At 42.3% G+C, this 137,906-nt stretch overlaps 12 protein-coding genes, 2 long non-coding RNA genes and 1 pseudogene across 23 annotated transcripts in view; 7 read left to right on the plus strand and 8 right to left on the minus strand.

The window, feature by feature from the left end:
* The first annotated feature begins 6,051 nt into the window (after positions 1 to 6,051).
* On the plus strand, positions 6,052 to 22,382 carry mmp25b (matrix metallopeptidase 25b). The gene is made up of 16 exons (XM_072373611.1): positions 6,052 to 6,157; positions 6,339 to 6,533; positions 8,208 to 8,290; positions 8,413 to 8,572; positions 8,929 to 9,002; positions 10,371 to 10,503; positions 15,751 to 15,842; positions 17,229 to 17,361; positions 17,468 to 17,612; positions 17,989 to 18,293; positions 18,497 to 18,676; positions 19,009 to 19,093; positions 19,273 to 19,355; positions 19,585 to 19,737; positions 20,047 to 20,340; positions 21,712 to 22,382. Exons 1-16 carry the CDS (start codon positions 6,052 to 6,054, stop codon positions 21,969 to 21,971), a joined length of 2,481 nt encoding a protein of 826 aa, XP_072229712.1. The 3' UTR covers positions 21,972 to 22,382.
* Positions 22,383 to 23,445: 1,063 nt separating this feature from the next.
* On the minus strand, positions 23,446 to 26,402 carry ca15b (carbonic anhydrase XVb). Its single transcript, XM_072373327.1, has 9 exons — positions 26,379 to 26,402; positions 25,993 to 26,068; positions 25,871 to 25,897; positions 25,565 to 25,735; positions 25,242 to 25,390; positions 25,063 to 25,158; positions 24,880 to 24,958; positions 24,538 to 24,701; positions 23,446 to 24,444 (listed from the first exon to the last, which is right to left on the minus strand). The coding sequence occupies exons 2-9, from the start codon at positions 26,066 to 26,068 to the stop codon at positions 24,250 to 24,252; spliced, it is 957 nt and encodes a 318-aa protein (XP_072229428.1). The 5' UTR covers positions 26,379 to 26,402; the 3' UTR covers positions 23,446 to 24,249.
* Positions 26,403 to 30,305: 3,903 nt separating this feature from the next.
* Positions 30,306 to 39,977, minus strand: LOC140278034 (uncharacterized). The gene is made up of 17 exons (XM_072372922.1): positions 39,934 to 39,977; positions 39,764 to 39,818; positions 39,605 to 39,637; positions 39,320 to 39,496; positions 39,039 to 39,190; positions 38,859 to 38,948; positions 37,871 to 37,937; positions 37,211 to 37,380; positions 35,943 to 36,048; positions 34,595 to 34,624; positions 34,306 to 34,482; positions 33,929 to 34,083; positions 33,753 to 33,842; positions 33,192 to 33,242; positions 33,005 to 33,086; positions 32,748 to 32,911; positions 30,306 to 30,932 (listed from the first exon to the last, which is right to left on the minus strand). Exons 2-17 carry the CDS (start codon positions 39,816 to 39,818, stop codon positions 30,780 to 30,782), a joined length of 1,752 nt encoding a protein of 583 aa, XP_072229023.1. The 5' UTR covers positions 39,934 to 39,977; the 3' UTR covers positions 30,306 to 30,779.
* A 4,311-nt stretch (positions 39,978 to 44,288) lies between these two features.
* On the minus strand, positions 44,289 to 47,270 carry LOC140278759 (uncharacterized). The gene is made up of 6 exons (XM_072373837.1): positions 46,046 to 47,270; positions 44,975 to 45,093; positions 44,751 to 44,822; positions 44,603 to 44,657; positions 44,470 to 44,506; positions 44,289 to 44,383 (listed from the first exon to the last, which is right to left on the minus strand). The coding sequence occupies exons 1-6, from the start codon at positions 47,016 to 47,018 to the stop codon at positions 44,362 to 44,364; spliced, it is 1,278 nt and encodes a 425-aa protein (XP_072229938.1). The 5' UTR covers positions 47,019 to 47,270; the 3' UTR covers positions 44,289 to 44,361.
* A 2,363-nt stretch (positions 47,271 to 49,633) lies between these two features.
* LOC140278914 (transient receptor potential cation channel subfamily M member 4-like) lies at positions 49,634 to 65,350 on the minus strand. Its single transcript, XM_072373998.1, has 28 exons — positions 65,219 to 65,350; positions 63,628 to 63,689; positions 63,354 to 63,531; positions 62,845 to 63,025; positions 61,049 to 61,218; positions 60,562 to 60,739; positions 60,081 to 60,145; positions 59,743 to 59,976; positions 58,978 to 59,080; positions 58,756 to 58,877; positions 58,304 to 58,603; positions 58,090 to 58,191; positions 57,835 to 57,963; positions 56,888 to 57,017; positions 56,323 to 56,468; positions 55,599 to 55,711; positions 55,395 to 55,511; positions 55,228 to 55,277; positions 54,905 to 55,143; positions 54,487 to 54,602; positions 53,745 to 53,877; positions 53,486 to 53,660; positions 53,179 to 53,344; positions 52,901 to 53,082; positions 51,705 to 51,837; positions 51,512 to 51,584; positions 50,234 to 50,327; positions 49,634 to 50,109 (listed from the first exon to the last, which is right to left on the minus strand). The coding sequence occupies exons 1-28, from the start codon at positions 65,285 to 65,287 to the stop codon at positions 50,078 to 50,080; spliced, it is 3,792 nt and encodes a 1,263-aa protein (XP_072230099.1). The 5' UTR covers positions 65,288 to 65,350; the 3' UTR covers positions 49,634 to 50,077.
* On the plus strand, positions 64,752 to 76,421 carry LOC140278915 (chaperone Ric-8A). 2 transcript variants are annotated; one of them, XM_072374000.1, is made up of 14 exons: positions 64,752 to 65,002; positions 70,785 to 70,879; positions 70,957 to 71,004; positions 72,037 to 72,054; positions 72,188 to 72,277; positions 72,375 to 72,982; positions 73,236 to 73,371; positions 73,454 to 73,642; positions 73,813 to 73,907; positions 74,312 to 74,462; positions 74,630 to 74,725; positions 75,102 to 75,246; positions 75,354 to 75,633; positions 76,194 to 76,421. In XM_072374000.1, exons 2-14 carry the CDS (start codon positions 70,790 to 70,792, stop codon positions 76,327 to 76,329), a joined length of 2,082 nt encoding a protein of 693 aa, XP_072230101.1. In that variant the 5' UTR covers positions 64,752 to 65,002; positions 70,785 to 70,789; the 3' UTR covers positions 76,330 to 76,421. The 2 variants fall into 2 exon arrangements, with proteins under 2 accessions (XP_072230101.1, XP_072230100.1); XM_072373999.1 differs by lacking the exon at positions 64,752 to 65,002 and adding an exon at positions 66,813 to 66,901.
* Positions 76,422 to 76,665: 244 nt separating this feature from the next.
* Positions 76,666 to 81,943, minus strand: irf3 (interferon regulatory factor 3). The gene is made up of 11 exons (XM_072374001.1): positions 81,737 to 81,943; positions 80,852 to 81,018; positions 80,557 to 80,728; positions 80,301 to 80,368; positions 80,114 to 80,174; positions 79,946 to 80,011; positions 79,584 to 79,832; positions 79,283 to 79,373; positions 77,848 to 78,137; positions 77,644 to 77,762; positions 76,666 to 77,417 (listed from the first exon to the last, which is right to left on the minus strand). Exons 2-11 carry the CDS (start codon positions 81,014 to 81,016, stop codon positions 77,304 to 77,306), a joined length of 1,395 nt encoding a protein of 464 aa, XP_072230102.1. The 5' UTR covers positions 81,017 to 81,018; positions 81,737 to 81,943; the 3' UTR covers positions 76,666 to 77,303.
* Positions 81,944 to 82,461: 518 nt separating this feature from the next.
* On the minus strand, positions 82,462 to 98,435 carry prr12a (proline rich 12a). The gene is made up of 15 exons (XM_072373461.1): positions 97,297 to 98,435; positions 95,284 to 95,441; positions 94,701 to 94,862; positions 89,700 to 94,423; positions 89,099 to 89,326; positions 88,264 to 88,957; positions 87,617 to 88,098; positions 87,406 to 87,522; positions 87,049 to 87,182; positions 86,191 to 86,861; positions 85,968 to 86,087; positions 85,394 to 85,491; positions 84,898 to 85,029; positions 83,995 to 84,090; positions 82,462 to 83,854 (listed from the first exon to the last, which is right to left on the minus strand). Exons 1-15 carry the CDS (start codon positions 97,377 to 97,379, stop codon positions 83,720 to 83,722), a joined length of 8,034 nt encoding a protein of 2,677 aa, XP_072229562.1. The 5' UTR covers positions 97,380 to 98,435; the 3' UTR covers positions 82,462 to 83,719.
* A 2,877-nt stretch (positions 98,436 to 101,312) lies between these two features.
* LOC140278904 (uncharacterized) lies at positions 101,313 to 102,608 on the plus strand. The gene is made up of 3 exons (XR_011909223.1): positions 101,313 to 101,413; positions 102,077 to 102,188; positions 102,418 to 102,608. It is a non-coding gene; the product is annotated as an uncharacterized lncRNA (long non-coding RNA).
* Positions 102,609 to 105,759: 3,151 nt separating this feature from the next.
* Positions 105,760 to 118,195, plus strand: brsk1a (BR serine/threonine kinase 1a). 8 transcript variants are annotated; one of them, XM_072373740.1, is made up of 19 exons: positions 105,760 to 107,059; positions 107,155 to 107,249; positions 107,473 to 107,558; positions 108,335 to 108,475; positions 108,772 to 108,888; positions 109,122 to 109,155; positions 109,670 to 109,738; positions 109,866 to 110,012; positions 110,490 to 110,521; positions 110,633 to 110,797; positions 111,183 to 111,280; positions 111,932 to 112,085; positions 112,173 to 112,233; positions 113,337 to 113,967; positions 114,133 to 114,181; positions 114,282 to 114,405; positions 114,730 to 114,940; positions 115,091 to 115,180; positions 115,566 to 118,195. In XM_072373740.1, the coding sequence occupies exons 1-19, from the start codon at positions 106,975 to 106,977 to the stop codon at positions 115,763 to 115,765; spliced, it is 2,589 nt and encodes an 862-aa protein (XP_072229841.1). In that variant the 5' UTR covers positions 105,760 to 106,974; the 3' UTR covers positions 115,766 to 118,195. The 8 variants fall into 8 exon arrangements, with proteins under 8 accessions (XP_072229841.1, XP_072229839.1, XP_072229844.1 ...); XM_072373738.1 differs by having other exon boundaries at positions 115,091 to 115,177; positions 115,551 to 118,195; XM_072373743.1 differs by having other exon boundaries at positions 113,691 to 113,967; positions 115,091 to 115,177; positions 115,551 to 118,195.
* Positions 118,196 to 118,865: 670 nt separating this feature from the next.
* LOC140277979 (carnitine O-palmitoyltransferase 1, liver isoform-like) lies at positions 118,866 to 130,371 on the plus strand. Of its 2 annotated transcripts, none has more exons than XM_072372844.1 (19): positions 118,866 to 119,012; positions 120,980 to 121,144; positions 122,478 to 122,617; positions 123,018 to 123,189; positions 123,427 to 123,528; positions 123,745 to 123,882; positions 124,061 to 124,138; positions 124,376 to 124,483; positions 124,990 to 125,077; positions 126,166 to 126,361; positions 126,446 to 126,634; positions 126,743 to 126,848; positions 126,940 to 127,056; positions 127,577 to 127,741; positions 127,821 to 127,949; positions 128,055 to 128,210; positions 128,338 to 128,451; positions 128,669 to 128,761; positions 129,030 to 130,371. In XM_072372844.1, exons 2-19 carry the CDS (start codon positions 121,004 to 121,006, stop codon positions 129,153 to 129,155), a joined length of 2,358 nt encoding a protein of 785 aa, XP_072228945.1. In that variant the 5' UTR covers positions 118,866 to 119,012; positions 120,980 to 121,003; the 3' UTR covers positions 129,156 to 130,371. The 2 variants fall into 2 exon arrangements, with proteins under 2 accessions (XP_072228945.1, XP_072228946.1); XM_072372845.1 differs by lacking the exon at positions 124,990 to 125,077 and adding an exon at positions 125,550 to 125,634.
* Positions 130,372 to 131,015: 644 nt separating this feature from the next.
* On the minus strand, positions 131,016 to 131,986 carry LOC140278035 (uncharacterized; annotated as a pseudogene).
* Positions 131,987 to 135,057: 3,071 nt separating this feature from the next.
* Positions 135,058 to 136,202, plus strand: LOC140278758 (uncharacterized). Its single transcript, XR_011909217.1, has 3 exons — positions 135,058 to 135,657; positions 136,037 to 136,058; positions 136,142 to 136,202. It is a non-coding gene; the product is annotated as an uncharacterized lncRNA (long non-coding RNA).
* A 107-nt stretch (positions 136,203 to 136,309) lies between these two features.
* Positions 136,310 to 137,906, plus strand: part of LOC140278756 (troponin T, slow skeletal muscle-like) — a 2,013-nt gene continuing 416 nt past the window's right edge. Inside the window, exons 1-7 of the mRNA XM_072373835.1 lie at positions 136,310 to 136,408; positions 136,543 to 136,620; positions 136,759 to 136,872; positions 136,974 to 137,083; positions 137,225 to 137,315; positions 137,410 to 137,450; positions 137,709 to 137,906. The exon at positions 137,709 to 137,906 is cut by the window's right edge and continues 416 nt beyond it. Of these exons, the coding sequence (XP_072229936.1) occupies positions 136,310 to 136,408; positions 136,543 to 136,620; positions 136,759 to 136,872; positions 136,974 to 137,083; positions 137,225 to 137,315; positions 137,410 to 137,450; positions 137,709 to 137,754 (579 nt within the window). The 3' untranslated portion in view covers positions 137,755 to 137,906. The remainder of the gene's footprint in view (positions 136,409 to 136,542; positions 136,621 to 136,758; positions 136,873 to 136,973; positions 137,084 to 137,224; positions 137,316 to 137,409; positions 137,451 to 137,708) is intronic.
* LOC140278757 (dynein axonemal assembly factor 3-like) overlaps positions 136,327 to 137,906 on the minus strand; it is a 5,832-nt gene continuing 4,252 nt past the window's right edge. Inside the window, exon 12 of the mRNA XM_072373836.1 lies at positions 136,327 to 136,393. The gene's annotated coding sequence lies outside the window, so the exon portion shown is untranslated. The remainder of the gene's footprint in view (positions 136,394 to 137,906) is intronic.

Below are 137,906 nucleotides of genomic sequence, written 5' to 3' on the forward strand. Positions count from 1 at the left end.
TTTTTATCACCAGCAGCATTTCTGTGACTGTGGGCCCAACCACTTGGCTCCTCTCACTCATAATATATGAACACATTATTGGATCCAGTCAGTAAGAGCAATTATAATGCACTCCAGTTTGTTTTTATTTTAACGACTTGATGAATATTTGTCGTGGCATTGTAACCATGGTGACTGCCTCCACCGCCGCCGCCTCCCCCATCGCCTCCCCTCCCAGTCCTCGTCCACCTCCCCTTCCCCATCCCCCCTTCAGCGCTGAAAAAGCAAGGGATGGCGGGAGGAGAGGGAGAGAGAGGTGACAGGAATGAACTAACAAGATGCACTAAAAAAAATGCATGTCCTGGAGCTACATGAATCTTTGCAGTGAAGCGCACGCCGTCCCACACACACACACACACATGCTCACACACACGTTATTGCACGCGGCACATTGGGATCACATGGGTTAAACCACATTCCAACAACTGGAACACAATAAGATGCAACCGTGATTTCTAAAAAAACAAAAGGTTAGCGGCTTGAAAACAATAGGTTGGGGGGTTGTGTGCTGGGTTTAAACAATATTTTTTAGTTGTGCATTATTCGAACAATTTTGGCACCCAACCTTCTCACATATAACCCACAACTTCTAAATTAAAAGTACATTTTCTCAGGTACTCAACATTTGGGCTGTTGGACATGAGTGTTTGCTGTTTTTGCCACTTTATTCTTCTACTACAAACATTTCAGACATGAATGTAAGTATGTCTGTATGTATGAGCAAGCAAGGAGCATTCATCAAGGAGGTGTCTCACTCTGGCTAAGATGGATGCAGTCTCGTATTTTTGACTTGCAATTTAGAATTTTTAGAAAATGCTCCCTAACATCAGCTAACAGCATCATGAGGCTGTAATTTCCACTTTCGGTAGGAGCAAAAACGTGTTTATTTCTGGAGTTTTTAAAAAAAAAGAATCGCACTCTTGTACTTTTTAGCAGAATTCTCTCAGGTGTCTTTTACCACAGAGCCCAAAGCTTTTCCATTTGGACTCAAAGTTGTGGAACAGTTGCCAGCTTTTTTTCCATTTCAGTTTTAGAGAATAGCCGCAGGGTGAAGAGGATGACTTACCCAACAGCACGGAAAGTAGCTTGACTGTGTTTGCGTTCAACCAGTTGTAACGTTAAAGCACTACTTATATGTTTACATGTCAGTATTGATAATGATAATGTAACATATTAAAATTAGAGCATGGTGTTAGTTCACTCATCAAAAAAATTACACTTTTACAAGCTGCTGAATGCAGGACCTCTACTTTTAATCATGTCTTGCTATCCCTTTTCTTAAGTGAAGTGTCTACATGCATCTTCCACCACTGTTCTTATCAGTTTTTACCTTTGAACTTGTCAAGTCCTTTCCTTTCTCCAAGGCACGTCTTGGAGGAAAGTAACATAGAAAGGGAGGGGGTGGTGGTTTGGGGGGTGCAATGGGGGAAGCAGAGAAAGAATAGCAGAGTATGAAAGAGAGAGGGAGCGACAGAGAGAAAGGGAGCGCAAAGTCTTGTCAACCGGAAATAAAACAAGCTGGCACCCTCCCCATCCCCAAGCCCCTACACCCACCCCAAAGTCACATACTTCCTCCTCACTCTCTCGTTCTCTCCCTTCTGCCTCCCCACTTCCATCTCCCATCTCTCCCTTCCACTGCAAAGAGATATATTTAAACCCTAATTCTACGCTGCTGTCGCTCTTTGACTCTACCATACATACCGTCATACCTGCGTCAGTACTTACACCTCACATCAGACCTTATGTGCTCATCGCCAAGGGTTTCTGTGTGGGTTTCCTGTAACCTGCTCCGGCCCCAACAATGCCTTTGTTTATTGTCTCATAGCTTTAGACATGAGTGTGTTACAGTGGGAGAACAATGCCTCTGCAGTCATAGCATAATACCTGGTCAGTGTCAGAAAGGTTGCATCTGCATCTCTACAGGTCTAAAAAACTGGTGCAAGAATCTCACAGTTCAGTTCACAAAAGCACAATATCGCATAGTTACTGAAACTAAGCAGCTCATCTCAATGCAAAGCTGAGCCACATAATTAGATGACCAACTGAGAACCAAACCAGCAACGGATCAATTATTTCTCAAATATTAAGTAACAAACACTGTTCCTCAAATCTGAAATCTCAATTTTTTGCTGTCCTAAATGTTTCTGAATCGAGTGTGTTTAGATTTTGGACCAGTCGGATCGGCATTTATCACAATTTTCTGGCACTTTTATGAACCACATGATCAGTTAATCAAACAAAAATGTCCAACACCTTCTAACTGTTACTGACATTTTTCAGAATGATCTGTAGCTTGGAAACATGTGCATGCAGATTATGGGTTTGATGAAAAAGCACATTCAATCAACATTGCACTTATTTATTATTATTCCAATTTTTTTTCGAACCAATACAAAATGTATTATTATTATCTGTATGATGATGGCACCCATTGACAGATCCTATTCCATTTTAGAGAGTAGAATTATTGTCTAAAATACTGATGTGCTGAAATTTCAGGATTTTCAACCAATAAATTATTAATAAATAATTGAAAATCATTTTAAAATGTCATGTTTAAATGTCCTTTCAATCCACCATGATTAGTGATAAAATTATTCGTATTCTTTCTTCAATCTAGTGTCTAAAATAGATTGCAATCCATATGTTCTCTAATGTGTTTTGTCCCAATATCATATTTTTGATGAAATTGCCTCTTGGCAAATCATTTACAGTGATTTACAAGTTGAAGGATGTGGAGAGAAAGTTTGTAACCATCACTTTAAAACAATGTAAGTTACAAGGCAACCAGACGATCTGATAAACAAAAGATCCACGAGGCCAAACATCTGCCATCACTGTAAAATCAAACAGCATAGGATTGTCACAAACATATTTTCAAAGCATAATAGTTATTTTGCGTCTAATCACTCAAGAAGTCTCACTGAATTTGAGCATATTACAGAGTGGGTCAAAAGAAACTAAAAAGATGTGGGCTAAGGGAATAGAGCAGCTCATCCACCAACTGGAAGGTTGATGGTTCGATCACACATGGTATGTGTGTGACTTTTGATTTAAAAAAAAGAAAAATGCTATGTTAGTATTGTCTAAAATCACTAATGTTATCATCAGTATTGGAATATCATGACACCCCTTATCAATGCTTATTATCATCGAGAAATGCCAAAAAGAAACCTGCTTCGTTTAGCTATTGTTTACGGTGACTTTTTCTCACGTAATGTTTTAAATCAATTTTCCACCAGTTTATCTCAACCCTTGTTTTCCAAATCTAGGTAGCACATATTACTCTAAAAGGTCTTGATAATCTTCTGATTGTATCATTCATTGATGTGTTCAATATATCAAGAGCCAGAGGCAGCAGTGCAGCCCTGAGGAGCTTCATTCTTTAATTGTAGGTTCTCCTTTCACAATCCATAGAACATTTTACCAGAAATAAAGTGGCTTAGATGCTGCAAACATGAATAACAACATCTTTTTTTCTTTTTTTGGTCAGCCCTGGTTGTTGAGTATTTATCATGCTTTGACATTATGAAAACAAACAAACAAAAATGTAAACTGGCAACATTCGGATGTTTCATGCACTAAGATGCAAAACATATATATAAGCTAGATATACATATAATACCTCTTCCCAAAGAGGATCTAGTTTGAGACATGAAATACAGCCTTTGAAATAAACATACAGAGAGACACACACTGGTTAGATTAAAAAAAAATCCAGATGCAAACAATATTCAGATACAAAATTGGTACATATGGTTGCACATTATACTACATAGATGAACATCAGTGTATAAGACAGGGTAAATTATTAAAGGTTGTGCATGGAAAGAACAGGACAAACAGTTCAGCTTTAACTCATGCCAGCGTTAAAAAGTCTGACAGCAGTTTGGATGAAGAACATACAACCGTGTTCCTTCTGGCATTGTGGGTGCAGCATTCTGCTGCCGAGAGCGCTGAGGAATGAGAGGTGTTGACCATGATGGAGTTTAGCTTTGTTAACATCTTACTCTCCCAAACTTCCTGTATGAAGTCCATAGGACAAACCAGGGCCAAGCTGGCACTCCTGACCAGTTTGATTCAGTCTTTTCCAGCCCCTACAGTAAAAACAGCACTTTATTTTATTTTGGTTGAAGAGCTGTGTCAATTGTGTCTGCGGCACTTTACTCCTGTTTAATTTGTATTGCTGTTGCTCCATAAATGTAGGCATTTATTTTTAAAATATTCTGAATAAACAAAATTGGCTGATTTGCAATTATTTCTGATCTATTTCTAAAGATATTGAAAAATTCTGTCCTTATACGCACCAGTAATTCTGCTCAAGACTGTAAAATCCAAATGCCAATCTTTAACTCTCATATATCCATTTATACAATTATTAATCGATTTTTTTTCACTGAGACATGTATATCTAACTATTTACTCATGTTTTAAACAGATAAGATAAATCAATACAGCCCACTTTAATGCTTCTAATATTTTTCAAAGCTTGCGACTTCATACAGTAGACCCAGTAGAAGTACAAGCAGAAGAGCAGGTGTGTGTGGACATGTTAAAGCTTTGTCAAACTTTTAAAGATGTGATCTTTTAAAAGTATAATTCAAAACTAGCCCTTACCAGTGTGATCCAATCTATTCATGTGTGGTTGTAAGACGCTCGTCCACCAATTTGACTCCGATATTTATGTGTAATTTATGGCTAAAACTGAACTCCATCATCTATTTATCATCCACTATCTTTCCATTATCTGTGCTTTATGCTCCACTCTCTTGGCCTCCCCTCCTCCTCTCGCTGGCATTAAGTTCAAACTTGACACTGATGTTGACTCGCTTTGTCACCCCTCCGTGGCTCCCTCTCCCTTCCTCTCTTTCTCTTTCTCTCTCTCCCTCTCTCCCCATCGCTCGGAGGACACGAGTGCCCACAGACGCATTTCTCTCCAGAGCCCCCCACCACCACCGCACACCTCCCCACCGCCTTCCTCTTTCACTCTATCTCACCCTGTCTAACTCTCTTCATTTCTTTCCTTCTCTCTACTTTACACTCACACAGTATTGTCAACAAAGCTAGAGAACGAGGGACGTTGGGGGAATAAAGGTCCACAGAGGAGGAGAGTAACACACAGGACCCCCGCATCATTTCACCTGTACGTGTGGTAAGTTTGCAAAAATGTGATCTTTGGAGTGCATTTATGTGTCTTATTCAGCGCAGTTATTTAAGACGGACTTTGGTGCAGGCTTTGGGATCAATCTTGCCACCTACAGTGTTAACCCTGTTTTTTGGAATTTTAGTTGAAAAACTGATTAATCGGTCAGTCTGCCTTGTCCAAATCAGTACAGTTTGACCTTTGACATTGAGTCGCTATCATTATTTATATACATTTGCCTACTTTTGTGTCTCACGGATAAAGGAATTTATACCCAAAATTACGTATTATTAGACGAGACTTATGAAAATTCTTATTTTGGCAAATAATGATGATCAAGTATTTGTTTTGCACTTTATGCTGAAGCTTATACAGCATATTTCTATGCAAAATTTTTGCATACAGCCGCATTCAGTGAGTGTGTGAGCGTGACTAACACCAGTTTGAGGCTACGTATAAATTTTTTGGTTTTTGTGCATATATGTGTATGCATGCATGCTTGGGTTTACCAGCAAGAACTGAGCTAAAAGCAAATCAAATGTCAGGACTTTCAGAGTGGGTTCTAATGTATCTTTTCTCCCCATGGTATACTAGCATAGCAATGTATAACACACACACATTACGACAGCGAGCATGTAACTAACTCCATTTATGTCTGTCATCATGAGGCTAATTCACCCCAATGCCAACCATGTGTGAACTCATGCGACATGAACCCCCTCCTTCTTCTTTTTCCTTTTGCTCCTGCCTCTAAACGGATTGGAGGTTTCAAGGAGGCAGAGAGGAGTCGAAGTGACAGTAAACAGGGGCAAACACACACAGGACTGGACTTATTTATTTCTCTTCATGGTGGTTTGGACACTCATAGTATGTATGAGAAGTTAACCATGCTGAACCTGCAGAGTGGCTCAAACTGGAGCGGGCCTAACAACTGGTACCATGACCCCACCGGCGTTCAGACACAACACAGCACAGGTGAGATGGCATTTTTAACACAATGCAAACAGATGAGCAGGTAAATGTCACCAAATTTAAACCGCAAACAAATTAAAACCAACGTGACACAGCGTGAATCTTGCATTCTGTTCTTGAAATTTGCTGCTCGATTGTGGGAATTTTCTTGACACTCTTTTTTCGTCACCTTCCTTGCTGCCAGTGTCTGAGGGCTGTCTGCTGGACACAGAGGGCAGCATGGGGGGTGAGGCAGGGGGAGGAGGTTCAGGCAGGGGGGGAGGAGTTCCCGTGGAGCGGGACGAGGGCGAGGAGTCTCAGCTGAGGCTGCAGCTCAAGAGGAAGCTGCAGAGGAACAGGACCAGCTTCACACAGGAGCAGATCGAGGCTCTGGAGAAAGGTCAGGCCATGCAAGCACGCACAGCTCTCTCCTTTGCTTTTCAGCCAATCACTGCCCTCCATGGGCACAATCCAACCAGCAGTGTGTCATGACGCAGCTTGTCCTGCTGCTTTTCCCCCCTGCCAACACCTTTATTAACATATTTTAGTCTTTACACCTTGTTTACAGCCATTTTTAAAACAGAAACAAAAGATGAGGCTATGAACAAAATCAGACTTAGCATATTTTGGCCGCACGGGATCTTTATCAGTCCCTTCAGGGGAAACTAACGACTGCTACGATCACTTCCAGATGCAGATTATCCACCATCTTAACTCCACAAATATTCCTGATGTGCTCCAAAAAGCCTCTGGCAACATGCACAGCAGTGTTTTGATAATGCATCATTACTGTGGCTGTATTATGCAGAGGGATCTAGCTCTCGTAACCTCGTATCCACCGAGAGGGATCAGAGAGCCACCCTTGACTGGATGTGGCTGCAGAGGGCCCTTGAGCTAAATAAGAACGCAATGTCCACTGTGCAGCCAAGTGGAAACGTATCAGTGTGGTCACTCTGTGCAAATGACATTAATGAGGTACACTGACCTCAGTGCACGGCCAAGGCACAATAACAATCATGTGTTGACACAGACGCCAATTATAACCAAGCCAATTATAAAAATTTGTGAGACAGGCTTTATTTACAGAGCCATCTTTATCTTTTTTTTAACCACGTGTTACCAATGTGAACCTTAGACTTAGTTACTTACAGAAATGTCAAACTTTTACAACCATATAAGTTAATCATAAATCATGTCACCTTCTTATATGTAACCAATTTCAATTTGACCAATTAACTAACACGAGAGATTTGGTTGGGATTAAAGTTAATAATCACAACAGCAGAATCTTCGGTGTGTAAAGGAGCTTCTAATACAAGACCTGAAACCTCAGAGTTCATGAGGATGAGTCAGACTGTCACTTACAGGATGAGGCATGTTCACATTTCAACTTGTCAACAACAAAAATGTCAACGGTTTGTCAACTTTAAATTAACTGCCATCATGAGAAATGATTATCTGAAAAAAGAAGTCTCAATGATGTGAACGCTCTGCAGCTCAGCCAATGTCAGGCTGAGAAGTGTGTTTATATTGAGCCACTGATTCTGTAATTCAGTAGGCAACTGGGCAAAACTTTTTTGCTTGTAAGTGGGACAAAAAAAACATCTTTAATTTAAAAAGAAATTAAAAGAATAACCTTTAACCTGTGAGGAGTCCTCTTCTGTTCAGTTTTTGCCAACCCTCTTTGAAGCAAAGTGCTTAGGCAGCTTCTCAACTTGAATCCTTTCATTTTAACTTTCTGCGTGTTCCATAATGATAAATAATTTATACAAAGTGCAACAGATAAATATTTCAAAAAGGGTTGTAAGGATATAGCTCAGCTTCCTGGATTTATATGTTCCAAGGAAAGATAATCAGTTATTCTGACATTAACCAGTAATCAACCAATATACGGGTTACTGCCTGCCATGATTTGTCTGTAGAAATCCATTTTTTATTAATTCTATGCAGAGATTAATCCAAAATATGTAAGCACATGCTGCGAGTTCTGTCGGGCAATATGCTGTCTAGTAGTCCTGTCATCTTCAATTAGAAATGACATTGTGTGTTTGACATGAGGTAATGTGTTTCACAGAGTTTGAAAGGACACATTACCCAGATGTTTTTGCAAGGGAGAGATTGGCAAACAAGATTGATTTACCTGAGGCCAGGATACAGGTAAGGAGGCTCACATATATTTTAGTTTCAGCCTGATGTGTAACCTTTGATAATATGAAAAGGGTTGAATCTCTGAATTACAATATCATGAAATGAGGGCCTGACAGGACTCTGATTGACAGGTGTGGTTTTCGAACCGAAGAGCTAAGTGGAGGAGGGAGGAGAAGCTGCGCAATCAAAGAAGGTCAGGCGGCGTGACTTCCTGTTCACAGAGCCAAGCCCCTCTGAGCACTTCCTTTAACACGTCTGTCTATCATCATCAGCAGCATGGCAGCAGTTCAGGTAAACACAGACCCTACAAGCTGTTCACTCCGAGTCATAATCACCCTCTGTAATTACAGTATATACGCTCATTAGCCTGCTCAACCAGCACATCGGAGATACTAAAAGCAAGAGTTTACATTTGCTCTCCATGATTTATACATTTGGTGACAGGAATATTTTAGTAGTTTATAATTACAAACCTAAGAGCATGCCTGCTTGACATTTGGAGGAAGGCAAACCATTAGAGTTTCTCCATTAGAGCGCATCTATATTAAACATTTCCACCTTGACATGCTCTCAACACAGGTTGGCATGTGTGTGTGTGTGTGTGTGTGTGTTCATCATCTCACTGCACTCTGTGCATCTCTCTCCAGGGTCCATGTTGAGTCAGGCAGAGTCATCCCTGCCCAGCTACAGCTCGCTGTCTGTTTTCTCATCCGGAGTCCAGGTTGGACATTCATCATTCATCCTCACCTTTCAAACTATACCAAAGCCAGTCATTACTACACAGCAGAATATGTGTGTGATCACACAGGTTACCATTGCTGTCTAATTCAAATTGCTAATACAACCTATTATGTATCATATTTGTTATCGTTATCGCCAGAATGATCATTTTGATCAAAACTAAAGTAGTGCCTGCTGTCCAGAGCATCAGCAAAGGTAGATGCGTACGTTTTCCCTCGTGAGTAATATTGTGACGTCTTTATGAGATCATGGCATCTTTCAAACTCGAGCATCAGTACCCACCACATTACCTGAACTGTGCCATCACCTGCGACACCAGCAGGTTGACTTAGGCTTAGCCAAAGGCCAGCTGAGGATAATTATGTGAAAGCACAACGCTGACTCTACACTTGTTGAGAAGCACAGAAAAGAGACAGAAAAACAGAGGTTTAACGTATTTGCAAATATATAAAACCTCCATTCCTTTATTTTCTATTTTAAATAATACTTTGATTTTGATATATTGACTCCTTTGAGTCTTTTTTACTAGACAGTCCTACCTTCCTAAATTTGAGAATTTGCTGCTTTTTATTTACATATTTAACATGTGAGTGCTATACCTTATCTTTAAACTGAGGCAATGGGCAGCTATTTCAAGACCAATTTATGAAAAATTATCTTTAGTTTCCCAACAGGATTTCTGAGATCTTGTCTGTAAAAGGACGTTAAACTGGACATTTGAACTGTGACATAGACTCACCTTTTGCTATGTCACATCACCGGTTTAAGGGTTTCGTATTGATAGTAAAACACCTCATCACACTGAAGCTGTGCGTTTTGAGGTTATTTATATGAATTAATCAAAGTAAAGCACCCATAACAAGACACTGGAGATGCATACTGGTTCTCACAGCCATCTCTTTATCAGTTGTCTTTTTTTTTACAATAAATTCTGAGTATCAAAACTGCTCTAAAGCTTCTCTTTAATGTTCTGGAAAACCTGTTTTTTTATTACAAAAGCAACATTTTTGACCAAGTGTTTCATCCTCAAAACCAGAACAATGGAAAAGCTAAACGCTGAGACAGGAAATATGATTGAATGGAATATTTCAGTCTGGGGAAACACTCAATAATACAGTTTGATGGATAGGTTCCATATGTTAAAGATTCTGGGCTGCTACTGTACACGCTCATGTTACAATACTTGAGCACCTCCATGTGGTTACACAGAAATATGCTGATGCTTAATTAACTGCCTCCACAGTACATGGTGGAGTACACACCCACAGCTATACATTAAATCTTGAATGATGGTCCTTTTTTTGTATAAATCTAATCACTGTCTTTCCACTCCTGTGTCTGCACTCAGTCAATTCCGCCCCAGTCGGCCTCTTCTTACTCCTGCATGTTACCTCCATCTCCCTCTGCACCTCGCAGTTTTGACTCATCGGCGTACTCCTCCCCACATCTGCAGACTCCACCCTCAGCCAACTCCAACACAGGTGGGTGTGCTTTTAACAGAGATAGACACACCTTCTTGCTTTGTGCCTTTCTGTTATGTCTAACTGCTTTCTGAGGGGCGGCAGAAATTACACTGAGCCCCAAAATAACTGCTTTGTTTCCCCCCCTTCTCTTCCATTCAGGGCTCATATCTCCAGGGGTTTCAGTGCCGGTCCAGGTCCCAGGGACTGAGCCGCAGAGCATGAGTCAGAACCTGGGTCAGTACTGGGCCAGATTACAGTGAGCTCTTGACAATCGCTGACTAGTAAAAGACGAAGGGGATGGAGTGGTGGGTAGATGAAGAGTATTGTTGGGAAAACAATATTTGGACATAAGATTAAAGGAAGCATGGGGCAGAGCTGTAGAGGAGCCTCAATGGGTTGCAGACCCGAAAAAGCATTAAATGTTTACAATTTCAGCCAAGAGCAGCTTTGGTTGCACTTAACAGTACTCTGGTCATACTGGTATTGTCTTAGTATTATCAGGTTGCACATGTTTTTGGATCCTGTGTTCACGTTAGAGCTGAATTTAGGATGAAAATCAGATTAGAATCGGGCAAAAGTCTGGTTGGACGCAGAGAGTGATGCTTTTTATGACTTCATAGTTAAGAATTAGCATGGAACTTTCAAAAGTTTCACCATTATTAATTCTGTTGCACCGTTTTGCTTTTATTTCTGTGTTACACCCCAACCCCCACTCCTTTTCCACAAAGGGGGGAAGAAAAAAAAAAAAGCAGGGAAGTCACACATAGATGCACCATGACTTGTTGTTGAGCGCTCCAAAAGTCAGTAAGTCAGAAAGAGTACCTTTTTGTTTTGATTATTTTGTCACGCAGATTTTAAGAGATGACAGAAGACAAACTCCCCAATGGACTTTAGCTTTGAGGCTTTCAGAAATCCATGTAAAACAAATGTTTTTTGCTCATACTCAGAGCACAAGGCATCACAAAAATGTGATTCAGTAGTACTAAGTATATGCCAGCAGATGTCGGGTGTATTGTGAAGTGTAACCACAGTTTCTTGTTACTTGAGCAGCTCAATGATATTGTGATAGCCAGCTGGTTCCCTGAGCATAAGCTGTGTGAGGCCACTGTGAAGATTTTAGACTCTCTTACTAAAACTTTAAAGTTACTATAAAAAGTGTTAATCCTGCCTATCCTGCCAGCACTGGGTCCACATATTTTTGTACAGACATTTGTGTATGATGAAGATATCTGTGGATTATTGTCAGATGTTATTAGAGGGAAGAATGTAGCATGCTGTGGACCCCAATCAAAGCACAAGTTAAAATAGTCAGAATAAAGGTCAGCTTTGATAGCTTATAATGTCCAACACTTGGCTAATCATGAAAAACAAATGTTGATCTAATGTTGCAGATTTACACAGGTTACAGATTTTTAAAATAGAATTGTTTATTTCCTCTATATTATGTATACAAAAAGAACAAAATGAGCAATGACACATACTTGAATGGCACTTTTCCATAAGCCAGTGACAATCAATCATCCTTGCACACCAAACAAAAACCATCAAATCCAAGCACTGTCGAGACTGACAATCAAAGCTGGATCAAAACTGTGAAATTACTGCAACACTGTCCATACAACAGCAATGACTTTGACTGCTGTGCATAACCAAAAGAAGGCGCTACGGACAATCAGTTACTTATAGAAGTGAGACAAATGTTGTACAGATGCCATTAATATTCTTTCACTTTCCTCAGACTATCGGTTCTGTTGATGCATCTCAAATGAAATGTCTTTCAGCTCTTATTTATTTGTCTTTTCACCTGTTCACATCAGTCATTTGTGTTGTTTTCGTTGTTGTCGCGTGCTGTGTTAGTACTGTATAGCTACCAAGAGTCAACCCTTTTGTGAAGGCCTTGGATCCCTTTAATGAAAATAAAATCGTGTGCATTGAATTCAGCTCTATGGTCTTCCTTTGTGACATATTACATTTGTTTACCCTTCTGTGCGATCAACAAAAAGACTACCACCTCAGGCTGAAAATGCTGGCAAATACTTATTTGGAGTTGATCTAATGAACATTCCTGTATCATAAATGGGTCGTTAAAAGGTGTCTTTAGAAGAAGCTCCAAAAAAATCTGGTGAACACCAACATAGTGCTGGAAAACAAAGTGATGCATTTAAGATTAAAAATTTGATGACTCCTTTAGGAGCTTATCTCGCGCAATAAAAAATATTGGACTTGTTTTTTTAAGGTGGCAGACACACAAATCCAAGTGAATGTTACTACCAAATGTATGTATGTAACAAATGTGTAAATGTCCTTTTAAAAGAATTTCATCATATAAAAGGTGAAAACCCTGTACTGGGCAGAAACTGTAACTGTAACTGATTTGAAAGGTTTGATGACATCATGTAGTGTTACAGTTCTTCTTCTATGAATTTAAAGCCAATCACACATTCACACGCTGAGCAGGGAAAAGACCATTTATTTTCCTCAGGGCAGCGACACGAAGTGGACATGACGGAAACTTGCCAGCCATTAGCCGGACTTCATTTTGTACTAATGGCATGACTCACTTGGACCCAGGAGGATGGACAGAAATTAAAGATGAGAGGAGAGGAAGAGGGGGAGGGAGAGGGAGGGAGACAGAAAGATAATACCAGTGATGCTTTGCAGTGAGAATGAAAATGCAGGCCGGCAAACATAATGGGACTATGAGATGCCAGAGCACTCAAGCTTAATGTAGCACCATCACTTACCCTTAAATGTCCTATTTAATTTGAAAAGCATGGGCCAAGCTGGCTCTCATTGAAAATTAGAATCACAATTCAAAACTAACTTTCCTTTTTTGCGAGTGGATTTTACAGTGAATTTCTTTTCATTTTGATGGTTAAGTAAGTAAATCCAGGGATCTGATCAGTTTGAGATTTTATGTTCACTTAGCTTAAAATGCACTTTAAACATGACATTTTCATCTCTGTTTTCATATTTGAAAATACAAGATTATTGTCGAATAAGATGCAAAAAAAGGATTCTCATTGTACTTTGAAGCATAAATGGAGTAAGGATTATGTAACAAATCAGAATCAGATATATGCCAAACCTGCTTTAACCCTGCTTTTAACCCATACTTGGACCCAGAGAAGTGTCTTAGGATGTGTGTGATGATTCCAACTCTGATATATTGGCAGCCCTGAGCTTTTATGCCACAAAAATGGCATACAATCATACAAAGTGCATCTACTGCTTTTTTCAGAGAAGCACATAAAACTGCATGCCAACATTTTTCTGACATTGGAAAAACAGCGAAAAACAGCACTTTGTGGTTAAATGCTCTACCAACCAGTTAAACAAGAAGTTCAATCTATGTTTGTCAAAACTCATATAATATCTACAATAAAGCCTTTGTAACCACTGAAAAAAGTTATAAAATGTAGTTACATTTGGCCAGTAAAGCTTGTAAAGTTTTCTTCCTGCACCTGCAACCCAGTATCCCAGCTCTAAGGAGGGGCACATCCCCACAGATGATCACCCAGTAGCAGACTTCCTCTGTTCCTGAGTTGAAAAATGTCCAAAAAAGTTATTCTAGTAGAAATTTATGAAGTCACAGTGAAACTGACCCATGTCCTTTGAGATACAAAATGGTATCACTTTGTCTATTGGACACTTGTTTGATCATTGTCATAATTAGGATGTGACTCCTTGAGTTATGGCCAAAAAACTGGTTTTGTGAGGTCACTGTGACCGAAACCTTTCACCTTTGACCGCTTAGATCTAATCAGGTCTTCCTTCAGTACAAGTGAATTTCTGTGCCAAATTCAAGCCTCCTCAAAGCATTCCTGAGGAATCACTCATGAGAACTGGAAAGATGGAGAGGCTCCGCTATACTGGAGAGGCAGTGTGGGCAGTGCTGGTCTGTAAAGACACAACTCAAGAGGACACGAAAGGACTCTGTGGGAACAAATACTCAGAGATGAATCTTTTCTTAAGAAGTTTTCCTTGACCTCGATGGAACACGTCATGATGGCAAGGAAAAGTGGTAGGAGACTTTTGTTAGGAGTTCGTAGAAGACTGCTGCATTGCAATAGAAGTCAAACCACACTTAAACCAAACTGATACTGATCTATTAAAGTGAAACTACTATCGTTCAAAAATGGTTAAGAAAAATGTGATCTTGTATGTTAATATCATATTTGTCAAACAATATGCTATAGCCAATAATACTTCATAATCAGTGATGATGATAAGAAAAAGGAAATGAAAAAGCCTCAAAAGTTTCATAGGCTGCTCATATGTCTTAAAACTAAATTAATTGACCGCCACTTTGGATACTGTGTCCGCAAAGACTTCTGGGGTGGAATTGTCTCCTTTCTGCTCATAAATGGTAGTTCCGTGTTTCCTGTGCTAAAGGATACCATAAAATAAGTATTTAAGCTCCTTTCCCTTGCACTTCACTCATTAAGGAACCTTTCCAAGTCTATCCTGAGTTTGAATCTCTGACAGGAGAGACAAGGTGGCAGCCTTACTGGATATAGAATGGCAACGTTTAAAACATAAAAAAGAATATAATGACCAAAAAATAGAGGCATATATCATAACGCAAGAAAAACAACTGCATGCCTCATTCACCACTTTCTTCATGATGTATTTGAATTCTTCAGTGGATATCATGATTCTTGTTTGAGATGCCTCTGCTCATGATTTAGCTCAAAGTGCTCAAATAAAAAAAAAGAAGTTGATCGACTGTGTAAAGTTTGTGGTCCTTTCTAAATCCGTTTTCATTCTGCTGTAGAGCAATGCGTTCCCACGTACATCTTCAGGGTTCTCATGATTGACAACTTTATAGAAAAAACGCTTAAGATAGAATACAGTTTCTCGGAGCATATATCTAATAGGAGTACTCAAATAAATTAACACACACAAGAAAATTGACTATTAATAGTCTCTTCCGCGTCTTCACTTTTGAGAAGATTTCCTCGAATAAGTAGGCTGCGTTTTGACGCGTGCAAGATGCATGCAGGGTTGCTATATATGGACTCAAACGATGATTATTTAAAAAAAAAAAACGCAGACCCTAAGAGCATTGACTGGGAGTTGACTATCGATCAGCCCAGCCTAGTCCCAAGAGACAGCGGAGCTTCGGAGGAGAAACAACGGTGAGCTTTGTGTCGGTTCTTTTGACTTTGGGATGGTTCGCAGAAAGCTGCAGCAATTCGAAATGTCTGTTTTTTTCCTCCAGATGATGCACATTATATAACTAACAGAGCACTTTATCTACAGCGACTGGGATGGAGTTAGGTCTTCTGCTGTGGATCGTTTGGAACGTAATGGGGAGCATATCAGCGGTGCCCGACCAATACAGCAGAGCAGTGGTGAGTGGAATATATTTCACACATAATGCTCTACTGTAGCGATATGAAGTTTTAATTGTTGCTGTTTTTCTTTTCCTTTTTCTTTTTCTGGCTGTGTGGACTTATACGGTGTGAAGTTTAATCAGCATCCCGTTCATTTTTCCGATTCACTTGTTGGAAAAAAAAATACAGGTTTTGTTTTGCCTCCGGGTAATCCAAGGAGCTAATGGAAGGATGTGGGTAATTAGTTGATGAGGATTTTCTTGTGTGTGTCAGTAAAGCATTTTTTTTACATTCGGTGTATATTTCCAGCGCAGATTGAATTGAAAACACACAGTTTAGTTGCAATTGTCTTGATATAACAAAAGTGAGCATTTGTTGGCCTGTACATCAGGCACACGGTGGCTTTGCTCTGACTGACCTGATGGGTTTGAGTTTGTAGCGGAAACATGGTGGGTGCTGGTGGATATGCGGCAGCGTCTGCAAGACTGATGAGGGTCATTAAGTTCTTTTGGTTTGGCATATGGACGTTTTTAAAAATTCTTTAAAAAATAAAAAAAACCTGCCTTTGGGCATGATGTTAACTTATAATCATATAGGCTAACATTAGAAAAATATTTACTACAGTTGACTGGAGGCTGCAAACAAGCACCACAATGTAGAAATCCGGGAGCTTCTTACTTCACTCCCGCAGTCGTTTTTGAGGAACTGCACATTTATTGGCATCTTTCATTCAGGAAAAAGGAGTTGTTTCACTTCTGTAAAGGAATTAGTCATCTCAGAGCCTAAATAGCCTAATATATATTATACATATATGTATGTATCGACTAAAAAATCAAATAAAAATAAAGTAAATACAACAGCAGTGACCTGTTTTTGTTTCTTCTCAACTTATGTGAACATCTGCTGCTTGTAAAACCCACAAAAAGACTGTTGATGGAGAGGGCGGACACTTTTTCCTTTCAGTTGTAGCATGAAGGTGTCAAAGCAGGGTGGAGGCAGGAAAGGAGCGGGTTTCAAAATCACTTTGAAGAAAGAAATCACTTTCTTTCATTTGGTAACCCAGCAAATGCATGTCAACAGCTGTCGGTTCTCTCTTCAGTTATCTTAAACGGATAACTTACTCAACAAGGACAGGATGTTGCAATATATAACGAAACAAGTTGCTGACAGGCTGCCTTGTGAGGAATGAGTTGACAGAGAGCCGATGGTCTATAGTCAGGAGCGGAGCTGTGTTAGCTTCTATGGCATCAAGCTGGACTCATTCTAGTGATGAATTTCAGCAATAACGTAGGCTGCCTAAGCTGGGGTTTTTTTTCTCTTTCTTTGCTTCTTTTTTTGGGCCTATGTTGCAATTCTTTAAATGTAACTGCCAAATTTCTTCTGACTTCCTTGTTTTCTGTCCAGGACTGGCTGAGCAGGTATGGCTACCTTCCTCCTTCTGACCTACGCACCAGCAGACTGCAGACCAAAGAGGGGATTGAGAACGCCATCCGTGTCATGCAGAGATTCGGAGGGGTCCAGGAAACTGGGTTGCTCGGTAACAACCTCTTAACTTAAGCCCTCACGCCAACATATCACGTGTCCACTACATCCCTGTGAACTACCCTGTGTAACATACAGAATCTATTCCACGTCTCCCCTAGACAGTGAAACAATCAAACTCATGTCGACACCACGTTGCTCTCTTCCCGATATTGTTGGAGGTGAAGACATGAGGAAGAGGAGGAGGCGCAGGAAAAGATACGCTCTGTCAGGCCTTAAGTGGCATAAGACAGACCTCACGTGGAGGTGTGTTTCCTGTCATGTTACATTGTATCTTTATGACTCCCATGTATGAATCATCACCTTAGGGTTTTTCCACAATCATTGCATGTCAAACAAAGAAACGGATCTCGAGGTATCACAAGTGTTGTTGATTTTAAAGTTTTACATGTTTGCATAGTTATTTTCCTTAAGTATAGGTTAAGGAGTAAAACCATCAAAAGTCTGAAAAGAAAAGCCTTTAAGATAAAGAAATCTAATCCAGCTGGATAGCCAATTTTTGATTAACTGTGATCCTGCTGAGTACATATAAATTATAGAGTCTGACAAGTTAGAAAATAAACGCAAGCAAAGGATGAAACCTTCATATTTGCTGTCATAAAATAATTATTCCCTCTTGCAGCATCCACAGCTACCCAACACCCTCCAACTCACCGGGCCTCCCAAACAATTTGGTGGACAACATCTTGACTCATGCTTTCAAAGCCTGGGGTGACGTGGCCCCCTTAAGTTTCCATAAGTTGCTGCGTGACAGCAGAGGGGCCTCAGCTGAAGGGGACATCAGAGTGTCTTTTGCTCGCTTGCTCCATGATGACGGCTACCCTTTTGACGGGCTGGGTGGCACCTTGGCCCACGCCTTCTTTCCCGGCAGGGATGAAGTGGCCGGTGACACACACTTTGATGATCATGAGATCTGGAGCTATGGAGGTATTTTTCGATTGAGATGGTGACATGCAGATGGATGGTGCAAGATTACCTGTGCCACATTAGACACACAAAGCATAGTCAGATACAGTAATCTCAAAACATTTTTAGACCAGAAACATTTCCTCCTTCAGTGACACAAAATTCACAATGCAAGTTTTTTCTTTTTGTCGATCCAGTCTTGTTTTTTCCTCACACGTCCGCAGGTGACAGCAGCAGCACAGACTTGTTCACAGTAGCAGTGCACGAGTTTGGCCATGCGCTGGGCCTGTCTCATTCTTCAACCGATCCATCCATCATGAGGCCGTACTACCAAGGTTCCATTGGAGATATTTCCAAGTTCAAACTGGCCATGGACGACAGACTTGCCATTCAACAGCTATACGGTATGAGACTGCCGTGTATTCAGTGCAGAAAACCTCCAGAAAACAAAAGCTTGTTTTTCATTACTTTCTGGAATAAAATTTATAGGTTGTCAAAAGACCTAGCGATAGGTCAGATTTGCCCACTGATTATATCAGGCATTAATCAATGACGTATGTGTGATGGTGCATGCATGCATAGAGAGTATCAGAATATTTCTTTGATGTCTTAAAAAAAACAGCTTGTATCCTGTCTGTTACAGAGAATAATGCATATTGTTCAGTTTTTCTAATGCTGTCATCAGCTTTCATTTCCTCTTCATTGTGTTCTGTGGTTGTTTTTTTTTCTGTTGCAGGCGTAAGAGACAGTGGCCAACCAGGTGGTGTTGATCCTGAGCCCCCACACCTTCCGAGTCCACCTCCCCCAAGACCAACACAGCAGTGAGTTGAAAGCTCGACCACTCCACTTATGGTCAAATGAATGATTCCTAGAGCAGTGATAAGAGCCCTTTGAAGAAGCCTTGAAGTGGCAGTGTTGGGTCTTGCTGCGCCCTCTAGTGTTTTCATTATCAAACTACATTCTATTGAATTAGAGTTTGACTAAATTTTCCTTTTCCCAGTTTTGATTCTTCATACCTCGAGCGCTGTCAGGGTGGCTTTGATGCAATAGCAAATATTCGGGGAGAAGTCTTCTTTTTTAGAGGTAAGAAGAAAACAAATTACTCAATAAAGAAAAAAAGAGAAAAAGGCTTAAAATGCTTTTTTAATTCAATATCTTAAAAAAAATCCCTCTTAATTGTAGCAAAAGACATACTATGAAATGGGTGCTATTTCAGTTTTTTTAGTATTCTTGGTGATCCTGTTTAAGAGTAGTACAGTTTCTGAATCAACGCTTCACACTGGTGTCACGTTTGCTCTCTTTTCTGGGAAAGGTGCACAGTTCTGGAGAACTAAGAGGGATGGATCTTTATTGTCTCTAAAGCCAGCGCAGATCAAAAACTTCTGGACCGGACTTCCGCCAAACACGAAAAAGATTGATGCTGTTTATGAGAGGAAGAGTGACAACAGAATCATTTTCTTTATTGGTGGGGAACTAAATCTTACCAGTGTGTTACATTGGTTGACCTTTTTTGTTATTAGTCAGAGCTGAAGATGTAAATACATTTAACGCAGTCTTTTGAAGATGATAGTTTTGGGGAAGCATGTAGAGGATGAGAGGAGAGGAATTCAATTGATCTTCAATTCAATTGATATTGAAAACCTCAGCAAAAGTTAGATTAATAAGGAAAAAAGTAAAACTCAACATCCACAATAAAGCAGCATTCAGTGAATATGTTAAACCAGAGAGCCATTTTGACATAGAAACTTTCTCATGCTGTCGTCCATCTGTCCAGGATCTCAATACTGGGTCTTCAAAGACACAGCAGCCATGAGCGGGTACCCTCGACCCCTCTCTGATTGGGGCATGAAGACAAAGAGTGGGGCACTGGTGGACAGGGTGGATGCAGCCTTCATCTGGGCCCATAACGGCAAGACATACCTGTTCAGCGGGGGTCAGTTTTGGAGGTTTGATGAGAGCCAAAAGAGTGGGCAGGTTCCCAAACAGCCAGAGCCGGGCTACCCACGAGACAACAGCCTTTGGGGTGGAATGCCTACACATATGGATGACATCATCAGTTGGGGAGAAGGTAACATTGAGTTCAGACGCATAGATATGTAGAGATTGTCTGACAGAAACTCTGAACAGATAAACCACAGAAGGGTTATTTCTTGGGTGATGTCATCAGCTGGTGCTGAAAATAATGAAAGGCATAAAATGTGGTCAGTGCAGTGGAAGATCATTAATGATAAGAAGCTCTAAATAATGAATACCACATATGAGACAAGGGGATTTTTGTCATAAACCAAGGCACTTGGGGAAACCATCTGGAAACAGAAAGGTTCATCAAAACTGTTCAAGTTTATCTTGAAGATAATACGATTGTGTGATGGAAAGACTGATTATACCACACTATTCAACATCTGTAAGATGCTGGAGTAAAGTAGCGGTAAGTGATTAAAGTAAAATTAGAAGAGCTGCACATTCCAGCTCCACATGCATACCACTCTATTCAACAACATTTCAGCGCTGATATGTTATATATGCCACACCCTTTCATATAGCCAACAACAATCTTTACAGAGAAACCATAGTCAGTTTGTCAAGACAAAGCCCATGGTGTCAAGAATACACATTTTTCCATACAATGCAATGACCAAACATCCTCCAACAAGTCAAAAATGCGCACAAAAAGTTCATAAAATATCCAGAAAAAGTTCATACATCCAGTATAAATGAACATAATGAGCAACTTTTTTCTGTAATATCTAATGATTAGGGGTACATTATGAGAAAGATTCGTCTCAGTGTTCTATGATGTGACTATGTTGTGTGTACAGGAGGGTTCTGTACTGAAAATTAAAACATTAAAATGACCTCCCAATAATGATATTAATCCCAATAAAAATATCCTTATCCTTAGAGTGGAAATAGGATGATTGAATTCAGAAAAATGGCCCGCAGCTGGGTCATTCATATTTAGGTATTATGATAGTACTTCTATGTCCAGCAATTTGAGTGTTAAGTAGTCTACTTATTTTTCCCACGTATGGTTTGTCACAAGTACAAGTGATAAGACAAATTAATTCCTTAGTGGGACATATCAGACCTTCTATTGGGATGATGTTTAAAAAGTATTTCATTCATCTATTTCCAGCCCCTACAAATCTCGGTGTCGGACACTTTTCTACAAGATTTTTGGCAGCATGAAGGTGGCGCTAATGGGACTGTCAGTCTAAAATGTCTAAAATGTTTAGTCGCATGATTGTGTACAGTAAACTCATAATTAATTGCAAATTAATCCTACTTTTTTATATATGTTCTAAATGCAATAATTATCTTATCAACATAGAAACACACAAATGTGCTTGCTTTCTGCAAAGTCATTTTATATTCATTCTTGCAACAATCCAAAACAAATTGTCCTGACAGTGTTTCTGGTGCTGTGGTTTCTCTTCAGGAGATGCCTATTTCTTCAAGGACAGCTTCTACTGGGTCATGACTGGAGAACTGACTCAAGACATTGTCACTCCCAAATCCACTGCAGTGGACTGGCTCAGATGTCCTGCTCCTCCCTCCACTCCGCCAAAACCTCAAAACCCAAAGGAATGCAGCTGTGCCTTGACCGGATCGTCTCAGTCTCTGAGGAGCAGCTGGCTCATCCTGATCTCTGTTGTTTTGGTAATCAATGAGTTGATCAGAGGCCTGAAATTTGCCTGACGTGTGCTCAAAGCTAAGCAGCTGCTTTCATGCTACTTCCCTCATTCCACTGAAGGATGGATAGAAACTCAGTTAATTGCCATATACTCAGAGGGTTAGAACTCACAAGCTCGTGTGAATTACATGCTATAAAAAGATGGCTTTTAATACATTGATAGCAGACTATGTTGCTGCAAATACTTGGCCTTATCAGAATATATTGTTAACCTACTAAAGCAGTTGCTTTTGCATCCTCTTTCGATACTGCTATAGAGTTTCACATGTTCCCATTTGTCATGTAAGTGTGACATTACATGAAGCCTCTATAGGATAAATGGAAACTAACACCATGATGCAGCACATATGATACACCCTCCTAATTATAATGTCTTATATAACCACCTTAGGTTTGTACGGTAAACAGACCACACAAACATAATTTTTTTAGAATCAGATATTTGTGCTTGTGCTTAGAGACATAGAGTAAAGGAAGAAAATGATTTGGTGATGTGAAACGTGAACATTGTGATGCGAAAAGCAAAGCTGGACCTGTGGTTTGTTTTTTTGCACTATTATGTTTTTCAGTGTGATAACTGGATTTTATGCCTACTGTATATCTGATTTTTTTTGTTGTTCCTTTTTATAATAAGTTGTCCTTACCATAATTTAATAGTATTTGACTTTGTGAGGCCAAGTTAAGTCCCAATCAGGTCAAAATGACAAGATCCACAGATTCAGTGTAAATCATTTAATGGTTTAAATAAGCAACGTTAAGGGATTTTGAATAAAAGTATGTTTTTTTCCCAAAAAATTCTATAAATGCATGTTGTAAGTTGTATTTTATCTATGCACATATCTGTGACTCACACAATAAGGTAAATACTGAACATTCTAGATCACCTGGCGATAGCTCTTTTAGAAACACCTTTCTCAGAAACACTAATGCAGGTGTTACAGCCGTAGGAGGAAGAAAGTGACAACTGTTTAACCAGAGGGCTTAATGCAAACTATTCCTCAGTTTTGTGTATTACTTTTCATTCCCAATTCTCTCAAAAAAGGTCTCAAAAAAGCTGGTAAGCAAATGTGATCAGCTCTGAGACTGAAGTGACACGTGAAGGTCTCCTTAAGATTTAGAATTTGCTTTCATTGCCATTTCCTAGATTTAAACTTTAAGCTAACATCACAAAAAATGTTCCACTTCTGTCACAAAGTATTGTTAGTATTACAACACAGTGACTCATTATCCAGGCATTTGTGGCTCACATTCAAGTTAAACCGAGTTTGTATAGGACTGTTTATTCTATAGCTTATGTTAACAGGTCACTTAAAGTTAAATTCAAAGAGGAACAAGTGTGTTTTCATTTCAGCTGGGATTAAAACAGATCTTTGAACCAAGGAGTTTATGTAACCCAATGGTTTTGTGAACACGAGCTCTTAAAAGATCAAAAGGCATGCAGCACATTTTTTCCTGGCACAGCATAACAGAGAAAACTCAGTGATTGATAAATATTTTAATGAATATGTAAAAAGCTCAGGAAGTCACAGTTAGAATGTGCAAGTTGTGCTTCACAATCTCAAAAGGCAAAAAAAAAAAAAAAAGAGGAGTGTACATCATTTCGATGAAAAAAGGTGTTCATTTGACAGAGTTAAACCTCAGTCTTTCATTACACCAACTAAAAGATGCAGCATGTGTTTCAGTTCGAGTGTTCAGCTTAACAGTGCAATGGAAAAGTCATGCTGCAATGTAGAAACATACAAAAAACAGACTTTACTAGTTGCTATTGCACAATAAGGAAGCTTAAACTCGGCAGATGCATGCCACAATCAAGGAAATACTATAGAATACTTCAATCAAACTGCTGGATTTCCACACTAAACTACAATAACTCAGTAAACTTGATGCATCTCTTCTCAGGCACCTGGGTGTCGCTTTGGCTACTCGAGATTGATTGTGCCTCATGGTCATAAAAAGTGCTCTTTTTTTCCTTCCATGCAACATTTGACACCTTAAATCTAAGGTCTGTGATCTAAAACTGACAATGGAAAAGCAATAAAGTTAATCAGAACCCTGAAAGACATCTGGGACAACCACATAAGAACAGAGGTAGCAATTCCCAAACTTCATGTTTTCAAACATTTCACAATTAAATAGATATAGAGAACTGGATTGGAAATCAAAGTCTTGTAGTACTATGGTTCAGTTTCAAAACCAAATGGATTAAGGCAATAATATTAAGTACTCAATGCATACTTTAACAGATCGAACTGTGTCACAGCAACTTGAGCTTTGATTCCATTTTTAGTTCCAACTCGTGGCCAGCATGAAGCTGAGGGCCAGACCCAGAAAGTAGCTTGTCACGGTGGCAGTAATGCTGCCGCAGCCGCTATGCTGCGTTGTGACCGGCTGTGCCGACTGAACATTTCTGTAGACATTAACCATCAAAGGTGATGACGAGTTGCTGGAGATGCGCAGTGTTGTGCTGAAGAGGTCAATCTGGAGAAGAAATGGAGCCAGTTAGAAACTGAAAGAACTTGTTCAGTAGCTACAAGCACAAGAGAGAGAGAGGGGGGAAAACAAAACTCTCACCAGATCTTTGCTGACCATGATTGGATCCTTGAACACAGTCCAAACCACAGCCTCATTACAGGACGGGGTGGTCAAAGAACCGAGGTAACGGTAGTACTTGGTGCGATCCACTCCTTCCAGGAGGTCATCCAGAGATATCGCAAGTTTAATTGTAGTAGAGTCACCTGATGGGGGAAAAAAAAAAAAAAAAAAAAAAAAAAAAAAAAAAAAAAAAAAAATGATTACCAGTGAAGAGACCAGCTTACTATCTATCTATCTATCTATCTATCTATCTATCTATCTATATATATATATATATATAAAGAATAAAAAAATAAACTATACAAGAGGATGCCATCTTACCACTTAGGGGGATGCTGCTCAAGTAGGAAGTCAAGTTTTTCCAGCTGGCAGGTTGACCAGTTGCATTGCCAGACATCACCTGGAAGAAAGAAAAGAAAAAAAAAGTACAAGTTTGAAAACCAACGTGAAAGTAAACCACAATACAATGAGAGTTGCTTATATTTATGTAAGCTTCCTTCTCACCTCAATGAAGAAGCCAAGTGCAGCAAGTCCTGTGGAGTCTGCTACAGCCAGTGTTGTGTTCCCATTAAGGGATGACTTGCTGTTTACAATGTGCAACTGGGGCGGGGAGAAAGCATGCATTTTAATAGGAGCATTTTGAGGAGAAAACATGGGTAACTCACATTAAACAAAACCCATACCTCCATGGGGTAACGCTTGCCATCCACCGTATGCTCAGAACCAGGGACAGAGGAGCCACTGCCCCAGTGCAAGTGGAACTGCAGGCTGTCATAGGACTCAGACAGGCCTCCTCCAGAAATCTTAACACCAGTCTTGATGGCTACCTTGACTAAAGAAGTGGAAAGATTTAAATAAATTATTGAAAGCTCGCTACATGGCGGAAATAATAAATAAATAGGGAAATCCAGCAAAGTTTTGATATTCCGGCTGCACTGTTGGGCAAAAGCTCCACATTTAAAGGTTGTAGGGAGATTCTTTAAACCCAAAGCTTCTCATTCCACACCTGTCTTGCCAGTGTTTTCGATCTTTTCCAGGACGGAGTTGTCGTTGTAGTTCTCGAAGGTGAACGCGGTCAGATCAGCGTTGCCTGTGGCTGATGCCGAGACGATATTAATGGGCGACTGGCGCGTGCCGTTGCAAAACGGAGCAGCAATGGTTGGCCAAGTGGAATCATCTATAAAGAGAAGGGAGGCTTAAGTCACTGGAAAGAGGAGTAGTGATCAAAATGCGAAGATGATGAAGTTGTTGCTATTTAGAGAATTTTTTTTTTTTATTAATTGAATAAAAAAAAAAAAAAGACAATACTCACTGCAACTCGAATCGTGATAACACCAGTCTGGAAGGGGAGAATAGAAATTAGTGTTTCACATGTTCAGTTAGTCAATAGTAGTCCTATTCGAGTTACTATGAATTTAATATATACCGACATACCGACTGTGTTTGAGGCACAGTGAGAGTTGGGTACAAGGAGACACACAGCAACTGCAGCTACAACGAACCACTTCATCTGAAACAGGATTAAAAGAAGAAAAAAAAAAGACGTTAATGTTGACTCATCCCCATCCAAGCAAGCAGCAGATCCAGAGAACAATAAGGAAAAAAATAGAAGGAAAATGAAAGATCCAGTGGAAACTAAATTACAGTTGATTAAATACTAATTAGTGTAGATACATTTAGAAAGCACCAAAAAAAAAAAAGATTTAAAGTAAATAATGCTACAGTCATCTGTTGATGAAAACAGTTGGAAAAAAAAGTCAATTTCTGCAAGTGACCGGACAAAAAGACTCCTCCACCTGACCTCAGTAACGGTGCTTTACCTTTGATGCACAAGTGTGGCGTCGCCTCCCGGTCAAGTAACAGCTGTGAAGCTTCATGCCGCACTTTTAAAGGAGCACAGCCCATCCCTCAGGTGCTCATATTAGTCAGGGGGGGGGCGGACCCCACCCCCCCTGACTAATATGAGGAAGTTCAGTTTAAAGTATTTTTTTCTTTTAATTTCTTCCCCGCATGAATGCTTCAAAATCCAATTAAAATACATTCAAAAATGGGCGAAATCTCTCCATAAAGATATTTTCAAAATGAAAATGAAGGTGTTTTTTGTGTGAAAGCGTGCCACTCCAGCCGACAACGCATGAAATGATGCCCATGTCACACTGATTAAACCTGTTCCTGGAAAGTTCCTGGAAACGTACCTCCGCAGTAGACTTGTCTTGTTGGCTTATGTTTTTCGGGACTTATTACCGCTGTCAGGACTCATCACAGATAGGGGTTGGAAAAAATGTGTCACACACTCCAGCTTCATCTTATTAACCTGTATTATTTATGAAAGTTTTGGCCCACATTTCTTACTCAAAATCAGAAAAAAAGTCAGACAAAGGCACTTTGTAATGTAGGCCACACCCTTGTAACGCATCTGATGGTGATTAAGTAATTACACACTAGAAAATAACACATCTTTAGCCACAGTCGCTTTATCTAAAATCAGTAAAAATGCATCCATCAAAATACAAATACAGCCACACAACATTAACGTAAAACTCCTCCTACATCAGAGAAAACAAAGGACATTTTCTAATAGATATACAGAAAAAGTTGAAACATCAAGTCTAACTGGTCAGTTATCATCAGAAGATGAATGTTCTCCTTACCTTCTCTTAAAAGGGAGAGTTTTTTTTTTTTTATATTATTCTTTCTCAATCCCAAAACATTTTATGAAGAAAAATAATGATTAAACCCAACAAAATGTGTTGCTTGTGGAGCACATAGCACTTTTTCGTCTTATGGTTCCGCTGTCTTCTCGTGTTTTCAGTGCTACACTTGTCTTCCCCAAACAAGATTTTCCACAAGGGACGAGTGATGAGGTAAATTACCGACTTGCTGTGACATGATATGATACTGTATAAAAAGGAGGAGTGCTGTCAAGACATCTCTTTACACGCTTTAAGGTGTTGGAAGCTGTTATATCATTGAGTTAAGCTACATTGTCTGCGTCAGGGCTCTCAAGTCTTATGCATTGAGCGTGACAGTCACGCATTTCGGTCTTTTGTTACGCACTCCCGCCACACATTGTATTTGTCACGCGGAAAAAAAATGATAATATATTTTTTTTAGGCGCAGCTTTCGCTATGGAAACGGCAACAAGCACGCCTCTCATGAGCAGAGCAATTATTAATAACAACAACACTAATACTATTACTATTAATTAAAGATGCCCAGTCCTGCTGCTCATTGTCTTTGAGCCTGAATTTTTCACTGTGGATGATTTTAGTTTCTGCACCCTGACAACTTACAGCAGAAATAAGCTCACACAACACAGTCAACTTTGCTGTCACTCCAACTGGATGCTATTTGTGTCTGTCCTGCGGTGGTGTTTGTGTGGTCATTCAACCATATTTTGAAATCTAGAACTACACCGGTGTATAGAACATCTTTCAGGAATCCTATTTAGTATCTGTAGGAAGGAGGGCTCTACTCAACAGAAATGATAAAGCTCCTGGAACATTTAACCAGTATTTCCTCATGCTTACGTAAATGTGCATGTAGGTCATTTTCGTGGATGAATACACTGATAAACAGGCAGCACATAACACAAGATGGATTGTGGGACACTGATGCAGATGTGTAGATTTTTCTGAAATGAAGAGACTGTGGGCTGAAACAGGTTACGGTATCTTCGGGAACTTCCTGGATCTGGGACTGATTTCGAACATATTCATGAGATGCTTCTTTTAGATTTTTTTTTTTTTAATGGCGATGTCTTTCTTTTATGATTAAGTAATAGCATTATCAACCTGAAGCTCAACACCTACAATCAGTAATTATGATGACAGCTTCATGAAAGATTCGTTGTAGTGAAACTGTTTATGATGCGTCACAGGCTTTGCACAAGTGGGTTTGCGTAACCTTCTCCAGGAAATATCATAATTACAGCATCAGTTACAACAAGTTTAAATCAAAGCAGACATCCATCTATACATTTTTTATACTGGAGGGGGGCTGGAGCCTATCCCAGCGGTCATCGGGCGAGAGGCGGGGTACACCCTGGAGAGGTCCATGCACGCTCACACTCACTCCTAATTACAATTTTAGAGTCACCAATTAACAATTAATTTGGACGGTGGAAGAAAGCCAGACTACACGGGGAGAACATTCATAGAGTTTGAACTTGGAACTCTTGCTGTGAGGCGACAGCGCGAACCACCACACCAACGTGCAGCCAAAGCAGGCATGCTCAAAGATCCTCAACCTAACGAAACTACTTGTACACCAGTTTGTTTACTGTCTTGACAAGTTTGTTATGTTTTACACTGCTTCACTTTCTGTTTTCTCCCACTATCACATGATGTTCAATCAGGTTTGGGCACCAAATCAACTTTTTATGCTCAGGAAAACATCATGGCTATTCTTCAAGTTATTCCTCTTATAAAATGTCCACTATGTTGATTTCATGGTTTACCATAAGAATGGCTGCTGATTTTGTAGTTTGATGTCACAGGAATAAAGTGAAATGAGCATGACCTCTTTAAAAACACTTTGTGTGATGGTGGCGAGGAATGTGCTGAAATTACAGTCATGGATTAGTCGTGTTCAGGTTGAACCTTGATATCCTCCTTCAACCGAGGAAGCATACACACAAAGAGAAGAGGGTGGTGTCCTGGAATCAACTTTCACCCAAGAGACTTGTTTGACTCCACTATGGAAAAGTCGCTCCATTTCTGTACTCTTTTTCTTGGGCTATTGCTACTTGTGTTTTTAAGGCACTGCTTACTGAATGCTCATTTTTCAGTAGCGATACTCGCCCAGTCCTGCAACTTCCAATTGATTAAATAGGAGACAACAAAACGGCATTTCTTAATTAGTAAAGACCCTTGACGTCCCATTCCACGTGTCTGACATTAAAACAAGCAATTTACGTTAAACTGGAAAAACCACCTCAAAACAGAGGAGGTGGCCACCTATCAAGCACAATGAAGCCCTGACTGCTCTTCCCAAGCAAAGTCCCCACCTGTTTCACCTTAAATCATTGGACCAAATCAACTCACAGATTGGTCCGGTTGAATAACTACTCACAGGTGAAAACAACCCAAATGACTCACAGGATGGTGGGTGGATCTGGGAACACTCATGTAAACTCAATGATTCCCAAGGTGTGAAATGACCTCACAAGAGTTTAGAGCCTCAGATTAGATGAAACATCTTCAAGAATAGGAAAAAAAAGTAGTTCTAATACAATTAGGATAGTGTGCTCATTTCATGTTACTCTCTGAGATCACGACATAATGCTTTGCTCTTTTTCAATCTTCCACACATGACATTGTCTCTGTTTTCAGCTCTCCTACATGTGCAAACCGCTTCTTACCAAGATCCATGGTTGAATGATGGTGTTGTGTTTTGATGTCCTCCGGCTTCCAGTTAGCGCACGATGCATGTTAGTACTGTACACACTGCAGTAATACAAGAAGGGTCGATTGTAACACATGAAATGTTTTGCTTGTCTGGTGCCCTTTTGTGTGTGTCTTCATGCTTTTGATGTACAGGGTTTCTTTTTCAGGTTTTTTTTTCATAATGAGTAACTTTATTTGGCATTACACTAATGATAAACATCACACATAGTCATTCGATGAAAGAGAAAAAAAGAGGATATGAAGCGTGCGACAACATGCAACAGGAGGGAACCATCAAAGGCAAATGGCTAAAATAAAGGAAGCATTTAAGTTTCAAACAGTTCATAATATTTCTTTTGCTTTTTCTGATCACAAATTTGTAAAGAGTTCAGCACAGCAGACTGGTCCTCCTACCTGACATCGCAGTACAGAGTGAAGGATGCTTAACTCCTTTAACTCAGTACGTTCTCTGAAATATGAACAGTATTTTGCCATGCATTTCAATTTTAGATTAAGTGTTCAAACAAAACAAACTGCAAATCCTGTGATCACTACAGTATAATGTGGTTCTGAAACAATTCTCCCTCTCCCAGTCTCCAAACAAGTCCAACATTGCATTTCACACGGTCAACAGAGTGTAACAACCTGCAGAAAAATCAACAGCATCCTTGGTTATCCTGCACAGGGTTTATATAATCAAAGTAATGATAGTTTCGTCTAACAGTGTCACTATCACTGATGAAAAACCACACTCTCAAGCATTTAGCTAGCATAGAAAGATGGAATAAATAGTACAAAATAGATCATTTAATGATAGTTCGTCACAGTTTCAAATCATCTGAAAATGGCACAGAGACATGCCAGCAGCACATAACATAAGATGGGTTGTGGGACGCTGGATGCAGATGTGTAGATTTTTCTGGAATGAAGAGACTGAGTGGGCCGAAAAACGTCATGATATCCTGCATGTTTTGGAAACTTCCTCATCTGGTAGAGTTAAAGAAAATGTTTTATTTAGAACAGATTCATGAGATGCTTCCTTCTGCCTCAATTAACATCTTTTTAAAGGCCATGATTTTTCTTCGATGGTTAAGCACCTGCATTAGTAGCCTGAACCTCATCATCCAGTATAACCAGTTATGATGGTGAAACCCTGTCATGTGTCATCATCAAGAAGGTGAATCTCGTAACATAGCAAGGCTCTAATGATACATAGCAGTAGATAGAGAAAGATTGTATTCAGATGTGTGATTGTATTGTTCTCAGTCACAGGTTTTCTGTCGCCAAGATAAGTCTCCTGCTGATTGCTTCAGATTTCAGTCAATCCGGTAATTTCAAGCAAAGCAGAAAAACAAGAAAGAAAATCACCTAAAGTTTATTTAGACACATGGACCCTATTGGGCAGCAAATGTAAAGTCTAACCCACTGAATATAAAGTTGAATTTATTTTGGGGCATTGAGTTTTAAATAGGAAGTCTATGCAGGTTCTATTCTTTTATTTTTAAATTGAATGAGCATTTATTCTTTGGTGTGGCAAGTACCACCGGGAGAAAAACTGAAACCCGGTGGAAATCAGTGCACACGGATTCCAAAACCGAGGGCACAAGTTAATCGGTTCTCCACCATTTTTTAGGGCCCAAGCTAGAAGGCAGCGAATTTTACAAAAAAAGAAAAAAGAGTTATTATTTGTGGGTTTTTTTCTCCTGGTGGCAGTTGCTCCATAGTAAACCTTGACCTTAGTATATGGGAAGATTCTGGCAACTGCCATGTCAAGGTCTGTAATGTGGGCTCTTCCTACACCACACAAGGACAGTCAATTTTATGCGACTGTTTTGCTGTTTGCTTTGGTTTTTTAGTGGTTCTGGTTTCTGAGCCTAAAACTCTGTCTCATGTCCTTATAACCTGAAGCATATCTGATTTTTACTCCATTTTTTGCAGCATTTATGCTACCATCAGTTATGACCAGTGTCCCTCTCCCTGCTGTTAAAAAGCTCCCCCACAGTAGAATGCTGCCACATGCTTCACTGTAGGAAATGTTTTTAGTGGATGAGCAGTGCCCCATAGTTGCCAGACTTTGCTTGAACGTTGACCCAAATAGTTTGGTTTTTAATCATCAGATCAGACCATTTTATTGTGTTATGTTTTCATGTTCCTTTTAAAGCTATTTCCCAGCAGGCTACCATATATCTTTTATTTTGTGTCTTCCATCTTGTTCCTCAGCTGCCTCTGCGTATGTACGGCATAGAGGACTTTCGCAGCTTTGTTTTTGTGACCTCCCTAACTATGGCCAATCATGCACAATTACTCAGACTGATCTTTTATCTCTACAAAGAGTCTAGATTACTTAAAAGTTCTTACCTTTAACAGTTATTGATATGATTTTCATCAAGTAACAGAAGTTTTAGAAGCAGATTTATACCTTTGTCTTTATCTATGCTTCCTCGCAGTTTTATTGCTGAAGTCTACAAAGAGCTCCTTGAACTTAATTTTTTGGTTTCTGTTCAGTGTCATTGATTCCAGCCTCATCTACTTTGAGTCTTGGTCCTGATGACAACAGAACGACTGCCCAAGAAACCCTCCTTACAAAAGGGAACTTATACAGTGCCTATTGATAATGCATGTTAGCTGTGTTCAACTTGTACAAAAGCAATTTATATATAATCCTAAATTTAAAGATAGATTTATTTGAACTGCTGTAATGCTTGTAGTTGTAGGTTTGTTCTAACTGTGCAAGACTCTCGATCAAGGCTATTACACTTCCTTTTTTTATTAGCAATGATCAGAGTAATAAGTGACACGTACCATGTCTATGTCCACCCTAACAGACTCTTTAAAGACTGTCCAAACCACAGCTTCATTGCATGAAGGGGTTGTTAGGGAGCCACTGTAGCGAAAGTATGAATCACGGTTCACGCTGCCAAGCAAGTCATCAATGGAGATCTCCTCTTTGACTTCAACCGATGAGCCTACAATAAAGGGAAAGTAAAGAAGATTAATTAATATGTTTGTGTTCTCATTCAATAATTTGATTTTAATTATAAGGAAACAAGGGTGCTCACCAATATTTGGAATGGCTGAGAGGTAGCCGGTTAGTTTGTTCCAGGCTTCCTTGTTAGATGTTGGATTTGAGCTGGGATTTGTCTACAGAGCCAAACATGGTGAATAGTTAGGAAGATTCCTTTGCAGTGTAAGTTGGAAAAACTAAGTCAAACTCAAACATTTGAACCACAGCTGAAAACTACTTACTGTTTCATGAGCATCTGAACTGCTGGAGCCACTTTTGCTCGAACGTGGAGCCTGGAATATATATATATAAATATATAGATATACATATAACGATATTTAGATCATTTTAATCTAAATTAAAAATCGAAAATTACTTTACATAACGAAAAAGATTTTATTGGCCATGGCTAATACAAAAATAACAAACACTTCTATATAATGCATTCTTCCATGAAAGTAAACGTAAAATTTCTCCTCATTAGCAAAGTCAGTTACTGAAAGAATGGTATGTACTGTATTCTCAGGTGAGATTGGTTGTCTAGATTTCACTCTTAACCTTGCATGTACAGTAAAATATGTGAAGAGGGCAACTAGAGGTCATGACATTTTGACATGCTTGTGATGAATGACTCATATGTTCCTGTTAATGGTGTCACCTGCTGAGGGATACGCCTTAAGCTGTAAACCTAATTTTGTTCTAGCATTTTGTTCCAAACTTTTTCATGCTGCACATTTGAGCTATTGTAGTTCCTCTTTTTTCTAGGTAATTATACCGCTAATAGTCTAATGCTTTCTTATTACCTCAATAAAGAATCCCAGCACTGCCAGGCCATCAGGAGCCTTCAGTGCCTCATCCAGTGACAAATCTTTCCTCTTGTTCACTATGTGCATCTGAACACAAGATGACATTTATGATAACAGGATATGGCAGTCAGAAAACCACTCTGTAAATGTAGAAAAGTGTCTCAAAAAGATACCTCCATTGGGTATCTTTTTGAATCCACAGTGTGCTCTGAGCCTTCTGAGTCTTGTGAGTCTGTGCCCCAGTGGAAGTGGAACTGCAGGGTGGAGTAGACGTTTTTCAAACCTCCCCCTGACACCTCCACCAAATCATCCTTCAGAACACACTTCGCTAGAAGTTAAGTTTGAAGACAGTAAGATAACAAAACAAAATTACAACAATAAAGTGTTTATTTTAGATATTCAGCTGTTAAAATTCCTTGGAAAACTAGTGATAGCCTACTTGTACTGTAGGACAACAGATTCCAATTGACATCAATGTTCACCACCTTGCATGATCTAACCTTGACCAAATCTTCAGTAAAGAATTTTGTATAAAAGAAAGCATTCAAACCTGCGTGGCCCGTATTGGTGATGTACTTGATAGCATGCTTGTTGCCAAAATTTTTAAAAGTAAAGGGAACGAGCTTTTCATCCACCTCTACGCTGTCTGAGTCAATGTTGATGGGTGACTGTCGGTTGCCATTACATTTGGAGTCAGGAAGAAGGTGCCACTTAGATGGTCTGTGCTCTGATGAGAGAAAAACCAAAGTCAAGTAATTCTGATATTCAATCCCCACTTTATTATCATTATGAAACTCCAGTTGCAAATTTTACATACGTACACATTTGTGGATACCTACCACAGTGATCATCATAGCACCATGAATGACCTAAAGATGAAAATAATAAGTATATTTAATGCCTATCTCAAAGTTAAACACTGTGTGAATGAAGGTTCTGGATGGAGGGTTATGCTATTTTATAATGGACATAGTTAAAGGGCTTTTTCTGAGCCAGAATGATTGCACAGCACTTAATGTGGGGTTATTGGAGATTTTCTGAGTGAAAACAAGGTGAAAAACAGAAACACATGAAATACATCCTGACAAGACACGTGATAGCCAAAAGCAAGCTTCTGCTAGAATTCTGCTTTGATCATTTCCATAGTAAAATTGGTAGTGCTCAGTGAAATGTGCTAGTTTCCTGGAATCTCTTTGACTTTTAACACACAGTCCACGTCAGGACTTTGAAAGTGTCATTTTAAAGTCTTTAATTCCACAGCCAGCTTTGATGTGTGTCTGGGATCATTGTCCTGTTATATTGTCAATTTGAGGCCAGGTTTCAAATGTCCAAGTTATGCCGAAGATTTCTGACTTAGTCATTCTTGTTAATCATTTCATCCACAATATACACCAAACCAGTTTCACTGGTGGCAAAATAACATTGCGCAGTACTGGTGGAGCTGAAAATTTCCTGTTTCTGCTCCAAACATGAATCTTTTCAAACACCCCAATCTTCACAGTAGATGGCTTTTCAATCTCATGTTCCCCACTTATGAAAAAGACCCTGAGATACTCAAACTCCTCTATTTGAGAGAGCAACTCATTCCCCATCCAGAGAGGACAAGTCATCCTTTCTGATTAACTGCTGGTAATGCAAACCAAGCACTCACTCCATTTGTATAGGGAATGATTACCCACTGGCAAAGGGCCCAATACTTTTAGAGCACCTCCCAGAAGACACCATAGGGGACGTTGTTGTAAAACATCTCAGTCCAGAAAACACACATAGATTAGTTGGGCAAACTGCCCAGCATCCTCCCCTATCCTAGAAAGGGTAATGAGCTAATCCAGTGTACCATAACCAGGACGGAAACCTGATTTTTCTACTTGCTTGTTTCTCAACATCAGATTGACTTCCCTCTTAGCTGAGCGTGACAGTTTTGTGTCTGTCGCCCGGATCACAGTAAAATGTCTGCACCTCTGAATAAGCTGTTCTTTAGTACAATAGTGTGATGCTATGATCGTGAACTTGCTATGCCATGATATGAACTTTTTCATTTCAAGGTTTGTCATTCGTTTAATCATTCTGCCTCAGAAGAAAAGTTTAAAGAAAGAGCTGAAAGCCCAACTTTCCTAAGATGTTTATATCAATGGCAAGTGTATGCAAACTTTTGACCAGAACTTTATGTTTCATTTTCCAACTCACTGTTAGGTAGAGGAATTGCAGGGGAGGCATGCACTTTTCGTCCATTGAGCTTTTGTGTGGGTCGATAGACATTTGTAAGGGTAGTATCGCTAGCAAACCGTTGAATCTGAAAACAGAACAAAACATGTTTCTTTCAGCACATCATTTAAAAGTAATGATAGTTACTTTGAGTTTCTAGTTATTATCTCTGATAAACAGAGATGTTTCTGTTCTCATAAGAACTTTTATTTGAATGTGTTACAGCCACTATTGAGGGCTCAGGGATACGAGCTTCAAGTAAAGATGCAGTACAGGTTACAGACACCAAGTAAGGTCACACCTTTATACTCAACTGACACAAATGTTTTCCTTTCTCAAACTGGATGGGTGACAGCCCAAGCATGATTTATGTTGCCACTCAAAGATTTAAAGTAGTAAGACTTTTAAAGTAGTATTCAAGGCCTGCCAACAGACTTGGATGTGTAAAATCGGTCAAATTCCCCGTCCTCTCTGACCCTGGGCCTTTGCTGATCTGCTTGGTGTTTATTGTCAATTATCTGTATCGCCAGAAAAGGTCATCCATGTTGCATCTTAACAACAGCAACTAAAGGAAAAAAAGCAGCCTCCATTTCTTGACTAACTTTTCTTATATTTTAAACAGGACTAAATTCTAGACACCTATCATCTCCAGGAAAATATATCCCAGGATGTGACAACAGCAAAACAATTTTGTGTGTGTTGGTCATGTGCTTCACTTGTCTTCTGCTTCTACCCATGATAATTTTCACAAATACATGCACAGTTTCTTCTCAAGACTTTGGCAAACTTAGCTGTGCTCTCGTTCAGCCACGAGACACAGCCTAGAAAAAGCAGGAAGAATGTACACCTCATTAATCAAAGCTCTGTTGGATGACAGGTAGATGAGATAAAGAAAAAGATCTGTAATCTGCAGTCAACAGAAAATAAAACAAGTCTGATTTGTGGAACACAGATGTCAGTACTTCACACCAGCAGGTACCAGTATTCTATTGGTTGTCTATAGTATCTGATGACGCTAACCTGCATGTATCGGTGGCTGCCCATGTGACAGATTCTGAAATTCCACACAGGTCAAGAATTGGTTTGGCTGCTGAGTTTTACTGAACTGATACAGATGTAAGGGACATACTGAAATTAAAAGCTTCAGTGTCCTTCATGTATCAGCCGCAGGCTAACATGTGAGCAACCCTCATGTTCTGTGTGTTAACTAAACATGGCCTTTACTCCCTCTTGTTCTGAGAAAGACTCACCAGATCTTTGCTGACATTGATTGGTTCATGAAAGACAGTCCACACAACTGCTTCATTGCACTCTGGGGTAGTCAGGGAGCCACTGTATCGGTAGAACTTCGTGAGGTCTACATGTCCGATCAGGTCATTGATGGAGATGTCTTCGTTAAATTTAAGCTCCTTATCTTTCTCTGTGAAAGATGTCAAATGTCATTTTCAAAAAGGCTGCAAAAGTTATTTGGATTTGGAAGAATAGCAATGTTTGTTGACAAAATATTGACATGTAGCATCTACCCTCTGTTCCCTGTTTATTTCATGAGTTCAAACCAGTGTCTCATACCTTTAGAAAAATCAAAAGAGATAGTCACAGGGCCATGACAGATGGTTATCAAACCTTTCCGAGCAGGATCTTTAACAATCTGTCACCTGTGATTTTCTGAAGAATGTTGACTCTCCACGTATAAGGTGGAAAAAATCTTTAAAATACTTTGAGGTGTGGTATTTGGCCCCCGGCTAATATTTTTCAGTGATAATGCATTCTTCATGATTATTGATGGAAGAGGACCATGAGATTTACATAAGAAAAAATCAATAAAAATCAATACCAGGTCAAATATAGCAGCCTGTTGTTTTCTAATGACTAATAATTTAACCTAAGAGCAACAAAAGACCAAGTCCAACCTGAGATGCTTTTTAGGTAAGATGTGAGCTTTTCCCACGGTTCTGACTTTTCTCCACCTTCGGTTGCCTTTAGGGAGAAGACAAAAACACTTATTATAATATGCTAATCATCTCTTCTATTGAGACCATTTCAAAGAAAAGATTCCAACAGTGTGTGAATATTTTTGTCATTTAGTTTTGTTTTGCTGGGTTTTTTTTCTCCTTTTTTTCTGCATATATTTGTTCTCTTAGTTCATTAGAGACCTTTGTATATATGCAATTTAGCAGAAAGGTCTATGTAAAGATGGCATAAAAAACTGCACTGGGTGTATTCACAATGTAGAATTTGAAGATAAATGTAAATGGAAGCTTTCAGTTCTATAACTGATAAAGCTGTGACAGAAAATGCCTTAAAAGTTTTATTTTTTTAAGGGGAGAAAAAATGTACTCTTGAAATGCATTCTGCATAAATGTATTCTGATAACGATCATTCACCCTAACAATAACCCTTTTTGTTGTGTTCTTGTGTGTTGAAAATATGGAAGGAAAACTTAATATTGAGACACAAATGTGAACAAATCCCCAAATTTTGTGTTTAGATATTCAAATGATGTATTATCTAATTGAATATGTGCAGAGTTGCATAAAGTAACAAAGTGAAATAAATTGATACAGAAATATTTAACCAGACATCTGCCCTTAGTGTTTCACCTGACTGTCTAAGAACTGATCATTTGAAAGATTTGTTCAAAAAGTTGTGAAGTGAAATATGTCATATTTATATGATATTCCTTATTTTTCATTCTTTAATTACAAAGGTGCAAATCCTAACTATGTTTTGGCATTCTAATTATTTTGTGTGTTAAGGGACAATGAATTCCAGTTTCATCACTAAATGCCTTTCCAGTGGGCAAGATGAGACATTTGAGGAAACTTCTTAGTGAATGATTCTTATGTAGGAATGTGAACACCTGTCAGTGGAGCAAGCTTTGGAAAGTGTCGTACATACGTTGATGAAGAACCCGAGTACGGCAAATCCATCCGGATCCTTTTTGGCTTCCTCAACAGTAGCACCTTTTTTCATACTGACGATGTGCATCTACAACAGATTACGCAAAATGATGAGGCAAAATTGTGGGACGCTTTGAGAGAAAAAGAGGCAATGTCAAGTGATGCCACGCTGCTGTACCTCCATTGGATATCTTTCCCCATTAATCATGTGCTCTGAACCGGGATGATGTTTCGTATCACCCCAGTGAAAATGAAATTGCAGCGTTGAATATGTTCCCTTGAGTCCACCTCCACTCACTTCAACTGCATCTTTTGTCAGGTTGCATTTCACTATGCAGGACAAAGATGGACAGGAATGGAGAAGAGTGTCACATTAAATATGTTTTGATTACATGAAAGCCCTTTTCTGGACTACAGTAACAGATGCAGCAACTGCACAGACAGTCTCAGTTTGTTTACCTGTATGTCCATTGTTTTTTATGTACTTGATGACATGCTTAGAGGAGAAGTTCATAAAGGTAAAATCATTCAGTCCATGGTCCGTTACAGCATGGCTGATGTTGATATCAATTGGAGACTGTGTCTTTCCTCCACAAGAAAAATCCGGATAATATACCCACTGAGACGGCCCCTGGTCTACGGACGCAAGAGATACACTCAGTAACATAAACTAATGTCGACCACAGTTTGTGTGATCCAAAGTTTCATCAGTAATCAAATCAGTAGATGTATTTCCTCATTTACCGCATTTATTGTAGCACCATTCACTTTCGGCAGCTGAAAGAGAAATATGGCAAACATGAACTGTGAACGCTGCATAACACCTTACATGAAATTCATTTTATTCTGCCATCCTACAACGTACCCACAATTATAGAAGATAGCAGATAATTGAATACTCACCACCTCTTATTAAAACCCCCAAACTGAGGCTCACAACCAGGGCATGGAGATACATCTTGGAGCGGAGAAGAAAATCTGAAATCCAACACTTTGACAAAGAAGCAGCAGCTCTTTGTTGTCCTCGGTGGAATTTTGCTTGTACACTTTATTGTACCCCCTATATTACTGACCTTACGATCCAGGCCTCAAATCCTCAAGGCTTCAAGAATGGTATGTCACCTTAACGAGTGATGTCAGTGTGTGTCCGGTTCCAAATTAGTTCATCAGCAAAAAAAAAGGTGCCCCAGTTCGTTTCAAGGTAATTATATAGACTCTGAGGGTTAAGTACTGGGAGGAGCCCCCGTATGTATATACAACACTGAAGCAGGATGGAACAAACATGTTGTAAAAGTGCTAAAGTCTAAATAGAGGTTTATAAAGAAAGAGGGTTTTCTGGTCTAATTAGGTCCATATCAAAACTAGAGGTAATTTTCTGATGGCATCATAACAACCACATGCCTGTCAACGTGCTGTTCTGACTCATTAGATCTTGATGCACATTGGTTGAAGTGCACCTAACTCTGCCCTGATTTTGGAGTCCTGATGGTTATGTCATCATGTATTAAGTTGCCTGATATTTCCTGGGTACAGTCCCCATAGAAATGCCAGCTCACAATGTGAAAATAACATGAGCAAAGCTGTCTCATACATACATTGACTAACTGCAAGCGTGACTTATGTGACCCTGGTGCGGCCTTAACTCTTGCAAATTAAAATAAAGCCAGTGAACTCATAGAAAAATCCATGAGAGAATTGATATTTCAGTAATGACATAACTGAAATAACTGCATTCTGCGGCACACATTTTTACAAAATGCAATCATCAAACTTCTGAACCCTGCAAATGAGAGACATTATGTTTGATACTTCCTTTCCTGTTGTCCTGAGGAAGAATATTCTTATCACCAAGTGCACAAAAGCACAATCTAGAAAAAGGACATAAATACCAGAGTTTTGTGTTCCAAAGCAATATATCACCAATAAACATGGGCCACAGCCAGACTAAGCTTTTAATTTGCAGGTTGTTTTGCAAAGTGATACCCAAGAAGGTTATATAAGCCATTGTAAGAGTGCTGGCTTTAAATGTCTGTAATGTGAGACACAATGCTGTTTGCCACTTGATTACAGTTTAGATACCCAACTTCAAAGTTATTTCAAAGGCAATAGAAGTCTTAGCTTACACAACTGGTTTGCTTGAGTGGTTTACAACCCACATTACAGTTCAAACAAACAACTCTGAAGATTTATTCCATTTTCTTTTTTTCGATCCATGCAAAAGGGAAGCGTAAAATGACACCTTTCCCTTTCTGTTAGACTTTCAGAGCAGGTGCTGTGACAGGCCTCCTCTTTCTTATCATCCAGTTCAGAATTGTTTGGAGGTGGGTGGTTTGATTTTTGGACAGAAAGGCATTTTTTTCTTCATTTCCAGTTTCTGTGTCAAGGTAAGCTACTGGTTTCACTTCTTTTCCCAAACTCTTCAAGTCAAAGTGAATTTCCTTAAAGCTTTCCTTTGACGGGATTTAATTCTTTTTCCACAATGACATAAATGAATAAATAGCTTCAAACAACATGATCATGGTCCGACAGGCATTAAGGAAGTTAGAAACACACCGTGGGAAAAATCTTTTTTGTCTTGGGAGAAGGAACTGCTCAAACTCAGAAAACCCCTTCCAGGAACATATTCATCTAAAAACATCATTGGCTTTGTTCTTTGCTGACAAATTAAACATGGAGACACGTGACACTGCAGGGAAAAGACAACCATGTTCTCGTGAACTGTTTTTGTTTAATGTCCTGCTCCTTTGTTTATTTACACATCACTGTGTGATTGGACCGGTTTTCTGTAATCCTTCACCTCTTGTCCACACGCATGTATGTACACACATCAACAATCCTTGTTTTTGTCTTCTACATAAAACAAAAAAAAAAGAATCTGAAAATGAAATGAAGCACATATGACTGATAAGCTGACAGTTAATATTTAAAAGAAGGGCACAGTCGAAATCAGAGCACAACAGTATATGCTACATGTCTCCATTTGTAAAGCTGAATGCAATGGTTTTTTACACGTTTTTATTGAAAAGATCAGGGATATAAAGGACAGAATTCCCCAATCTTCTTGCTGCAACTTAGTCCATGTTTGAGCCTCCCTCCCACACATGGTCTTCGTTCAAACATGTACCACTAGAGTGTATCTCAGCTTTGATGCCCAAAATGAAACCATCCTCTATCTGATGTCCTCCCTACCAGGCTTTTCCAGAATGTCTTTGAAATCGTTGAACCATGGGTTAACAAAATGTTTAACCTGTCCCTGCCGTCTGGCGTATTTCCCGGCTCTTTTAAACATGCTATTGTACAACCAAAACTAAAAAAAACTTTCACTTGACCCATCAGACTTACAGAACTTTAGGCCTGTATCAAAGCTTTCATTCCTGGCCAAGATATTAGAAAAGGTGGTGTCCAACCAACTTACATTGTTGGCCCATAACATTTGTGAAACTTTCCAGTCAGGCTTCCGGAAACACCACTCCACCGAAACTGACCTACTCAAAGTGTCCAGTGACATTTTGATGTCAGCCGACTCAGGGAGATGTACTGTGGTAGTCCTAACGGGACCTCTCCCCGGCCTTTGATACAGTTGACCACCTCATCCTGATAAATAGACTCAGGGATGTGGTTGGGATGACTGGTTTAGTATTAAAGTGGTTCTCCTCCTATTTGACCGGCAGGAGCTTTAGTGTCTCAGTGAACAATTTAACATCCGACCTTGCAGGTCTCCAATATGGGTTACCCCAAGGTTCTGTCCTAGGACCAATTCTATTTCTGCTGTACATGCTCCCTTTAGAGAGGATTACACAACAGTTTGCTGACATCTCTTATCATCTGTTTGCGGACGACATCCAGTTATCTTGTTCTTTTAAGACATCTGAGACCCATAAATTGAGCTCCCTGACCAATTGTTTATCACCAATAAAACAATGGTTGAGTGATAACTGTCTTCAGTTAAACTCAAACAAAACTGAGACCCTCATCACTGCCCCAGATAGTTCTGGGCAATATCTATTGATGGTCCCTTGCACTCGCTTTAGGACCCAAGGAGACAGATCTTTCTAAGACCAAGAATGTGAAATGAATTACCCCTTATCTTGCGATCACTTGACTCTGTCGATGCTTTTAAAAACCAACTTAAGACTCAAGACAGGACTGATATTGACTGTATGTTGCTGTAATGTATTTTTAAATGTCCATTTTGTACTCACTGATTCCCTTCCTGTGAAGTACTTTGTGACTGCTGTCTGAGAAAGGTGCCATATAAATAAATTTTACTTACTTACGTCACAAAAATGTTTAAGAATCCCAGTAGGCACTTCCAGCCTAAAACTAGGCAAGTAGCCTAGCTGGATAAAGCTGGGTGAAGATAGTTCCTGCACTAAAATTCACCAGATCTTATCAAATTTTCAATAGTAAATAAAACAGTACTTCCTTCTCAGACAACCTTGACTCTGTTTGAGTTGATTCTGTGACGCACTAAGAAAATGTTTCCTCCTTTCTTAGAAGTCCCTTCTCAAAACTTTATTTTTCCTTGAGACAATACAGCATTTATATTGTCATGCACACTCAGCTATAAATACTGTGTACTTTATGTGACAGTATGTAAAAAGTATGCAGATAACCAGCTGTGCACATATGGTTGTATTATGTAAGTACCTTCTAGAACTAAATCAGCCAATTTCTTAGTTTTATAGGTATAACTTAATGCATACCTAAAGCTCAATGGTAGTAAATGTTGAGCACAGAACTAATTCCAATTTAAACTTTATTATGTAATGTACCTGTACTATACCCTGTAACATCCCACTTCATTTTAGACCTCACAAGAGTATCTTTTCAGGACCCACCACAGTTTATGTGCCCCACTGTGGCAGATAGCATAATTTTCTTGCTTAAACCAGCCTATTAACACCTGAACAAAGCAGACAGCTTTATTAGAATTGTTTTTCTTTAAGGCACGAAATAAAAGTCATAAAACTTTCCTGAACAATTTCCCCCGTCAAATCTATCATTAGAACTCATTCAGAAAAAAAAACATCTATTCTTGTCAACTGAAAAGAGTTGCTGTGCCTCTAAAGTACAGTTCAGCGACCTTACACAGTTTTTGTTTTGATTTTTTTTACAGAAAGGGCAAAATTTATTTGTTTTACAATTACAATCTGGAATTATTATGTACAGTCGTCATACGTTAACATGTCTTTGAAACTGTACTCCAAAATGAGCAAACTCAGTGTTTACTACCTGAGATGTTAAACATTTGCATATTACTTGAGTTGCAGACAACTTCATTTGCATCTCTGTGGTTCGTTAACTCGTTAAACATTTCAACTCAAATGAAGCTGTTTTCAAAAGTAAAACTCCTACAAAACTTGATAAAATCCTACAAACTGACTTGTCAGCTGTCTTTACAAACCCAGGAGAAAATATCATGTTTAGCTGCTGAGCAAAGGGCAGCTGGGCAGCAGCAGTGGAGCAGCATCCTGAGCCACAAAAAGACCTTCACCCAATCAGAGTAGAGAGGCAATAGTCCTGCAAAACAAAAGCCATCAGTCCGTCAATTTTATAAATGTGCTCTTGTGTTCTAAGAAACATTAATGTGAAGTGAAGAATCTTACTGAAAGAGGGATCCAGTTAGCTCATCAACAAGACCACCTAAACGAAAGCAGAGAAAAAAACCCCACAAATGTTAAGTCAGTCCCAACAGACAACAGCACAAATGCAGCAGGAGTATTTACTATCACTTTTTACCTGGCGTGCAAACTGTATCGCACAGTATGGGGCAAATGTAGCAGGATGAGCAGCTCTGGAAAACAACAAAGAATTAATATGAGGAGCCCCTTGTCAAAATGAAACGTATTGCACAACCCAAAGCATTGTGCTCGGCGAAGATGCTTACTTCGCAGTGCGCACACTGATCTGAATCATCTCCCTCCTCACAGGGGCACTTGTCACAGTTTGTAGAGCAATGCTAAAAGAGACGAGTTAACACACATCGCTGAGTGATTAGTCACTCTGTTTCAGGCTGATAGGAATAAAGAATTAAGTGAAACACAGCTGTAAGGCTCCACTCCAGTTTCCTACAGGACTTTAAAGTCTTTTACACCCATTTCAAGATTTTACCTCGCAAATAGAGCAAATACTGCACAAAGAGCCAGAGTGGAACTGCTGTGTGTCAGCAGTTGTCTCCTCTTCATTTGTGCCTCCGAGGTTTTCTGTTGTGCTGTCGTCTTCAGCCTCATCTAAAAACCAACACAATGAACAACGTATTTTTACTGTATAAGATCTGTATCAAGACTGTTTACATCAACCCTTTAAGTCTCCACTTCAAGAATCTGAGTCTGAAGTTTCCTTTATCTTTTTTGAATAAAATCCGTGTACATTGTAAGAACAAATGTTATTAATAAAAAAAAACACAACATCAGATTTACATGAGTCCCAAAAAACGATTCATTGCAGAACTACAAATGCAGAGAGAGGCCCCTATAGGCTATTCTACTTTCAGCACTTTTCTCTCAGTAAATATGGGTCCGAACACACCCATTTTAAAATTCAACCTTCAACTACAAAGATGATTTGTAACTTCACCTTGTGCAGTTGCAAATTTGGCTAAAGCTGGCCACAAACTGATATATGAATCTCTTACCAGAGTACTGAAAACCCTGGCCAGATTTTGGCATGATGAAACATACACACATATGCACACACACACACACTCAGAAAGCAAAAGCAATACCTGCTGAGGTTTCAGAATTGTCTTTTGTATCAACATCTGACTTTTTGAATATTACATGTGTCTAAATGTCTTTCACTGGACACTTTAATGGTAGTACCTGTTTTGGGTTCTCAAAGGCCACATTAACTCAACAATGAAAGGTTTAGATACTGCCTGGTGCCAGTTACAGTACAGATAAGCCAGTCTATTTCAGGAGTGATATGTATGACACGGTGTTCCTAAAGTAGCTGCAGCAAGTCAAGCGGGGTCAGAGGGCTGCAACAGATTTAGTATTCACTCAACTGACTGAAAATCAATCATTTTTTTCTTAGACTTGTCCAAAATGATAAAGCATGTCTCCTTATGTGCTTGTTTTCTAATGGATTAAATCAGAATCGGGTAAATTACAGCTTACTTTAGCATCTTATTATTGTATAATTAGTCTAAATATTTTTAAAATGATCATAATGTATTTAAACCTTCATCCTCTTCAGAGTCATCTTCAGCAGTAGGATCCTCTGCTTCTTCCTCTTCAGCAGCGCCCGTCTCCTCTTCCTCAGCAACCTCCTCTCCTTCAGTTGCTTCCTCGTCTCCCTCTTCTACACCATCGTCAGCATCCTCCTGCTGATCTTCCTCTACTGCATCATCATCGGCCTCTTCGTCAGAATCCTCCTCCTCTTCTTCTTCTTCAGTGGCCTCTTCATCTTCAGTTTCACCCTCCTCTGCTTCCTCATCAGTAGCTCTCTCCTCCTCTGCTTCCTCTTCTTCCTCATCACTGTCTTCCTCCTCCTTGTCAGCATCTTCCTCCTCCTCATCAGCTTCTTCATCCTCATCATCAGAGTCTTCCTCCTCCTCGACAGAGTCTTCATCCTCATCATCAGAGTCTCCCTCCTCATCCTCTACTTCTTCTTCCACCTCGACAGTATCTTCCTCCTCATCATCAGCTTCTTTCTCTTCCTCATCACCCTCCTCTTCCTCTGCTTCTTCCTCCTCCTCCTCATCAGCCTCCTCTTCCTTAGCAGCTCCCTCCTCCTCTGCTTCTTCGTCCTCCTCCTCATCGGCCTCATTCACCTCTACAGCCTCCTCATCTCCAGCTTCTTCTTCCTCCTCTTCTCCTTCCTCTTCTTCGACAGCTTCCTTCTCATCATTAGCGGTCTCTTCATCCGTCGCTGCTTCCGCCTCAGCATTCTCGTCCTCATCCTCCTCAGCGCCCTGTTCATCAGTTTCTGCTTCCTCTTCCCTCTCTTCTGCTACCTCTTCGTCTTCCTCAAGGCCATCCCCACCCTCAGCAGTTTCACCCTCTTCAGCCACAAGCTCCTCAGCATGTCTGGCATGGAGGTCCTCCTCTGCTTCAGCCACATCCTGGGCACTTACCAGACCAGAGAGTGGGACTTGAGATGGGGACAAGAGCACCAGCAGGAGTCCAACAATCCAACCTCTCACAGGTGCCATCTTGGAAGACTTACACAGGTCTAAAACTCGCAAAAATGTTTCTAGTTTTTGTTCAATTCTCCCAGCCAAAAATTCAACTCCGTTGAAGTGTTTTCAGCACTTAAAATCCATAGAACACCCAGAGAAATGAGATGAAGCCGCAGATTATTCAGGCATATTGTTCGAGTCCAGGCTGTAGAGAGACGGCGGTTAGAGAAGGGCCGTGTTTATAAGACAGAGAGAGCAGTGTGCCAGCCTTGTGCTGGGAACACAGAGGACGCAGTGGAAATGCAATGTGTGAGGTGTGGTTGTGCAGCTACATGCACATGAGTGACAGAGGCACATGTCTGGGAAGAATGCTACTGATGCCCTTAACACAGCGTATTAGAGGAGTGGGCGTGTGAATATGTTAGACTGGGGGGGATTCTGGACTGTAAGGGGGTGGGGTAAAGGGAGCCAAAGAGCAAATAGAAATTAAAAGGGAAGGGATAGTTTAATTACAGATACTGAATTATATAAACTAATGATAAAGTTTTATTCCAAGCAAAACATTGTATGCATACTTATTTATATAAATGATCGGTTCCTAGGTCTGTGACACTGCCCAAACCGGAAATTATCCTGAAATTCTTAATCACAAAAACTGTAAAGGCAAAAATGAAAATTATTAAAATTTTGAAAACAAAAAAGTTTTTTGAGATACAAAGAAAAGCAGATTGCGTCCACATGTTTTCCCAGTGTAAACTTGTTTATTCTTTACCTAATAAACTTATTCAGAATTGTACTGAGGAGCACCAAGTGAATCCACAACGAAACCTGAAACTAAGCATTGAACACCCTCCCACTGTACAGACAAATGCAAAATCCTTAAAAATAAAAGCCTCACTGGAGGTAAATGATACAAAATATCCCGATTTGCTTTTGAAACAAAGTGAGATCAGTGTGAGCTTTTAAAAGTGACTTGTAAAGTGATCAGAAGCTTCAACTAACTCTTCACAGACAGAGGTCCAGAAGCAGAGGAGAGCATGTCAGGATGATGTATGGAGAAGATGTAAATAGAAGGAAACTGAGAGGACAGTTGTATGCAAATGTGTAGATATTCCACAGTTCACATTTTTAAGTATATATAACATTTTGCAAGCAGATCGTATATCTGAAACTATGAAGCTAGTTCAAGGGAAGGTTTTATTTGGCTGTATTCCAGGGCTGTTTGAAGTGCCCTCTTAGGCTCCATGGGACAAAACTTGCACATACAGACGCCATGCAGTGAGGCAGAAACTGATGACACTGCCCCTCAGTGTGGGCCACTGCTGCCTGCAATTGACAGGTGGCTCAGCTAACTATTTAGAGTGAAGGCTCCTTCAATAGCTTGCTCCACTATGTGACCTTCAATAGAGCAGACTGAAACTCGGCACCATCCACCTCTTGCTCTACCCATAACACGCCTCTCAACACTACAGATCTAATGTCAAAAGCTACTTTCACCTAAGCTTAGATTACTAGAACTATCATGAAGCCCTTTTTTCCATACCCTGCTTTATCTTGAGCGCTCCTTTCTCTTTTTCAGGGAGTGTCTGAGGGGTGTGACATCTTGCAGCTCATAATTTTTCTCATCTGCAACATTTGTTGAAAAAGAGCTTCCTGAGAGTAGCCTTCTATCAACAATGCATACGCTTATTTTCCTGTTAAGTTAGCTGAAAGACAGACACTACTAGGATCTAGAAACTAACGTTTTATGGTAGTAGTGAGACTTTTTTTTTTAGCTTAGCTAAGCATAAATACAGAATTCAGTGGCAAATAGCTTGCCTGGCTCTTTCTAAAAAAGTCCCAAAACCCATCTAAGAGCATCTGCAGCTGACCAATCCATCACTGTCAATAAGTAATATGTACAATTAGCCAACGATAGCAAGCAAGGGGAAAGTCAAGAGTCTTCTAGCTCATGACAAATCAATCTCTTTCTTATATCTGAACAGGGAAAAAGAAAGTCCCCAATCTGTCCAGTTTCCTCAAATTTCTTAAATATGCAAAGCACACCGTGCTAAGATATTACAAGTTTTCAGTTATTAGCTCTTTGAAAATCACCTGTCAAACTGTGTTGTGAATGTTTTCTAGCTTAGTCAAGTTTGTATGCCTGTCAAACTTTGACATAATTTGCAGATGCAGCTAATGAAATGGAAAAAACTATGTGTGTTCGTGACAGGCTGCTTGTCACAAGGCGGCTCAAGACAAACAAGTTATTTTCTAGTTTCTCTGTTATGTACAGACAACTGTAGTTCACCAACACTGCCTTTTTTATGTTTGAATGACGCATAGGTCAACACACTCCTCTGAAAATGGTCACATACAAAGTCTGAACTAAAAATGGGTGAAAAAATAAAAAATAAAAAGCAGCTAATGTCCAAAGACAAACTATGAAAGACCTTTAGAAAGCTGGGAGAACTATTCATCAAGACTACTTTAAAAGATTACAAGAAAGTCTGTCTGTTTTAAGGTAAAATATAAAGAAATGAGGGTAAAAACAAGACTTTTGCTCAGTACTGCTTTTAGCAATCTGTTAAAACCTTTAATAAAAACTAGCATATTGCTTTTTACTGTAACAGCTGTCATATACATGAAATTCATTAATAAGAACCAGTAATTGTCAGATACACTTGTTGTAACTAAGTAAAAGCAACCAATTTTCCAGTGTGAGAGAACACAGAAAGTATGACTGTGACCTTAATGTCCCCCATGTAAACAATACACAGTGTCTATATGGCGCAGCAAAAAAAACAACAAATACAAATAATTAGGGCTCTTCACCCAAACCTCCAGCACCGAACACACTGTGGCATTGGCCAGTAAATGACGTAAACCACTCAATAACATCTCAGTTGTTTATGGCATTTAAATAAAACTGCGTCTGTGACCAGTCTCTTTTTTCGGTATCTTTGAAAAGCCAAGCTTCGTGATAAATCAAGGCTGGAAACCAGTGTGACCGGTTAGAGCGTTCTGTAGAAACTACCATCAACAACCATGTCCCTTTTGGCGTTTGTCTTTTGCCTGATGCCGACTGAAGGGAAGGCTCCTCCAAAGCCGAATCAAGTTGAACAGGAAGAAGAGGTAAACGCATCTGTGTGGAGAAAGAGATAAAAGGTAGTTAATGGAGAGTGCAATAAACCTACACCACAGTAAAGGGCTCTTACGTCACTCTTGTAAATCAAACTAGACTTCTGTTTGTAGCTGCAAGGAAATACCTCTTAATGTGGGTGGCGGTCGGGGAGGTTTGAATGTGCCGCCTTGAGCTAAAGTATCCACAATCCAGCTGAGAGCATTTGAGCAGTACTCCATCTGAGAGGAAGAAAAAATAAAAATAAAATAAAAGAATAAGCAGGTTATTAGGAAACAGTAACTCTTAAAAGGAAGTAACTCTGTCCCAAAGAGGACACCGCTCCTGAACAACTTTGTTATTCACTTTATTTGAAAAAGTCATCATGAAACACAGAATAACGGCACAGGGGCTTTTAACCACAAACATTTTAACCATAATTAACGACATGAATCTGTGAGTGAAGTTTGTGGCATTTGACCACAATTCAACTGTAAATTCATTCAATTTTCTAACCTTTTAAAATCTTCCTAAAAGAACGCATACAAATCGGTTATTACTCAGAGTAGCCCCTGAAAAAGGTGGCATTCAAGGGTAGTGTGCTTTCGGTCCAACATTAGCCCATCTAGTGGCACCAGCCGCATGCAGGGGAAGCTCCTTGTCAGAGACGTACAGAAGCAGCTGTCTTCTGTGATAGTTTTCAGTGACAGTTTCTTCTTAGCTCATTTGTAATTTTGTCAGTTGTGTGCACTCACTGAAATTCAAGTCACTGATTAAAAACGTACAGAGAAATTTCTTCTTCGTGATTCATGTTGAAGACGGATAAAAATAAAAAAAAGCCGGTGGTCTGGAGGGTGTCCTCTGCTGTAGGGAAGTGAATAGTGAATTCCTTGGATTCTGTTGGTGATGCATGTAAAATAAAGCGAGTGAAGTCGAATTTTAAATGGTATAGCATCTTTCAAGATAAATATCACACAGTGTTTCACAACACAACGCCAAGTTAACCAAAAGCAAGTTTAAAAAAATGCGTTTTTAGCTGTTGCGTTTTTGTTTTTTAAGAGATCACCGAATCCACAGATCTCAGGCTCAGTGGGAGAGAGTTCCACAGTCTGGGGGCCACTGTTGCAAAAAAAAACACGGACTCCTTTAGTACTCAGCCTTGTATGATACACATCCAACAGGCCCTGATCATATGACCTGGACTGGAAATGAAGGGGAAACAGCTAGTCAACAACCACACGTTCCTTCTCTCAGCACTACTACAACTCAAACAGCAGAGATTCTAGCAAGTTAATGACCTCAGCAAGGAAATAGTCCCCACATAAGGTCCACTTCTCACCTCTAACTCCTCCCCCTCTCATCAAGCTAATTTGAGTGGCTGCTTTAAGAACGGTACAAATTCATCAAGAGAGTGATTCGTGTTTACCTCGTTCTCCAAAGCCCTTAATCTGTGGTCAAAGTCTCTGCTTTCGGTCAGATGTTTCAGAACACCATCCACCCTGAAAAATTAAAGAATAAAAAAAGCAAACAAGACGGTCGCCTCATCATGATGGAGCCCAAATGAAGAAGTTAACAAATAAAAATGCAGTTGCTGCTGGAGTGCAGGTCACGGTGCTTACTTGACAGACATCCGTTTGAGTCTTTCCGAGTCACTGCTTTTCTGGATCTTGTTCTGAGCGGTCAAGAAGTCCTCTTTTTGAATGGTTTCCCAAGTTGTTAACCGGTTTGCCACTTTCCCTCTTAACTGCAGCACTAGTAGAGAAGTCAAACATTTGGTCAATATCAAAGCCTGAACTGCTGAACAACACAGAAACGACAGCAGAACAGAAACCAGTTTGTATCATTTAAAGCGCTGAAGCTTTCCAGCCATTCCTGTGCAGAAAAGGGGTTCATTTATTGAGGGTCAACAGTGCCCCCTGCTGGTTGAAAGAGCTGAGATTTAAGAGATTGCGATCAATTGTGCAGCCATAGAAATGACACCTTCATTCATTCTTTTTCCAAACCGGCTTCACAAAGGGCGACGGCTCCTTTTGTATCGGATCCCAGACTCAAACAAGAAAGTATGAGCAGCATAAAGTGCCCTGGGGCAATCTGAGCTTCAGTTTGCTGTTTTTGTCTTTTTCAGGTCCTTTTTCTTACTACGTTTCAATGACTCTCAGTTCTATAGAGATATGTCCTTTCCATACAGTTTCAATGAAATATTGGTTTTTAAAAAAAGAAAAATATAGACATATAGAGACCATATAAAAATAAATAAATAAAAATAAAAAAGAGAGGACATGTATGTCCATATGTTTAATGTCCATGCACAGTGAATGTTTTTTTCCAATGAGGCATCTACACTTTGATGTTTGCGGTTGGGTACAGTTTGAAATGTGAGCTGAGAATAACCTTTTAACATAACTCGTAAATTGTTCTTCATTTAAGCAGCTGCTGCACCTAAAAAGAATAAATAAATCAAATAAAAATTTAGATTTTCCCAACTAGGAATTGGGAAAATCTGACTTAAATCAGGCGGAATTGCTGCACTTATGTCTCATCAGAAATACCAGTTCCTTCCTTATAGATCATCAACATCCAAGTTGGATTTTATTCTTAAGACATGTTTAAAATTCCACAGTTTGTTACTTTTATTCATCTTTAAAAAGTAGTCATGCAACCAGAGAGAGTCCATGTCAGAGAATGATGCGTCTCTGTATTGAGTCAGGCTTAATTAGTCATTGATCACATGATTTCAGGGAGAACGATAAAATAAATGTTTTAAATAGTTTAAATCACATAAGTTTAAACCAAGAGTCCAGGTCTAATTACTCACCAAAGTGGTGGATCTTGATAGAAGGCACTTTGCGGATGGTCCTCTTAATGAAGAGGTTAATGTGAGAGAGGATGATGAAAGGAGGAGCCAGGGACGGCCGGGAGTGGTACTGGACAATCAGGTTGTAGCGCTGGAACTTCCAGTAGATGTCACTGTTTGCTTGCACTTCATTAAAGGTGTAGCTGTGAGAACAAGCAGTTTTGACTAATTAAGAGTTGAGCTCAGCGAGTCGGATTAGCCACAGAGCTAAATTGATGGACACTATTCTCCTTATTTACCTAAACATGGCAATGAGCAGGTTGATGAGCAGGATGTTGGTGACCAGTAGATAAACGACCAGGAGGATTACCACTAGCCAGTTACTGTACAGAGTTCTGCATGGCTCCTCCCCCGCCTCAATCAATGTCACGTTATCTGTGCAGTCCATATCCCACCGCTTCCCAACTGGAATAAGAAAAGACAATGAAGTGGAGGCGAGGTGTCGTGTTTTTTCATATCATTATAGCAACACTAAGTTCTAATTACCAATAACTTTAAAAGAAAGGATTTGATGTGAACACAAGCAGTGAAAACAAACCCTCATACCATCAACCTCCTCCACAGGAATCTGTCCAAAGATGTGCAAGTAAGGCCTGTAGAAAACTCTGCGAAAGATGCGATCCAGGCTAGGGTCGTAGGAGTAAAGCAAAGCCTGATTGGCTACCCCGTACGCCATGAGCCACACGCCGAGGAAGAAGAGGAAGAAGAAAACGTCCTTCATCTGAACGAGATAAACAGTTCTCCTGTTGTCTTCACAGCATCAGTCACCCATTGTGCAATGTCAGCATACAGAAACATTTCTCACCATCTTGCCAACAATGATGATTTTCGGTCCCAGCTGTTTGTGAATGGCGAAAATGTGAATGAGGCGAAGGGTGAAGACCATGTAGTCAACACACAGGACATCCCGGCCAAATCCATACGACCACCCGAACATCCTAAAACACATGCAGCGTTAATGCAAAAACAATGCAAGAACGATATCACCGAGAGGGCAACTTTTAAAATGACCACAATCACTTATCAATTCAATTGATAAATTAAAATACAATTTTGTGGGACATTTTTGTGTGATGCAGCATGAATATCTACAGTGGAGTCGTGTGAAAAAGAGTGCGCATACTCCATTCAAATGTTGACCTTTTCTGAAGAAGAAAACGTGTCATTCTCTTTGGAATTATGGGTGAAAGATTACTTGAATAGCACAAACTTGCTTTTTCATTTGTTCAATAAATACCTCAACAGATTTAACATTATTGCGAGGAGGAAATGAATACCCTCTTGGCCTTGAAACTAATTGTCGTCTATTGTTCAAATACAGTTTCGGGATTTTCAAATGCCAACTTCATTAAGCTGTAGGAGGGCAGAGGTGGTTTTTTTTTTTGCACTGTGGTGGAATAACAAAAATGACTGCAAAATATCAATTCCATGTGCTTGTCTGAGTATTTCCCATGAAAGGATAAAGTGTCTGCTTGTTCAGACATGCTGAGGCACTCGACCGTTTCCATGACAACACATTATCCTTTGAAGGTATTTGATGGTCGTACCTGCAGATCAATCCTACGATGAATAGCGTTATGGCAGTGAGGTCACACTTGTTCCACACGTCCTGACTGTACACTCTGAGGCTTTGACGCCAAGTCATTGACCCTAAAAAGAACGTCTTCGAGGAAAGAAAGGCAAGACCAACGTTACGGATAGAAGAAAAAGCAGCTAAAAGCAGAGGTTGCTTTGAAGCTAAATAAAGAAAATCACTTTAAGAGTGCAAGGTCACTCTCATGAGTGAAGTTCCTGTCAGCAGAAGATTTTATATAAAGGGATTTAATGGAAACTTTCCATGCTTGGTGCGTGAACTTCAGTGTCTGATCAATGAGAGTGAATTATTTCTACTGAATTATGGACATCTACTTTTTCAGACCGCAACTAAAGGGGACAATGCATGAAGGGCGATGTCGCCACACTCACCTCTCTGATCTCCTCACACACAATGGTGAACACCCAGAAATACAGCACATACTCAGTGATGGCCGGACCAGCAGGCGGCGGGGGCTTGAAGTCCACCAATAGCACGTAGGCAAAGAGCAAGAGAAAGAGGAAATACATCAGGACATTGCCCAAGAAAGAGGTGACGGGTGCGAACCAGAACCGACGCCAGCGGGACACTATGAACGGACGCTTCGGTGGCCTGTGAGGCTGGGGCATCCCTGCATTAAAGAAATAGGACACCGATTAGCTGACGAGGACAGCGAGCAGATGCTGAAATGGATTAATTCCACCACAGGACTCACCTCTGATGGTAGTGGTCCTGGGAGTGGTTACTCCTTGTGTTTCAGCCTCACTGCCGCAACAAGAGAATCAGCACCATCAAATACAAAGCAATGTGTCCCTTTCAAGACTATTCCTGTACATCCCTTTTCTTAAATACCACGTTTAAAACCACAAAAAGAAATATTACAGGTGCTTGATGTCGGAGAAAGAGAAGACAGTGGCCCCATAGAAGTTGTCATTTTCTCGTCCCGGCCAGTCCTCGCTAGGCTTCCCCTCCTCCTCTTCTTGACTGTCCTCCTGCTCCCTAGAATGAGGTGTATGTGGTCAAATTTTTTCTAGGTCTAACCCAATTTTTTTTCTTCTTTTTTTTTCAAATTCTGTAGATTTTTACCTGAAGGAGATGAGGTTGGTGTAGCAGAGGAAGGGGCAGAAGAAAGTTAGCAGGAGCTTCCACACCTCTGTGTTCCTCTTCATGTCACCCCACCAGATTTGGGACAACAGAGACTGAAAGTGACATTAGAACAGTTACGCAAACTGCAGTTAGTTTTTTTTTTCACTAAGTAAAAACACAAAAAGGTTTTTCTATAATTAACAGGGGTTTGTTTGGAGAATATAAAACAAAAAAAAAGAGTGATTTCTTTGAAATAACTAATATCCAACTGATAATCGTGGGACTGTATTGATCATGCTTTGGTCTAATTAAAGCTAATTGAAGCTAATTAGAGCGACAACTGGACATTAATCCTAAACAGGCTTAATAAATGAAGGTGGAGGTTTTACCATCAAGGGATCTCTGAATCAAGAATCACAGACGCATTTTGCAGGCGGAATGAATAAAAAGAAAATATGTTAAATAGGAGCATTAAAGTTCATTGCAGTCAGTTTTTTGTATGTTTTGTAAGGCCTCGCACATCGTCAATCCTCAGCGTCATCGCCAATACCAGCAATCCAACAAAGAACGCAAAAATAATGAGTTTAAAAGAAACCAAAGATGAAATAAAAATCGTGTTCTTTAGAAGCTTCAGAGCCAGCAGAGCGCCCGTATTTAGCCCTTGTTGTAAGTAAAGTAAACTGCTGCCTGAGTCAGTCACAGCGGTGCGTAAACGATGACAAACCTGCACTCCATCATGGCTGAAGAAAAGTCGCGCATCAGCGCCCATGCCCATCTGTAAGCAGGTGGTGCCGCCCCAAACCGGAGATTTCCTAATGAGCAGCGTGAAGGATCGGCTCTCATCGCTGCGATAGCAAGAGCTGAAGACATCTGGTGCAGAGTGAACACAAGACATGTGGAGAGGAGTCACAAGTTTGGCTGGGTGGTGCCTCATTTAGCATTAAAAGATATATACATTTATAATCTATGGTACTTAAAACACCAGCATTAGCACCAGTGTCAAGCTAACATTTCAGGTTATTGTCCAGCTAAGTCAAGCAAGTATAAAAAAAAAAAACGTAAAAATATACTTTATGTAGTACTTTACATACTTTTAAACCCAAAACCATCAATACATACATGGAGACTTTCATAAAACTGACATAATCACTTGCTCAAAGGAACACCCAAATAGCTCTTCGTTAAACTATCACGAACATAAGCATTGTTAGTTTTTGGGGGGTTTTTAAACACTCTGTTCGATTCATTTTCATGTAAGCAGCGGAAAGACATTGGGTTCACGGTCTCACCATGTGCCAGGTTCTCAAACCTCTGAGCCAGCTCTTTCATGGAGAGTTTGGTTTCAGTCTCAACTTCCAGCTTGGACAGCTCTCTCAGCATTTTACAGCCACTTAGAGCACTCAATACTGACTCGCCTGCCTGAAAAAGAAGCACGAGAGGTGTTGACAAATATATATATATATATATATATATACACACACACACACACACACACACACTTAAATGCTTTTACTGGCATACTGAGCTACAATAGGCATAATTGTGAGGCACTTATACTTTACCAGAGTGTGTTCTATTTCTATCTAAGTAATTATCAAACATTTCAAGCCATAAATCAGCCTTCTCAGATTCTGACTTAAACATTTTGTAGTGTACACAAAAAAGATCTTTAAACACAATAAAATATTAACAATTTCATTAATAAATCAGATATTAAAACCTTTGTCTAGCTGTCATCCATTGTCACAATTTAATTGAAACACTATTGAATTTCAATTTTTAGTTAAAAAAATTTAAAAAATTCAGCAAAGATCTGCTCTCAGTGCCTCACTTGTAAATGTTTTTCATTGTTAAAAAAAAATAAATAAAGACTTTGGTCCTATTAAAAACAACACATTTCACTCTGTGACACACTTAAGTCCAGTGTTTATATATCATATAATCCATCTTAAAAATGAAAAAAAGAGGGCAAAATCAGTTCTGTTTTTTTTCTTTTCCTTTGCTGTGAATATTAAACATTTCACATATTAGATACACTGGCTGTCCCTGTGCTAAATTGTTCCATCTTTTGCACAATGGCTGCACATGATCCAGCCATATATTATGTTTTAACCTCGCCATGTTTATTTTGACAGTCTGACACGTCGTCAAACTTTGATAGAGCCCCATTCTTTAAGCACTTGATGATACTTAAAAGCTGCAACTTTAGGTCCAATTCTTGTTTCAGAACTATTACCATCTCCCAGAAGAAAGTGGCCATCTCACTGCGATTCTGCAGGACAGCCCAGATAAAGAGTGAAGCCCAGGGGAAGAGGCAGCGCCTCTGCCGATATATGCATTCTCCACGCAGCATCTTACTGGCACGCTGGGATGATTGAAAGAAAAAAAAAAGTTTAATGTTGTTACAACTGCCTTTAAAAAAAAAAAGCAAAATGAACGGTCAGCTTAAAGCCTTGATCAGTGTCTGCTTACTGATTAAAAATAAGATTACCCTAAGAGCTCTCCTTTTGGATGAAATCTGGTCTAAGCCCAGAATGTCATAGTAAAATGGCTGACAAACATCACCCAGTAACAGTTCCAGGACCCCTGACACCTAAGGAAACAGTGACAATAGAAAAAAGCACAACAATGGGAATTTTCATCACAATATTCATCATTCCGCTTTGTGAATCAGTTTGGATTCCCTTGCATATGGAAAAAGTTACCTCGAAAAGGCTGATCTCCATCACTGATCCGCTCTGAATGTTCTCTGCTGTCAATTTAGAGGGCGAATCCTGCGCATTAGACGACGTAGGCGCAGACGCTGTAGAACCCAGCCGCAACACTAAGCGGCGCTGAAGCAGCTGGTATAGCAGCGTTCCATCCACCACCGAGCGGTAGAGGCTTTCCAGCCTGCCGTAAGTCAAGTAGTCCAGGATGTTCAGGCCATTCTCAGTGAAAAGCCGCACAAACTGGGGCTTGTCATTGATCAGGGCATCCGTCATGGAGTCTTCCAAGTCATCATACTGTATACACAGATAAAGAAGATCCTTTTTAGGCAGGCGAGTACTTAGTTAACATTGGAAATGCGTACGTTCAGCTGGGAAGAAACGACTTTAATTCACATTTTGGTTCAACCGTAGAAGGATAACATTTCAGGGTGTCTTTTTCTCCTCACCTTCCACTGGAAGTCTCCATTAAAGAGTTCACTCTTGGCAATGTCAACCCTGTTCCATGTGACAGCTAACTTGAGCTCTTCATTGTAAGGGCTGGCATCAACTGACGCACGGTGCTTACTTGCTGAATAGAAGAAAGACACAAACTTCAAAATATGGAAACTCCTGCCGTCTTGCCACTTAAAACATATGCAGGATTCGGAGTAGCGATAAGTGCTATTTACCTCCCACCAATGCTTTCAGCAGCACTGTGTCAAAGTCATTTGGACCCTCCTGCTCTCCATGGTAGATTGTAATAAAGTCTCTGTTCTGGTAGATGCTCAGAGCCTGCGGACCCGGAGCAAGAAGATAGAGAACAGAAAAAAAAAGATGCTGGATACATGAGCATAAAAGCTGGTGATACTCAAAAAAAAGTTTTCGCCCCAAATTACCCTTAAACCAACTCGTAAGTGGGGCATTAAGAGCAAGGAGCTGAAACAGAATGTTTAAGTCGGGTTACAAAAGATGATGTAGTAGAACAGTATGTAACAGTAACATAGCAGTAACATAGCAACAGTATGTAGTAGAAGAATGCTTTCTGTACGTAAACCTACTCAAGTCGACCTCAAAATAACATAATCAGCTATTGCATCAACTATTGGCTGTACTCCCTTTTTTCTCCTCCCCCTTATGTGCTACAAACACCCACCAATTATGGGTGAGTAAATTATGATGGAGCAAAAACCTGAACAACAGTTTGTTCCACATTCCTGAGCACAGGCTGAAACAGGAAGTGGTCTGCAGAAATCTAACAACCTGGAATATACTCTGAAAGCAACCTTTACATGAAAGCCAGCAATGATTGAGTGAAGGCATAAAAAAAAATTAGTTTGAGACAATGAGTGAAGAATGGGTGCATTATACCAAAGAAAAAATTTTTTTTTGAAGATGTAGTTACTAATTGCTGAATAAGCAACTTAGTTTTACTTGCCTCTGATCACAGCACTCACCCGTTCAACAAGTTTGTCCGTCCCCGTTTCTGTAGGAAAGTACCTCCTAACCCGTTCGGACACTTTTTCTTTTAGATCCCCGCTGGGTGCAGCCTCACTGTCGCCCTCGCCAGAAGACTGGACAACGGGGGCTGAGGACAGGTTCTCCAAGATGTCGCTCAGAAAGTCCGCCAAGCCTCCTGAGCCAGCCAGCACCAACCATGGCATGGAGTTTTTCAGAGAAAGGTCCACTCTCTGGGCAGATATCAGGTAACCAATGATTCCAACGTAGAAGCGAAATGAAAGCAACCTCACATGATGTTGTGACAGTCGACAACTGTAAAAAGCAACGACTCTACCTCCAGCATGCTTGCTTCCCCCGATATCAGCATACACAGAACGGGGATGTCTATACTGCCACTACCTGTTCAAAAAATAATGAAGAAAATAAACCTTTTTTTTTTATTCTTACTTTATATTATATATTAAATTAGGACAAAACGATCACATTAACAAAATGCTTTTTTTTTGTGGCACAAAAGCAAACAGACAGAAAGAATACACACAGTTTTTTGTTTTTTTTTGACAAACCTCTGCAGGATTTCACATGTAGAGGAGCCATACCTTAAATTCTTGTGTTGGCATGCAATGACTTAAATCCAGAGAATACCAGAGGCTCAACTTTTCATCACATGTAATGATACAGGATCACCACAAGAGGGCCAATTAGCTCGAATCCAAGGTTGAGCATACAGAGCGCCAAGCTGATCAGACATGTATGCATTTTCTTCACATCCTCTACATTCACACAAAGAAACAAATCCAAGAAATGCTGCTCACCCCATATGCCTGTGCGCTGGTGGGATATGTAGTCCTCCAGTTTGGCTCTGAAACCTGTCTCTCCTCCTCGGCGGCCCACACTGCCATCGTCCACTAAGAGGAAGGCCTTGTAGTTGTTGTCCAGGCAGCAGGTGTCCCGGGATGTGTTCTGGACATAGTACTTGGCGGGAAAGCTGCCCTACAAATGGAGGCAACCAAGGCACATTATTCCAGGTTTCTGTACTTAAGATGCTCTGCAATCAGGACCTTACATGCTCCAGAGGAAGAACATGTACACTTAACTCACTTTGTGTACATTTAACTGAAAAGATTTACTGGGAAAATGGATCCCATTCCTTTAAATTCAAACCAAACATAAAACTAAAAAAAACAAATAGACAAAAATGTTCAGATTTAAGGCAAATTTTCCTGGAGTTATTCTTAAAATTCTTTTTTTTTCGTTCTACACAATACAAAATACTTTTCACAGCGTGTGTCCTTGTACAACCTGGGGGTTGACCAGCTGCTCTTTGTTGTGCACGAGGCCCCACGGAGCGATGCCCAGCGCCACCACCTTGTTGAGGCTGACCGATGAGGCTGCAGTGGCGTGATCTCTCACCGCCTCGCCGACACACCTGCCAACGCCTTCGCGCAAGCCCGCCGTGAGGATCCACGCTCCTGAGTGGGAAAGCGATTGAGAGAGGTTTGGGTTTTTTGTTACTCTGTTAATACCACAAACGTTACTGTCTCAATAACGTCAATTCGATGTCTAAAAAAAAATTAAAAAACCAGACATATTTGCACTAAACACCTGATAAATGTGATATTTCCATATTAGTGTAATACATAAAGTATGTGGTCATCCTTTAGCTCCTAATTATTTCTGCCAAGGATTTACATCCAGTTGTGCTGTGCATCATTTGCAAATCATTTAAACCTTGTGTTTCACTGGAAAAAGTCTGAACACATCCATTTCTTTTAATAGAAGCTCGCTTTGCATTAGATGATAGCGACACTTTTCAAGTTGAGACAGGAGCAATGTCACCAATGGAAAACTAGCGTCAGGCTAGTAAAACACAGTCAGTAACAATATCAGGTGTTAAAAAGTATCGTAGCATCGTATTCACATTACTGTGAACTTCAAGCACTTTGGAGCACTGCATTAAAACAGACCCAATCCTGTAGAGCACGGGCCCAGGAATGAATAAAGTTAACTAATCATTTAAACAACATCCTCAGGCTGAAGAGGGGCAGGGGTTCCCACCTTGATTTCAGCGCAAAGTCTAAAAGCCGGCATCTACAATGGTATACAGATGCATTGGTGGACATGTCACAAAATAAGCTGCGGGATGATGAGGGCATCAGTAAAGCCGGTGCTTTCACCATCATGCAGGCTTTGGAACAACATGTGCTGCCATGTCTTTTTTTTTTGTTAAGGAAGGCTTTGGTTATTTCAGCAAGACAATGCCAAACCCCACTCTGAACATACATTACTACATACTCCTTTGTTTTAAACAACGGCAAAACATCTCAGTTCTAACATTTGATACGTTGTACGATATTTAATCAAAATCTTTTAGATTTTATGTAAAATGTTGTGCTCGTTTTTTAAGTTTTTCTTCTTCTTTTTTTACAGTTTCTCAACTATTTGAGAACCAGGATCGTGCTTAAACTATAGAGACCATGGAAACGCAAACAACTATTACACAGCAAGTGAAAAGTTAAAAAGCTTTTCTTCTTAAGATGGCCATTTTTTGATGAATACAAAAACTAGAGGCAGGTTACAGCCCATGCATATATGCACAAACAGCCTTCACCGACGTGTCAAGCGTGATGTTCGTATGTGAGACGAATAACTCTGCAGCTAAAGAGCAACGTGTATGCTCTTTTAACTACTCGGCACCTTCTAATAAACATGATTGTAGACAGGCCAAGCCATGTAGCGACATGGGTCAGTGTGTGCGCCTGTGTGTTTTGGTGGGAATTAGTTTTGGGAGTCTGTGACCTTAGACAACAGAGACCAATATCGCTGTGTGCCACCTGCACATGGCAAAGTGGTCAAGAGGAAATGGCCATTGTAGTACCAAAGTGGAGTCAGATCCCAGGGGAGTCATACACTGTAAAGGATCTACATTTTAATGAAAGCTGGGTTCTCCCAGCTATGACTGCCATGAGTAAGCTGAAAAAAAAAGAATAGGAAAAACAAACTACACAACCACTTCCAGGAAAGGGTCTGCAGTTGCCCGACAAGATGAAGATCTATTCACACACCTAGTTGTCATTTGATTTCATGATGCGTTTTACCTGTGCTTTGTGAAGCTTTCACCAGCCCCTGCCTGAGGACCTCTCGCACCCAGGTCTTAACCTTCGCTCTGCCTTCTCCTCCCACGACAGACACGACCAGGTTGGGCGCGGGAAGACCCCAATGGGTTGTCATCAAGGTGTAGACCATCGACGGCTGGGTGTCCCACGACAGGCGCAGGAACTGAGGTCCCCATGACAGACATAAGTATGTGGTTGGTTAAAAGCCACAAACGCTTGCCAAAAGTGTCTGAACATGCAGACATGAGCTCACACTTGGTGCATTGCCTTTGTTTTCTCAGCTGCAGCAGTAAGTCAGAGGTGAGGAAACTCAAAAGTACTGACCTCTACAGCCAGCTCATGGTCTATTTATTCTAGATTTTGGTCACTTTGAGAGGCATTTGTTTTCAAAACACTAGACTTAATCGTACCCTCAGGGGCGATAAAAGAATAAAAGCATTCAATGACCCCCTTCAAAAATCACTTAAAAGGCTAAAAAGAGAGGCACCCACATAGCTATGTCTCTTGCTGGCTCCAGCGAATTGCAGCTCTCCAAAGGCGTCAGTTGGGTACTCGGACGAGTGCTGGGCGCTGTCCCAGTGGTTCACAATGGCCGTGCTGAAGTAGTCACCCAGAGCCACAGAGGCGTGGGCATCTCTCGCACCTCCGCACTGACACAGCCTGCCATTACTGGCAGAGATGCGGGGAAAGCATACGTGAGCATCTGATCGTACTGCGACAACCACACCACATCACCACAGTGTCACACAGTCGAGTTCACAGTACCTGAAAGAGTCTTCCACGAAGGTGCTGCACACCCTTTTCTTGATGATCTTGGGGATCCAGCTCTGAGAAAAACATTTTTTTTTAAAAACAGATTAATAAACCAATGTAACACACAGGTGGTTTTTAAGTTTAAATCCAGCCTTACCCTACTGTGCATATGGCTGCAGGGTGCAGAAAACGCTGTAAAGATGATGAATGTCGACTCTGGCTCAGAAAAATACCTGGTGATGAGCTGGTGAGGTTTGCCACCTAAACACCTGACTGTGACTTTTGACGGTGTGCTGCAGTTTCAGCTCATGTTTCTAAGTATGTGCATATGTACGGTCGACATAAATCTTCCAATTTGGAAAATTGTCAGCTTATGACAATTTTTTTTAAACTTTTTTTTTTTTACACAGTTCTATATTTCATTAGTACTATATCTGCTTTGAAACTGCAGTGAAATTGGTCATTGGAAACAGTGAGTTTTCTATTAATATGGCTCTGAATGTGGAAAAAGTAGCTGATATACAGCTGGTATATTGGGCCTTTACTTTGACATTGCATTCTGGTCATTTTTTTTTTCCAGGGTCTCTCTGTGGAGCTCTCCTCCTAATCTGAAATTCAATTGGTCCGTTGATTCAGGGAGATTTATTTTAATATGAATATATACAGAACATAAGAAATATTAGCCCTCTAAAGGAGCTTTGTATTTGAACTACAAAACCAGATTACACTAATATTTTAGGAAAAATTACCAGAGAAGGTGAACTCTGGTATAGTATGGTATGGTAGGGGAGCCTACACATGGCATTTCAATTGCACTCAATCTTTAAATAGATCCACAGATTAAGAATAAAACAAATAAAAATAAAAGTGACAGGCCAAATGTGAAATATCATCCAGAGGAATCATCACTTTAAAAGCTGTTCTTAAACGTGGGTACCGTAATCCCCCAAGTATGCGCGCACAATTAAATAAAGCGAGGGCTGCTTTGACCGCAGAGACATAACTATCATGGTGGCCGCGCTCCATTTCGTCGTAGGAGAGTCCTAGCAACTAGCACGACTGAAAGGAACGGTACTCAGCCATCGCCCTTGTTAACCCCGGCTGGACAAAACAGTTGTCCAACACTGAGAGGCACACAGCTGCGTGAAGTCCACGTTTACGGGACTGTTGCATTTGAAATCGCGGCTAAAGCTTTTTTTTATTCCCCGTTCAACCCACTGTTGTACAGGTAGCTTAACTTCCGCCGGTTGTTCTTGGACAAGTTTTCCAAAGAGTACGGTGTGCAAACAAACACGAGCAGAAACTGGCTGCCCCCAGCTACATAATGTGTTTACGGACACTCCGGCAGCACAACGGTGTCTTTGGTTTCCAAGAACAGACACCAGCTGTGAGTATTTTAAGAGACACGAAACAACGCGCTGCATCACATCCTGAGCAGATGTTTGTCGACTTTCGACAGCGTGAACAGGGAACAACTACAAGCCACAGCTTTCAAGGCGACTTCCACTTAGTTGTGTCGTCGCTTTCGGGTGTCTCTGTATTTACAACGACCCCCAGTCCTCACACCACAATTCCGTTTCAAATCAACGCAAATCCAACCCACCTGATCCTTCTCAGATTTACCGACGGTATCTGTGCCGCCGCCTCCTCCTTCTCCTCCCGAGTCTCTCATTTTCCCTTTTCTGTCGGTGTGTGTGTGAGAGAGAGACTATGGGGGGGGAAACTTTCGAGGTTACTTTCTGACCATTTTCCACCAAAGCGGCCACACAAGAAACACAAACCAAAAAAAACTAGGCGCAGCACTGTGCGTGCCACACAGGTGAGGGTGTGGTTTCACGGCAGAGAGACAATTTGTCAATCCTCCAAACCTTGAAAATAGGAGGGGCCAATCAAAAACGCAAACATTTCCGACATACGAGTCGATCTGGGCTCGTGTAGGGTGTAGTTTTTGTACATCATATGATCATATGACTGCATTCCAATACTCAGACTCCCCCTGTTCTGGCAGATGTGAGGTCGAAGCTCACAGACGGCTCTCATGTTGACACTCACGTAACAGACAAGCGATCGGGCTGCTTGTGCGGTTGTTGCAGCCTAAAAATACCACGCTGTAGCTGTCCTAATTCCCAGCAGAACAAGCCAGAACCCCCCCCCCATCAAAGCCAGTGACGGTCAGCTTTTAGCATTGAATGCAGGAGCATTTGTGGCATCAAATTACAGTCAGAATATTTGCTAATTTCAAGGTGAACCTAAAAAGCTCGTGAAGTTTTTCTTTTTTTAAATGCCACAATGGTTTTAAATGGCCCTCTCTACACTTTAAAAAGCGAGTAAGCCATCAAAGGTGAAAATCTAAGCAACGATCCACCTTTAGGAGTCCATTGGAGAGAAGTCCCCTGCAGGATAATCCAGGTATGGATGAACTAACTGCACAAAGTTGTTTATATTAAATATTTATTGCAAAATACATTTAAATACAGAATACTTTATATTCTAAAAAGAAATATTACACATCAGTCATCACGCACAATCAATGTGGTTAATGACCATTAATCTATAGTAAGTACCAGGTAGTTAGAACATATATAGATATATCTAATTGTAAATAAATGAAGGCTCTTCCTTTGTCCTTTAGTGACATCGTCTCCTTCAGGATCTATCTGCCAAATCCTTGGGGGTCACTGGCCTTCTTTGACTCCTCTTTCCCACTTGTTTTGCTGATGTGGTATAAAGTGTTGGCGAGGTTGTGAAGTTGGCACGTCCCGAGCTGGCATCCACGCTGAAGTGCACGGCTTGTGCGTGGCTTTGCCGCCATGCTGTCAGTGATGAAGAAAGGAGAACAATAAGTCAAACTCTGGCCTTAGAAGCATTACATTTACGTTAAGAAAAAAAAAGGGAGGGAGGGAAAGATGTTTTCCCTGTAAGTTGCAGACCTTAATTAGATGTTTTCCTGAGAGCCATTATAAGCTAAGTTGAAATGAGCACTTTTTAATTGTTTAAAAAGACGAAAAAGACTCTCTTCTCACAGTATTTACCCTGCATCAACACAGCATTAACCAGCCAACCGCAGAGGACGTGAACTGTCACATAAAGAAAGCTCGGTGGTGTTTTCAGGATGTTTGGAATTGTGTACCCGTGTTTCAGAGCATCCAGTTCAAGTTGTTTATCCTCTGAATGAAATGGAACGATCTTCACTTGTGGAACATGTTGCTCCTGCCTGTCTTCTGACCGTCCCACACCCTCAGAGTGGACGATGTCTGCTTCAGAGCTGCAGGCACAACAGAACACGGTAAAAAAAAATATTAAGCTCAAGCACGTCTTTCTCTTTCACAAATGATTCCAACATATTTGAGGTTGGAATTTCTCGATGGTGCACCTCGCGGAGAGTGCTGGTGTCAGTGGATTTAGGGGTGTTTGACACCGACCTTTGAGTAGCTCTCAGTGGGGAGGCAGCAGTCAAAGGCACAGTCAGCAGCAGCAGAAAAGCTATCTCCATACCGCACTCACCTATGGGGGAGGAGGGGGGAAGCAGTTAAAAAAACGCTGTACTGACCTGACTTATTTAAAAACACTGAAACACAGAACAGGTAAGAACTGCATGTTAAGCGAATGGTAACTTACCTCCAAGAAAATGGGAAAATCGCCTGTGTCTTGTTGGAGAAACTATTCGTGGTCTCTTGCTGATGCCCAAGTCTGTCATCCCAGTCCTCCTCTGGTCCTTTATAGTGTTATGGCAGGGTGCGGGGGGGGGGGGGTGTGTCTCTGATGTTGTTACAAGTGTGGGAACTGATGAGATCACCTCCCACACTTGTAATTAATCAGTTATGTTGGCAGTTTTATCCCCTATTTACAGTAGCTGTGAAGCTAATAGAAACAACCTTTAAACAACAGCGCCCGAGCAGATTCATTGTACTTATACTCTAAGTGACCTTGTACCTTCTTCGATGTTTACATTGATTCCTATGTTTGCTCTTTGCTCCCCCAGCCCCCCACCTCCACATCCTCCTCCATCCCTCTCCTCCCTCACATACACTTGCTGCTGAGCAATTGTTCCAGAATTCATTTCCATCACCTGCAGGAAGCCCGCTGAGCTCAAAATAACCCCGATTCTACTCCAAGCTTTTCTTTATCGCCCCATTTTTCCTGTGCCTTTTTCCCTTGAGTCACTTTTGGCCGTCACCGTGTTTATTCTTGAAATGTCCTTCACTCACATCCACCTCCCTTCATAAAGACTTTGAAAAACAGCTCCTTGATCTTGCAGCTGTCCTCAACACGATACATCGAGCTTTACAGATACTCTAATCAAACCGCTGCATCCAGGGACGATTGTAGCTTTTCTCTCCCACTGAGAGCGTGGGAGAATTTGACATATTTTAACTTAAGTATATTGCCATCTCTGTGGGAAATGCGCACATAATTCTGAATCTTTTTATGATACAGTAAACCAACAAGGAGTAAGTATCAAATTAGTGGCCCCCCACTCCCTGCATGAGTCCATTGTGCACATTTCCTGTGACTACCATCTTGGCAGTTTGCACTGAGCTGAGTCATCACTAGTGCGCGTGCACAAAAGAGCATAAGCACCCAACTGATTATTATTTGACTTGGATTGCATCCGGTGGTTAGCATGTGATGACTTGGACAGCATGTGATGATAACAGGGATTGTGAGCCTCGAGGAGGCAGGCACGTCCTCTCAGTACAGCAGCCCCTGCTACCTTCTGAAGCCAAGCTTGGAGCAGACCAGTCAGTTTAAACACAAGAATTATAGTCTAAACTTTAGAAAACAAACTTTGATCTCATGCTGTCAAGTGCAGTCGTCATTCAATCATGTAAAAACGGGGATTAATGAGCTCAATTAATGATTGAGCTCAGTGAGACAACCTAAATATTGTTGAAAAAACGCTGGGTTTTGTTGGTCACTAATTGGGATTGTTTAGGAATATGTATGTAGGATGATGGATCACAACTCAGAGGGGCCGTTCCCACTGTTAGTGGAAGTTTCCACAGGTTATACCAGCCCTAGACTGACTTTCAAACTGGTTAGGATGTCTCAGAGTTCTGGGAGCACTGGGTTATTTTCCCTGATCAGTGCATGGACGTTAAAACAGGCTTCTAGTATCTTTGCAGTGATTCTCAAACAGCCAAGTCAACGGAAACTGTAAGAAAAGAAATACTACACTGCTATTACTGCTTATTACTGTCCTGTTAAAACTACACATAGCAGCAGAGATATGGTGGTCATGCTCAGTTATAAATAAAAACAAGAAACTTACATGAAAAAAAAGCAACTGGATGAAAACAGCTAGTACGTTTAACACAATGATCCTTATTTTGGGGAATCCTAATACTTTACAGATACTTGTAAAACTTGTCCTGGCTTTGGTTCTGTACAGCTAACCCATTCATTCAAGGCCACAGCATCCATAATAAATTCCCATTCAAGCGGATTGACCCTTCAAAGCCTCCATATTGAGGTCAATTGTGTCTGGACTACATGCTGTATATTATGTCACAGGTGTTATAACAGATAGTCACAGTGTTGGTTTGAGACGGGATGAGAAAAGCATATACAGTGCAGGATTGCGTCAGCGACGGTTGTTTTCTTCCAGTCGTAGAAGTTCACTGAGGTCATCGGTCTGTTGCAACTCTGACTTATTGGTGTCTCACACCTAATTCATCTTGAGGGACCATACGTTTACTTCCAGGAGGGCTCTCTGTGAGGACCCCTCTGAGTTTTCTCCCACTATTTCTGACGTAGGGCGCATCCTGTTGTTTTAAGCCCGCAGCCACCAGCCATCCACTTACGCCCCCCTGCAGGCCCTGTTTCCTTTACTTGCTGGGCACAAGAGAAAGCATCCTGGCAGGAAAGCTCGTCTTTCACTCACATGTCGTCGGGGAAAACACCTTTGCCGCAAATGTGTGAACTTATGTGGAAGCTTCCCAGTAATCTTAGTGTAGTTGTTGAGAGAAGGTTAGGAAAGCTGTAAAACAAGAGCCACGTGTTCTCTGGGATCAAACGATAATATGAGCCGCACGTTTGCTGCCGTTCCTTAGACAGCTTGAAGTCTACTGCAGAGCTTATGCTGTTGATGTGCACGACTTCTAGGTTATAATTTGAGTTAAATGTGCACGTTTACCTTGAGCTACAATCTTTCCCATTGTCCAGTTGTGCTCCTATTTGCATTAGATGTAAAAATGTCATCTGGCTGAGACGGCTCAACCATAGAAGTAGTGCCATCTTGTGGGAACAGACACAAACAAAATGAAAACTCTACATGCACTATTGCAAGTATATTCTAATTTTGGATGGATAGATAATCAGAATATCGATGATTTAATCAGTTGACAGTCAAAAAAATCCTAAGTGATTTAGCAGATGCTTTTTTGAGCAGTTTTTCAACTCCAGTTTAGCTTGATTACGCAACAGCTGACGAAGCTTGATGGGAAAAAAAAAAAGAAAGAAAATCTTGATGACTCGTTTAGTGTTTCCCCAGCTATTAACAGATTTCATTGAAAGAGTGTTAAAGCTGAACAGAGAGTGAGAGCTGTTTGGGAAAACCTGTAAGAGGTTAGAGGGTCATCACAGGGAGATCCAAGCTTAGAGGCCATTAGTGGATTATAAGCATAAACGCTTCATGGCTCCTGCATCTCTGCTGGATTAAAGAGAGACAGAGAGATAGGCTGGCTGCATGAGGGTGACTGGGAAGCAATTGAACTGAGGCAAATTCAAGGGCAGAACACAACAAACAGGCGTTCGCGGCGTGAGACGCACTCAACAGAGAGCTGAGGGAAAGCTGGAGGAGTGACATCACTTTGGACTCAAGATTTAAAGTGGTTTTGCTCACCTGCAGTTTTTTTCACCTGACCGATAAAGTGACCTGCTCAAGGTAAGTTTGGACAAGCGCGGGCGGGCGGCTCTGTGTAATCTGCTTGCAGTCATTGCATGCGTGAATACAGTTCATCTCTGTGTAGATCGTCGCATAAAGTGTACAAAATCAGCTCTATCGTGGTTTTTTATTTCCACATTTTAATTCCACAGCAGACCAAATATACTCGCAGCACGTGGTCTTTGAATTTGAGCATGGGTGGCCTCTCCTGAGCACCATCGTCATTATCGTTGTGTAACTTTAATTTTGTTATGGGCTGAATGACCTGTGTGTGTGTGTGCAGGCAGCATGGACGTGGACGTCGAGGGGATTATCCAGTGCATCAAGCAGGGGGATGAGGACGGTGTTCAGATACAGCTGCAGGAGTTCAACAAAGAGGTAACGCCACGCAGGAGCTCACACTTTCTCCTACACGGTGCATCCCTGCTTGACATCTTTTTGTCGTCTTTCTGCAGTATGCCCAGTGCTTCTTCTTCGATGCAGAGGAGAGGGAGAAACAGAAAGTGAGTTGATGCTGCTGCAACCACAGAAAGTTTCCTCACTCTACACCTGCATGCCGTCCACTCGTCCCCACCCCCGCCCCACAGCCTGTCTGTGATTAGCAATTCTGCTGTATCAGTTGTCCCTGATCCTCTGGGGCTCTGTGCTCAGGCAGATTGAGTCCACACAGAGGAGGGGAATAACTGCGCTTAGAACAGAGTTAGGAGAAACCTCTAAAAACACAGAGGAGAGTGGCTCGAGTTGATTTGAATCAACTGTATCTTATTTTAAAATGCTTTGCCTTTCTGGATTTGAATGTATCTTTTGAATTGCTTTCAAATTTCCCCTTTAAATTGGTTTTCTATCTAATTCTTTTCCACATTGTTGTGCAGGGATGAGGTTAAGAAAATTCTCCCAGTGAGGCTCAGGGTTGCTCGAGTCAGTTTATAAAAAGGTTTAATCTTGCAGCAAGGAGACAAGCCTGCGCAACATATCACAAAGCTGACGCAGGGTTGTCTGAGTTCCAAAATGATACAATTTATGCTTTCTACGACAAAAACATTAGCCACACAAGGTTATGAGACATTCCTGTAGTTACCTCCACTCGCTTTCTATTTTAGATGAGTACAGTGTAGTTAATATCATATCATGTAAGACTTCTTTGATCAGTAAATCAAGGTTCATGCTGTAGATAGAACTAGCAGCATCCAAGGTTAAAATAACAAAACAGGAGAAGGACTCCACCAGCACACAGTGCCCCTTAATCTTCCAACACCGTAAAACATTATTGCACACAGTACTTCTTTTCTTACGGTATAACCTCATGACATTGTTCTAACAGATGATTATCACATTTCCATCATTTTCACGTCCACCAGTGACCCGTCAGCCAGTCAGTCAAGACAACAGGGTCTTGGTTTTACACTTCTCTCATCAGCAGCTTTCTGAAGGGCTCTTTAGAGAAAACTCTGCTACTGCAGGAGTTTTTAGGAGGCTTTCTAACAAGACTCTTTTATCTCTCCTCTACTACACTGCTCCCTGACAATGGAATGCAGCAAAGAAAACTAGAAGAGGTAAAGTGCTGCCATGATTTAGACACTAAATACACTAAAGTATTTCTTTGGTAGCTCATAAGAGCAGCCTAAACTAATCCATGAACTGAAATACAGTGTGAAAAATTGAGATTCTGTGTATTCGTTGCTTCAGTTCAGGAAGAATAAAGTGAGAGACTACGATGATTCTGACTCTGACATTGAGGAGTACGAGCAGGAGGATCGAAGTCTCATCCTCAGACAGGTAACTTGATGGTGTCGCTCTCTGCTTACCCAAAGGTACCCTTTCAAAAGGATTTGAAACTAAATGCCTGTTAATCTTTTCCTGTTCCTGTCTTCAGAATTTAGCTAGCGTCCTTGTGAGGTTCATAAAGTCGGGAGTCAAAAGTCATCTGTTGAGAGTATGTCTGCGCACCCTGAGGATCCTGTCCAGAGACAAAAAGATACTCGGCCCCTTGGTGACCGACAGCGCTCTCCTGACTTTGGCCAAACTAGCAGGGCTGACCACGAGCGATGTCAGCGACGAATCCAGCGACCCTGACTGCGATTTCTACGACAACATCATCGCATCTCTCGCCGAGGCAAAAGTGCTGCAGAGTCACGCTTACGAGGACATAGGCGAAGCTGAGCCTGTTGACCAAAGTGAGGAGTGCCCTGACATTGATGAGGACTCCAAGAGTGACATCAGCAACACCAACAGCGGAGACCTGGACAGCATCAGCTGGTTCGGGAGCCACAGGACCAGCATCAATGAAATGCACAGAGGGGGCACCCATCAGAAGGTGCTGGAGCGAGGGAGGAAGGACCGCAGGGAGAGCAAGATGGTGGTGGAGGAAGAGGAGGAGGAAGGGGAGCTCGGAGAGGAGACACTAAGAAAAGAAGCCATGAAAGTGCTGTGTAACGTGGTGTACAACAGCACCTGGGCACAGGAGAGGTTCAGTGGTCTTAGGTGGGCGGCCTCACAAGACACAGTCTCACACACAATGAGTCGGGCTTTTTGTAGAAGTTCAAGGAGCGAGAAGAACGTAGTTGAAAATGAAAAAAAAACAAAAAAAGCAGAGCCATGAAGCAACACAACTGTTTGATGAAACCAAATTTATGTGGAAAGATAATATATGTGTACCACTTCATTGTTGTTTTGTTTTTTTTAAATCAGACATACATTTTCCAGACAGCTAACCCCTTCTCATGTCTCCTGTCAGGCTCCTGAGTGGCCTCATCGAGCGTCTCTCCTCCAGTGTCAATTGGTTGTCTCCTTCCAGCCTCCAGTTCTACGAGCTGCGCCTCATGTTCCTTATCACTGCGCTACGTCCAGAACTCAGCACTCAACTTCAACAGGTAAGACAACCTAAAGTTATTTTCCTTAATCACTAAGAGAGTATTCCTTCCTGCCCTGTCACTTTTTGTTCTCCTCTTCCAGGAGGGAGGCTTGACCATCCTCACTACAGCCTTGGAGAGCTGCCTGGAGGTGCAGTGGAAGGACCAGTATGAATGTGTGCTGGACCCCGCGGCACCACCCATATCTCTGGAAGCGTTTCAGCGGATCACAGAGATCCTCAAAATCCTCTTCAATATCACCTACAGCACCCACAGGCAGGAGCCAAGTGAGGTCAGTAAATGTGAGGGAGCGGTGAGCCAAAAATGTAGACGTTTGTGCTGTCATCAGTCACGTCTGCGGTCATTTGAGGAACTACGGAAAATTCCAATGAACCGAAAAACGAAGACAAAGAAAACCAAGCCAATCTTGGAAACAGTGCAGCTTGTTTTCTCTCCCTTTAGGAAGACGCAGCTCTGTACCGACACCTGGTGGCGATTCTGCGCCTCTGCCTGTTGAGGAAGTGTTTGTTGGCTGATGATACCAATGAGCTGCAGGGGTGAGCATTCTGGGGGACTTTTCTCATTCTCCATCTCACTCTGTGCTCTAAAATCTCATACCGCACCCTCTTCACAGCATGTATGATGTGTTTTTAGTCAGTCTGCTTGGAATACCTCTAATCCTTACCCAGGACTGCCACAAAATTTAAGTGTAAAAATATAAAGAGCTAATAAAACACATCTTCTTCTTGCTTGCTCATTGCTCACAGCTAGATTATATTTCCAATAGAGTTGATTTAATATGCCTGTCATTGTACTGTTGTTTTGTTTCATTACATTTAGACTTTTAAAAGAAATCTCTTTTTTTATGATCCTGTTCTCACCATCAGCTGTGTTTTTTTTTACGTTGATCGACGTAAAACAATCCTTCCTCTCCTCTCCTCTCCTCTTGTCAATCCCACAGTCACACAGTCAACCTGCTGTCAGCGCTGCCTCTCCAGTGTCTCGATGTGCTGCTCATGGTGCCTCTGGAGCCAGACTCCAAGCAATGTCTGGGTGTCAATATGGACTGTGTGCACATGCTGATGATGTTCATGGAGAGACGCCTGGACGTGGTGAGGGAGAAAGCAACATGACGAGAGGGCCTACGATTCCATTTGTGTTTCATTTATTCATTTATCTTTTGGGATTTTGTTTCCCGAAAATGAACAAACTTGAGTCTTAAAGAGAGGCCATCGACCAGCGGCGAAATAAAGGCTGTCCTTGCCTCTGTGCTTTTCAGGGTGATAAGATGAAAGCGAAGCTGACACCAATCCTCAATCTGCTGACGGAGAGCTGCAGGGCTCACAGAGAAACACGAATCTACATCAGGAAACATGTAATGTTGATTCCTCTGAGGAAGCTGTCAAATTCTGCTTTTCATTATCTTCGGATTACACTAATGAGCAAACTACTGTGACCAGCCTCAATCTGAGCTGCTGCCACAGGAAAGTGCCCAGTAGCACCACACATGGAGATCTTAGCGGCAGACCCTGTGGAGCAGACCAGAGGGAGGCACCCTACCGTCCTTACCTCTCCAAGATGCACCATTTTTCACCCAACAAATTGACCTCGAATGACTTAATATTTCCCAGATCTTCACATGTTGGGCACTTTGTCTGAGTGGTCACAGCATTTTTTTTGCCCATTTGTGTAAAATGCTTGTTTTCATTTTAAAGATGAAGCCTAAAAGCATAATATGTCCCCCTCATTAGATCCTGCCTCCTCTGAGAGATGTGTCACACAGGCCAGAGGAAGGCTCCACAGTGAAGAATCGCCTGATTCGTCTCATGACTCATCTGGACACAGACCTCAAACACTGTGCTGCTGACCTCATCTTTGTCCTCTGCAAGGAAAACGGTAAAGACGGTCTTCCCTCACATAGCATAGAAATGACACAAATGTGTTTGTCAACGTGAATGTTAGTTTTTACATAACTTTTTGACCCCCCTTACTTCTCCACCCAGTGGGCCGTTTTGTCAAGTACACAGGTTACGGCAATGCAGCGGGCCTGCTGGCCACCAGGGGGCTGCTGGGAGGTCAGGGGCCCAGGAACGCCACCTCCAGTGCCCAGTACTCCAGCGACTCTGATTCAGACACCGAGGAGTACCGGCAGGTCAAAGACCGTATCAACCCGGTGACGGGGCGGATGGAGGCAGAGCAGCCAGACCCCATGGAGGGCATGACAGAGGAGGAGAAGGAGGAGGAGGCCAAAAGGCTGATCATGCTCTTTAACAAGCTGTCCAGGTCAGCAAAGCACCAAATGCTTCCAGACTTATCCAGACAATATAAATATATCTATCGGTATTAAAGATGTATGAGTCTCAAATCGGTGATGAGGCTGTGTGTTAATTCTTGTTTAGTTAATTCTAATAAGCCTCTTCTCTGAGGAAGCAATTAAAGGATGTAATACTTCCAGGTATGAGTCGTTATTAATTCCCCTTATAACATCTGGTTCTAATGTTAAATGAAGCAGAGCGAAGATGACTCCATTGTGACATTATAGCTTTGAAAAAAGACTTGAATCTCTGTTATCCAGTCACTTGGTATACCTTAAAGATTACTTAAAGACCGTGTCTTCGTCATTTTTGTTTCAGATTAATATTCATGGACACCAATGCTCTCTTAGAAGCTTTGTATTTCCTCTTTTTATATGCAGAAGAGTCATGAATAATTTCTGCAAAGAGCTCCACTGAAAGCGAAACTGTTTTTCTACACCTTTAAATTTCAGGGACTAGAATGAGAACAGAGTGTTACTGCTTGTGAATCAACTGACCGCGTCTTTTACATCTTGTGCGTTTTTTCAGAGACAACATCATCCAGCCGATGGGACTGAATGAAGAGGGGAAGCTTGTCCCAATGTCGGGACTGGGGGAGAATTCCCTTGCTGACGAAGCAAAGCCCGAGACGGAGAAGGACGGAGAGGCAGATGAAGAAGACTGAAACACGTCTTTATTTGAGCTTGTCAGGGCATAAATTCTTGTTTTAACAGTGTGGATGACCCAAAAGACAAAAAAAAAGAAGAAAGTTACAGAGCAAGCCATTCTGACAGTGACGAAACTAAACAAAAGACGTGAAACGCTACTTTTATATTCCTTCTTTTTTTGGATTCATCCTCATAACATACAGCGTAGAGCAGTTTTCACACTGGTTTGAGTTAAGAATGCAATTCCCAGTGTGTTGTAGGTCTTGAGAAGGAATCTATTTTAAGATGATTGTGACTGCGAATGTTTCAATAAAGTCTGAAAATCTCTCTAATAAACCGCATCTGATGCGTCATTGAGATGTGATGGAATCAACATCTGTGCAGTCTACAGTATTCTCTGCCTGTGACAAGCTGCTGTGGATACTGACTGATTCCAGATGCTCTGATCGTGTGTGCACGGTTAGATCAGTTTAAACCGCATTGGTTTTTTAGCAGTTTGTGACTGAACAATTCAGGCATTCGTGTCATTTCACTGTATTTCACATTGGCTTTGTGCCTTCACTGTGCCACACTTTTTTATCAGTGAAGTGGCTGCAAACATTCATCTTTAATTCTGATGCTTTTGCACGATTAATGCAGTCAACAAGACAACCAACTGGCAGCAGCTCGAACACATTATTTGCAGTGAAGAGAGTAAAACCGCCTGAAAATATGTAAAAAAAATGCGGTTGCTCAAATAATATAAGAACGATCCTAAAAAAGCACACCTTGAACCACTGAGCACCGATCAAGTCGCATCTTAAATATGTGCAATCCTTTGTGAAGTGACAGCCTCTACAATACCATTTCAATTATCAGTACAGTAGTTATCGTTATTAAATCATTCATTTGGAAAAAAATCTTAATCAAATAACTGTTTGAGTTGTTCTCAAAGTTTTTAAGGACCAGAAACAGAGTAAACGTTGACTTCTTTCAGGCAGGGAGAGGTGGATTAGTACAACTCCATCATCTCTTCCAGCGACATCTGCAGCTCCACAGACTGCAGGGAGGAGGCGCCACCTTCAACAGCTATAGTCTTCAGTAACTCCATTGAGGTCAGGACCACCTGAGACAGGAAAAGCAAAGAGAACAGAAAAAAATGACGAATGTGAGCATAAGAGGTTTTGTTAAATTTGAGAACGATTTCCTCGCTTTCCTTTTTTCCTCCTTAAAATAACCGCTTTTGTATCAACGTTTTGTTTCACAGTAGCACGCCTGCATGGAGGCTGAGGAGTAATAAAACCTTTCAGACCTCAAGGATAATAATCTGAATAATTTAAATATTTTCTTACCTCGACTGTGATGAGTTTCTTCTCCCAGGGCCTGTTGTCTGGGTCAGGCCACTTCTCCCCGAGACAGAAGAACAGGGAGCATGGAGGGCATTCTCCCCCATTACTGAATTCCACTATTCCTGTGGGGAAGCAGAGACTTCATCAAGGCAACATGCAACACACTACACATGCATTCAGGTGTAGTGCACAGCTCTTTTCACCCACCTTTCACAAAGTCCCTGAACAGGTAAAGTGGCTCAGGGTTCAGTTTAGAAATCTCCTGGGGCTTTTTACTGCTGTCAAACTTGGAAAAGCTCCAGAAAGCTTTGATTTCACCGCGCCGCTGACCGTAGACCACGTGGCCCGACACCCCCACATCCACGCCATCGCCCAGAATATCCAGGATCCTTTGGGTCAGTTTGGCTTGAGTTTGATCCGACATAGCCACAGGTCTTGGGAGAGAGACCAGGGAGAGGCCCGTCTCATCATCCACAACTGTGCCCATGAGTTCAGGCCTGATGTGAAGACATTTGTCATTTGATTTTAGGTTCAATAGATGGTTATGCGACTAGCATATCGCGGAAAACGTTGGAAATATATTTTACATTTTAAGAAATTGATGAAAGTGATGTGAGAAGATAGATACCGCTGTGTGAATATGTATTTACAGCCAGGATAAGGTGTGAAGAATTATATATATGAGCTGCAACGACGTGAAGGTATGGTATTACATTGTATCCTAGAGGCAGCATTGGACCACAATTACTGATAAGATAACTTACTGCTTTTTTTATTTTGACTGAACTGTGCCCCGGACAACAGAGAGTGGGCCGAGGTCTTGTGCTCCTGTCAATGCTGTGCGGAGCCAGAGCTAACAAATACCCACGGCTGCTGCTGAATGCCAATTGAACCCTTTCTCAAGGCACTAAAAAGCCAGATGTTCGTGAGTGGTATTTCCTTTTTTCACCACTGTGAAATGAACTTGCGGTATGCTGGTATTGTCATAACCATGCTACATGATATCATGGTAATAATGCACACATGGCCCTAGCACAAATAATTCCCCACCATTATGTCTTGGTAAACATATAATTTCATCAGGCTTGTATGGCACCTGAACCCTGGCTACCATCCAACAGAAAACAGAAAACAATTAGGAAGGAGATGCTACATTGGTGCTATATTGGCTCAGCTAGAAGGATGCCCTGCCCTGATAAGCTGTTGCTTTATAAGCTCTAACAGAACATTTGAGGCAGACAGACGCAGCCTAGGTGAGAGGAATCAGAAATCCAAATTGGAATATTTGAAACGTCAATTAACCAAACATTTTCTACAAGCATTAAAGTCATATTTTTATCATAACTTCCATCATGCAGTGAAAACCTGACTGCTTGACAGCTCAGAGCAGACTCAATGCTGAGCTTTTGCCTCATTCAGATTCATTTTACTGTACATACCCTTCCTTTTTTCCTTCTGAGCTAAACAGCTTGTGGGTTCAACCACATATCTACTGAGGAGACATGATCAATTTTCTTAATTGATCAATTGAGCACATAAATAAGCACACAGTGTCTAGCAAAAATCAAGCGTTTTCTTCGAAATGGAACAGTGAATAGTGTCAGAAATGTTTCCTCAGGAAAATGATTCATTTTGATGTTACCTGTAAACTAGACGGACGCCGGCCTCATTCTCAACCAGCTGCTCAGACACCTTCAATCCTCTGTAGTACACGGATATCCTGAACTGAGTCTCTAATGATTCAGAAATAGTGTGTTAAAAACTGCGCTTTATAGCACCATCCTAATCAAATCACATTTAGGCTGCAAATCAGTCTGTTGACATATTGGACATACTGTACCCAACAGCCTTAGAAAACACATTGCATTTGAAAGCGTTGGGCCATTTCTGTGGGTGTGTGTAATTTCCCCATTTCACAGCCACAGCAGCATCCCCCAACTTACTGAAATTATCCCCATCTCCAGTCTTGTGCATTGTGTGTAGGAACTGTGCTGCGAACTGCCCATCATCATAAGCCCCTCCTTCAGCTTCCCTCACTGGACATGCTGGTTGCTCTGGCAACCCAGTTTCACTGGCAGCAGCCTCAAATGTTACTGGATCCTGTTGTTGCCCAGGCAACGGGTGTCCACCAATCACAACCCGATTCTGCAGCTGCTGTTGCTCAGGAGGAGGCTCAAAGCCTGCGGTGCCCTCTGTGGAAAAGTTGGAGAAAGTGAGAAAGTATTTGTAGGAAAGTACCTTGGTTGTTTTCTGCTGGTACTGCAGCAGTGAGGAGGAAATGAGGAGGTAGAGCTGAGAAGACTACCTGGGTCAGGGCCAATGTTCAGTCCTCTCAGACACTCCTGGAGAATATCCTGGCTGACTGCACACTCTGTTGAGAAATGTTGGCGGTGATTAATTAAATAGCCAATAGTTTGACAATTATAAACAAGTGTATTTCTCAGATTCATATAAAGTGTAGGAGCTCCTTCACCTGGCATCACAATGTCTTGTGGAAGGTAGAGACCTTCGTCAAAGAATGGGCCAACCTGATCCTGAGTGACAGACACACACCTCAATCAGTTCATGCTAAATGATGTCGCTACACTGCATTTATACTGCTTTTTCACATTTTGCTTCCTGAGTCCCTACGAATAAAATCTAAATGCCCAATTACTTACATGTTTCATGTTGAAGTCATCAAACAAAATGGGTTTGTCCTGCTCCTGGCATCCAGCAGATGAGCTAGCTTTAAGAGTAAAAGCAAAGATCTCTGCTTACCATCATTTCAGCCTTTCTTCTTGTCAGAAACATCTCTTCAATCCTATCAAATCATATCATGCGGGCTCCGCTTTAATTTCGAATTAAATTTTTACATTTGGTTGCTTTGGCTATTATCCACAATTATTTTGTACCATGGGGGGGGGGTGCACCCACCTCCTGATGCTGACTCGTCTGGCCAGTGAAACACTTTATGGGGGTTAGCAGTGTCATTCTTGTTATCTGACACCAGTTTGAAGCCTTTAGCTCGGAGGGCACTTCGGAAGTTCCTCTTCCAGACTGAGGGTTCCCCATGAGCCCGACCATTGCCACTCACCTCAGCCCAGGCCTGCAGGGGGGGGGGGACAAAACATTCAAAGCACATGTGAACAGGTGAAGGTGGAATACAAAGCTGGATTTGTTACACTGCAACAGTTCGCTGGAAGGTGCTTTCTGCGAGACGGGCTCTTACTTTAAAGATGAGAACATCATTGTTAGACGAGTCCTGTCTCAGGGCATGCTTCCATGGGATGGAGAATTCTGTTTGCTCCGGGTTTGTCCATTGGACGCCAGGAAAACTGCGGCTGTCAATCTGGACCCGCAGCCACGGAATCAGCAGTGGTTTAGGATGAGCCATTTCTACGGGAGCAAGAAAAAGACGTTCAAGCTCAATTTAGCATTGCTGCTCTTTATCTTTTGCTTGATTTCTTAAAAAGGACATTTCACGGATACAGCATCAGCAGAATGTGTCCAAAGCATTTGACTAAAACGCAAAACTGTTGTTAATTTATCTCTACAATGCATCGTTATTAATCACTGTAATCTTTTAAGGCGGTATGTGTCTCTAAATTATGCTGTTTGGTCATTTTGCAGCTGAAAAATTAGGTGGCTGCAGTCGGTGTTGCACGGTGGATCGTAATCTGAGGGTACTTTTCTTCATAGTTCCATCAGTTTTGACAAGATTCTCGACACCACAGAGTGAAACGCAAAGCCCAAACCATGATAAAGCCTCTGCCGTGTATAGCCTGCAGACACTTACTCTTATATATGTTGACAAGGGAATGAGCCAGAGATTTCAGATTCGAATTCATAGCTTCACATAACCTGTTGCCAATGCTTTTCAGTCCAGTTCTTGTGAGAATGAACTGAAAACGTGTATGAAAATGAAAAGGTCCAACAGACAGGAAGCAGGTTTATAACAGATTGATAACAAAGGGCAACAAACTGAAACATAAATGAGTGTCAACACAATGCGAGTCAGACATTAAATACCCAGAGCATCCTCCTGCCCTGTGTTACTAACATGACCGCGATGTTTTTCTCCCTCTGTCAACAGCACTAAATAAAACTCTCCTACCTGCGGTGAGGAGGTCTCGTCGGAGTGTTGAGCTCGCGCGCAGTCGTCTTCACGCTTGGTAGTCTGAAACACGTCGGCTGAGAGCGCGTGCTGACAATCTGAAGCTCTGAAACGAGATGTCATTCAGTCCAGCTGCACAATCCTTTTTTATACTGTCAATACTGCTCGAAGTCTTTCTCGGGAAACTCCGACACAGTCAGTTTCGTTTTCCCTATGTGACGTCAGAGCCTGGCCTGTTTGGCAGGGTAAACACACACGCGCACAGATGTATATTAGTACACTTTTGGGGACCCTCCAAAGTCACAGAAAGACTCTTAAAATCCCTACAAACATGTTTTAAAATGCACATAGATGAACTCTGCTTCGAAAATGTTCTGCTTTTTCCTGCGTTGACTGGATATAATCTAGAAACGTTCAAGTAAAACTAGGTACAGAGAAACACACAGAAATGGGAGAATTTACTGGATGTCTTACGTTTTCATATCAAAGATGCTTATAATGCATTCCTGACAATTGAACCTATGTGTCACACACTCATACACTTTGAGGATTGAAGACACTTTATTTTAGACACATTATGATCTGAAATTTCATCTCAGTTCTTCTAAAAAAGTCTGTAAAATAATCGTGAAATAAGTTGAGGACCAGTTGAATCACTCTGGTCTTTTCTCACGTGCTCACAAAAATGGGGACACACACACACACACAATAAGGAAATGAAACCATTTGTTCTTTGTAGGTTTTATTCATTTCTCAAATACAGGAGAGTTAATGTACAGGACAAAGAATTTCATCAAGAACTGTACAATATTTACACATCTTTTTTTCCTTTTTTTATGGAAAATTAGATTGTTTTCAAAATAAGTCATAGTATGCACAAACATCAAAATGATAAAAATGAAATGACTGTTTCCTCTTTAAATATTACTTATTTATACTCCTTCTTCCCGCATGGGAAAGGGATAGTTCTTTTTCTTTGCACCTGCATGACTGATGATTGAACTGAAGCACAACAATGTTAAGTTTCAAATAGATTTTGCCATTCTCCTTTTCTTTTTTTTCCCTCCTTTTTAGCTATTTTACACCCACTGTATTTAATACAATATTTCTGTCTCAACGTCTGTTCTTCTGTATAGAGGGGAAGACGACTTAGATATGTGGGTTATGATTGTATACTGATCCTGTGGAAAATAAAAAGGTTTTTTTTTTGTGTGTTTTTTTTTTTAAAATGTCAGGGCAGCAAACCAGCGCTTGTGAGAGTTTAAGTTAAAAACCTCCTCATATAAATAATAAAAATGTGTTTATATATTATCACACAGCTGACTGGCGCTGCCCTTCACGTAGCACAGAATGACAGAGCGACAGAGCATTTATTAACACTTTCCATGTTTTTTTTTCCACCGTGGACGAGTCCATGATCACGCTGCTCACAGCACACTCTACACGCAGTTTAAAAAGCATTCTCACCCTCTCCCACTCTTTTCAAAAGCCAACAGCTGATGTTAGTCTTTTCAAAAAAATAATTTATGTAAAAACTAAGCGGTAACAGTTTCTCTTTCAACTATTGTCTTTATGACACACAGTTAACAAGATGTCAGAGGCTCCTCCGTCGACTTGGTGTTACAGCTCCTCCTCTTTGTCCTTCCATCTTGCGTCGCTCCCTTTTCATCAATGGACAATTCCCTCTTTAGCCTCCAGTGACCCCCTGATCCGGCGGGGTCGCCTTCTCACAACGTAAGACATTTTAGTCACTGATCAACAACAAGAAAAATAAAACGACAAAGGCCAGCATCCGAGGTCACAACAGACCCTTCTGTGTTCGTTAAGGGCCGTAAAAATGTATCCTTGGATCTGAAGAATTTTGAAGAGGGTTAGGGGACTGTACAGCGGGATCCATCTCTTTCCATGTGTTTTTTTGTCCTTTTTTTCTTTTTTTTAAATCCGCTTACTTTAACTCATTGTCTCTCTATTTATTAGGCTGACTCAGACTTTGGTGCTGAGTGTGAGCAGCTCGATGAAGGAGCTAAAGAGGGTGTCCAGCCAGCTCTGGTTGGCCATGCACTGCTGCACCACTTCCTCTTGGCCCGGGTCCTCGGCTGCCTGCTCAATGGTATTGGTCTGGAAAAAATGGAACGGAAAAAAACAACAAACAAAATTAAAAAAAAAACAGCTGTGAACAAATCAGGGCACCAAGCCAAAAAAAAGGAAAGCATATAGAGACTAGAGTGTTTAAAGATCCCGGAGATACGCCTGCTCACCTCTTTCTTGCACTGTAAGAAGGTGTGGTATTTATAGTGATGCAAGGAGTGGTAGAGACTGTAGACTCGGTATGTCTCAGATGACAGTTTAAGGTCCTGTAAGAGAAAAATAAAAAATAAATAAAAAATATCAAAATTAATTCAATAAAAAAAAGAAGATCTCAGCTAAATTCTAAGTCGGTCAGAGGTTAAAAAAAGGAGCAGATATGGAAACTTGCAGCAGGTGTTACTCTTTACCGTACTGGTTAATTTTGTCAAAGCCACGGTTTCAGTATCTACATTTCCCCGTAATTATGCTGCCAGTTTGAATCCCCCCCCCACCACCACAAACGCACACAAATGTCACAATTACCTGGTCACAGGTTAAACATGTCCCACAGCTGCTCGTAGAAGTATTGTTGGTACCGATGTGCAAATATTTGAGACATCAAGTCCCAGACAGAACCGGATCCACATTTAATAGCATTAGTCCGGTCCAGATAGGTTTGGACTGGAGGTTTGTGGCGGTTTAACATTTTGTCCAACACCCAAATGGATGTAGAAAGACCTGGCCAGGATCACAACGAAGGAGCTTTGTGCAGCTGTGCGAGCGCTATAACGTGAAACAAGTGCAGCACAGAATTCGTAGCGCATGGACGATAGCAAATTAGCTATGCTAATATTTGACAATTAGCTGTGAAACCGGTGCCGATGGATTTTTGTCTATCTTGGCCAGGTCTGGTCCAGCTTTTCTTGGAGACACATGGCTCGCAGCTTTCAAATAAGCAAAGTCATTCCGAGATGCTACCTTCCCTGGTTATTCCACATATGCGAGGGTCTCCAATGTAAATAAATGAAGGATGCCCCCCCCCCCCCCTCTCCTCAGTGACATCTCACTCAGAAAAGGCTCTCACACATGCCTACCTGTGGTTTAGGCAGGGTCTTCTTGACTCTGTTGAGGGTCTTACGGTTGTAAGCGTCACCACTTAGCCGCACCCTCACCACTCCGTTGTCCAGGGGGTCTATAATTATTTGGGGGTAAGCGTGAAGAACCTCCTGTTAAGGAGAAGTCAGATTAGACAACCGTTAGAAGAAATTGCGTGTTTTAATTTAATGTAGATCAAAGCAAAAAGCTAATAAATCCGCTATAAAAGCAACATGGAAAACAGGAAAAAGGTTCCCCCCCCCCCCCTTACATTAATGCATTACAGTTTATCAGTGAGCCATGGATTGTTAAACATGCACTGGTGGACCATTTAACAGCAGTCCACATTAGTTTCCTGCACCACAAATCAATACATTTCACTAATATCCTGTAAATGTAAATCAATAAAACACACTGCAATGTGAAACAAACAAAAAAAACACTTTAAAGTTCAAAGATGGCAGAGAGAGGAGCAGCACGTTGAGGGCAGATTACCTGGTGTTGAGAGCTCATGCTGACTCTCCTCAACAACCTTCTCTTCTGTTCGCTTATAATGCTGTCAATCTTCCTCATTGGGGGGAGGTAGAGCTCATCTGATGACCAATCAAGTTAAAGGAGGCTTCATTAGTCATCATCCACACAGCTGCCAATCATTTTAATATCAAGGGCAAATGGAAAGCAGCTCTTTCTGGCTACAGATCCATTTGCAATCCCAGGGCTTCTCTCCAACCTGTCACACCTTTTTTTTATGTGGATTTGAAAAACCCATTAAATGATTCAGCTAAATATGGATGCGGAACAGTCAACAAATCCAACCCTACTCTGGGGGCAGTTTGTCCAGCTGGCCTAAAACTTGGCAGCCGACACTCGTCAGTGGTGGTTGCGTTTTTACGTAACTTGCCCCAAGTTCCGACTTTTACAAAAAAACACCAACCAAATGCCTTTAAACAACTGTGTCGGTGCAGGCATTTAAGCTGCGGAAAACATGCCATTTAACAGGCAAGTCGGGTTAGGTTGGAGAGATTCTCACACAGGAAACGGTTAAGGATGGAGTGTGTGCGGTTCTCACCGTCTGTGTCTTCCAGAGCTTGGATCATGTCCGGGTCCAGGGCTGTGCTCACCAGCATTTCAACGTAGCTCCTGAACATCTCCCTCATGGCACGGTTGTTCACTCCGCCCTTCACTGGCACTGCGGGCAAGAGCTAGAGTTTAAAACTATCCAATGGACCATTCTATCACCTTGTTTTACAATTCAAATGTTAAAAAAAAAAAGATAAAAAATGCCATCTCACTCTCATTTTCACTGGCAGCCTCTTCGGAGGAGTCAGAATCAGATGACGACGGTACTGATGAAGGTACATTCAGCCACTTCTTCCTCTTTTTGGGTGGTGGTTCTGCCTTCACTTTGGCTGGCTTAGACTTGGGTGGTCGCTCAGCCTTCTCCTTCCTCTCTGCGGCTTTCTTGTCTTCCTTCGCTCTACCACGGTCGGTGGCGCCAACGCGCTTTTCTACCTTCTCCTGCTGCGAGTGCAACCTCTTCTCCGCTTTCTCCTGCTGCGTATGTGCTCGCTTTTCCGCTTTCTCCTGCTGCATATGTGCTCGCTTCTCCGCTTTCTCCTGCTGTACTCGCTTTTCTGCTTTCTCCTGCTGCGAATGTACTCGCTTCTCCGCTTTCTCCTGCTGCAGCTGTACCTTCTTCTCCACCTTCTCCTGCTGCGGTTGAACTCGCTTCTCTGCCTTCTCCTTTTCTCTCTCAGGCTCCGTGTCTTTCTTCTCCTCCTTGGCTTTTGGCACAGCTGGAACCTCCTTCTTCTCCCGGTGTTCTTTTGTTGCTGTGGTCGTTGTTCGCGTTTTCTCCCTCTGCTCACGCTGGACTGGTGGAGCCACTCGCTCCTCTTTCTCTGTCACTCTTGGTTGCGCCTGGATAGCAGGAGGGGATGCCATTCTTGGTAGAGATTGCCGTCTGTGGGACATAGTGAAGTTAAAGTTGAACAATATGTTCGAAAACACTCCAGTGTCACATACATTTTCATTAAAAAAAAAAACTTTACCACACAAAAATGTGATGATTTAACCACCTACAACCCAGTTTCTGTGAGTAATGTTCTGTTTAATGTGCTGAGGATTCTAAAGGGAAAACAAAAGTGTACCTGAGAGCAGGTGTGGCTCTGCGCCACGGTCTTCGAGAGCACACTCTGACATAATCCTTCTTGTTGACATTTTCCAGAAACTTCACATATATTCGCTGGTACCGCCTCTTAGCGTCTCCAAAGTAGCCGAGATACTAAACCAGAAACAAAGTATCGAGATTTAATAGAATGGCAAAAGTGTGTGACAAAAGGATCAAACTGACAAATATAAAATCCCTGCATAAGCTATTGTCCTTTAGAGGTGACACTTCAAACAGCTTCCAAATAAACACGACCGTTTGCAGGTGTGGTTAGATCACAGAGTGCTTGGGGTGGGGTGGGGGGGGGGGGGGGGGGGGCGAGGAGACGACAACTCACGTTGCTTGTGGCACAGAACTGTCTCTGCCCATCTTTGATCTCTGGGCTGAACTTCTGCAGCAGAGCTTTCTGCACCCTCCAGATGGGTGGAGGCTCACGGCCTGTCTGCAGAGCCAGCTGTGCACAAATGCATGGCGCATGATTCAGTCATTTAGACAAAAAGAAAAAATGTCTAACTGCTATAGAGAGTCTTTAAATTGCAAGTTTTTACCTTGAGAGTTCGAATGTCTTCCACCCGCACCACAAACTCATCCCTCTCTCTGAAGATACCCTCCCCTCCGCTCTCGCTCTCATCCTCCTCACTCTCTCCAACAATGGCAGCATCTTCTTGCTTCTGGGCGAGGTGCAGCGAGGTGATCTTAGGAGCTGGAGGCTCTTCAGGAGAGGCGGGGGACTCTGGCGACGGCATGGGAGACTCCTTCTGAATAGAGGCTGGGGGAGGAGGGGAGGCTGGAGGGGGAGTTGCAGGCTGGGGGACAGCAGCGGGTGGGGGAGGTGGCGTTGAAGGTGATGTGGGCGCAACGGGGCTCGGAGGCTGGGATTCCTCCTGCTGTTCCTCTGGGGGAGGTATGGGTGAGGGGAGCGAGAGGGGAGGGAGGGGGGAGTGAGAAGGAGAAGAGGATGAGGCAGGAGATGGAGGGACAGAGGGGGGTTCAGGAGTTTCTGGCTCTGGTGAAATCTCGGGTAGAGGAGCTGGAAGGAATGACGGACAAGGAAATCCAATTCAGGCAAATTCAAGGTTTTTAACAAATACATAATGAGACATTTTTGAAAAAAAAAATAAGAATAACATTCCCCATGAGGAAAATGCCATGTGAAAGAGATGAGAAATGACAAATTAAACAATTCAAACTTTACCATCAAGCTTAGGAGCACCCAGGGTTTCCAGTTGTGGTTCCCTCTCCTCTGTTATATCACTCTCTTCATCCCCTGCTGTGCTTCTCTCCTCTTCATTCTCCTCCTCCTTGCTCTCTTCCATGTCCCCATCTTCCGGCTGTAGCACATCCGGTTCATTAGACTGGGGCTGGGTGTGGGGGGTATGCCCGGTCGGCTGGGGACTTAGCGTGGGAGGCTGCATTGGGGGGGTAAGAGGTTCTTGAGTTGGCTGAGTCTGAGGCTGGGGAGGTGAAGGAGGTAGCGGGGCCTGGATGTTTGAGGTCAGCTGAGGAGTATCATACAGCGCAGAAATGGCCGAGGAGATACTCTTCTGGAGGTCCTGGTTCTTTCCGACTGAATCTTCCTCATCTGAGGAGAAAGACGGCAAGGTCTCCAGGTTCCTCTTTAGCTCATCCTCTAAGCGCTTGGGGCTGGAGCAGTTGCCCAAAGCCAGGCCCCCATTCCCCTCACCATCCCCGAAAGGAGGTGGTGGTGGAGGGGGAGGTGGTGCAGGAGACAGTGGGCGCAGACCTCCTGCTTTACAGGGGGAAGTTTCACCATTGTCAGGTTCCATTCCTGGTGAGATGTCCAAACCTGGGGGTCTCTTCCCAGTCTTGAGGAAGTCCAAGAATGAAGCGACAAAACCAGCCTTGGACTCCGAGTCCTTCTCATCCACCTGAGAAGAGACACAAGACAAAGACTATGACTCGGCTAAAATAGTGAACGCCACAGCTATTATATTCATTTGAATTCAATATCATACCATTTTAAATATTCTCTGCTTAGCAAAGCAAGAATCTAATCCCATAGCCTTTACCCTTTCCTCCAGTCCCTCTTCATCCACTCCTTCACTTATCATCTGGTTTTTCTGCTTGTTCTTGTCCTGGCTTCTGTTGCTTTCAGCGCTGCAAGGGGGTCCAGGACTTAAACCAAGAGAGGGAGCTGAGCCAACTGAACCGTCTGACAAAGCAGGGTCGGTGCCAGACAAAGAGTCTGTCCTCAGCAAGGCGTCAGAGGACGACAGGGTGCCAATTGGTAACTTGATCTGTCAGAAAACAAAGAAAAACAGTGATAAACTGCATCTACTGTAAAATCTACAGAGTCACTAATCCTCATTTTTTTCATTTTGATAACATCAAAGACAGTACAGACAGACCGAGCCTAATTGAAAATAAAAGAAGAGTGAGGGATCACTGAAAAGATGAGCACAGTTAACAAACAGGCATTGGCTGACTCTCACTTCAGATCATCATTAACTTACAGGAAAGGCTCATGTGAACCACCTCTTATCTGTGTTTTTGTAAAGGCTACAACAAGCTAACACTTGTAGCTTCAATAACAATAATTAATTTTTAAATTTCTCAGAATTAAACCTGATGATTTCCATGTTTTTTTTCTTTTTCCAGAAAGCTACTGACCTTGAGAGGTGGGATGGGTTCATGTTGCTGCTGCTGGGGCTGGTGATGGAGCTGCTGATGGAGGTGATGGGAGTGCATCTGATCCTGCTCCTTCCCACTTATTTCCATGTACATATCCTCCCTCCTTCCACCTCGACCTCGGCTTCCGCGGCCCCTGCCCCTTCCTCGTCCCTCCACACTGAATCCCGCTCCAACTGTAGTTGCCCCCATATCTCCCAGCATGCCTCGTGAGGTGTATGGCTCAGGCATAGGGCGGATACGAGGTCTGCCTCTTGGCCTTGGGGGACCCTCTCTTTTCGGCCTAGTGGGCTTTCGGCCTCTCTTTTTGGGTCCCTCTGGGGGCAGAATAGCGTGAGAGCCCATAGACGAGTAGCCAGAAGAATGGTAAAAATCGATGTCGCCCATCAAAGGGCTGAGTGATCCACCTCCTCCCTTTCTGCAGCTGGACACTAGATCTGGCAATAGATCGGGCAGCCGGCGGCTGTTCAACCGAATGTCGGCCGGCTGGTCGGCTTTATCCTCATCATCCTCAAACTCATATTCTTGAGCGTAACTTTTCTTAGGCAATGTGTTGGGGTCCCTGCGCTCCTTTAACAGATGAAAAGAGCTGGATTTGAGGAGCTTCTTCGGACGAGAGGAGCAAAATATCGGAGACTGGAGGCCTCCAGAACCTGCTCCTGAGTTAGCTCCTCCAGGGCCAGTGGACAGTTTAGCTCCAGAGTTGTTGGGACCAGCTGCACTGGGGCCCATGCCCATAGCTGAGGACTGTATCAAGCCTAACTGCTCCGTGTTGACAGTGGAAGGAAGCTCATGCGTTTTGAGAGAGTCTAAATCCAGAGTCATGGCGTTGTTGTTGGGTTCTTCCAGACCATGACAGTATGGTTCATAACCCTGATCTCCACCGTGGTGACCCATTATGTCATAGCTAGGGCCACTACTACCCCCAGCTCCCCCTCCACTCTGTCCAGCTTTCATGGAATCCATTCCTTCTTGCCCAGCATGGCCTTCATTCATCTCTTCCTGCCCTGGTCCTGCACCACCAGTGCAGCTTGACTTGTAGTCCTCTGCACAAAACATGTCTTCCATCCCAGGAAAAAAAGAGCGGTCCTCATCTTGAAGGAGAGAGTCAGGGAAGCAGATAGAAGTTAAGGGTACAAAGCGGTTGCTCTGTTGACTCTGGTCTGCTTTCTCCACTGGGCTGACTGTGTCAAACTGGTGCTGTTCTGAGCGCTGTTGGTCCAGCTGGCTCTGCTGAGGCGTCAGCTGGCTCGAAAGTGGTTGCTGTGGGTCAGGCTGAGGCTGGGGGTGGGTTGAGGAAGGAGGTGGGGGTATGTGGTGAGGGTGAGGAGGTTGCTGCGGGTGGGGTTGGGTGTGAGAGTGGTGGGAGTGGGTTTGTTGGTGTTGAGAGGTTGAGTGCTGCTGTTGCTGCGCATGATGCTGTGAAAGATGGTGCATGTGTGACGGGGTGGATAAGCCGATATCGGGCTCGGTGAGGAAGGAGTGGAGCTCAGACGCGGAGTGTTGCTGCGGGTGATGGGTTTGCTGTGGGTGATGGTGGGGTGGGTGCTGCCTCTGTGGCTCCTGCTGCTGTCTGTGGCGCTCACCACTACCTCCGCTCCTCCCTGCACTTCCTGGTCCACCGCGTCGGTCTTCTGTGACACCAACATCTGTGCTTGAGGTCTGAGAAAGGGAGCGCTCAAGCATGTCCAAGGACGAAACCACTGAGCTCTGTTTCACTTGGCTTGGTTCGTGCTGATGTGGCCCGTGGTTGTAGTGAGCCGCAGCCACCTCCAAAGCTTGGGACTGCAGCTGAAGCTGGAGCTGGGTGGCTTGGGACTGCGCCTGAGTTTGATGTTTGCTTGAGCCGAGTCTCCCGCCAGCACTTTCCATCACAGCTTGTTGTTGGCTCATAGAGTGTTGCTGCTGTTGGGAATGAGAGTCCATTTTATGGTGCTGTTGATGCTGATGGGAGTCCATCTTCTGGTGCTGTGGATGCTGAGGGTGGGAATCCATTTTCGGATGTTGCTGATGTGGTTGGTGGGAATCCATTTTGTGATGCTGTTGGTGTTGGCGATGCGAGTCCATTTTGTGGTGCTGCTGTTGATGTTGTTGGTGGGAGTCCATCTTGTGGTGTTGCTGATGAGGCTCCAGTTTGTTGCGGGTGGTGTGGGACAGCACTGACTGGAGCAGGTGTGGTGGCTGACGCGACTGATCAGTGGGAGAGTCCATAAGCGACGCAGCAGCTTGAGACTGAGAATGCTGTTGCTGGAGCTCCGGTGTTTTCCGGGGATAAGGGATTTCTGCACGCTCCTGCGGCTTCTTTTGGAGCTCCAATTGGGTGTGAGGTGGCATCTGCGAGTGTGAGGACAAATGTTGACTGTGTGAGGAGTGTTGAGGAGCAAGGGAGTGCTGGGTGTATGGGTCGCCCCGACCATAGTGGACAACTGAGCCAAGGTTGTCGTGGTGATGGAGGTGAGAGTGCACTTGTTCAGCACTGGCTCTGCCACCACTGCTTCTGCTGCTCCCAACAGATCTCTCGTTCCTTTGCTGCTGTTGATGATGGTGTTGTTGATGCTGCTGCTGCTGCTTCTTTAGTGACATCTCCAGCTGGTTGTCCAGCCCTGAGATGGACCCTCCAGAACCTGTATTTCCAACTCCGGCGGTTGATGTGGCACTGTGGGTACGTATAACACTCTGGGGGTGGTACCTCTCCTCAGAGGTCTTACCCATATCATAGCTCATCCCTTTCCCTGAATCAGTGGTTGGGGGCACTGACTGGGGCTGAGGCTGTGTTTGTTGAGATGTCTGTTGGGGCTGTTGTTGAGGATGGTGATGAGCAGCCTGAGGAGCAGGACTTGCTTGGGCTTGAAGCAGGTGCTGGATCAAGAACTCATCGTCATCATCCACTTCCTCTTGGGATCTCTGAGAGCCCACTCCTAACATGGAAGTGTCCCCCTTTGTTTTAGAGGAGGTGGAATGATATGACTGAGGCTGGGAGGTGGGGCCTCTGGTGTCAGGGAAACCCTGTGGGGAGGATAGAAAAGTAGGCGAGAGAACCGAGGAAATGTATTTGTTTGAGCCTGCGCCTCCTGGAGACTGAGTAGGGCAGTTGGGCACTGGGGAGTGCAATCCTGGACGGATGATGCCCGAGTTGCCCGATGGGGAGGGGCTGGAATCTGGAATATGATACGAGCCTCCACCACTGCCTCCTCCACCTCTCTCGTTGTTCATAGCATTTCCAGCTCCTCCCCCTGACCCAGAGTTGCCACTCCCTGCGCCGCTGCTGCTTCCTCCCCCAGATGCTCCACTACCTGACGAACCGCTTGACCTTAAAAGGGCAGGTGAGTGACCTGGGGCTCCATAGCCTAGTGACGGGCTCCCAGCTCCACCAAGAGAAGATGGAAGTGACCCATATGCAGAATCAGCTCCATATAAATCAGTGGAATAGGACTGGCTTCGCCCACCTAAACTCCCATAGCCCTTCCCACCAGTACCAGAGCTCAAGTCTTGGGCTTGCGGTGAACTAAAACCTCCATAGGACGGAGCCAGGTGGGATGGAGGGGGCTGGTTGGGGGAATATGACTGTGTCTGTTGTTGCGGTGGTGTCTGACCAGTAAGAGCAGAGGTAGGGGTCTTTACTGGGGGCACAGGAGAGCCATATCCAGACAGGCAGGATTTGGGGTGAGACTGGGGAGCTGAGGTGGACGTGGCAGGGGGCTGTTGCTGCTGAGGAGCAGGGGGAGGCGGAGCCGGTTGGGGGGGTGGCTGTTGCCTAGAAGGAGCTGCACTGGAGCTGGAGGTGGGAATTGAGTTGGAAGGATGAGCCCCCGAAGCGGCAGAAGAAGAGGACGAAGAAGAGGAGGTCGAAGAAGCAGAAGGGGGCGTGTGAGGAGTTCTTGAGGAGGATGCAGAACTGCCAGAAGAATAGCCACTGCTGGAGCTACTTTTGGCACCTTTTCCAGCTGATGAAGAGGAAGAGGATGAGGATGAGGAATAGGGAGGCTGAATGATTGGCCGATACTGCTCAGTGCGAGAGGTGGGCTTGTGGTCAGATGAGGGGCTCTGGTCACCTAACGGGCTACAAGAAAGGCCAGGATGCCTGTGGTGGGTGGCAATCTGTTGGTACCCCGCCCCTCCACAGCTGAGGTAGTGCTGAAGAGAGTGGGCGGCTGAGGACGAAAGCTGCGACTGAGCTGGCGTGGGCCGCTGGTAGTGCTTAATAACGCTGTCCTGTCGGGGCACGGCCCTCTCCTGAGCCGAGTTTGACTGCGCCTGGGACTGAGGCTGGGGCTGGGCAGAGGAAAAGACTGATGGATTATACAGCTGGGAGGATTGATCCTGCAGCTGTGATGACAGCAGATTAAACTGGTGTGATTGCAGGTGCCTGGCAGAGGAGGCCTGGGCTGAGGTGGCACCCGTGGGATCCTGGCTGCCCCTGTATGCAGCTGCAGCAGCACCCTGTGAGGACAGGAGTCTATCAAAACCCAGGCTTGACTGGGAGGGGGCTTTGATGTGTATTAGGGGATCATGTGGGGAGAGGAGACCATTGGATGTAGGACTAAATGTGGGTGTGTCCTGGAGGGAAAGGGAGGCGGCAGGGAAAGAGCGGCTGGGGAAGGATGCTGGATGCTGATATGCTGACAGAGCTGAAGAGGAAGGGAAGGATCCAGAGCCAGGAAGGGCTCCAGAGATGAAAAGTTCAGGAGGAGCAGGCGTGTGCATCGCTGTTAGGAAAGGAAGACATTGGAAATTACTTAGTAACCACCAACCTATCATTCAAATCTTAGAAATAAATCATAAAATAACAAAAGATTATTGTGTGTGTATTCAAATGTAGGAGTATTGAAAAGTACAATAGAAAGCTTCATTTTACAAATGAATGCGTACAAACTAACACTGATGGAAAAATAACGTAGCCAGACAGGAGGTTTTTCAAATGTCATATTGACATTGGAACTGTTTGAATGTCAACACATCAGGGAAGATCTATCATGGCCCCACCTGTCTGCCATGATGGCGTGCGGAACTGTGAGAGAAGGGAGGAGGCAGAGGGCGGAGGCTGGGGACCTCGAGACTCCAGGGCTGAGATCAGATTCATCACTGAGGCATCGGGGGCAGAGGGGCTGGCATGGTGCAGGCCAGTGTCAAAAAGCCCAGACAGACCTTTAAGAAGGGAGGACAGAATCACCGAAAAATGATTATAGGTTTAAACAACAAATACTTAAGGCTACTTGAACAAACGTGAATAAAATGCGGAAAAGTTTAAACCAAATAACTGGGGAAACTACATTTAATTTTCTCCTAAAAATAACGTTTTATCAGATAAGCCTCTTCAAACATTTGAAGCAGTTTGTCAGAGGTTATATGCACACGAATCACTGTTGGTGGAATCAACCCATAAGACACTGGCAAAATCCTTTAGGAACGTATGCTGGCTTTGGCATCCAGGGCTTTGACTCAATTGAGTTATAATGTGCACATTTTTCAGTGACAATAATCTACCAGGGCCTGCATGGACAGACACAATAATTCATTGCCAGGGCCCCTTATGGTGGTGACATGGAAGGTATGACATTTATCTTACCCAAACTCCGTCCAGCTGCTCCCCAAGCCCCGCCTTGGCTAGAGCTCCCTGGGTGGTGATTGGTGGCATAGCCCTGCAGAGGGTGTGGGGTGGCGTAGGCTTGTCTGTGAAGGAGCTCAGACTCCGGGTGGGATGATCTGGAACTCCCATATACAAGACTAGGAAGGAAGGGGAGAGGGGGATTGTGGAAGTGTCATTAATCTCTGAGTATTATTTACATAAATCTAATCTGTTCCCAAAATGTGACCCTTGAGTATAGATTAAGAGCCGGTTAATTTCACAATACACAAAATCTGATGCACAACTAAATTGCACTTCAATTAAAAGAACTCACATCAGATTTCAAGTCAAATTAGTTTGATCTTCCTTATTCTACTTAGAGCTTCTAAGCAAGTGAAAACCAAACACCCACAAGAAACCAATTTATTATTGAAGAACAACACAATTAGAACCCTGGTCATTACACCAAAAACTTGTTACAGTCATTGCAAATCTATCAAACAAGCAGCACCAAGCACAAATGAAAGGGGCATTTGATTTGCAATGATCACAATGGAGTCACGGGGCACGGCAAATCCATAGTTTGAAAATGGGCACACTAAATAAAGTTTTTCATCATCTCAAAAGGTTTCCCAGTGGTGCAATTCTGATTTACTGAAGACAGATGAAATGCGTGGCTGCCTGGCCAGATAACATGCTAGCATTTACGCTGCTGATAGCACCGTTTAGCAGCAGCTATGGTGAAAAATGCAGAGACAAGGCCCAAACTGCGAGGCCAAGCTTGCGTATAATGAAAGCACGGGGTATCAAAACGCTCAATTGGACCGAGTGGAAATAATAACTTCCTCAATTCAAACCAAAGACAAACAATTTAACATGTCTGGGACCACTAATTGTTACGGTGATGAGGCTAACAACTGGACGGTGCATGTCGACGCAAATGTATGCTAAGCTGCACGCAAGCACCAGCAACTAGCCTGGCTTGTTCATTCAAATTATATTAAATTTTTTTTATTTTTTAAAAAGAAATTAAAGAAAAGCAGCGTGCTGGCTTTTGAGAACGACCCCACAGCCAAATGCTGATTTGAGCATCACATGTGCGGTTCCAAAAAGGAGTACCGATGTTTGCGTGCACAGACAGGCCTTAGCTGACTTCCCTGCAACACAGCGCTAGCTCGCAGGCTAACTGAAGCTAAAAGACAGAGCTTGCTTCTGCTTCGCACTGCTCGGGCACTTTTCATCCTCGTCTCGTGCATATGCGCCGTCTTTGGTTTTTATTTGAGGCAGACAGCAAATTGCAAGATTGATGCAGAAGGAATCTGGCACAGCTGTATTATGCAAATGAACACGAATCAACCAAAACCATTCAAACCCCATCAGCGATGATCTAGAAATCGCTTGGGGGAAAAGGGAAAAAAAAAAAAAAAAAAAGCACTCAGAAACTCAATTTTGACAGAGTAGCATCGGTCCATATTAAAGATTCCTATCTTTTTGCTGGCTTCACAGCGTGGCAATTTTAGAAAAAAAAAAATGTTTAATTAAAGGCTTCTTCTCGGTTAATATGCATCAGTTCATCTTGTTGATGTCTGTCAGGGGGGCTGCTGTGAGGGGTTTGCTGCGTCTGCACTCTTCGCAGTTCCTATCAATCCTATGAATTTATCTATCAGGGTCTCTGTCCAGGCCTGCACACAGGGAACAATAATTCCAATGGACACTCCAGACATCCCCCACCTCCACCCCGCCAGGTCCACCTAAAACCCATGTCTGTCAATCACATTCAATTCATTTCCCCAACCTTTCCTTTCTCCACCCCGCCCACCCCCACGACACACACTCATCCATTCCTGTTTATAATATTATTACTATGCAACTGTTTGGATGACAATGCACGGCACATAATTGTAAGGCACGGAGGTACATTTGAAGCCGATGGCTTCAATTTGTTTACACGGGTCACACCGTGCCCTGCAAAGTACCACTGATGCATGCACATTGTCTGAATCCAATGCATACCTTGCTTTTGCCGTTCTGTCGTAACTCCATCCTGCTCCTGCGCCCAAATCACCAAATCCTGTTCCCGGGTAATTTCTATCCATTTATGTGTTGAACAGTGCGTGCGATGAGGATGAAAGCAACGAGAACGTCGCAGGGCACAATACGGAAAAAAATCCAGACTCTCCCGTTCTCGTTTTCAGGCTATTTTCCCCGGTTTCATAAGCAAGTCCTCAGGAGTGGAAAACAGCATATTGAAAGAGAAATGGTGGGGAGGAGGAGAAAGCTGGATGAAAAAAAGAGGGGGGTCTACGGGGTTATAATCCAACCACCTCCAAAAAAAGACAGTCTTTCTCCTTTTCCTGCGCCTTTCGCCTTTATCATTTCCTCGAATGCAGATTTGGTCTAAAACCAGTCACGGTCATGATGAAGATGCCGCGGATTTGGTCGGTGATGGGCGAATTGCTTTTAAACATTTGACTTGAATGCGTCCTTTTTCACCGTCTCTCCTCCCCTTTCTTTAGGCTAGTTATTGCTATGCTGCTAGCTCTAGAAAAGATGGCAATCGACGGGCCACGTTGGTAGCAATCATTCCCCATGGGCGAGCAAAGAAATCCCCAATTTGAAAATCCTTTTTTCTTTGAATGCAAATCGTTCCCACCCCCCTCCGGAGCGGAGCTGTGGGGCTAGCAGCAGATGCTAGCTGTCAGTAACGACGCATCAAAATAAAACTGGGCTGCTTTTATTTCCCCAAATACGCGCTCCCCTTTTTTTCTTTCACGGCCATTCATGTAAAAGCGACGACGAGGTTGCTCTCGCTGGAGAGAATTCCACCAAAATACGAATATATATAAAAGTCGAACGAGGAAATATAAAGAAAAGCAGGCCGCGTTTTAATATTTTTTACTCATTTTCCTCCGGAGACGCCATTTTTGAAGGCGGCTAGCCGCTGTCCGTCCTCCCTCTCCCCCTCTGTGTCTCACCACCGAGACTCACTCAGTGTCTGCTGTGACCTCCATTCACCGGCGATAAGTCTGCCAACCAGCTCTGCTTGCTTTTCTTGCTTTTCATCCCTTTGATGGGATAGCTATTAATCTACAAAAAAAAAAATAGCCACCTGTTCGCCTTGTACGCAGCGATTTGCTGAGACGCATTCGAGTACACATAAAAAAAATCATGAAATAACCAGATTTATTTGCCTGCAGGATTCAATTAGCAAATTCATACACAGTATGAACATATTTCTTGAGAGGAAATCTTTTTGTTTGTTTGTTTCCCTGCTTGTAGTTAGATGCCTAATTTATTAATTAGACTGCAGTCTACCTGTAAGCACGTACCCGTCTGCATTCACTACATAGGAAGATGGACCCACAGGGCACAGGCCTATGGCACAAGGTGTTAGGGGACACCTGGTATTGTCCCCAAAATAAAATATATCACATACAAAGAAACAGAACAACCCAATATGATACTCAGAAAGATACCACAATCAAATACAACATCAACAATGAGACCAAAATGAAATGCAAACAACCACAAAGAGATGCTGAAAGGACCAATGTGAGACAATAGCAGCAAAGTAGAGAAGCAAAGAAGGATGAAGAATATGATGGAAAATGGCATTAGAAATGAAAACCCACACAAAACCAGACAAATAGGACCGACGTTGAATGCAGTTAGACAAAATGAAATGAGATAAAAAATGAGCAGTAATGCAAGACAACCCAAGAGGGAAATGAAAAATGACTAAAATTATACTCAAAATGAAACAAGAAAAACGACCACAATAACAAAAACGATGATAAACAAAAAGAAAAGACGGAAAATGACACATTTTATGCAAAACAACCACTATTTAACATCCGCTTATTAACGCTTTGTGCTTGTTTCATACCTCTTATTACACATCTGTGCCCACGCTGGGGCTCGTTCCTCACATTCCTTCCATGTTTCTCCTCAATAGTTTACTGTGTTAATGTAAATCTTATTATTTGGATAACCTGTCTGGCCCTACTCAACTTGCACATGATTGTTTACACCAGCAGATGGCACACTGGGTTTTACAGTAATTATAATTTAGGAGGGATTTTTGGGTACTGAGTGAGAGAGGTGCTTTACTCTTGATTGGGGTTTTTCTCAGACACTCTAATTGGCTTGACATGACTGGCTTGTCATATTGGCCTGTCAGTGTCTCCAGTTGCATATATGAGCCAACATACTGCAGTGAGAAGGTATTATAAAACCATCACGTAGTCTCAATGGGCATCTACATTACTCAACATTTTTGAAAGCATCACTCTCTCATGTCACATGTACGTTAGAAGCCTAGTTGCCATGCATTTCATCCTTCTCTGAGTATCTGTTGCTCTCTAGTGGAGAAGTTCAATTCTATCATTAAAAAACAAATGCTGAGAAATATTTAACCTATTTAAGTTCTTGTGTTTTTAAACCCCTAAAGGTGCTAAATACGGCTTTTAAAGCATCTCCACTGTCGTTTGATACTATCCTTTTTTTCTGTTCTTTGCCTGGAATATGACAGATAACAGCAAATATAAAATCAGAATCCACCCAAGCCCCAAGGTTAGCTTTTGATGTGACTAATCGTGTATTTTATCAAATAATGGGGCTCGTTCTGAATGCCATCTGGAATCTAGGGGCACTCATCAATTACCCTTGGACTGGGAGGAGCTATACATATTTTAAAAGTGGGTATATTAATAAATATTCTAATCTGGGAGTATCGCACTGCTTTAAAGAATTTTGCTTCGTATGACAGTGAACATAGCACAAGACAAACCACACGAGATCATTCGTATATATATATATATACATACATATGTACGCATGTATGAAGAAAAAAATCATAGAAGTCATGTCAACTTTGCTTAGAGGCTGACATGGACACTGCTGCTTGTGATAATTCGATCAATAAATATTTATTCTTTCGCCAATTACAGAAATGTTGAAAAAAAAGGCATAACAAATGACCCAGCTGGTGCTCTGCGAAAGTGTTTGTTGGCATCAGTTATGCACTTCTAAACAAAAAAACTGTGTTTGGTTTAGCTCAAAATGAGGAAGTTCTTATTGTCTCCTGATCTGAGTGTAAATCGGGCCGTGGTGAGTTAAAAATAAGGGGGAAAATGAGCTCCCTGCAGGGATTAACTACATAATTGCTACTCACAGCTTCTTTTGTTTCCAGCCTCATGCCTCAAAATTCTGCATTATTTACAGAATATTAGTCACATTCCTTCTACAGCCTTGCTCAGAGCTAATATTTATTTCCCCCCCATTTCTTTTTTCCTCGCTCTTGAATTGGTTAAACAAATACTGCAAAGCTCAGCTCAGCCCCTTAAGCCAACAAAACAGTTTAAAACAAAGTCAGGAGCACAGGAAAAGCCCTCTGCCTGCTCCCCTGCAGTGAGCATTTAAGACGCTTTAGGAGACCTTTGTAATGCTTAATTGTTGACTCAAAAGGTCAGCTATGTGCATACTCATTAGTAGAACAATAAAACAAAAGACAGGAATTAAGGGATTGTAAGTACACTAAGATGCTATTGGTTGATGTGCATAATTTGGGTAAATGAAAGCAGAGCGGGCGACGCAGAACTCACTTGAAGTTGCTCTTTAAAGTAAAAAATTTCAAATTGAAATTTGCACATTTTTGACATCACAGTAGCCGTCGTTCGCTTCAGTTCGACTTATATCGCGACGACTCACAGCATGTGTCATCTAAAGGCACCTTAACCAGAGAACAGATCGGTTCAATTAAATCAGATTCTAATCCAATTGATTGTAATCCAATTATCTGTAATCCAATTGGAGCCATTCTGGAATAATTGGAATGAATTAGAAGTGTATCCATATCATGGCAGTCGCTTGAAAAAAAAAAAAAAACGCGGTTACTTTTTGGTTGCTTTCTTGACTTCTCCCAGTCTCAGGCTCCTTGTGCATGGTCACTGTCATTCCTGCTCCACTCCCTCCTCTCCCTGACTTACATTCCCCTCCTTCTCCATCTGTAGTCACACTTGACTGCAGCTCTTGCAGCAGCTCACCTCCAGCTCTCTTCTGTCAAAATGCCAGACTACGTTGAAGCGGTGCCGGCGCCATGCCAGGTCATCAAGGAGGACGTCGACAAGTGGTGAGTTCCAACAGGAAGGATGTGCGGTTACAGGTGATGGAATCGTTCGAACAAATATACAGACGTTCAGAATGGTAAAAGAAAAAAAGACTCTTTTATTCTCAGGTTGTTCCCATGTGAAATTGTCCCGTGTGCTCACCTTTGGGGAGATCATTAACTAATCAGAGTTAGGGTTGGGAACTTGTTAGCGGCTTTCAGGAAATCCACTTTGCATCATTTGCAAGTGTCAGGACATTAACAGTACAGGAACCTTACAGAAACGCAAATGTCTTGGGAAACATAAATAGAACTGAGGTTTAAAATAGGACTTCCACGCGAGGGCCGGTACATGCCGAACTATTGGTTCGTGTTACATGCATTGAAGAAGCCACAGATATTTGGTGTTTGGCCACGTGCTGGACTGATTAATGTCAGCAGAGCTGCTGTGCAGATTACTCACTCATACGCTCATACTTCACCAGATGCAGATAAAAGCTGCCGCGGTTTGAGCTGAAACACATTCTTATCGGCCTGAAATAATCCCTCGATACTCGTGTAGGCTCTATTTAGGGATTTCCTACGCGTCCACAGTTTCATATCTCCTTATTTATGTGGTTTGTAGTTTGCCCAAGTTGAACCGAAACCTGGAGAGAGTGTTTCTCAAAATCTGACCTTGTGTTTCAGTGTCAGAGAGAAGGGACCGGAGGGCTGCAAAGATCTGATGGATGCATTCCAGGCCTGTATAAAAACTCTATCTGACGGATCGTAATGTACAGTGAAACACAATTTTGAAAATGTAAGCTCGCACTGATGACTACAAACCATTAGTACTGATTGTTTTTTTTTTTGTTTTTTTACATCCTCAACATCTCTGCACTCCTTCTTTGATCTCCATTCAAACTTTTTTTCAGAAGCCCGGATGTATTTTATCGGATTATTTGAATTTAAAACGTTCTTCCCCAGTAATTGCTGCCAGGTAACACTGTCCATCTTTTTCTTTTTTTTATTATTATTCTCCAGCTCAGAGTCCTTTATTTCCCACCCCTGTCATCTCTCATTGCACTGGACTGAGCCACCTATAAACTGAAGAGGGTGTGGTGATGCTGCACTTCTGATACTGGAGCCGATGCTTTTGTGTGTATATTTTATATCACTGTTCGTGTTGCAATTGTGTGCAGTAATATAACACTGATCCATGTCATTTTACATGCAATAAATGAACAATACTACAAATATGAAGCTACAAATATTCTTCTTTGGCGATCACTGATGCCATTATAAAGCGTTGTTGGCTGGAACTTCTCCACCGGCTGAGCAGAGGTTTCTACATGTCGTAGTTACGGTTAATAGAATTAAAAATAGTTTCTTAATCTCAGCTTAATCCTCACATTAAAGCCTGCGCAAAGAAGTCGAACATTAGTTTTTACAGTCTGAGCTTCTGCAATGAATATATTGGGATCGGAGGAATGTAAAGATTAAACTTGGCAGAGGACCTTAAAACAAAGACAGAGGAAGAAGGAGAGGAAGATGATTACTGGGGAGCTGTAGGATCAGGATTGGCCCAGAGGAGGATGCTCTTGCAGGTCTGTGAAAAAAAAGCACAAAAGAAAGATTTTTATTAGCCTCTTACTTAGTCTTTGATGTAATGTCTCTTGTAGGGCCAGCTGAAAGCCACCATAATCTGTTTTTTTTTTTAAATCTCTAAAACCCACAAACAGAAATAGGTAGGATGAGAAAACATGTTCTGTTCCATTTCTCCACACTGGTTAGAGACTCAGCCCCCTGTGTGGCTGAGTGAAAAATCAACCAGCTAGGCGCAGATGAAGATGAGCTTTGGGGAATTATCCACCCACGCACAACATTTCCAATTGAGATTTCAGAGATTTTCCATTGCACTTCACAGATGATACAGTAAAAAACGCCCTACTTTCTCTTTTTTTGTGCGAATGTCATCTCTGTGGGATTCGTTTGAACCACCGGTCGGCTCTTTTCTGTTTGCCGACCATCGGCCATGTGTCCTGACCCCTCTTTAAAGAGCCGGGTGGCTCTGCACGACACGTAAAGGCTTCTTTCAAATGAGCATTTTAGGTCACCGACATTTAGGACAACATGTGACTTCGACACTGAGATTGGATTTTGCCGTTGCGATTTGTTCATCTGTCATCTGGCACGGTGTGGCCAACAGGGTGGGCAACTTGTACGGATGGTGACATAAAACATTCAGGCTGAAATGGATCAGTAGGATGATGCATTCAAGTCATTTAACTGGTCTTTTTTTACAGCAGACATTGTGACTTGACAAATAAATGTGTTACCAGCACTGTTCTAATAAGCCTTGGCAAGTGTGACAAGAGTCCTCATGCACAATACCAAGACCCTGCAACCAATTAAAAAGCAGTCCTTACATGTAGGTGTGTACGTATGTTACTGCTCATGTGCTTTTTGCACTGCAGCACGTATTCGTCACATGGCCTGTCATGAATTTTTAGGAATCTGAAAGTCTTCTACTCATGGCTGAAAGCAGCCAGTGAATTTTAAGAAATTCTGAGGTCCAGTACTGTGAAAAAGTCCCGATGGAGCCCTGTTTTCCTCATATTTTTGTCATCCGAGCGGCAAAGTCTCATTTTCATTTGCTGTTTTGTTTGAAAGTAATTTTCAGTCCAGTCCGTGCACCAGAGCATTTTCAGAGGAACGTGGTTCGAAGCAACACTGGAGGAGTCAGCGAAGCTTAAATCTATGCGCTTTTGGCTAGTTTTTGAGCACAGTGATGTTTGTTGTGGTCATTCCGTAGAGCCTAAAACTGGCCGAGAGCACCCGGGCGGCGGGGGCTGAGATACCACAGTTATCAGCTTTGCTTTCCACCATTTGCGCTTTACGTTCTCTTAACAATTTTGGGAGCGCGTTTGAAAAATATCATGAGGTTATGCTGTAAGAAAAGTAGTACTGTGTGCTGGGGGAGGCCTTCTCCTATCTTGTTAGTTTAACCTTGGATGCTGAAGAAGGTATTTTTGCTAGTTCTTTCGTCTGTGAACAAAGAATGATATGATATTAACTACACTGTACTCATCTAACAAAGATAGTGAAAGGAGGGAACTTCAGGAATGTCTCATGACCACATGTGGCTAATGATTTTGTAGTAGAAAGCATACAAAGCAGAAGTATCCTGTGTCCCTGTGTCAGCTTTGTGATATGTTGCGTAACCTCTCTTCTTGCTGAAAGATTAAACTTTTTGTTAACTGACTTCTGAGCCTCATTGGGAGAATTTTCTTAACAGAGCGCTTAGTGGCATCTTTTGAGGCTTCTTCAACGTGACAAAAAAAAAAAAAGATTCACGTTCATGACATGAATCATTCAAGCATAAAAAGTAGCCAACTCAAGGGATTCCTTTTGGATGGAGGAGGTTGTTAGATACATGAGAAAAGTTAGTCATACCATAATGTGAAAATAATCTACTTCAAGGAAAAGTACTATCAGCAAAAAGTATAAATAAAGTAAAACCACTTTTGTTCCAGTCATTATGTTATGTCTGTCTATGTATACCTCTGAGTACAAGAATGATGTGTTTTGTTTATTCATTTTTTAAATGAATTTTCTGAAAATGAATGTGAATAAAAGCTACTGAGCAAGATTTCGATATCTGTCTCCAGAAATGTAAACAGGCATGGCAGCATTGGTGTGTAGAGCACATAGATTCTAAATGCACTTCAGCATCAGACTAAATGGAATTACTTTCGTCCAGTTAAATTCTCAGTGCAACACCTCAAATTTGATGCCACACGCCTAAAGATACCAGCAGGATGGGCCAGTGAGCCAATAAGTCATAAGAAATATATTATTCATTTACCACAGAGTTAAGAGACTGTAATCAGCCTGGATTATTTGAGAGAGAGAAAAGATTTGACAAAAGGAATACTTGATTACATTCTTATTTGCTTACATAGTGATATACCAATTCATCACCTTTTTTTTATTGTTATTTTATGTTTAATTTGACCAAATATAAATACCGAGCATCGTAGTATTTAATTTGCATTTGAAATAAAAGCATATTTGCCCTTTGGCATTATATTTTACAAAAACGACATATAGAACTGATTAAATATCAAAGTGGTCTGGCCCTTAATGCAAATCCAAAGTACCGCAGGTCTGCCCAGTTACTGAAGGCACCCCCTGCACCAGCCGGGGCCTCCGGCGATGTTTACAACTGTCTTTCAGAGCACCAGAGAGGGAGGTGTCCGCTGCGGCTCACGGGGTCCACAGTGTGGCCAGTGGTGTGGTGAATGCAGAGATAAGCGTATTCTGTGGAAGATGATCGGGAGGAGGAGGCAAGTGGAGGGCGGGGGAGAGGAGGCTAGCGGAGAGAGGATGGAGAGGGAGTGAGACCCGGATGCTGATGCGAGTGGGGCGAAGGAAGGAAGAGGGGAGAGAAAATATCGATTTACGGCAAGAAAACGGAGTATCATACAAGGGGCCTTTGCCTTGCGTGAACTATAATCAGAAGTGAGGAGGGGGATACGAGAGCTGATAGTCGTGCGGGCTCATTTGTGTGTTTTCACCTGTGTATCCGCTGGTGAGGGAGGAGGACACGCCGAAGGAGAGAGGCGAAGATGCTGTGATCCGCTACTTGCAGTGATGTAGGGAGGCAGAGGCGAGTGGAAGCTGGGAGGGGGAGGACTTAGGACTACGCTACGTTGAAAAAAAATGGTAGTTTGGCTAGGAATACCTGTTCCATCTCGAAAAATTGTGAGAATGTGGAGGCCGTCTGATAAATATGACCATTTGGCGATGCCTCGAAACTTCAGGCGGTGTCGGTTTTTTTGACAGGCGGCGCGCGCGAGACGGCCGTTGGTCTAGGCGTTGAGGCTAAAGCTAGCCTCGCTGCTGTGTGGGAGAGCGGCGGCGAGGCTAAAATAGCATGTTGTTGCACCTGTGAAACAGGCCTGACAGTGAGAATAACATTGATGTAATTTTCTGCGCAAACGTCTACTTTGTGCACTGGACGTATTCTCAAACAGCAAATGGCATAAATCTTTCCAGCTGGTGTGAAAACCTGGTTGTTTAAAGACCGTACGTTATCTTATTAACCGTTACATAGAGTTAACGTCATAGAAGTGACAAGGTGCAAGTCATAGAAATAAGCTAATATATATCAGTAAAAGTCTTTAGTTGGCCCACAGTACCTTGACATGTTTATCTTTGGGGTAGTGGTCAGTATTTAACGCAGAAAACAGCCTTGCAACTTACTGTCATCTCAGTTTCTCAGCTGTGATGGGTCAATAGCAAGCTCTTTCGTCAAATATTCATGTCCTTTATACAGTGAAAATATCTTGCTCGGTTGAGACGAACATGCTTAATTTTTTTATCATCAGTGTGTTGTAAAGGTTTGCCTTTGTGCGTTTTTAATATGTTACATGCAAGTAAGTGGCTATGTTAAAACAGAAAAAAAAGGCTGCCCCTCTAAGTTGAGCGTCATCTTGTGTCCCACCTCAACCTCTGTATAAGCTGTACAATATCACCGTAATTGCAATAATCACAGTGCAGAATCCGTTATAATTGTGTATTTAGCCTCCAGTAAGAGCAGTATGAGTAAGGAACTGTCTCTGAGTCAGTCAGCTCAATATGTTGGGCCCTATCGACTGGAGAAGACTCTGGGGAAGGGACAGACAGGTGAGTACGTGTTGGACCCGTTTTCCAGTTTTCATATTGAACAATGTCAGATCTTCCACGCACCTGTCTGTTGTTCTTGTCGTTTTGTCTGTCAGGACTGGTCAAACTTGGGGTCCACTGTATTACGGGTCAGAAGGTAGCCATCAAAATAGTCAACCGAGAGAAGCTGTCCGAGTCGGTCCTGATGAAAGTACGGTTTGACGCCTTTTTTTACGTTGTTGCTTACGGTGATAATAAGATTGCTAATTTTGTAAATGGCTTCAAGTGTGAAGCTATCGACAAGCTGCTCCATTATCATCTCTGTTGGTTATTTGTTCTCACTTTGGATGCTTCAGTATGTCACTGACTTGTTTGTGTGTGCTGCTTTCACATCTTCGCCTTTGTCTTTATACCCCCCTCTTCTGTGTTACTAGGTTGAGAGGGAGATTGCCATTCTGAAACTGATTGAGCATCCCCATGTGTTGAAGCTGCATGATGTTTACGAGAATAACAAATACCTGTGAGTTCCCTCTGCACTCAGAAAAGTCTGGCTTTCCCATGCTTTCTGGCTCTGTACTGTAACTCCCATTTCCCTTTATTTCCTTTATTACTGTTAAAAACAAATGTTGCAGCTGGTTGCAGCTGAAAATGAGTAAGGTCCACGTTGAGGTCCTAGGATCAAACATCAGAAACAAATTGATGATGACCAGTTTACAAGTGTCTTGGTTTAGAATGAGCACACTGTACAGGAAGTAATTGTGATAAACACAAGACATCTGAACCATCTAATGCTACTAATTACTGATTTTATAGGGCTAAAATAATGTAAATGTAATGTAAGAGGTAGGTGCATTGCATTGCAAGGTGAATTTGTCTGGCGACAATATAGTTTTTTCCAATTTTCAAAAATTGCGACCGGATTGGTGAAAGATATTGAAAATATCCCGCCTGAATAAAAGCTGGGCAAATCCTGACACATAGGAGATTAATGGCTGCAGGTAAAACAATCAGAAATGACGGATGAAGGTGTCTGAGCACATCGTTTTTTCTATTTATTCATAAAACGCAGTTTAAAAAGAAAAGAAAAAAAAGTGCTGAAGAAACTTTACTGTGGCATCGTGGTGGCTAAAATATTGGCACTGAGGTCGGCAAAAAACGATGACGGTCATCTCCACGCATTGCACAATAAGTCTGTAACGTAATGATAGGCCTCGGTTAGATTAAATCCCCATTTCCACATCCTGTCTTTTCGGGATGAAAGTGTCAGCTTACGTCTTTGCCCTTGTTTGCCAACAGGTACCTGGTGTTGGAGCATGTGTCAGGGGGCGAGCTCTTCGACTACCTGGTGAAGAAGGGCCGGCTCACTCCCAAAGAGGCCAGAAAGTTCTTCAGGCAGATCATCTCTGCTTTGGATTTCTGCCACAGTCATTCCATCTGGTTGGTTTGGGTTTTTTTTTTTTTTGCGTAGAGCAGCGTTTCTCCGATGGGGTTTTTGGTCATATGTAGGATGATGATTTGGGTTCCTCCGCTCGCTTTCTAAGCTATTTTGAGCCCTCTCATTGAAACAATAAAGAATCAGCGACGGTTTGGCAGAATAAATGAATGAAAAAAAAAAACTTGTGATCTTGTAGCCTGAGCTATTATTAAAGACACCTTTTCAAAGCTGTAACACGTGAGCGAAAATGCTATATTCTGCACCGCCAAGACTAGTAGCGTCTTTCTTATTTGTGCAGTCACAGAGACCTTAAGCCGGAGAACTTGCTCCTGGATGAAAAGAACAACATTCGTATCGCCGACTTTGGCATGGCCTCCCTACAGGTCGGGGACAGTCTGTTAGAGACCAGCTGTGGGTGAGTATCAGCTCTGTGTGTGTTCCTAAATTGTGTTTTCCCGCTTCAGAATTTGTATGTATACATATATATATGTTCAGTCATTTCTAATGAAGATTGAAACAGAGTACAGGGAACACGCAGGTGTGACCTTTTTATAGTTTTTTAGATTTTCTGTCTCTCCCACGCCTGCCAAAGCCTTATATTTCTAAGCCTGTTAATGCTTCCTGCGACACATTCCGCTCTCGTTTCAGATCACCACATTACGCCTGTCCTGAAGTCATACGGGTAAGTGACCCGCTCTTCTGCGGCGGCGTCCTCAAACGCCCTCACCTGTAATGAAAATGAGCGAATGTTGTCGATGAATTATTAATTCGGTGGCAAACACAGACAGCTGCATGAGCCGAAACACCGACCGACGACACTAACGATCTGAGAAATCATTCCAGTCAAACGTAAGAACTCTCAAAGGGATATAAATTCGGTCACTCGTGTTGTATTTGTGAGGCTCGTCTCTTGTCAGAGAGAATCTTAATGGCACTCAGCTCAGAAGATTATGCGGCTCTATGAGTGACATGTTGGTTACACAGCGCAGCGGACTGAGATTGACTAAGTGCAGGAATTAGAATGGATTACAGGGTTTTCTTTTGAAAGCAACACAGTCAGTGTATAATCTTGTATAATCCTTAAATCAGTTTAAGCGATCTCAGGGAATGTTGGCAATTATTTGGAACCGTTTTCTTTTTTCATTTTTTTATTTTCATATTGGTGTAAGGATTTATGTGCACTCTCTCTTTGATAGGGGGAGAAATATGATGGACGGAGAGCAGATGTGTGGAGCTGTGGGGTCATCCTGTTTGCCCTGCTGGTGGTCAGTCTTCCACTCATTGTTTTCGCTGCACAGTTTCATCTATTTGCACTTACTCCCCCCATGTTTGGTCATTCTATCATATCTGTGTTTCTCTCTCCTCTCTGCTTCCCCCCCTCCCCCCCCACAGGGCGCCCTGCCGTTTGACCATGACAATTTACGGCAGCTTCTGGAAAAGGTGAAGAGCGGGGTGTTCCACATGCCCCACTTCATCCCTCCAGACTGCCAGTCTCTGCTCAAAGGCATGATTGAGGTCAACCCCGAGAAAAGGCTCACGGTACATGACTAATCAGCATGTAGCAATCAAACAGGGCAGCTTCATTGGCAGCTGTTGATAGTTTTGGGAGTTCTTTTGTTGCCTCGTTGCCTGTTTGTCTTTGCTTGCAGTCTTTGTTGCGGGATCTGCTCTCTAGATTTTTCATTCCAGTTGCATTTTCATAGGGGATTCCGTTAGAGGTGCTTTTTACGTGTTTCACACAGGAACTTTGTTTTTTTTTGTTGCATTAAAGTTCAATCAGAAGAATGCATTTCGGTGCCAGGTGTAAAGGATTTATCTAATAATTGCAATCGGTCAAAAACCTTTGAGATGAAGTATTTTCTCTGTAATTCTGACAGGCAGTAAAGCATTGGAAATTGTCTTTTGAAATCTGTAAAAGAAAAAAAAAAAAAGAGCTGTTTGCACAGCAAAGCTCTGTGACCATCTGGCACAGACTTCAGGAACTAATGGCCCCATCTGCCCTGTCGCCCCTTACAGCTAGAGGCCATCCAGAAACATCCCTGGTATCTGTGAGTATTCATGTATTTCTGTGTACCGTACTCCACTGTTAAAGTGCATCACAGTTAATCTCATACATTCCAACTGTTTTGTTGCGTGTTATCTGTGTGTGTGGCGCACAGGGGAGGCCGCAACGAGCCGTGTCCCGAGCAGCCTCCTCCCAGGCGAGTGTGTGTGAGGCGAATCTTGTCCCTAACTGAGCTGGACCCAGATGTGTTGGACAGCATGCATTCGCTCGGATGTTTCAGAGACCGAGTCAAGTTAACTCGGGATTTGCAATGTGAAGAGTGAGTTTTTTTATTTATTTTTTTTTATCTCCGAACATGACTGCGGTGTTAAGTATGTGATTTTGCAATAAAAAAAATTCCACTCCTGGAATAAAACAACAGCAATGTAATTAACATTGATAACGTACCTGAAATAGTGAAGCCGTATGATATGGTTTTTGACTTGTCATGATGTACATTTTCCATAGATCCAACGAGCACAGCGAAGGCTCAAAAAAATAAAATCCCCCCCAAAAAAGGCTCTGTGGTGCATTGGCTTGTAACGACTTGCAGTTTTTTCAAGTGAAGGGTTCCTTACCTTGATCACATATTGTTCCCTTATAGATATGTTTCTGGTTTTTAGCTTCTCCAATGACTTTCTTTCATCCTCTCTTGTCTGTCACAGAGAAAACCAGGAGAAGATGATCTATTACCTACTGCTGGACAGGAAGGAGCGCTACCCCAGCTATGAAGACGAGGACTTACCTCCACGCAATGACATAGGTCAGTCTTTACGGGGCATGGGGGAGCCATTCAAAGGAAGAAGCTACTTTTCTCAGTCTCTGTCACTGTCTTTGAGTCTGTATTCTTACTCATTACCGACACCGGCGTATTTAAGGTTACTTTTTACTTGTACTCCAAACAGAATAAAGGATGACATTACATAACTTGCACAGATCACAAGACAGGGAGACAGAGGTTTGTGCCTGTTTGGCATCCAGTTAGATTAGGCTTTGTTGGCACCAGCTTTTTTTAGTTTTATCTTATATGATAGTGTTAAAAAAATATTTAATTTTATATTAAGACATTATTACGAGGTCCATACTAGACGTCAGAGAGGAGTAGAGAACTAGCAAAACTGGGAGCCATGTGCTGCCTGTGCTTTTGAAGCTAAGGTTATCACATTCACAGATGGTGGAGTGAGCGAAAGGCCTGTGGAGAAGCTGCTGTCGTCATGTCAACTGTGCGCGCCACTATTATTGATAACGGGGAGCAGTTACAACGATTAAAAATGTGTTGTTTCGTTTTGAGAAATGTCTGAGCAACACCGCTGACACCTTGTTGGGAGCAGTCCTTCAAACAGTGTAACACAGCGTGTCAAACGAGGTAGATTTAGTGTGGGCTTTAAAATGCGTTTGTGGTGGTGCTCCTCAGCAGACCCTCCTCGAAAGCGTGTTGACTCTCCCATGCTGACGCGCCACGGCCGCTGCCGTCCTGAGAGGAAAAGCCTGGAAGTGCTGAGCGTTACCGAGCAGGGGTCTCCTACCCCACCCCGCAGGGCTCTGGACACAGCTGCCCACAGTCAGAGGTGCGGTCGCTCGTTCTCAGACTTTCGCCATGCTGTACATGAACTCTGCCACGAATGCAAGGACGAACCCTTTGTGTCTCTTGTCAGGTCTCGCTCAGTCAGCGGAGCGTCGAGTGGGCTCTCCTCCAGCCCTCTCAGCAGTCCCAGGGTAAGGGTTTGACATCCAGCTTTCAACAACTGTACACACTGTTGCAGCACTGTCTTTGCACATGACATAAACATACACTATAAAGCACAGAACTGTCAGAAATACACATATATATTACTTTTAATTGAATTTGTTCATTGTTTTCCTGCAGTGATTGCCACTTATCAGTGTCGGGAGTGTTTTTTTCTTCCCCTTAAAGGTTTAAAGTGTGCATCGTATTTAAACTTAAACCCTTTAGATCAAGGATTTGGGTTGAATACGGCACCTAAAACCAATGTGGGTTGGGATTTTAATATGTTAACATTGGGACAGACTGGACAGAACATTATTCCTAAATTAGCATATAGTGTTTCACGGTTCCATTATATTTCACTTCTAGTGTAGATACAAATTGTCAGCATAAAAAAACACAGTATACTATTTTATGATCCCATATGTAGCTTTTCAGTTTATTGCTTGACTATTGTAAAATTTTTATGGCTGCTGATCTTGCCCCTCCTGACAAAAATAATTCCACTACTCTTTACAACCCCCTAAATTATGCACACATTAATGTCCTCAGTCATTTTTACACATCATCAGAACACCAGTTCCACATATTAAACGGGAGGTTTGTATTTTCTCCTGTCTCCATGTCACTTGTCATGCACGAACAATTTTCCTGGTACCAGTAGTTGTTTAGAGAACGGAATTGTTGAATTAGATGACTGGTGGGACGGTTCGCTTTGTAAACACTCAGAACTTTATTAGAACAAAAAGCTGTACATTTACATTACATTTGCAGCACTTGCTCTTTAGTTACACCTTCTCTGCCACTGTTCTGCGTCTCTGCATTCTTAACCCTGCCATTGCCACAGCTGCCATTTAACCTTCACGTGCAAAGAGCACTTACAAAACACCACAAGTCCCTAAATGAAGGCTTTCATGACCAGCACTGGTACAATTGCATTTGGTAATTTCACTATTCACAAGGTGCACTCTTCTGTCATTAAGCATGATATTCATTTCCATTCTTTCTCCATTTTCCATCCCTTCTCTTTCTTGTTTACCATCTCTCTCGCCCCCACCCCACCCCACCCCACCCCACAAACCCACTCCCCCAGTCCTATCAGAGCCCAGTCTTCACTTTCAGCCAATCAGATGTCACCTCTGCCACCGCTTCCCCCCTCACAAAGGAGTCCAAACAGGGAAACGCCACGACTCCTCGCTCAGCACGGGCTCACGACAAGCCCAAAGCTCCCCCCAACCCAAAGACCCAGACCTTGCCCACCAAAGGACCCATCGACCGACCCCATCTGCAGCCCATCAAATCCTTGCCTCTGCACAACCCATCCTCCCGCTCGCCCTCCCCTTCCCCACTACTGTCACCCATACCCCGTTTCTTCTTCCCTTCTTCCTCTGTCCTGAAGTCAGTGACTAAGAGCTTCTACCCAAACTCTGCCCACTCTGTGCCGCAGGTCACCCCCCAGGGTTCTCCGTTGCCCACACCCTTGGGCACTCCCGTCCACCACCCTCACCACCCTTCCTCTACCCCGCCTTCCTCTTCCTCGTCCTCGTCCTCCTCGCGGGCGGAGGGAGGGGGAGGGGTGGGCTCGCTGTCGCTGACCCCGCCCTCCAGCCCAGGGGGGGGCAGCGGCATGGCAGCCAGCAGCTCCGCCCACTGGAGGACTCGCCTCAATTCTTTCAAGAACAACCTGCTGGGCTCACCCCGATTCCATCGCCGTAAATTACAAGGTAGGTTGTGTGCGTTCTGGTTTGGTTTTGACACGCGGCTGTGGAACGTCTTAGGTAGGTCCCAGTTAGCCAATGATTTTGGTTTTCATCTCACGTTCCCAGTTTATTTTTCCTTTGCTTTCCAGAAAATGTTTGATTTTAACACTTTGAGTCTGTTTCTTCCAGTTCCCACATCAGAGGACATGTCCAGTCTAACACCAGAGTCCAGCCCTGAGTAAGTCCTTTCCCGATCACTGATAAGTTATTAAGCCGTGCGCTTGTGGTCTGTGTGTCTCACGTTGTTATTTTCCCTTTTGATTTTGTCTGGCTCCAAGGCTGGCTAAGAAGTCGTGGTTTGGGAATTTCATCGGCTTGGAGAAAGAGGAGCAGATCTTTGTGGTGATCAGAGACAAACCTCTAAGTTCTGTCAAAGCTGACATTGTCCACGCTTTCTTGTCAGTGAGTATCTGACGTCTGTCTGTCTTCCATGTCTCACAGTCTGAATGTTTTATTTTGGCTCTCGTGGAAAGGAGCCCACTCGCACGCTCATGCTGTGCACCTCATTTCTTTCATTATTTCACTTTTCTCTTTGTTTGTTTTTTTGATTTAATCTTACTCACTGGTGGCACGTAGACAAATCACTTTTGCTTTCACCAATGGCTCACTCTTTCTCTCTCCTCTCCTCACCCTTTGTCTCCCTATACTCACGTTGGCCCCCCGCACCTCTCCCGCCTCGTAAGTCTGTCGGTCTCTCTGCTTCTTCTCTATCTCCCCACCACGCAGATCCCGTCTCTCAGCCACAGCGTCCTCTCCCAGACCAGCTTCCGGGCCGAGTACAAGTCCTCCGGCGGTCCCTCCGTCTTCCAGAAACCCGTCAAGTTCCAAGTGGACATTGCCTTTTCCGAGGGCGAGAGGGAGAGAGACAGGGAGAGGACCGAGAGGGAAGGCAGGAGGGAGACAGGAATCTACAGCGTGACATTCACCCTCATATCAGGTAAGTAAAAAACATCTGAACTGTGAAAAGAATTTAACATCTTATATATATATATAGATACATTTTATTGTGACGGTTTCAATCACTTATCTGAGTATTTTTTCGAACAACGCCTCGGCGACACGTGTTCCTGCCGTGATCCGTCCTCAGGCCCGAGTCGCAGGTTCAGACGAGTGGTGGAAACCATTCAAGCTCAGCTTCTCAGCTCCCATGATCAGCCACTGGTGCAAGTCCTATCTGGTAAGACTGCTTACACGCACTTATCCACACATTGGCGTAAAACACTTTTCACCTTCGACTCGATCCATTGAGGAACATCCAAAAACTCAAAACTTAGTCGTATTTGATTAGAACAAATGTAGGTGTTTGGTGTCTTTTGTTTGCCTCGTCACAAATGAATTTCTGGATAAATGTATTGTATTTTGGGAGTTGCCTTGAGGGAATCTACCTGCAGCTAATACGTTTTTAGTTTAACCGAGGCTGTGGTTTGTGTGGGATCAGCACAATCTCAGGTGATACCTGCTGAATGATTCCTAAAGCAGATTTAGACTCAAACAAAACACGACACATACGATAGGTATACACTTAGAGTGACTTTCCTGTCCTCCTCCTGATCCCTTCCCAGATGAGAAGAACGGCCGGCCCCATGGGACCCCCACCCGCCAAAACTCGAGGCGCTCTGAGGGTGGGGGCGACAGGTGCGAGTGGGGAGACCGAGCGGATGGCGGAGGCATAGGAGGCAGCGGAGGAGTTCTGCAGCGCAGAGGCTCGGCAAAAGAGAGAACCCGACTGCTGTCCTCTAATGGAACCCAATCCCAACCGTAGGATAGAAAGTGAGGCCAGGCTGCAGGATGCTTTAACAACACCGGAAAATAAACAGTATAACTGTATCTCCAAGTATCCCTGCAAGCCACGAGCTTCTCCTATTCTTCCTTGAGTAAATTAACGAAGGTGCTTGTCCATAGCGAGGATCGAGCCTTTCCCTCCCATCGTGCATTTATTTTTTTTTTTTACGTCATCTCGATCTTTTGGATCACCAGGATTCCTTCCCTCAAATGAGACAGAAGTGTTAAGAAGCCACCCTTTAATGGGGGAAAAAAAAGGAGTGAGCAGTTTTGGTATCCGTCCATCATAGACACAGCTTCACAAATCAACATAGGAATTTTGAAGTGCTAATGTGCATGCCAGTTAGCAAATCAGCCTGCTAAAGGGTGCTGACACGACCAGTTAGGCTAGTTTACCATATCGTTGCAATACAGTATCTGGCACCAAAAAGAAGCAGCAATCTTGTGGTGGTTCTCTTCATTACTCTTTGAATTATCCCGTGTGCTCGTATCACTATCAAGAAACATACAGATCCTAGTCCATACTGAAAAAAAAGTACACATATATATATATATATATAAATATATATATATATATATATATTAATGCGACTCACCAGAAGAACCCTAAAGAGTTTTTTCAACCTTCTACCATGTGAGCGAGAAAAACTGCATCCTGGGATCACAGCGACGGCTTTCCTCGAGGTCGAGAAAAAAACCCAACAAAGTAAGCTAAGTACGTGAATGTGAAAAAAAAAGAATAATATTTTTTTATTTCGTTTTCATTTCTGGTTACACGTTCGTTCTGAGGGTGTCAGTAGCGCAGCGATGGCGGTGAAGACGGCGACCTCAGCACTCCGTGGGGCTTGAGAGGAAACGCTTGCGTGTGGACGGACGGACGGACATTCGTTTAATGTTAAATGTTCAATGATTATTTGGAATTTCCTGATTACTCAGAGACGATACGGAGCAATGCAACTCGGATTTAGCATTGGACCCTCGTTGCTCTGAAGAAGGGTTTCTGACTCGGGAACGGGGACATATGAACATCACCGTGTGGAGATTTAAAAAAAGAAGAAGAAAAAAAACAAACACTATGCGTGAATTGTTCCATGAACTTCATCAGACCTGGATTCCTGGCCTTCGAATCAGACAGAACCCACCTTTCTTGTTGAGCTTGTCTCCTGTTGCCATAGTATTCACGTGCTGACTTGTAACAAAACAAATCAAAGGAAAAGACAAAAAAAAGAAAAAAAAAAGATTATAATAAAAAAGTCAAAAATCCATCAGTGGACATTATCACAATGCCAGACTTCTAAGGCTTGCGGCGTCAGTTCAAGACTTTAAAATGGGGAGCTGGCAGCTCCTGAAACCCTGCGCTCCTCATTCCAGTGTTCACCAACAAGCCAAGTAGTCCATCACTGCACCCAGGCTCATCACTGAGTGTTGCACCATTCTGCAAGCAGACGTAGCAACTCGGACATTCATGTATTACTCCAGTACTCTTATCAGACTTGTCAATGTTCATCACCAGTCTTCCATACAGCACAATATGCAACTAAAGTGCAGGATGTTTTTCAGAAGGATTCAAATTGCTAATGGCCTGTTCATTTGGACTGTTTTACTCCATGATTTCATTCTGCCATCTAATTTATTTATTAATTGATTTATTTATTTATCTGTCTGAAATATAGGGTTACGTCATGTATTTGTTTACAAAGTTAAACTTCTTGCCAACAAAAGTGTATCGATAACAAATCAATCACTCTGACACCCCCCCCCCCCCGCCCTTTTTTTATTTTCTCTGAGCATTTCTTTCCATGCAGAAGAACAGCTTTGATAGCAGCACCGATAAGTTGCTCTCATTCTCTGTCTGCAGTGATCTTTGCCTGCGTCCCCACGTCACGTTTGATCATGCTTATCTCTGTGAGTGAGTGAGAATGAGTGTGAAACCTCGCAGCAGGTGGATCTTGAGCCAACTGCGAACAGAGATTTCACCCAGTCCGACACATTAAACTGAAACGTCAAAGCCAAATCCAAACAGGCGCATAATGTCTCTCTACCCCCCACGCTTTGAATGCTTGCTAACTTACACGTCTGTCTGCTTCTTCACCTCTGTTGTGTAGCCATCATCACAAGGGAAAATGTACAAAGTTGTTTGCTTCACCACACACTTTATGATTGCTCACTGTCATCAGTTGCATCCGTCACGTCACCTTCACTTTCATTGACCCAACTCTGGCTAAGATTGTAAACTATTCTTTATTCATAAGGGTCAGTAGAATAAGGTGTTTAAAAAAGAAATGTCTGTATCATAATTTAAATATAAAGTGCACTATTATAGCTATTGCCTGTGATAAAAAGAACAATTAAGATTGAATTGATGGTCAAAATAAAGAGAGATCCACCTTATTGTTATGGTTACAATAATAAACCCTAAATTCATATCTGTGTCTATTTAATCTCTGGGTTAGAATTGTGTGTCTGTCCATTTCAGAACAAACATATGGATCTATATATCTATATGTCATTATGTGTCAACAAGGAACAAGAGGCTTGACATTTTTACTTTAGTTTGGGAGGTTTTGTTGCTTTCTATCTCGTGGAATGTTTTTCTTTGTTCAACAGAATTTGTACGATGCTCTTGAACTCATCTCACGATCCTGCAGATGGAGCTATGGCACACAGGAAAATGGTGAAAGGTGGTTCTAGAAAAATCTGGTAAGTGGATTATTTTAAACCGAATTGTTCAATTTTGGCTTTAAGCATGAACATTATTATAAGCTAATTGAGGACCAAGACACTCAGACTACACAAACCACGCAGATGCGATTTTAACTCTTTCTAATACATCTATGACATTACTGTGATATATGCAGCGAGCCCTGGACTCGTTGGCCCCCAGGTCCTCTGCCTGGTAATGATAAATAGATCGATGCATACGACCGTAACACATTTATAAATGCCGAAACGTCAAATAAATAGCAAGGTAAATATGTCCATCAATTTATTATCGTGGCTCCATAAATGCATCGCTGCTGCCATTATGATTCTAAAATTTCCGATGATCTGGAAGGCAGCATCAGTCCATCGCACCCCTCCAAGCATCTGTTGTACTGTGGAGAAGAGGCAGGCTCATCGACGTTTCAGCAGCAGTTTGTTACCCGGCGTTCCTGCGACGCCAGAAGTTAATAGTCTGTTCCTGCTTCTCCAGACACTGTATATTTCGCCCCTGTAAGCAACAACAGGTAAGACAGAAGACGCAAACACTCGCATCTTTGCTTGAGCCTTAGCGAGTCTGATCAGCAGCCGTTTACATAAAGGGCTGGGCGCTCGGCTAGTCGACACTAGCTTCGGCTAGCGTCATTTTCAAGCCCAGTGTAGTTACTTTAAAACGCCAGCAAGCTTTGACGTCCTCCAGCTGTTCTAACGTTTTTTTTTTAATTGGCCAACATGTATTATTCAAATATAAGTCTAATGCGAGTTAGGTATCTAAATAGGTGAATTAAGACGATGGCTTCGTGGTCATACTGCTTTTTTTTTCGACAGCTAACTACTCTACTTTGGGTAGGCTTGACTGAAAGAATGTGGGTGTCACCTCAACAGATATTTGTTTTGTTTATTGAGCTGTCCCACTATACGAACTGTATAGCCAGCAGCACATTTTTGTACATTAACCCCTTGAACTGTGTATAAAAGGTTTGTACTGGTCAGTATAACAATGCACCCTGTACTTCTATGATCTGCAAGAGTCCTTTGAAAGTTTAGAGTCAGCATGTCTCTTTGCACTCCTCCACTGATAGAGAACACATGGCTCTCATTTAACCACCTGGAATCCAGTCTGGATATCGGGGCATCAGAAGTGATGACGAATTGCTTTGAAATGATCTTGGTTTTAGTGTAGATCATTTCCTGCAGTGTGCTACAGTAGAGATCATGTTATGAATGCCCTGAGGATGTGATGTTGGTGAGAGACTTCCACATCTGTAACAATAAGAGCTTAAACGTGTGTGCACTCTTTCGAAACCAAACTTAAACCTACACGCTATAATTTTGGGGAGTAATTTGCCTCCAAGACAGCAGCTGGTAATAGTTAAAATAGAAGTGTATATACATGCCTACACCAGATCTTGGCGTTAACACGGAGATCAAAGGTGGCTGTTTGCGGCACATACAGCTGTATTTTTCCATTCTCTCCTCATCCCTGTCAGGCAGACAGGCAGGAAAAGTTTAGTCAAGGTAAGTTGAATTAAGACAGAGCAGAGTGAGACACTTCACGTACAGCATATAGATTAGAGGGCATGTACTTGTGCTTCTTGAATGGGATCATTTCCTTCTTGGATCAGGAAGGGCTTATCAAGCAGTCCTCAACACGTATTTAAATGCTGTAGCAAACCAAATGCCTCAGGGGTGTTTACCTTTTACCTAGTTGACACCCCCCCACCCTCTCCTTCAGCTGTGACCTAGCCTGTCTACTGTTTTTTTTTTTACTTGTTGTAAAAACAGGGCTCTCCGCCAGATCTTCCTGCAGGTACCAGCGTTTTCATGAAGGGGCGTGTTGTGTCTTTATTAGCAATAAAAAAGATAATAGTAAAAGAGCTTAAACAACCAAAACTGTCATTTCTTTTGTTTTTGGTGTTTTTAATCAGTGTCACAAGTACGACTGGATGTCGGACCAATATTTAATTGTGTGTTTGCCGTATTGACAGAAAAAGAGCCGATGCGGCCCGCACGGCTGCAGTCCCATGTCAGAGGGACTTAACCTCGAGGCATTATTCATAGCCTAGTTGTTGAGAGAAAAATCAATTCCCTTTGTGAAGAGAAGCAGGAATTGCCTGACACAAAAGTACCCTATCGAGTCAGCGTTTTCCTATCGAACCCTTATCAATTCGGAGCATGTTTTGCATTGGAAAGGCGTCCTGTTTCAGTGCTTCTGTTTTGAGCCTCTCTTAAAGATGCTAATGCGGCCGATGGAAGTGTTTGGCCAGGCGCACACTTCTCAGTTCGCTTTCAGTTTGATGAGTCATCTGGATGTTCTTTCACAGAGTTCACCGTCGCCTGCAGGGCTCCCATTTTCTTTCAGCTGTTGCTTTGGAGTTTTGCAAAAGAAATTCAAACTAAAACGTTTGTGCTTGATCTTCGTTTGTGCCAGTTTCTGTGTGTGTACTGTTTGGATTGGGGTAAACTGTTCTTGTCTTTTACTCCATCTCACCAGGTCATCTTATCGTGGACAGTAGTCATGGCAGAAGCCCACCAGGCGGTGGCCTTCCAGTTCACGGTCACTCCAGAGGGCATTGATCTGCAGCTGTCCCACCAGGCCCTAACTGAGATCTACCTCTCAGGCGTGCGCTCCTGGAAGAAGCGCATCATTAGAATCAAGGTATCTCTACTTTGTTTTCTCTATTTATGCCTACACGGCAAAATGATCACTTTCTATGCGTGTGTCGCCTTAAAAGTGAAATGTTCATCTTTAAACTATTTTTAAACGTCTTTAAACTATCGCATCCTGTAAGCGTGACCATAGTTTAGTTTAGGTCTTCGTTTTCTGATCGTTGCACATTCGGTTTGCATGTTTGCTCATTTGAAAGTGACAAACTATTCCGATCAGCTCGTGAAGTTCGATGGCAGCAGGTGCTCAAAACATGGATCTTTAGTGGAATAATTCTTGGAAATTGACCTTGGATCATTCGGTTCCACTCACTTTGCAGGACAACGATAGTGTGACCTGGCTCACAGCCATGTTAACATTTTTCACCTGAATCATTACTACATTAAGGTCACTGACCTCAATGCGATGGTGATGCTTGACACTTGCCATGCAGTTCCTCCTGTTGGTACATGTTGACAGACATGCCTGCTTGTACTCGCAGTGTTGCCTGGACTAATAGTTGGAACGCCATCAGACTTAATGATTAGCGCAGAGGCAGAGATCTGTTTTTTGGGCGTCAGATTGATAATATTTGATAGTTATCAGATAACTTGGTACTGCAGACCTGAGTCCTCCACTGCAGTGTCTCCAAATGAAGGGAATCCACTTCTGTTGGAGTTCGACATCTTTGGATGGCTCGACGCATCTGACTTTGTGCTATTAAAGCCATACGTTTGAGCGTTTGAGGTCTGCCATCTCCACAGCAAGAGGAAAAGATTTGGAAAAATCCAATGTTGGTTCATAAGATCCACAAATACCACCCTTAAATCCTTTAATTGATTTTCAACACGTGCCATTTTAGGCATCATCTGCATGCCTCATGGTCAACATTGTGCAACGAGATTCACGCACAAAGTAGGGAAGAGCCTGAGCTGTTGGCTTTAATAATGTACCCGACCAAACACACTTTTATAGCCAAAGCAAAGTTTTTCAATGAAACGGAATCATTTGAATTGGAATTGAATGGATTCAGGAGATCGGTATCTATATCCAGCCCCGGAAAAAAGAATTTAAACATCTTCTCCCTCCTGGCTTGTACTGTTTTCTCCACGTAGCTTGCGCCAGCTTCTCATTCCATCGGCTGGTGTGCATGTGCAAAGTAGCTCTAAGGCGCCACTCTAAAAGTAGTCCGAATGAATCCTTCAACGTATGATTTGATAGCATTATGGACGTGTGCAAGCTGCAGTCACAGCCGGTCATAAGTGATTTATTAACGAGCAAGAATGTGTGCTGATTCAAAGCACAGCGACTTCTAACTTCCATGTTCCTTCTCTCACTTTAACAGAACAGTGTGATAACAGGTGTGTATCCTGCTAGTCCGTCGTCCTGGCTCTTTGTGGTCATAGCGATCCTGGCTACCATGTACACTCGCTCTGACCCCTCCATGGGACTCATAGCAAAGATACAGGAGCACCTGCCAGTAAGGTAACACAACAGCAAAAAAAACCACGACATAATTAATAATAATAGAAATTTAAAGACAAAGTTACAGCTCATTTTTTTTGTTATTTAGCACCACAGTTCCCCTTCATGATTGTATGCTGTGTCACGTGGCTGGTGTCACAGTCTGCCCAGTGTCCATCAGCTGAAATGAGTTTTTCAGAGATATTAACCCCGTGATTTCTGTTTAAAATGGGTCGAAATTTTGTTTTGCGTAGCCTCGAAATTGATATTGCCGCTGTGAATGTTTATGTTTATGTATTTAGCAGACGCTTTTATCCAAAGCGACTTACAAATGAAGATATAACAAGCTATATAAAAAGCTAACAATACAACTGACGTCATCTGTCATTTAGCCCGCTGTTTTTCCTCCCTCATTCTCCAGCCAGTCCATGAGTACGCAGTGCCAAGCCGTGGTGTCGGCGGTGCTCTTCAGCACCATGTTGTGGCTCTTGCTCATCTTCACCATGCGCCTGTGCCTTAAACAGCTCCTCTCGTACCACCGCTGGATGTTCGAGCAGCACGGCAAGATGTCCACCACCACCAAAGTCTGGGTGGTCAGTGCTTTTGCTTGTTCAGTTTCATGTTAGATTGTTTTTTTTTTTTTAAGGGCATCACACTAGCGTAGCGGTCCTTTCATTCTGCAAAACTATAATATTTTACATGTCATGAAAACTCAATTTAATATCTATATTTTTTTTATTCATGTTTGATGTTTATGATATCCTTTGAAAAGCAGAAGTGATTGCACCCAAAGATGTCCCTTGTGTCACTGTTTTGTGCGTCTGTGCCAGGCACTGGTGCGTATCTTCTCTGGCAGGAAGCCTCTGCTCTACAGCTACCAGGGTTCGCTGCCAAACCTCCCTGTGCCCGCCATCAAGGACACAGTCAAGAGGGTGAGATGTAACACGGTGCAGAGGAAATGGCGTCGCACCGATGACTCGCCATAAATCACACGGATCGTTTAGCGTTTTGTAAAAATAAAAAAGGAATCTGTCACGGAAGCAACATTTGGTGCTGCATGTGGTTGTGAAGGTGGAGACAAAACCAGCTGCAGGTGTTGGCTTTGGTTATATATATCTATATATTGTTGCATCATCTCTTTTGTGTAGTACTTGGAGTCAGTTCGGCCGCTGATGAACGATACAGAGTACGAGCGAATGACCAACCTGGCGGCAGAGTTCGAGAGCAGCCTCGGTAACCGCCTGCAGTGGTACCTCAAACTCAAAGCTCTCTGGGCCTCAAACTATGTAAGTGGTTGTCCGCTGCGCTCTGACTAAGTGTGGCTGCTTAAATGTAGCAAAGGAAATAATAATCCATTAACAATGGCTGGCTGTGCAAGGCTTTGTGGTTTGAATAATTTATCCTGTCTGAATTTGATGTCGGTGCCAGCGAGTGCTTCCCCACTGAAGTTGTTCTGTGTTTTAGGTCAGTGACTGGTGGGAGGAATACGTCTACCTACGCGGGCGGAATCCCATCGTAGTCAACAGTAACTACTATGGCATGGTATGAAAACCGCTGTATTTGTTTTTGACCAAATATCACATCATATCGATACTATTTTTCCTCTACTATTAATACTAGTCAGTCTTTAGTAGCAGCAGATCATTTGGAAATCAGCAATGTAAGATCTCTCTGAGGACTCAAACCTCTGGCCTTTTAATGTATTGTTTTGCTGGATGATGATGGCTTATGTGACTACTCTGTATCCGACTTTCTGTATCCGCTCGGCATTCTGCGCAGGACTTCTTGTATGTGACTCCAACACCCATCCAGGCGGCCAGGGCTGGCAACTTCATCCACGCGTTCTTCCTTTATCGCCGCAAACTCAACAAAGAGGAGATCAAACCTGTGAGTTCAGGCACATTCAAATCCTCTGCCGCTCCATATACTGCCAGACAGCCGTTGTTTGTGTCTCTTTGCCGCGGCAACAGATGACTCGTTAGTCAGCTGTCTCCAACTTTGAGACATTGTAATATTTCTTTGTGGTAAACAGTATGTTGTATTTGATGTAAGAGGCTGTCAGCGTGTGCTATGATTGTGTTTTTTTTATTGTTGCTGCGTGTAACATCCATCAGTCTGCTGTCGTGTCTTCAGTGTGGCAGATGGATCATTCATTTAGGCTTTTGTAAAGACATTTCCCCTGTGTTCTCACATCATGCGCATCTCTCACTCTTCCCTTTTTATTCTCTCTTCATTTGCTTCAACACTTCTTTATTTACCTTCTTTTCTCCTCACTATCAAAACAAAAATCCCCCTCTGTTTTTGCTCGACCCCCCCCCCCCCCCCCCCCCCCCCCCCCACTCCTCTGTTCCGCTCTACACCCCTGCCTTCATTTTCTCCTCTCCATTCCCCAGAGTCGTATCCCAGGCACTGTCATTCCTCTGTGTGCAGCTCAGTGTGAGAGGATATTCAACACCACACGCACTCCTGGAGAGGAGACTGGTAAAGACTCGTGTGCATAGAACTACACAATGCTGATGTTTGGTATATAGTGTAATGACTGAACGCGAGCGGCAAACTTCACCAACAAAGCGTGCTCCGGTTTCTGACACACGATTCCTTTAGCGATGACGAGATGTACTGAAGGTGCCCCAACTGTCTAGAGCTGAAGCGTGGAATAGAAAATGGTACGAAGGACTGTGTGTATGTGTGTGACTCAGTGAGTCACAGTGTGTCTGCTGTCATCTCTCATCTGTCTCCTCTTCCCTGCTAGCTTCATCTCAGGTCTGTCTTAAGTTTCTGGAAAGGGTCTGACTAATGACTATTTTCTTCTACTCACACATTTTCTCGCCTCCTCTGTCCCACCCCCGAACCCCCCCCCCCTTCCTTTTCTACTCATCTCAACACTCTTGATCATTTTTGATCCTCCTATTTTTGCCTCTCTTCCTTTCCTGAACTTTTCTGTCTTACTCAGTGGTTGTTAAGGTCTGCAGTTCCTTGCTGTTCCTATCAGTTTGAGCGGATGTTTGACACTTGTCGAATTCCCGGAACGCTAACAGGTAGTTTTTATATTCTTCTATAAGTGGACCACCTCTAAATGCCAAACCAGTATGATAAGAAATGTGCTTGACATCATTTCCTGTCCAGTAAGTCTTCCATGTCGAATGAGCCAAACTTTTGAGTCGTGTCTCATTAGGGGTCAAATCGCCTCTTCGCTTTTGATTTTGCCCAACTTTGCTCAAGCCCCCCTCCAAAAAAGAATGCGTTTCATCTGCCGGTCATCAATTATTTATTTAATTTAGTGTAAGGCTTTAAAACTCCTGAACATAAGAGAAACATGTCACCTAATGTAAATAACGCAACAATTAGACGATGAAGAACTTGTGGTGTGAGCCTCCTTTAAACCAAGTGCATCATCTCTGATGTGTTCGTGTTTTTTTTAAGCATCTTGCCATATCTGCGTTCTCACATTCCACAGAATTATCTCCTCTGTATTTTGAATGAATCTGGTGTGAAACATGAACAGTTTTCCCTTCAGTTTTATATCCGCTGACACTGCTACCTTTTCTCCCCTCTTTACATGCACACAGACACTGTGCAACACTGGCAGGACAGCGACTACGTAGTGGTGTACCACAAAGGTCGATACTTTCGTCTCAGGGTGTACCAGGCAGGCAGACTCCTGTCGCCGAGGGAGATTGAATTTCAAGTCCAGAGGATCCTCGAAGACCCTGCACCGCCTTCAAAAGGGGAGGCCAAACTCGGAGCCCTGACTGCCGGAGACAGGTGAGTTTGATAAAGATAAAAATGTCTAAACCAGGCTGCGTCAGAAATGTCATCGTCATCGTTTTCCTCTCCAACTTCAACCAGAATTCCATGGGCTAAAGCCAGGGCAACGTATTTCAGCAGTGGGGTGAATAAACGCTCCCTGGACTGCATTGAAAGAGCAGCTTTCTTCGTGACCCTGGATGATGAAGACCAATGCATCATGGGAGATGACCCGGCATCAAGTTTGGATTGCTATGCCAAGTCCTTGCTGCACGGGAAATGTTACGACAGGTACTTTCTCACTGAATTCATCACCGTCTTAAACAGGGGTTACTGTTGAGCATTTAAACTGTTGGAAGTTTCCTGAACAGCGTTCCGTCACTGTTGGTTCCCACACAGGTGGTTTGACAAGTCCTTCACTGTGGTTATCTACAAGAACGGAAAGAGCGGCATTAACGCTGAGCACTCGTGGGCTGATGCGCCAGTGGTGGCACACGTATGGGAGGTGAGAAAAGTCAAAAGAAAGGCGGCGCTGCGTTGTCATCTTGCCCCGAGGTGAGGCCCTTCTTCACACTGTAATCCTTGTGCCGTTCCAGTACGCCCTGGCCACTGACAGCTTCCAGCTCGGTTACAATGAAGAGGGTCACTGCAAAGGAGAAGTGGATTCATCACTGCCTCGACCACAGAAGCTGAACTGGGAAATCCCTCCAGAAGTTAGTCATGCATTCAGTCATGCTGTGGTTTTACACATGGTTTTATTTATTTCCAAACCAGGGAAAGTAACTTTTGTCTCCGTCAAAGCTGACGTGGTTTCCGATGCACCCTGAGGTCTAACTTCTAGAAAAAATTTAGATCTTACATGAAAGCACGACTACTGGACAGAAGTCGGTGATGAAAGCATCTGTCGCTCAGTTTTATTGCTAAAGATTTGCTGTCCTTCTGCGTGGTGGAGAGTTACAGCTTTGACTGTAATAGAAGGTAGCAACTGCAAAATATTTCTCTGGCAAATGTGTATCAAAGTAAAGGCTGCGTGAAACAAGAAATATCAAAAAAATGTTGTCCTGTACTCTGAACTAACAAAAATACAGATGATTTCCTGGTCTTTCATTGCGTATTCCTAGTAATTACTTTATTATTAAGCTAAAGTGCAAAACTTTTAGAAATCCCAGTGCGATGGCTGTAGGTATATCGCTCTTATTGGTGTTCAGTGTTTGGATTTGCCTCTTTTTTTAGTGCGAGGAGCAGATCTCCCAGTCTCTAGCGGTGGCCCAGGCCCTGGCTGATGACGTGGGGTTCCACGTCTTCTCCTACCGAACCTTTGCCAAAGGAAGGATCAAGAAGTGTCGAGTCAGTCCCGACGCCTTCGTTCAGATGGCTCTCCAGCTGGCTTACTACAGGGTGAGCCTCTGGCTGAAGCAGAACAGATGTGTATACGCTGACATTTGTAGATTGACCGAGGTGTTGTTCTTCTCTCCAGGACCGGGAGACGTTCTGTTTGACATACGAAGCCTCCATGACCCGTTTGTTCAGGGAGGGCAGGACAGAGACCGTTCGCTCCTGCACCAATGAGAGCAGTGCCTTTGTCCGAGCGCTGGAAGGGGGGGAGGTGAGAACCTGGAGACTGAAATTGAAAAGCGTTTTTATGTCAAACATCTTACACCTGCGCTTCCACATAAATGGCATATTTAAAATCTCCCGCTCGCTCCACCAGGCAGCAGATGTGTGCAGGCGTTTGTTCCGTGACGCGTCGGAGAAACACCAGCAGCTGTGCCGCTTGGCCATGACCGGAGCCGGTATCGACAGACACCTCTTCTGCCTCTATGTGGTGTCCAAATACCTCGGAGTGGAGTCTCCTTTCTTGAAGGAGGTTCGTTTGATTCTTTTGTCTGGTTGTTCATATCAGAGTGCCCCGCTCAATGTTGGGTGTGTTTCAGAAGCAGAGACCAAAAAAAAAATCCTGCAGAAACTGACGGGATGGCTGGCGTGTGTTTCAGGTGCTGTCTGAGCCATGGAGGCTGTCCACGAGTCAGACTTCAGTCCAGCAGGTGGAGCTGTTTGACTTGGTCAACCATCCAGAATATATCTCCTGTGGAGGAGGCTTTGGACCAGTCAGTATTACCCAAATAGTTTCACATATACTTATACCTTTGCATGCTTAGTCTTTTTCGACCCTCCTCTCATCTTTGCCTCTGTTATTTAACGCAGTTTGAGTTCCGAGATCTAGCAAATCACACTGCCCTTTCTTTTGAGTTATATTTATTTTGTTTATATTTATTTTTTAAAATAAAACCTAAGAGTGAAAGTATTGTCTGTCTCTCTCTACAGGTGGCTGATGATGGTTACGGGGTGTCTTACAACTTCATAGGAGAAAACATCATGAACTTCCACATCTCGTGTAAAAACTCATGTCCTTACACTGTGAGTTTGATGGGTTTTTTCTATGTGGTGGAGGGAAAGAATATGTGACAATATTTGGTCACAGTCTATGAAATCTGTGGCCAAAAGTCTCCCAGGAGAGCTCAGAGTGGATTTGTCTTAATCGGTATATAGTTTCTATGCAGTATTTCTAACTGTTGCTGTTTAGACTGCACTTCACAGCACTGTCTATCATTTGCTTTCAAGCAGCTTTTCTCCTTCTATCCGGTACAAATATAGTTTGTTGTCCTCTTTGCTGTCTCCCTTCAAGGACCCCCATAAGTTTGGAGATCAGCTCAGAAAAGCCCTGCATGATCTGCTACAGCTGCTGAGCCCCAGCCAAAAGGAGCCCAACAAAACGGAGGAGAGTCGACCTGAGGTCAAGAAGGGGCAGTAGATGCTTCATCGGAGGAAAGGGTGTTAAAGAGAAGGTGCAGGCATACATCATGAAGTGAGGAAAGGCAGGTTTTCATTCCTCATGCACTCAGAGAACTGTACTGTCAGGTGGATGATATTCAAGAGGAAACTTTGTGGGATAATGGATGACAGTGAAGGGGATCTTTTACTAGTGCGTCTATGTTTGTGTGTGTGTTTTATTAGCTGCGTGACAGGTGTGTGTGGAGAGAGACACTGACCTCAGAAGAACTGCTTTAGTTTTAACTGTCAAAACCCATTGAGCACATATAACCCAGACCTTTACTGCAACGCGGTCACGATTGTGGTTACGTTTGAGTAGAATAAAGAGGGCCAGTATTTGTTGCACCGCTCAGTGTTGGGGTAGAAAATCCTAACGTCACTCTACTGCAGGGAATAATTAAGTACCGATTCAAGTGCAGTTTGTTTCGTGCCACTGATGTTTCTGTTATTTTTAGCCAAGTGCAGCTGGAAGTGTGCGGGTCTGTCGGGGGTTTTCGAGCGAAAAGAGAAGTCAAGGCGGCCTCATTTTCATTTTTGAAATTTGAATTTTTTTCCATTTGAATGCAACATTGCTGCAAAAGTGACACCAGGTATTTTAAAAACAGCTGAAGTCTGTGACTTCTGAGTGCTTGCTCAGTATGTGAAAATCTGCTTTTTATGTCTAATGCTGGGCTGAGTGCCGGGTGGTTTGTACATGCAGTGAGACGATGGAGTCTCCTTTTAAATTCAGTCCTGTTTGATAAGAATTCTGTTTAGTGCCAAGTCATTCAGGAGGCGGCTTTTGCTTCGTGAATCAAACCCATTCAGGCTGGCTGCAAAAACCCTCACAAGTAAATGGCTTTACTGTCACGAGCACCACTTTTCACTTTGTTGTTTTGTTTGTTTTATTTTCCTTAGATGTACGTTGATATCTGAATAAGCGCCATAACAATGCAACTGTATTTATGAACGTGATGTGCAACGATGCAGCCCGCAGCGCTGCAGGTCAGATGGGGAAAAGATGTGAAGCGTGCTACCAGTGGCAAAGATTTCTGTTACTCTGCACCAACCACTGCCTCTTTTTTTTGTTTGTTTTTGTTTTTTAACTCCACATCAGATCAGCTTGTTTCATTATGTTCTTGCTATATTGTGAGGCTTTTTAATGCAGTGTTAGGATGGAACATAAAGGCATTCTTAATAAAAAGAAAAAGAGAAAAGAACTGAAAAGCGTCACGGGTTTATTTTTACGAGAGATTACCAGAAAAGAAGGAAAAGGACATTAAAATCCACATTCTGACAACTACATTGCAGAGAACTTACAAAACCTCCAAAGTATTATCGCAGCGATCTGATGTTTGATGAAGAAAATGTATTTTGGGTTTAGCTCTGATTACAGCTCCACTAAGAAAGTCTGACTTTTATCTCTTCATGTCTATGCGAGCTGTTACCACCACTCCAGCTCAAGTTCCCATTGTGTTCGGCACTTCTAAATATTTTTCATCATGTGACAGATGAGCCCTTTGCTGGAATTCCACGAGGCTTCATTGGTTTTCTTTTTTTCTTTTTTTTTTTAATGGAAAATCTTTCCATCGAAACTTGATCGAAAAATTCATCTTAACGTGTCAAAGGTAAGGTAACTCACTTCTTTCAAAATGGCTCCAAGCAAAATCATTCAAATCCACGAGCGACCTCATTTCCACTCGAAAGAACTGCTGTGTGATCCTCTGTTTTGCCTTTTCTGTCACTTAAAAAGAAGTTACATCAATATACTTTCGTTTAAGTGATCGAGAATGTTTTTGCCTTATCCTCCTCATGACTATCAATAGAAATCAATAGAGTGCATGGTGGATTGTATTTGATATTAAAGGCTTGCTCTCATAGCAGAAAAATGGATATTTATTTGAAGAACTTCTGTCCAAGAGCAACCCGGTGGACGGCTTGGGAAGTGCACGCTCTCTCCGTCATTGTTTGGCTGAGAACCGTCCCAGTATCTGAAGGAACTCTAACTCTGGTCTGACCATTTCCACTCCTCTCTGAACAAAGCGATCCAGGCGGAGGTCAACGACGACTGGTTGATTATTTGCTGTAGTGCCAGGTTCTCATCGGCGTTGGTTGTACTGGCCAAATCTTTATGTAACTGCCGACTGGTCCTGGGCAGCCCTCCATGTCTTCGCTTCAGAACACAACCGAAAGGACCCCACCCCTGTGACAATATTAGAATGGAAAACATCACTTTATATAGATGTGTGTTTTGCCTGCATATAAATGTTAATTAAAGGGATATTTTCCTTTTTTTTCTGCTTAACAAAGGTTCTGTTTTCAGGGGCCTAAAATAACAGAGTCTGAATAATGCTACTTTATTAAAAAAAACAGTTTGCCTACTTTGATAAGTTCCCTGAAAGCACTGACCCTCCTGGCAAGCAAACGCGGCTGTTTTTGCACAGGATCCCCCAACCCATTTTCCATCGACCCCCATTTCTCCACAGCGGTGAGTGGAACTGGGTCATTTAGCCCAGTTACTCCAGTCGACTAACCCCTGACTGGTCTGACCTTCTCCCACAGACTCTCCCAGATTCTCCCAGTTTCTCTCAAACCAAACCATATCTCTGCGGTCACACCACTGGCTGCTGTCAGATTCACCAGCGCCTTGACGTCGTCATGGCTACCGATGGTGGCGAGATCATTGTACGCTTCCCTTCAGTAACGCTGGGACTCACTCCAGTTTTTAGCCTCCTTTATCAGGTGATACTCATGGATAATATCACTAGATGAACAAAAAGTTACACAGCCTTTGGAGAAAAACCCGATAAATGGATAGAATAAATTATGCATTATTTTATTTTTATTTTTGTGATTATTATTATCAATATTTTAGTTATTGTTGTATTTGCTATAATGATTACGTGCAGCTATCAGCCAAATCCCTAGATGAGACATATTTCTCCTTAAATATAAAACCAAGTGTTATTCAAGCAACAAATAAAAATCCACAATCTTTTATTGTTAAATAGTCACTGCAAAAGCGTGACTGTCAGTAAGTCCGGTCTTTTATTTGTAGCACAACAAGCCTTTTACACTTTTTCCTATAGATATTCAGGCCACAAAGGCACCACATTAATGGAGTTAATTAAAAACCATGCCGAATCCTCCCATCTGAAACTGTAGCTGACCTCTTCTCCTTCAGCTAAGGTGCATTACTAGAGTGGTATATGTGCAATTCGGGGGGCCTTCTGGGAAGCATGTGGTTATGTTATCAAACTGAAGTCATTAGCAGAGGTTTCTCTCATACATTTCAGTGTCAAATGTTCTTTCATGAAGATTCTTGGTGGGTAAATCCAAAAAACGACAAACCCAAAGCGATGACAAAGAATCAACTGCTGTTACTGTGTGTTATCAGGTGGCAGTACGTGATAATATATGCATATTTGTAATACATACATACATAGAATTGCATATCATGCAACTTGTTCTCAGGCAGGATGTTAGCAATACTTCATACCTGCATGTTTCTTTGATATTTTATCAACTATTCATTTAACAGTTAAGTTTGGCCACTCCTCATGTCATAGAGTCAGTCTTAAAGCATGCTATATACATATGTATGTTTATATGTATATTTACTGTTTAATATTAATATTACTGTTTATTTAAGTAATTCTGAAGATAAACTTTATGCTTCTTACCTGATGTGCAGCACACCTCTGCAGGGAGTGGTATCTGTGTCTTCCTCTCCTGCATGGTGGTGTTTTATGTTAATTTTTGCTTTATATTTGCGTTTATGAAAAGTTTCATTTGCATTTGACCATATATTGCCTGTATTTGCATTAAAAATGAGATGCAACGCGTCTGAGTGGAAAAACAGGCGGTACATTTTCCACTTTATTCACAATTTTGAGGCAGTTTTTGTTTCGTCTTTTCTATGCCTTTCTTCATGTTAAAAATCTATCGCCCCGTTGTGAATCGTTACTGTTCAAACCGTGGGGGGACTGTTCAAGACTTACTTTTAGTCGCCAGCAGACATCAGATTCTTGTGGGAGCCTTTCCATTTTGAGGCCTGTGTGTGTCGACAGAAATTGTCTTCATTTTGGACCTGTTATTCTTTCTCATCTCCACTTCTCTGAGCTCCTGCCACCTGTCTCGGTCTCTGATTTCAGCGGTGAGGTCAGCAACAAACCCTCCCCTCATTATCCTGCCTGTCAGACTTCAGTTTGTGCCCCCAAAAAAGCCGCCAATAATCCACATGCAGCCCATGTCCTTTTTATTAAATATTATTTTAAACCGTGGCCTGCCTTCACACATTTGTTGTTCTATATTTGCGAGGACCGCCTCGTTTCACAACCTTTGAGCAAAGTCTTATTAGGAAGCTGACTTGATGGGGATTTGTATTTTGCCTCAAAAAGAGCAGTGGGTGGGGACCTTACACTTGGACTGTGTCAGCCAAACTATGTCCACGTAGCATCAGTAATAGAAGTGCACACGTACACACAGCTGTGTCACCACAGGGACCCTCGTATATAAAGCTGACCCCCTTGGTTGTTACACCTCTTCTACTCATCATCACTATCTTTTTGCTGTCCAGGTATGTGCACTCATTTGTCCTCTTTTTCGTAAACCAAGGTGTTTTTGTACAGCTCTGAGACTTTTACTCTTTGTGATGTACGTCAGGAGCTCCCAAAGTATCCCAAAGTAAAGCTCAAATCAGCATTTACCGCTACAGCTTCACCGGGAGTGATTTCACAGCATTGTTTATGGACGGCAACGGCTTTAATTTGAACGAGTAGTCTCATTTAAAGACGACGGAAAAAGCTTTGCTGTGATATTTTTCGTGACAGATCCACTGATAATGTAATGTGCCGTGTGAAAGGAGTCTGTCACGGTTTTGTCGAAGCTTTCCAGCGTCCCTCCAGCTTCAGCTACAGCCTGGTAAATTTGTGGGTGCTGCATGTGGCAGCTTAGAATGCAATGAAGGTTACTCTCACTTTTCACTACTGATCACTTTTAACCTTCAAACGAGAGTGAACGAACAGACAATCTGATCTAGATGCTTTAAAATGTTAGAAAATTCCTTCTACTTAATATTTAACATGTCACTGTACACAGTGAAGCTGTATCATGTAAAAAAACAAGTGAAATAAATACGACTTTTCACCCTGATAGACATTTCATTCCTGCAGTATTTCTTAAGGTTTGGGATTATCATACATAGTAAACACTGGAACCCACTAGAGGGTCATTGTGTGCTGATAAAGGTGTAATAGAGGTTTGAAATTAAACATGGCGAGTTTATTTCTGGCGCCCTCCTGTCCTCTTTCAGCCAGTTTAGCCAACAGTGAAGCAATGTGACGAATTCCTCTCCCAATCCTTCATCAGCCTTTTGTCCAAGGCCCTGTTGATTCAGATCCACATTCTCATACGCTGAGATCTTGGCTGAAAATGAACTATAAAGGGATCTGAGAGAATGGAGCGGTCTCATGGCTTCAACTGCTGTGTTAATACGCTCGAAGACAGGCAGTCTGAGTGGGCTTTGAAAACTGGCTGAGCTCTGGTGCACCTTTGCAGAAACGCGTAGACATGCCTGTTCTGTTTAACTTCAGCCCATCGGATGGTTTCGACTCTGCACCGTTTGAATATAAAATGCTCTACCTGCTTGAAAAAGTAACACCAGAACATGAATATGAGCGTTTAAGACAGGGATTAGAAAAGCTGAACTATGCATTAGCCTCATGACACATTTAGTTACCCTTCGAATTAAGTGAGACATCAAGTAGATGACGAAGGCCTTGGCTGGTGTTAACAGAAGGCAGCCGACCTGCTTAATGTCTCTATCCCACATTCTCTTGTAAATCAAATTAAACAAGAGGATTTGACAGTTGGTCTCTCACTCTTATCCTGGGTAACAGGATGCTCGGTTCTGTTGACCCTCTCGCTTCTTCTATTCCTAGCCTTTCCATTAATCTCATTCTGTTTTGGTTTTTTTTCCTTACACAGGATGTTATATGAGGTCATGATTTTTCATTTTATTATGTACCCTGAAAACATCTCTTCATAAGTTGTATCAGCTGAATTTTAGAGACATTATCATTGTCAGACCAAACTAATTCCCCCACCTTGCTGTTTAAAGAAAGAAATATTCTGGATCTGCATTCAAACTTATTGGGTTCTTCTGCTGCCTGTGCTCCACCTCTTCCTTGTTGGGAAGAATTATCCTTATTTATGAAAGTACTCACTATTACATTTGTGGTCTCTCTCCAGTGTTACAATGTCCTGTGTAGAGGAGCATGGGTGAGTCAATCCAGTCTGTCCATGTTCATTTATAATGCATCCATCTTTTTTTCTGGCATGTCTAATGCATTTATTTCACTTCCTTTGTTTAGAGGGCTTCATGAGGGTAAGAAGGGTCATTTATAAATCTAATAAACCTGAGCTACATCTTTTTTTTTTCTGAACTTAATCCCACATTCACTGTCTTTCTCCAGAGGACGACGAGGAGCAGGGAGAGGAAGGTGAGACTGTGAAGTTGTGTATTATTAATAGCAACCATCCTTTAGAACCATGTGCAAACTACTCACAGCTTGCCAGTGAGAGCATCTCCAAAGGGCAGCTCATAACAATCTAGGTACTGATTTACATATTATCAGAGATCCAGTGCTTCCAGCTATGTGGGAAGTCAGTCAACAGTAGCGTTGTGCTACTAGAATTTAAACTCTCACCTGCTGCCAAGCACAGAGGGTAGAAAAAGTGTGCAGTGGCCATAAACTCTGAGCTTTGCAATCTCTCAAACGTCATAACAAGTTATCTTCTACATTTAAACATTTTAATTGCTCAATTAAATTGTTTAATGGTTTAATTCACATTGTCTCTGCTCCTCTGGCTGTCACGTAGAAGAAGAACGGCCCAAATTCAAGTAAGAATATATGTGTGGGAAATACTGGGAGGCTCAAATTGATGCGAATACGTTTATTAACATGAGCTCGTGTTATTTTACAGGCCAGTGGTCACACAGCTCGCTGCACCGAAAATCCCAGAGGGGGAGAGAGTTGATTTTGATGTATGTTCCCTCACGACTTTTGTTTAACTGTGTCCAAACTTCTCAGAGATAAACCCTTAATTTGTGTGACCACCGATCTCCCCTGTTAGGACATCCACCGGAAAAGAATGGAGAAAGATCTCTTGGAGCTCCAGACTCTGATTGATGTCCACTTTGAGCAGAGGAAGAAAGAGGAAGAGGAGCTGATTGCACTGAAAGAAAGAATTGTAAAGCATGTTTGTGTTTGTCTATTATTTTGTACTTTTCCCCTAATAGGGTACTGTCAGGTGATCTTTCAGGCTTGATAGTTATTAAAGGGGCGATGTGCTAATGACTGGCAGATGTCTGCTTTCTGTTTCAGGAGAACCGGCGAGCGGAAAGAGCTGAGCAGCAGCGTGTGAGGGCTGAAAAAGAGCGCTACAGACAGACACGGATTGCTGTAATTCATTATTTCATTGCATGTGTTTTCTCCATCCCATAACACGCTTAGATCACATTATCATGACCAAACACTCTGTACGGGAGCAAATCAAAGAGAATGGAAAATACTTTAACTAGTTGAAGGTGACTTTTTCAGGAGGAGAGACAAAGGAAAGAGGACGAAGAGGCGAAGAAGAGGGCAGAGGATGAGGCCAAGAAGAAGAAGGTGCTCTCCAACATGGGGGCTCATTTTGGAGGGTTCCTCGCTAAGGTCAGTGTATTCTCATAGGCTGGTGTGACGCTGCAAGTTTGTGGAGAGCATTTTAGGTGGAAGTAAAGTACCTGACTATAGAAAGCATGTGTTTCATGCAGGTAGAGCAAAAACGGGGCAAAAGACAAACCGCAAGGGAGATCAAGAAGAAGACTCTGGCAGACAGACGTAAACCACTGGCTATCGAGAATCTGAGAGAAGACGACCTGAGGTGCACTTTTCATTTTGGTTCATTTCTAATAATTGTTCGTTATACAGGTTCATGTTTTAGAAATGCTAACTGGGGCATGCCTGATGCATTTTGGAGGGATTTTGTATACTTTTGTGATCCAAAGCTGCCTATGCATTTCAGAGACAGAGCTGAGGAGATGTGGGAATGGATCCACCAGCTGGAGTCAGAGAAGTTTGACCTAACTGAAAAGATGAAGAGGCAGAAATATGAGGTGAGTCCATAATGTGAGGTTAGTGCTTAAGAAAAAAAGGCTAACGTATGACAACAGAATCTGATGGGCTTTTTTTTTTTTTTTTTTTTTTCAGATCAATGTCCTCCTGAACAGAATCCAACATGCTCAGAAATTGTGAGTCACTGTCATTGTGTGTTTGACTATGCAAAGATGTCAAAAATCTCAGGCTGCAGTTTATGCATACAGTCGGGAAGTGTCGATGTCGGTGCCTCTTTTCAAACAGGATGCACACATCTTGGATATTTTCATAGCTAAATGGTGCAGAGAGAGAAACGGAACGACTTCTGCTTTTAAAACCAAAGTAAGAATTGCTGGTCAGTACTGCGAGAACGGCTTGTAATCAGCTTGAAATTTCCTCTTGTGTTTACGCAGCAAAAAGGTTCATGGTAAGGGGAAGGTTGGAGGACGCTGGAAGTGAACCCACACGATACATACAGGAGGCACAAACTAACAAGGAGACGCTTTGCTAGTTTCTACAACGGGACTGCGACGCCTTTTTAAAGCGCTGCTTTTATCACTTGAGCGAAGCGAGTTGTGATGGATTTCTGTGTGATCTTTATCGGAAAGCAT

This window comes from Leuresthes tenuis, unplaced genomic scaffold (assembly GCF_036924035.1).
Source record: "Leuresthes tenuis unplaced genomic scaffold, fLeuTen1.0.hap1 SCAF_20, whole genome shotgun sequence".
NCBI lineage: Eukaryota > Metazoa > Chordata > Actinopteri > Atheriniformes > Atherinopsidae > Leuresthes > Leuresthes tenuis.

Bases quoted from the DNA above. Each gene is read 5' to 3' on its own strand.
- prr12a (XM_072373461.1), bottom strand. From the start codon at position 97,379: ATGGATAGAAATTACCCGGGAACAGGATTTGGTGATTTGGGCGCAGGA. The intron at 89,327-89,699 runs GTCAGTAGCTTT...GTTTTCTGACAG, and splicing joins AACCCATCCCACCTCTCAAG to ATCAAGTTACCAATTGGCAC. The intron at 86,088-86,190 runs GTGAGATGGCAT...TCTTGCCCGCAG, and splicing joins GGCTGCCAGTGAAAATGAGA to TGCCAGTGAAGGGCGGAGTG.
- brsk1a (XM_072373738.1), top strand. From the start codon at position 106,975: ATGAGTAAGGAACTGTCTCTGAGTCAGTCAGCTCAATATGTTGGGCCC. The intron at 107,060-107,154 runs GTGAGTACGTGT...TTTGTCTGTCAG, and splicing joins TCTGGGGAAGGGACAGACAG to GACTGGTCAAACTTGGGGTC. The intron at 110,798-111,182 runs GTGAGTTTTTTT...TGTCTGTCACAG, and splicing joins CGGGATTTGCAATGTGAAGA to AGAAAACCAGGAGAAGATGA.
- irf3 (XM_072374001.1), bottom strand. From the start codon at position 81,016: ATGGCTCATCCTAAACCACTGCTGATTCCGTGGCTGCGGGTCCAGATT. The intron at 80,369-80,556 runs GTGGGTGCACCC...TTACTCTTAAAG, and splicing joins AGACGAGTCAGCATCAGGAG to CTAGCTCATCTGCTGGATGC. The intron at 79,833-79,945 runs GTAGTCTTCTCA...ACTTTTCCACAG, and splicing joins GAACATTGGCCCTGACCCAG to AGGGCACCGCAGGCTTTGAG.
- mmp25b (XM_072373611.1), top strand. From the start codon at position 6,052: ATGTATGAGAAGTTAACCATGCTGAACCTGCAGAGTGGCTCAAACTGG. The intron at 19,356-19,584 runs GTAAGAAGAAAA...TTTCTGGGAAAG, and splicing joins AGAAGTCTTCTTTTTTAGAG to GTGCACAGTTCTGGAGAACT. The intron at 20,341-21,711 runs GTAACATTGAGT...GTTTCTCTTCAG, and splicing joins CATCATCAGTTGGGGAGAAG to GAGATGCCTATTTCTTCAAG.
- LOC140278759 (XM_072373837.1), bottom strand. From the start codon at position 47,018: ATGGCACCTGTGAGAGGTTGGATTGTTGGACTCCTGCTGGTGCTCTTG. The intron at 45,094-46,045 runs GTTTAAATACAT...GTTGGTTTTTAG, and splicing joins TGACTCTGAAGAGGATGAAG to ATGAGGCTGAAGACGACAGC. The intron at 44,384-44,469 runs GTAAGATTCTTC...TTTGTTTTGCAG, and splicing joins CTAACTGGATCCCTCTTTCA to GACTATTGCCTCTCTACTCT.
- ca15b (XM_072373327.1), bottom strand. From the start codon at position 26,068: ATGAAGTGGTTCGTTGTAGCTGCAGTTGCTGTGTGTCTCCTTGTACCC. The intron at 25,898-25,992 runs GTATGTCGGTAT...CTCCCCTTCCAG, and splicing joins CTGTGCCTCAAACACAGTCG to ACTGGTGTTATCACGATTCG. The intron at 24,959-25,062 runs GTGAGAAGGAAG...TCTTTCTTCCAG, and splicing joins CACTTGGCTTCTTCATTGAG to GTGATGTCTGGCAATGCAAC.
- LOC140278914 (XM_072373998.1), bottom strand. From the start codon at position 65,287: ATGAGAGACTCGGGAGGAGAAGGAGGAGGCGGCGGCACAGATACCGTC. The intron at 58,878-58,977 runs GTAAATAGCACT...TCTTCTATTCAG, and splicing joins GCTGAAAGCATTGGTGGGAG to CAAGTAAGCACCGTGCGTCA. The intron at 57,964-58,089 runs GTAATCTTATTT...CAATCATCCCAG, and splicing joins CCAAAAGGAGAGCTCTTAGG to CGTGCCAGTAAGATGCTGCG.
- LOC140278034 (XM_072372922.1), bottom strand. From the start codon at position 39,818: ATGTATCTCCATGCCCTGGTTGTGAGCCTCAGTTTGGGGGTTTTAATA. The intron at 33,243-33,752 runs GTAATAAGAAAG...TATATATTCCAG, and splicing joins TGCTGGGATTCTTTATTGAG to GCTCCACGTTCGAGCAAAAG. The intron at 32,912-33,004 runs GTGAGCACCCTT...CCTTTATTGTAG, and splicing joins CTCAGCCATTCCAAATATTG to GCTCATCGGTTGAAGTCAAA.
- LOC140277979 (XM_072372844.1), top strand. From the start codon at position 121,004: ATGGCAGAAGCCCACCAGGCGGTGGCCTTCCAGTTCACGGTCACTCCA. The intron at 124,139-124,375 runs GTATGAAAACCG...CATTCTGCGCAG, and splicing joins ACAGTAACTACTATGGCATG to GACTTCTTGTATGTGACTCC. The intron at 128,211-128,337 runs GTTCGTTTGATT...CGTGTGTTTCAG, and splicing joins AGTCTCCTTTCTTGAAGGAG to GTGCTGTCTGAGCCATGGAG.
- LOC140278915 (XM_072374000.1), top strand. From the start codon at position 70,790: ATGGACGTGGACGTCGAGGGGATTATCCAGTGCATCAAGCAGGGGGAT. The intron at 74,726-75,101 runs GTAATGTTGATT...CCCCCTCATTAG, and splicing joins GAATCTACATCAGGAAACAT to ATCCTGCCTCCTCTGAGAGA. The intron at 75,634-76,193 runs GTCAGCAAAGCA...GCGTTTTTTCAG, and splicing joins CTCTTTAACAAGCTGTCCAG to AGACAACATCATCCAGCCGA.